Genomic DNA, 144,179 nt, shown 5'->3' on the forward strand with positions numbered 1-144,179 from the left:
TAAAATGAAGCTTCTCGCTATTGTTTTTTTCACCTTTCCCTATTTTGGTGGTGCGCGACTTTGCGTCATCCGTTCCGCTCCTTGTGTTGCTCGACCTGGTAGGACCCATAGAACCTATGTCCTTCGAGGCCCGTTGCGTGCTGCTACTGCTCGCACCAGTACGAGCTATGCGACAAAAGCCGATACACACCTAGACTAAGTGTCCGTATAAATGGGCAATCTATTTTTTTCTTTCGCGGCATCTGTCAGCAGCGAACGGACCAACGCTGGGAGATGCCTAGCTTTCGTAGTCAGCAGGAGTATAGGTACCTTTTATTTTGAAATTTCCGCGACTCGCTTAGTCGCAGCGCAATACGTAGTCGCACGCCACATCTAACTTGCACAGATATAAATAGACTGCATGCATAGGTATACACAAACGCCTGCCCCTAGAGCACCCGTAAGGTAGGAGATACGGGAGTGCAAGGCGCAACGAAAGCGAAAGAAAGAAAATAGAGTAAACACGTAAAGATAGAGAGAAGCAATGCTTAGATACGGTCACTTGAATTTCCGACAACTGCCCACAGTTGTCGTTAGCGTTCTTGGTATAATATATAACTATAATATACCAATTCCAGTAGGATAATTTGTTGTCTTGGCTACGGCACCTGTATCCACCTGCACGTATTATTGCCATTAACCGTCGTCAGACAGTTCTATTTTGTATGATATGTTAGTAGAAATTAGTACTATGGTTGTGCGATCAGCTGCATATATGCCTACCTGATGTACAGGCTTAACACTGCGTGCCTCTTGGTATCAAAATTATAATGAAACTTTTTCAAGTTTTACGTTCTAAACCTAAAGCATTACGTCAGACGGCTGTCCCCTCACCCTACTAAGTAACAATGTTACTAATTAATTATTATTATTAAATTGTTGATTTACTTGTTAAATTATTATTATTTAATCATTTCAAATTGATTTAAAATTATTTCCATTTATGTCTGTCTCTGGGTTTTAAAAATCGACTGACTGCCGTTCAACCATTTCATTCACCATTCGTTCAACCAGCAGAGGTCTGCTTTTTTGCGGCAACATCGGTGTAAAGCAAATCGTTAAAATAAATATTATGGTAAGCGTAAAGACAGATCTGTTTAAAGATCCGTCAATAGTGATTTGGTGCGTATAGGCTGACAATGAATCTCTTTTGGACTTTGCAAGATTCGGTTCTATAGACCACCGACAGAAAATCTCTGGTCTGCTTCGAGATAACTGAACTACCCCCAACTGTTCTTACGGCCGCTATAGGGACTACTAGTGCCAACAGCGTAAAAGAATATACGGAAGTGTTTCGCTCCATTCATCTAGTGTTTCTCCTTGTATCGTAGTTACTTTGGCTGTCTCGGTACAGACACGTACGAGACAGCCCGTGCGTTCTGCTTGCATAGTCATTAAATAAGTAAGCTCCAAAAACTCGAGTCTAACAATCTCATTTCCATGACGATTTAGCATGCTGCTGTTTCCGTTGGTACCGCCTACCTCCACTTCGACAACATCGCATAGAAGCTAACCAGCGTACGCTGACGAAGACGGATAGTGATAGGTAGATCCAAACGTGATCGTGGATTCACCAGCGACGGTATAAGAGGCGTCGTTGAAGGGGCAAAAGAGTGAAAAGACGAATAATCTGACATTTTACGAAAGCCGGAAGTGGCCGGCGTTCATCCAATCAGTAAGTCGGCGCCAAGAAGCATCAACGTTCTATTCGCGTCGTCATTCTGGCTGTCGCATAGCGAAAACGATTGGCTGAAGAACAACTCACACGATATATGCACACCTACGTGATTGTCGGAAGAAATGTTACACGACGGCTTAATCGCGTAAGTTGATGAAAACGATAAAGAAAAGGAAACGGGTCGGTAAATGAGAGGAACCGCGTAAACAATGTGTAGCAGCCCCAAATCTATGGCGTCATGCGGCGCCAGAATAGCTTGCAGATAGCTATCTACAGGTGATACAGTGACTGACGACCGCACATGAAGCCGTCACAAACGCGTCTCAAACGAGAAAGCGATTACCGTTCGTACCCGTCGTTGAGGGCGTATTCTTCAGGGGCTTCGTTGTCATGTGGATCCAATGTGGAAAAGTCCGCACTGGCGGGGTGCCCAGCAGTAGTACCAGCAACCCCTGCAGACGGCGTAGTCGTTTGACGTCAAAGGTAGACATGACGAAATAAGGTAGACGAGCATTGCGGTGAGTGCTCGGGGCAATATATATATATGTATATATATGTAATATATATATGTATATTGCTGCAGCAATGATAGCCTGAGTTGAAATTTAATAGGCCGTGTCTACAGCTCCTATGGCTCTGACGATAGTTGTGGTTTTTACTTAATAGGAATCTCGGCCGAACCTAGGCGGTACAAGAGAGCCGACGAATGTCAGCAGCACGATGACGGTGGTGATAGTGCAATCAGTATAGCCACGTTTCGCAGTGGCATTGGCACGAAAGTTGACGCAGCGTCCGTTAGAAGCATCTTTCGCGGAAAAAAACGCACAAAAAGAGAATTCATGTTTTTCGCAAAGGTCCTTGTTCCGATAACCGATCAAGCACCGGCTGCAAGCAGATGCAAGTTGTCGATGCAAGAAAGAGATATGCCTCGATTACTATTAGTGGTAGAACGTATGTGTTTTACGTGTTTTACAAATGGCTCTCTTGTTTATAATCCGATGACAATTCGATGAGGACCTGCTATCCTCAAAAATAGCGTATAAGCGATTTCGTTCAGCAGACGTTGTGCTACTTCTGCGGTTTCAAAGGGGTCCGACTTACCTCATAAGTCGGACCCCATAAGCTCTTTTCCTTATGACCTACGTCGTCTCACAGAATTTGAACTGCAGCTATCTTCGATTGGAAGCCATCACCCAGCGTCATCAAACGCTTGGCTGTTTCAAAACACAGATATGTATGATATGTACGCTTTATCAATATTAATGTAACGTGGACCGAGGATGACGATATGAGCGTAAGATACAAATGGCCGCCAACTACTGACCTGGTTTTCACTACGTCTATATCTATCACCGCTCTTCATATATATGCCGTTACCTAGTGAAAGGTGTTAGGTAAATATCAACTAAATGTAAACGAATTGTTAACAGTTAGGAGTCGGCCATATTATATAACCTCGACCTGTATGTTTTCGAGAAGCTCTTAATATAAGTGGTATATATTTCTAAACCAGGCGGTAGGGAGCTGACAATGTAAAAATGTATGAAATTTTCTTTCTAGTGGCCATCTCTTCGGTAGTCGTATCGTTAACCGAACGCTCGAAAAAGAGAGCTTCCTAATTACATATCTGTATTACATAAATAGAAGCAACCGACTTAAAGCTTATATCTGATACAGCCATGAAGTTAAATACACTTTATGAGGCCATACCAAATTGCAATTGAGATTAAAAATTAAGTAATAACAGGTATAGATGTACATTTGAACGGCCTGGCGATATAAGGTTGGTGTTTCGAACACCAATGAAAAACTTTGCATTACGCCTCGTAGCTGGACTTTTTCTTCAAATAGGCAAAAAAGCTTCGAGCCAACTAAACACAGAAGTTTAGCATTTAGCCACACGAAGTATACACTTTTCCTTTTATGCCGATTTGGGCCTTCCGTCCAGTGATTAGAGCTAAGTGTCTGAGCTTTGCACTCATTCATCATTACTGTCTTTTCGTTGATAGAAACCTTAATTATTTATTATTATTAAAGTGTATTATTATTATATATTATTAAAGTGTATTAACAATTTTCGGCCAATCGAAATGATCGCTGTGCACTTTTTTCATCGCTTGTCGTCTCCATCCTAACGTTCTCTTGCTGGGCCTTGCTAGGCCAATTCATCTATGTACAATATTTTTACTGGTGCAGTCGGTGATTGCAAGTTGCACGAACTTTTCTTCAAAGGCGCAGGCGTACTTCGTCGTTTTGCGTCTAGCCGTTTGTCGGCACTTGGCTTTTCAATAGTACGTGTTCGTTCTTGCCAAGAGCGCTAGCTGGGGCCGGACTCTCAATGACCGGCTGAGAGCGGTGTGGGGTAGACAGCAGCAGCATCAACGTGGCAAGCGGGGTGCGAGCAGGAAACGGATGCTGAGACGGAAGCCATCTTACACACGGGTATTCAACTGTTGAGCTAGCGTTCATAAGTTGCTTGCGCGAAACAGTCACCCACGTTGAACGCAAACACGTATGAAAAAAGGAGCCCTTTAGTGCCTTACCAGTCAGCACGAGCTTCCCATCAGCCCAACCAACAAGCGGGCAAAAATTTATGTTAACGTACGCAATGCACAAGCTGGACGTGCATCGTGCGTCTAGCATGGCTAGATTCAACACCATATACGGATTCAAATAACAAGCCACCGGTGAGAGCGTCTTTTTCGAGTTTGATGGTAAAACATAGTCTGGGAGTTAGTACTGCTGCTGTTGCGTAGATCCGGCATGACAAACGAAGTGTTTTAGCTACTTTCTACTACTACGTCCTGACATTGATCCTTTCTGGTGTGGCCGCAGTATTCAACCGCTAGAGAATCGAGACGCGTATGTGTGCCTTTCAGCCGGTATAATATATTAAATTATATTGAACAAGCATGAATATACGAGCGTAAGGGTTGATAAACACAAATTGACATTTAGCTGTTCCCTTTTCACTATTCGTTCATTTGTATATGAATGCTGATGGATGTCTCCATTATCTGGGCCGATAACTTTCAATTATGAGATTCCCTGCTCTTTTCCTTGTATCTATAAATTACTATATTTTTTTTTATTTTAGGCACACTTATAGCTTTCTATTAATTACTTATTTTCCAAGCGGAGTAGCTTCCTGCATTTAATAGATTCAGTAGTACATATGACCGTTTATTGCCGTTGCAATCAGAATTCATCTTGCCATGTAACCCACTTAATTCGTGTAGTTCGTCGAACCAAGTAAGTACATTAACGAGTGAAGCAACCCTTGGCGACGATGGCGAGCACGACTAGTAGAATATTAGAAAAACAATAGAGATTGTTCCGTTATTTTATATTTTAACCGTATAGTTCCAAGTTGTGCATTGCTTTTTGCTTTACAACAAATGACATTGGCGCTGTGTAATGTATAGAGCTAGTAAGAGTAACATAGCAAAAAGCATATAGTTACTGTACAGTTTAGCCGGTACGTACATGCATGTTTGGCTTCATAAACTTCTAAATTAATTTAAACAATTGCTCTCCTTTCTGTCCCTGGGCCGAACCTATTTCATGCTTAGCGCAAACGTATATCTGCCGCCATATCTCTCTCCCTCTCCCTCTCCCTCTCCCTCTTCCTCTCTGGAGCCTATGTTTTAAATGATGTGCCTTTCTCATTTATACGAACAGCAGCAGCAGCAGCAGCAGCAGCAATTTCCGGCTACATAGACATTACCTTCTGTAATTTTACCCATTTCTCCATTTGACGGCTCGCTTTAACCGAACCGTCGCCCGCCTGATCTCAGGCGATGCTGCACATCAGTGAACTCGCCGCAATTGACGCTCCGGCACCACTGGCCAAGGATTGCTAGGACTATTCAAAACGAATCGTGGAATCTGTTCGGCGGAGGAGGCGAAACCGCGTTTGTCAGAGGCGGTGGCCTGTTAACGACTCCCCTGAGGTTGTCCCTTTCCGTTCGCCTGCGAGGGTTACCTCGGTGATCGGCGAAACGTCAGCGCGATCGTAAACTTACTCTTTTCTGTTCTGACCGAAACGTCTCCTGGCCTCGACCTGTCAACGAACATCGACAACACCAGTGACAACCGAAAAGAATTACGCGTGTTAAATACTTTCCTACTACACCCATTTCGTCCTTTTTTTCTTCTACCGGAACCCAGTCTGACGGCCAATTAAATTTTCATCAGTTATTCATATCACTACAACGTGTTGCGTCTTTGATCGGGCAGCGAGAAGACTGTACGTAAACGACCCGTAGAAGTCCGCTGCCGACCGTAAAGTCACTTCGATCTGATTTCGTTTGGCTGGTTACAGAACGTATCGATGGTAGAACAACGTTATGATTCCGGTAGCTAAAAGCAGACTTGTGAGGTGTATGTTAAGGACGTTCACTATCGTATAGGACGAGGGCCATCGGGACAGCTCAAGCGACCTGTGGCCATCACTAACTTCCTGATAAGGGTGTTTTCTACTTAGATCAGACCATTTTGTATTACTACATTGATGAGATTGTAGGAACGTCTAGGTGACTCGAGGCAGTGGAAAGATGAACATAAGAATCTTCATAGAAAGACGCTAGAACCACAGATGAATTCGTCTGATGGCGACATTAACGACAATATATATTTAAAAAATAATTTATCGACAGGTATTTTAATATTGTAATCTATTTAACAAAAAAAATACTGAAATATTTAAAACAGGGCACATCATTTTGAAGAACGTCGACAGGGAGAATGTATGCAGTCGTTCTGTTATGTTTTTTTGGAAGTCCAATCTGAGCGATGCAACAGTTGGAAGCATCATGTGATGTGAGTTAAACTTACACGTATTATCAGAAAGGTACCTAACTGTGAAACGAAATTTCAATTACTTAACTTGAATGCTAACGTCTTTAATTAATTTACAATTGCGTCACTTTGACCATACTCCTCATCCCTACCCCGAATACTACTCGGATAATTTAAACTTCAGCTTATCCATCACTCCTTGTTCCACACATCTATCACATGATATCATTTATTCTCTATCTCTCATACGCATGTATTGCCATTACTAAGGGATCAGGTAAGCGTCTCACTTAGCTTAGTAGGACCCTGTATCTGTTCGTTCTTGAGTGGCCAGACGTTCCTTAGCGAGCTTATCAAAAAATACCACCTATACCACTCACTTATTTGCCTACACGGGCGGCCAGATCTATCGACATTTAGTGTCTCTGCAAGCCGCTTGCATCCAAGCTTTAGTATCTCCTGCACGAGGTTGGATGCAGGCGATAACCCTGCGTCCTTTGCGCTCGAATGTCGAGCGAGTCCTTCATCAGTAGCAGATGCTGCTTCTAGCTAAGAGTGGCCGTACCAAATCGTTGGGGTTGGATCAGGTACACAGACGACTCAAGGGCCCTCTTCTAGGGCAATCTCTCTATGATAGTCTATTCTCTTCAGTCAAACTCCGACGTTGACTCACACTAAGCCCTTGCCCTGCGCTAGGCGAATCTCTCTCAGGACTTACGCAGCATAAGTACTGGCTTGCGGCTATCCGTGATAGATAAACACCCTCTGAGTAGATACGAGAAAAGCAAGCTAAAGGGATTGAGTGAGCGGATGAACCCGCGTAGGGCGAGCCAACAGCTAGCGATGGGCCACATATAGGTCTACAGCCTTGCTCCATTAAGACCTCTTTTTCCACTGTTTCGAGGCGACTGACGTCGGCCTCGAAGGCCGACCCACATTCTCCTTCTCATTCTTTACTCCGGTCCGTGCGATCCGATCTTATGCCGAGCAGAAACAGCAACCTTTCATTACTGCTGTCAGTTGCGACCAGATGCCTAAATAAAAAGAAACAGAGCAAACAATAGGGTAGGAGCATGCGGTTGAAAACTACGCGGATGGATGAAACCAGTTGGTGATCCATAGGCCGACTCGTCCAGGTAACAGGATTGACTAATAGAGTGACGAGCAAAGATGAAAAAAAGATCTACGCATTCTTCTAATTTTCTCTTTTACTACCCCGCTGCCACTTATAGTCATGTCGCACTAGTTGATTGTCAACTGGCTAGTTACTGCGAGGATGACTCAGACCGTATTGGGTATCATGAGAATTTCCTAAATATGGGCCATGCGGACCATTTTGGCGATTGTTCTAGTGATTGACCCAAGGAAACGGAAATTACTAACAGCAAATAGAATTCTGATATTTCTTTCTGGGCCATGACTAGACGTAGGAGCTGGACAACAGATAATTTGTAGGTTGTAGGCCAATCAAAAAATCAATACAGCAGTAAAGCCATCTACGTAATGTATGCGTAACTGAGTATATAGATTATATGTACAATATACATGTGATCATAAGTGCTCAACAAACAATGTGTAGTATTTACCTACAACATTTAGGTGAAGCCTTAAGTAGCGAACCCTGCAGTATACGTTTGTCTGCCATATAAGCAAGGATAATGCCTAGAAAAAATTAGCCGACGGAAAGTGCAATATTATAGACAGGAATCAGGTTAGGCGGGCTTGCCCGATTGAACCGAACCATATTGCATTTATATTCTTTTGCGCCATAAAGCGATCCTTCCTAAGAACACAGTCGGGTGGTGGCTCGAGAGTGTTGACAGTGAAATATACTTGATTTATATGTATATACAGAGCGGCGTGTGTGTGTCCCTGTATGGATATGGCCGTGTAACAGCGGCCAATATAACAGTGACAGAGTGTCCATTGTTGGCCTGGCGCGAAACCAAGATTTGGCTTGCTGGAGTTGCCTCCGCTTGCAATTCTGATCCGATAAGGAAACCGTCGAAGGGCCTCTTAATCTAGGGGAAGCCTTTCTATAGGCAGGCTTTTCCTGCCTGGATTGTCTCGCCCGCCTCCCTTCCTAGTTTTGATTCTCTGATGCCTCAACCAGACTGATCGGACTGTTTGACGCGACTAAACCAGGAATAGAAGCGATCACAAACAGAGCCGGCTGAATAAGAGTAAGCAATAGCAAAGTAGAAAAGGAGCTGCTCCGTGTTGTTGATCGGGATCCTTGTCCTTCCTCTGAGGGATATATATCAGTAGGGTTCGTGGATTCGTCGAATGGTGCGAGTGACGAGGGGGATATCTGTCAACAGGGCTTTGCATTGTCGTTGTTAAGGGTTGCCTTCCGACGAAGCTGTTTTGGCGGTCCCTTCTGCGCCGAGGTCATTAGATCTGTTTACTTTTTTCCGTTCCCTTGCTCAACGATCTCTTGACCAGCAACGAAGAAATCCAGCATTGGTCATCTCGTCGAGCAGCACAACGCTTGACATTGCAGGGAATGGGTAGTGGCGGGAAGCGGGTACTGCGCTGGCGGGTCTGTTCTGCTGATTTGGTGAAGGAACTGATACGGTCTGTGTTTTGGGACAGGTTAAACAAGGCAAATCGCCATATGTTTGATGCTATCACCGCTTTCCAATTGTTTCGTCTTGCCCAAAGACGATTTTCCGCGCCTCTTGGTCTAACCTCAGCTACTCACAATGATACTTTGTCTTGAAAGGCACCAGTCTTGCTTGGCGTTTATGGCAGACGATAAATTCGATCTAGTACTAGTCTCCATGTGTGAGCCTTTTAGCATGGCTCACGTCGGATATAATGTAGCAGATCAGCAATCTTCACGAAATAGAAGATCACTCGATGTTTTGGCATCAGCATAGGTAGACACAACGAACACATGTCACTATGCGTCAGCCAGCAGTTACACATTGTTACAACGTAGCTATACATATTCCTCATTTATTTAAAATATACAATTAAATTGGGAAGCATTATTTGAGAGAAAATAGGTACATTAAAATAAAATTTTATTACTATAATTTATAAGCTGTAAAGACTAAATCTAGGTTTGTTTTATGTATCAACCCTTCTCTGCAATATGGCTTCCGAATTCTTACGCGAGGCTTCTACAGTGACGACTAATGCTAAATTTTTATTCACGAGACAATAGTATCTGAGAAACAGAAGTAACAACTGCTTACTGAGTTGAGAGATTCCTTAGTGATCAAGGGTAAACAGTCAGACGTCAGGATTTGCCGCAACAAATTAAATCATCTACCCGAGCATCACCGATACTGACGCGACCGGCGGTGCGCCCTTGCCGCTGGCACGTAAACGCCTCCACATTTCCAACTACCCAGTTCCACATTACGACTACTGGCGGGAACTAAAAAAACGCAGAGGTGGCAAAAGTAGGTTGAATGCTCTAGGGAGCAGGCACTACACCGCCCTTCGCAGGCCGCGAACCTAGGGAGATCGGCCCTCTTTTTGTAATCGTCTCTTCTTCTCTGCCGTCCATCGAAGCAAGAGGCAACCGAGGAGCCCCACAACGAACAAGCGTGTAGAGAGAAAGCGAGTAGAGAATGAAGCGACGTTCCCATTTCGTTTAGGGTGCCATGCGTGCATGGAAGGAGATCAAGCCGCGCTGTACTAAACATACAGATTCCTGCAGATCAACAGTTGTGTTAGGAAAACGAGACGAAATAACGCAAGAAATACGGCGGAAAAAGGCCATTTTTTTGGGGTGGCAGAATCTGAAGGATAGTCACTGCTGCCATACGCGAAAACAGTGGTGCCGTTAAGGATGGCCTAGCCTGGTCCTTAGAGGAATACGTAGGGTACTTGGTTGTTTTGAATCTCCCAAACCGTAAACATTCGTTGGCGGTATATAAAATATGTAGCCTCATATTACAGGCGACGATTGAAGGAACGTTGCTCTGCGTTTGTCGGTGCGCTGAGTTTGATGAGACGTATATTATACAAGAATAAGATATCGAAACAACAGACAATGAAGGTAACGACTTCTACATTAATCTCATATTGGATATCATCTGAAGCTCTTCGACGTTCTTTCATTCCTGCTTTTTGGTAGCGTCTATGCATTTTTTCCTAATGGCAGCTTTTGTAAACCTAAAATAAAAATAGAATTTATTTACTCTCGCTTGGTATTAATCTAATTAATAGAGCCCATATAATAATGTGAGAATGTAATAAAGTGTGCCTAACAATGTGAGCCATCATAATTATGTGGTTCTTAATTATAATATTATTATAATATTGCGGCGAGGCATTTTTGAACACACTGTTGCGAGCTCTTTGTAGCTCTTATGTATATAAAAGTGGTTATAATTGCGAACAATCTAAGAAAAGTTAACAGACAAATCATATTTTTACTGAGAGAGGAATAGATATCTGCATAGGTCACAATCAGGTTACCAGATGGCAGTAGCTGGCAGGTTACCAGAAGGTCTAAGGGCCTAACAATTATGCAGTTTCATCCTTCTAAGTTGCTTCAAGTGTTCGCCAATCTTGCTTCCGTTGTCTCGATTTACCTTTAGAAAGATCTTATCACAATGATTGATCATATGAGTACCTATGCGCCAAGTAATTGTTATCATTGTTATTATTAGTTAGCATCATAATCACGTCCTACCGTGAAACACGTACATGGTAGAGAGACGCGTAATTTAAAGTCAAAAGGCAACGCTTTCTTTAATATATGATGATGAATTACTCAAACAAATCATCGAGCGAGTAAACCTGTGCGCTGGCTCAATGGCTACGACTTATAAACGAGACCTTTATATCCATCAGATTTCCCTCGACAAACCTTTCAAACGTGTCTTTCTTTTAACAATCTGAAAGTTCAAAATAACTGCCCGCTGTAGAGTGCTGTGTCCTGTTGACACTTCCGGAATCTCTCAGGGTCAGTACAAGACAAGAATTCCCATCCTGCAGATCCTGTGGCATGGAACTTCCTTGATAGAATAGTAGTTCTCAAACCAGCTGTTAACCTATGACAAGGTTGCTTGTTTAGAAGCATATCATCAATACAGTGAGAATTCGTAAGCTAAGGCTGTTCAACAGATACAACTTTACCCTTCGTTTTCAAACCAGTTTCCTAGATCTGGCAATAAACTGTGGCATCTACAAAACCGATAGCAGACAGCAACCAGTTCTTCTCGCCTAGTCCACTTTAGGACACGCTAAGCAAGCAGTAGAATCAGTGCACTTAGCATAAGTTCTCTTTGGCATTACTTTGCCAAACGCTTTGTAGCCGTAAAAGAAAGCAATGACGCTAGGGAGGCCATGGTAACAGATGTCTGTCCACCCAGTGATGCTCCGAGTGAGCTAGGCTTACTGGTCAGTAGTACCGGGACAGCAGGCGGCTTGCATAGGGGGGTGGCTGATCTTTCTTCAATATTGCACGCCATATTATACCAAACTCAGCATCGTCGCTCCTCTCAAGAGCTCGGTTATTCATCTGTCGCCTGACACACACCCAAAAACCCTTACATTGGCGTTCCGCACTACTTCCAAAGAAGTTGTATGGTTGCTTAAAGTGGGGCTGTTGCATATAGCAGAAGAAATATGGATCGCACCAACAATATAGGCGCTGGTAAACGAAAACGAAGTGAAAGAAGGCTTTAAAGATTGTTCAAGCTCTTTCTCTGCCTTCTGCGGTGGTCAGCCAGCACTGAGGCTTCTTGAAACGGCCGGAGAACTTACTTCGAGAAAAAGTGTTTCTAGCCTATCTGATGTGCTACTAGCGAGGGTCATAAGAAACTTGCAACACTGCCAGAAAAAGCATGAATTTGAATTTAGATATGTCGTTGCGGGCCTCAAACGGTTGCCTATTTTTCCTGTACTTTTTTTCACCCACCGATGAGGAGCCCATGGGTAACCACCTGCGGTTTGACTTGTTCTCTTCCGTCAAAAAGGTCTGCTCTCTGGATATTTTCGTTTACAGTTCTTCCATCTCGCAACAGGATGTTGCTACTCCCTTGAACGTGTTTCTTAGCCTTTCAAGAGGAAACACTGAGTTTATTCGGGAACATTTTGTTTTTATGCCCCGCTAATTCTCCTCAATGAAGACTTAGCCCACGGTTGATTTCCTATTTCTTCGAACGGGCCGATTTCTTCTTTTTCACACGTGCGTCCTCACTATTACCTCACAATATAATAAAAGCAATGCCATCTGCCGACTGGACTTGTTGAACAATGGTAACAAAAACATTGTTGTTCAGAACGTCTCTTTGCTATCCACCTCTAATTGGTCGGCAACAGGCCTTAATGCTTCTATCGGAAAGTCATCTGTTTGTCAAGGGCCTGCGAAGCGGTTTGCTGCGGCGAAGAACACACACACACATGCACAAACAGGTCATTTATCCTCTTGGTAGATGTACTGGCAGTATGTGGTATGGCTACATGATCATATTGTATGTGCGTCTCTTAACGACCTTCCCAAATAGTTTTCGCACTATTTTCAATGAGCGACAAAAACAGTGAATATCCATTGCTGAAAAAGCGTCTGGCGTATATACGCATACACCTATTTAAAATCTATTTTTAAACAAATGTATTATGTTTCCTTTGGAGAAAGTAATACGCACCGCTTCTTCTTCTGCGGTTAAAGTCATTTATGAGCTACATCACATGGTTTCGGGTTGTTATTTTTGCTCGCCGGGCTTTACCTCCCATGCTTCTCGTGGCAATTCTAATGACTTCACAATACATTTTTATCGCTAGTCGATGATACAAAAAACAGCACTTATGTTATTATTGTACATTATTCGATCTGCTGGAAAAGAGAAGATCAATTATTATTTCGTTTTTTCAATCAACGGCTAACATCTTCCTCACTAGCATAGAAAGTATACTTATTGTATGGTTATAACATAGCGTCCAAGTAGTATGTACTAGCTTGTCACAATGATCTAACAGGGAAGGTCAGAGTGGCATGCATCACATAAGAAAATGATGAACGTGACCTGGATTACCCCTCTGTGTCATGATGTGAAGCCTTTTACCCCTAATTCTCTACTCGCCTTGACCTTTCTGCCTCCATCTATGGGTCTATGGGCGCAACAAAGGTTACCAGCTCTACAGTTAATAGAAAGAGGCCAGTGCATTTCTGTTCGGACCCTTACGGATTCTCCGAGATGCCAGAACTTTCTAGTCAGCAGCTAGAATAAATTACCTAGCCCAGATGGAGACATTTTTGGGCAACGAGGCGAGGGCATAGCTCGGAGGAGAACAAAATATTATTATATGTATTTTTCTGTACGAATGGGCTGTTGCCAAGTTTAGGATCCTGCACCTCCGTTCTGCTTTCGAGTTTTCTTGCTTCTAGCGGTCCCTGTGGTCCCTCCGATAGACGAAAACGTGAAGCAGAAGGTGCAAGAAAAAAGCCACTATGGAGAATGTTTAGCAGAAATACAAAAAACATATCTTAGAAAAAAGAAGGTAGCACGTGAATTCAATATAGCCGCCATTAAGGCTTCCGCTTAATTTGTCGCTACTCGTTATAGCTTCTTGACGGTGTTAGATACGGAAACGTCTGCAACAGCGACAGTGGCAGCGTGCCGGGGGTGACTGCACTAGCGAAATGTGGATCAGCAGAGGAGGTGTACAGAATGACGCTGGGCAAGTGTGCGTTTCGGTCTGTCGGCCGACAGACGCGATTCGGCGCCGGCGGCGGTCTTCCTCTACATATAGCGTATGTAATGGTCGAGCGACAACTGGAGAAGGAAGAGAGGATAGAAGTACGTGGACGCCAACAATGAATGCTGAACTGGAACAAAGACCAACATCCGACGAGACTGGGAGAGTCCAAATCACACAAAAGGTCTACAGAACAAGTGTTCAAGTTAATAGGGTGGTCGACATGCAGTAACTTCGTGGCCGACAGGTAACGCTCGGGCATATAAGAGGTACTGAAAGTTCACGGCTCCGTTAGCCGAACGCCGGCTTTCGATCCTGGCACAATCGTGGGTAGACCGCTCGATATGACCAACACCACAAACAGTGCCCGCGCACGATGCTTACGCGGGACAATTATGTAAGTATTTTTGCCGGTTCTCTTATTACTTTCGAATACTATTGACTTTTATGCAAGTATATCAAATACGGACAGCTCGTACAACTTTGGTGGCTTTGACTTACGTTATATTAGTGTGATGTCATTAGAAGCCTTCGCGTAAGAAATTGCGTGCGCTCCATTCCTATTTTGGTCGCCTGATACTGCTAAAAATAAAGGCTATCAGAGCGGTCTTTTGGGAAACTGGGCAACGGTAAGGAATTAAATTATTCCAGTGAAACTACTATTACAACCACCCCTTGATTATTTCTCCCGTAGGGTGATTCTTGTCTCGCATGCCGTTCCTACAGTTTTCTGTATAATAGTAACAGCTGAACCAGTCGACGAGTCTCACTCGTGTCATTTGTTCCTGCCTCGCCTCTCTTTCTTCATTCAATGTAGTTTTTTCTTTCGTCGGCTATCTTGGCGCGATTTACCCGCGACTTTTCATGGGGGTTTTCGTCGTTAGACTGTGGAAGAGTCAGCAAGATGTTGAGTCTAACCTAGGAAGCTATGAAAGGCAAACTACCTTCATTTTTTCTATTACAATAGACTTCTCCGATGCCTTTATCGCCTTTGGCCTCTTATTGCCCTTCTCTTGCCAAAGAACTGGGGGCAACCTTGCTGCCACCAGCGCTATGGCAAAAAAGAATTGATTGCAAGAAGTTCTGTCTATCGTAACGTACCGCTCGCAGCGACACACCATAAGAAGTCAGCTGCCAGGGTCTTTGTCGTAGACGATGGCAGCAACGACACAACTCCATTACGACATAGACGGAGAATGCGACGGACTTTACGATAGAGAGCAAGCAAGCCAGAACTCTCAGCAACAACTCTAACGCCACACCCACCAGCAGAAGTGAAGGCCTCCTAGCAGAAATCTGCGACGAATAAACAGCCTTATTTGAGACTTGAAGTTGGCATTCGCAATGAAGGTCAGACAGGCAGGTGCAAGGAGTTCGAAAGGAAATAAGGCAATAGATTACAGCATGCCTCACAATCCAGTAGCGCAACTCAGTGCAAGTTCGCATATCTCCCCTTCTCGTTCCTGTATCTGGCAATTACGGCGCACCAACAACCTGACTCCCTTGTTTTTGTCCAGTATAAGCATTTACTATTCTTAACGCACTGCCTCGTCGTCGTATCTGGTTGTGATACAAAAGAAAATCAAACCGTCGACTGGACTCCAAACGTTGCAGTGGCTGCAGCTCACATGTTCTGAGGCGGCGGCACTAGGGAACGGTTGTACCTATATGGTACGCGTCAGTAAAAGGAGAGGAAAAACGCAAGCGAATTTTGATCCTGCGCAAAAAGTGTGTAGGCATCACCGTTATCGCAAGTGCGCATGTGTAAACGCGCGAAATCGCAAACATAAGGACAAAATATACTGATAGTTGTCACTACAGCTTATTGAAAACTGTATAGGTTAGTGCACTATAAAAAGCTGCAATAACGCACCTATTTTACGGCTTAGTTAAAAGATTTCCCTGCATTAATTAGTGCTATCTACTTCATATTCCGGTCTATATCATTAAGACTGAAGACTAACAAATGTTTAATAACTTATATACATGTAAATAAGGCCAATAAATGTCGACTCATCGAAAAATTTATTACAAGATTACAACTAAACATTTTCTAGAACATCTGCATAGAATCACTAAGTCCTTAAGGTGGTGAAAACCTGTTGACACCTTATCGTTTTTCGACTATTCATACCGATACTATATATATATATATATATATAGATATTAACAAAGTAAGTTTCCGCCGACTGCTAAATAAAACAAACTACGTAACTTTTGATGTAACATTGTTGGAAGGTCTGCTTATGTCTAATGTTTTATGCCATCCTGTTTCTTCAAGTAGAAATATTGTACTTGCTATAAAATCAATACTGCAAAAACATAATAAATATGTACATGTGTTCATAGACGAAGCGAAACGCAATCAAACGTCGAGTATTGTCAAAAGCTTCAATTATTATTTATTTTATATGAAAAAAATCTTTTCATGTCATACAACCTATCGGTGCACCAGTTCTATGTCCATGCGTATCTTTCATTACTTCATCCGCGAATGGATGCATCCATTATTTGTTACAAGATACACACGTTTACAAAGTAGTGCTCGGTGGGTACAACGTCTCCGAGACGTGAGGTGAGCAGTCTGGTGTTGCGTGTTGATCCTCTGGTAGGACATGAACCAGTATTGACTAGCGTGCTTCCGCCTTCAGTTATCCATTCCTCCTATATCTTTGTACTTGCGTTCCTGCAGTAGGGATAGCGGTGGTGGTGATGGCTGTAGAGCATTTTTGCGGAATACATTCGCATTGAAACGGGAAGCTTTTTGTAGTCGTCGGCGCACGGTGTCTATGGTTCGGTTCTTACGCCTAAAGTTCTCGACCCATTTCCCGAGGAGCTGTTACGGGAAAAGAATAGCCATAAGATGGGTAGCTAAGAAACGTCTGTCGACATCGGGAGAATATGACTTGTGATCTCTGCTGGCTGATTCCTCCGCCAAGTAGTCGGGACAAAAATGGATGAGTAAGAGACGGAGATGCCTTGTTGACCAAGCCGCTATATATAGACGACGAAAGCTATATAGATCATGTCTATGGTAGAGTTCGTGTTTCGAGAAGGAACAAAAATAGCTATGGGGCCGTGCTGCCGCCGCCGCCGCCGCCACCGCCGCCACCGCCGCACGCACGTGAAGGTACGTCATCACCTTCTGACGATTTTCGTCCATCTCTGTGGAGGAGGCGAAGAGGAGTGGCAAAGGCGACATAGCAGATGTGTGTGTACAATCCGATACAATTGGCACTCATTCCTAGTGGCAATCGATAGCAACCTGCTGACATTGGAGTAAACGAACAGACAAAGAAATCTGAGAAATCTAGCAAACGGCGATAGCCACCATATAACCAGTCCAACCGGACGTACTTCAACAGCCAAACGTCACGAGAGATATGATTCTTCATAAAGACAAATTAATGTAAACGAGCCAATAAGCAAGCTCGTCTCGTACGACAGTTGTGACGAGCGACCTACACTTGAAAACTGCAGTGTCTTTCTCGCCAGATTCTATAAGGGTATTATTACGAGGACACCAAAAAAGAGCATTTTGTACTTCAAGCGTTGAATCTATAAATAGAACTGTTTTGCCACATACATATTTTTTGTGAGAATTCTTAGGGCAAGTTGTTTTGTAAGCTATAGGCAACTCCGAGATTAAGGCCGGCCAAGTTTTTAAGACAAGGTCGAGTAAATTTCCCTGAATGAATCCAATTACGTTTTAATGCGCTGACAGCATTATTATGTTTACGTATAGGATCATCAACTTGAAGTTTAATACCAACCACAAGTTCCCTTAAATAATTTTTGCTTCTAAGGAAGGTAGATAACCTGAAAAGTAAGTAATTAACTAAATAAATAATGTAGCCTTTATGAAATTGGTTACTTAAGTAAAGAAAAATTCTACCTAATAGGTATAAATGTCATTATAGTAAGTGATCATATTCAAATCTCAGGTTGGGTTAGGTAATTTAGAGTGATCAAGTAATCAACCTCATCTTTACTTTGTAGTCAAGGTTGAAATAATTAAAGGATGACAACATCCATATGAACATTTACTGAGTCAACAAGGGAAATTGACAAAATACAGCTCGGGAAAGGTCGCTTACATGAGAGTCCTAAAACCTTTCTGATAACTTATTTACCTGATTTAGACACCTCCAGTAACGCTCTATCAAAAATCAATTCGAAGACAGCAAAGATGGCGAAAACAAACGACAATTTCAAATTGCTTACATTACCAAGTCGGTTAAGGTAAGACATTCCGACCGTAACCAGTTAAGAATGATGCCGCCTAAGTGGTCTTGATAAAATCTGACTGACTGATTGGAGTGAACTGTATGCAGATATAGTAAGTTACGCGAACGTAACAAAGAAATTGCTGTTCTAATGTAGGCAAAACAAATCTTATAGGAAATTGTCTGAAAAGTTGAAGACTTCTAATCCTGTCTTAGAATAAATAAAACTGCTACGCATGGATGAACGGAAAGATTCCAGAAGAAAATCACTTGAGTAAGCCCCTGCAGCAAATTAACTTTGAGAGTTTTTTTTTGCGTAATTCATCAAGTTGGATCTACAATCATTTCTATGATGTCATTAAAACTTGAAGGAACGTTTCAACATCTCAAATGAAGGCCGAATAAAGACAAACAGTAAAAATAAGGGGCAAATGTGAGGATTCCATCTGTTCTTTCGTAGCTTCGATTGACCATTCTCGCACCATAAACATTTAAACAGTTCGTTAGCAATGGCACAATACATACATGGGCTTTGCTAACGGCCCTCAATATTCTACCGCAACACAGAGTGCCTAAAATTCACATTTAGGACAAGAAGTTCGATATGGATCGAGACTTGAAAATGCGTAAATCTCTAGTATCTTCTATGCGTGTGTAAGTATTTCCCCGTTTACATCAAGGATAAACTCAATGGTTTTTTTTTTTCTTAGTGCCGGTGAAGATATTGTATGTTCTCGAGTATCAGCGATAGTTAATCACTTCCCAACTATGACAAAATTGTTTGGAGAAAATTGAAACAGGGTTGATTGGGACTGCGCAATTAGACGGCGGCGGCGGAAGCGGCCCGACACCAAATGTCTGATGCTCATCTCACCATTTCGTGCTGGTTGTCCGTACTGGAATTCGTGCTGCCCCGGAGAGTGCAAGTCTGGCTTGTGGATCTGTTGCATCACGCCCAGTACGCTTGCAGCTGCCGCCCGCAACTGAGAGACCCTGCATTTATGACGCTATTAAAGATTACGCGGGTTAATAGCAAAGGAAGGCAACTGAGTAGGGTCAGGGAAGGGCTGGAAAAGGAGGAGGACAGAAGAAAAACAGGTTATCCAACATGTGGTCAGCGTACACACTGCAACGAGCAGCTGGCAGCGGTCATAAGAAAAGAGGCCACACAACAGCAATAACAATGGAATGGGCCGACGGCTACCCTCGCAAAAACTCCTCGCGTAACTACGACAGGCATGTCATTTCCGCTTGACCTTTGAGAACGAAGGAAGAAACAATGGTGTCTAGGGAGGCGGGGGTGGGGATGAATGTCTATGGCACCCGTCAGCTGTGTAGCGCTATTCACCTTGTGATCAGTACTAACGAATTGGTCTAGATCTTTTCATACTACGTTGCCTTATAGTTTATGCTAGTCTACCGCCTGTACGAAAAGAAAAGGTTAAAATAGCGTTGTTGTTTGTTTATGTATTTGGTTTTGATACCTTTGTATGAACTAAAAATAATGTCAATACAAAAACATGTGCAATTGAACATCGGTAGGCTGTGTCTACAGTTTATTTTGTTACTCCACACACCGACCACAGGTGCAATTGCAACAACAACGGTGTCATAATAAAAATAATAATACTAGCAACAAAGATTAGTATTGTTTACGCAGAACCACTCTTACGGTTGCTACCCACCAACAAACAAATATACTTTTGAAAACATCTAAGTAAGAGAGTATTAGCGGATGTGACAATGAAGGTTGATAGCGGTACGTACTAAGATGTCCGCCATATACTTACAGAGAGGAGAAAGAAGGAAGACGGGCAAGGGGCAGCGAAGCTACATGGGGCAAGTCAATGGGCTCGGCTGTGTGCGTATCAGCTGCTTAGAGCAGAAAACCTGACTGTTTCACTGCCCAACCTGGCTAAGAGTTGAAGAAAGCAATGAATGATGCACAGTTAGAGTTCATTTCTCTCTGTATAAGCCGTGCAGGCCAAACGACGGTGCCGACCATGCTCTTGGGCCGCTCATTGAACCGTATATATGCCGTTTGTCTTCCCTTGCCAGAAATTTAGATGTAAGCCTACAGATGTGCGAACGCCAGCGATTTAATACAATGATAACGGGCAACTTTTGTATCATACTGCTGATGTTTACATCCAGGAACGTTGAACCAACTTGGTTGTGTTTCTTTAATTGGCGCCTTCATCTCGTTCAAAAAAACTGAGGAAAAAGAAAAATTTGCGATTTTTTTTTTTTGTCGGATACTTTTCGTCGGTTACCCTTTAAGCCGTTGCTCTAAGTTGGTCGCGGAATCAGAGCAGAATCAGCGGCAGGAGAGTAACCTATGACCTATATACGCTAGCCATGACACTGTCCCAAGGGGACGGGCAAATGAGAAAGGAATGTGTGGAGGGGCTGGGTTTGAACCAATTAAATCCTGCCGCATGCTTTCTGCTTGTCGTTCCCAAACGCGCAAATAGCCGCGCGCAGGTCTGGTTTCGCGCCCGCCAAGCGGCTGCCGGGATACGACAGCTCGCGTGAGCACGCATGGCTGGCACGCAACAACTCAGGGAGGAAACCCACCACCGCCTCTACTACTGTAACGCAATGGCTTCAAAAAGACCCCCTGCTAAGCGGAACAAGGGGACAAGAAGGGGCAAAGCTGCATTTAGAGAATCGACAATAGCAGCAGTCGTCCGATCGTAAAAGGCAAACAACCAGGTACAGCCAGAGCTGAACTGGGGATGTTTGTATGCACGCGCACAGGTTCATACAATATTAAGCACCTTTTAACAACAGTACCATTAGCTAGCTGTCGCAAAACAAAAATTTGGAGAGCAGACCCTCTGCACACGATGTATCAACATATTAAGCGAACAAACCGGCACGTTTTTGTTTCCATGTATCTCTACGTTCAAGCCAGGTCGACATTTTCAGTTATTGCATGTAATAATCGCACGTACAATTTCGCTTACAATAGTATAGCCTAAACACTATACTTTTCGCGCGGTTTCGAACATGAGCGTCCTGACTATGCTTTTTGCATACGTTTTTGATCTCTCATTTTATAATACATTCAATTTTTGCCTGCGGTTATATTTCTAAATAATTCATCATTATTTCGAAAAAAAACAATTAGCAAGGGATAAAGCACCTAGCGGTAAACCGACGTCGCCTTATGAAACAATTTTCTCGAAAAATAGAGTCCCTATTTTTTGCCCAACGTCCCCCGTCTGTCGAGGCTGGCCGGTCCAACTCGATCGTTTCGATTACCAGCAACGATCAAATGGTATATTTATGGTTCGGGGGGTTCTTCACTTCAGTTTCGTTGGTTTCTGGACGCTACTTGACATTAGCGTACCTTTTTTAACGCGTCTAAACCAGTGCAAGCGTATGAACTTCAAAATGCTAATGGCGACCTTTGTTGTTTTTCATTATCGCTACCTGGTGCGGAACAGTGAACAAACACGTATGATGGAACACAATTTAGCGCGTCTGTTTTTTTTGTCGCCTTATAGCCTTCTTGCTAGTTGACCACGGAGCCTACCCAAAAGCAGACATAGCTAGTGCGGCAGTACTAGAACTAGCTGTGGCGGCTTCAGCCGTTTGATCGCTAGTACGCAATCTCAACACGGGCACTTAGCACCCAGTGCCAACGTTGATTTTTTGTACTTCTGCCAGCTGCCCACTGTATTCCATTATTCAACCTTGTTCGTCAAGCAAGCTCTAGGCTTTTCCTACGAAAACTTTTCTTACCGCATGAACTGGTAGACAGGTTAGATGGTTGATGGCGTCTGTTCCTCCAAGCGATAAACCCAGTTTGGGTTTTATTTGAATGTTTCCTTCTCAGATATTGGCCAGGAGGTCATCGAGAAACCGCAGTAGTCTACCTGGAGGTCGTCTCGACGAGGCGGGCATGTCCGAACAGTCGAGTTGAAACGCTGCAACGTGACCGAATCAAGTGTGACGGTAAGCCAAAGCGGCTTTACATAAAGAGGTGAGAAGTTATTTGAGCTTCCAGTTGACGAGTCTTAAAATTGTCCTAGATAAAGGCCGCTAATGCTGTTAGGAACTGCCATAAAGACTCAACACAGCCTGCAAAGGGGACCGAACACTTAGTCACTGCACGCTGAGCAGTGCTAGCCTCGATCGAACCGCGTCAGCACCTACTATGACCGCAAATCTTCTCTTGGCTTTCTAGTTAGTTTCAAAGACAATAGCAGCGGCGACGTCTGCTGCAGTAATACCAGAGAAAACAGATGAAAACAACAGACCAACCGTAACCGAAACAGCCGAGGCAGCAACAGCACATACAGCCAGCACAGGCGCAGACCCAGTCAGGATGGATCATCGCAATTTTCTCCACAGCGACGAAGGAACGAATCAGGGGACGAAGGCAAGAGAAATAATCAGGTCCAACTCGCCCCTTTCTGTCCATAAGTCCCCTCAAATCGCTGAGGAGAAGACAAAGCGCCCCCTTACTGGATAATTTATTTTCTTCAAAGATTCGGATCTAGGACAACCGCATGCTCTGCTACCGAACTGCTAACCACTGTTTTTGCTAAATTCTCGTATAGCCCAGCGCGCCACAATGTAGCAGATGGGAGTAGCTGAATGCGGTTGATCCAGGTCCTTTCCGTCTTCGTGGCTACGGAGCACGAGCTCACAGAAAAATTTTGAACGACTACAGATGACTAAACGCTGGAAACGTCAATGCAAATTAAGGCGACCATCATACAGACATCTTCAGATAACCAAACGCTCGTCACCGCCCACTGTGCCCTGCTAAAACACCGTTCAAGACACTGAAAAAAAGAAATCCGCTACTACAAAAAAGGAAATCAATCGATTTGGTTAGTGGGAAGCACTTTCGTGTCCTGCAACGCTATTTGCATAGCTCGTCAGAACAAAATGTAGAATATCCGATACTTCGATTATGCCCTAATAACTGAATACTGGAACGTATTTCAGCGTTTCACGTGCAGGTAAGACCCTTGTCTGAGTACATCTCTACCTACAGTACCATAGATACAGGTTCACATAATGAACGTGCAAATTTTAGTCCTTGGCCCGGACAGTGCCCGTGGCACTTGTCTTTAAAACAACACCAAAACCATTATCCATTATTTAAAACCATTACGTGAAGCTCTTTTTAGATATTTAATCATCCTTTTGGAAGGTATGTGGCTATGTGAAAGCACGTAACAGCTCGAGCTAAATATATAATGACTCATTGAAAGTAAGTTATTTTAGGTTCCTCGATGTGATCGGTTAGTGTTCCAGCTGCTAGTATAGCGGCATTTTCGTCGTGGTCATAATAATGGTTTCCGTATGTCTTGCGCTATCTTAATCCAAAATACCCGAAAATAGGCGATATGATATTAGAGCATACTGAAGCTTGAACCGCCATCGAAAATGATGAAGTTCACTAAATACTGTACCTAGGATTACCAGGATTGATGCGAGACGTATACACACATTATTAAACCTGTTTTCAACCCAATTTCGGTTAGTAAACGAGGTACAAGAGACTTCGTAGCTTCGTATCTCGTTCAATTAGGTACCATGTATATGTTATAAGATTTCTATGAAAGCTTCTATCATCTCGTTAACACCATGCTAGCAGTAGTGGCGTATGTTAATTAGCTAGAATAGAAGAGCTAATAGAAACGATGTTCCCCGAACAACCGTTGCCCGGGCTTTTTTTTCTCCAACAACCGAATGCCTCTATATTTTAAGACAGCATCAGTTATTACTATTATTCTAATTGTTGTTGCTAGCAAGTTATTTCCATTGCGAATGTGGAGTTAACTACTTCTAAAGGTCACGAACTATACAGTTATGGTCTCACCTATCCATAGATTTACTTCCAATTCACACCTGAGTGCGTCTCTGCTTAGGTGGCAAGCTCATAAATTTTCCACTGCACCTATTCGATTGGACCCGTACGTAAACCTTTATTCAGAATATATGTCTGTGTCGGTATCTCGTTTTGATGAACTTTGACACAAAGTGCAGTCTCTGATAAATAGCGCATCTTCTTTAGCATAACAAAAAGGAATAATGAAAGAAAATCTATCGTTTTTTTGCCAGGCATAGTGTCAGTTTCGAACTGCCGCAAATCGAACGTAATCGCAGGTACAATGACAGCATTTGCAATTAAGCTTTTCTATTGCTACTGGATTTTAGTCCTTTCCATTGTTATAACGAACCATTCCCTCGTCCAGATCACCTAGATCTAGACCATCGCAATAAAGATAAATCTTCTCAGTGGGTTGACAAATGGTATCAACTCACTCCAGACAACAGAAGTACGGTTAGCCACAGTGCCAACATAAGTCTGCTCCCCTATTTAGTACGAGCTTATACTGTTCCGTTAGAGGAAGGCCAGTGTATCAATAATTCCTTTGGTGCACTATCAAGCAAGGTTACCCGGACCTAAACTTATCAGCATAATTCTGTTTGTACTTAAAGTAAGCCAGTCTGCTTTTAATTTCACCTCAAGCGGTATTTCTGTAGTCGACAAGCAGCTATAAAACAGAGAGAAATGCTATATTTATAGATCCATATATTGGCATCTTCTATGCTTTATAAAGATATCATTACCTACAAACGAGATTAACTAAAATTGGTTTCGTTGTTCGTTACTTCCATTGCCAACACAATCGGTCTCCAGAACACGTCGTAGGGAAAGAAGTTACCAACTTTTACAAGCGCATATATATATATATATGGCACTTAACGTATTTGCTATAGGTTCGTGGACATTCTAAGAAACTTATCAAGCTACTCATTTCGCCTGTCTAAAGGGAAATGATATCCCTTTGTGTAGACGGTTTCTGGGTTCTTTAGTTTGTTTTCACGTAGCGCCTTGCCTAATAGGAGCGTCCGTCACTCGGTGAGCCTGCCTTGCTAATGCTTTTTGTTTTGACTATCTGGCTAAACTGTTTTCCTGCGTAAATAGGCCGTAAAGATTATAGACAAGACGAAATCAGGACAAGTAATAGGTAAAGAAAAATCGTTTTTGGCCTGCAGTTTTAAATTATCTGAAATTTCTCTGAACAACTGTGCATACTGTTATAATAATATAGTAACGTAAATGTTTTTCCTTTGTCCAATATCGCATTACTTGCAGCGAGCTGTTTTTTTTTTTTTTTTTTTTTTCTGTAAAACTACAAATGATAAGTATTCTAAGGTAAGCACCTCAGTATTTATATTTGAAGCTTAAACAAAAACTGATGTGAATTATCTTCGTATCCAATTTTTCAGGTAAGAGCCGCACTTTACGTTCGTATATTAAAACGTATGAAGCAGCGAGCAACTTCAGTGGCCATGCCCAGGTTTCAATCCTCAATCGAACTGTGAGTGTATATATAAAAAAGACTGGCAATAATAGTTCCCTTACAGTGAAGTAGTCAAGGTTCAAGTTCTACAATATAGTAAAGTACACCAGAGCTTAGCCATAAAACTTTTTTGGAAGGAATGACATTAAGAGCCGTCTTTTTGTCATAGTGACAAAGTAGAAAAACCGTTTTCAACCACTGGCAACGTGCACAAACAACGGCAATGGAGCTTTGCATAAGAAATCGTCTGGAAAATTAGTGAAAGAGCAATGCGGGGTCGGGCTGCTTAAAAATACGCCATGTATCGCGGTCCGATACTCGATTTTAAGCGCATTTCTATGACAAAATTTGCCGATCTAAACTAGTGTGGAAGTTATGATATAGCTTCCACATGTATATGTATGTGTACTGATCTGACTGTGACTGCATCTTTTTTAAGATTTGGCCGTTTAAAATCTACGAGTTCAGATATGGAGCCATCCTTTAAATGCTTGACTCGCCTGAACCTCTCTTCACTCAGTGACAAAAAGTTTATTATATGTCATACTCGCTGGTAAGGAGCCCAGCTTTAAAATAATGAATTTCTACCTCGTTGCCCTGTTTTTCTCATCATAACAGTCTTAATCGTCACTATCGTCACAGACGTCGTTCGTTGTGAATACTAACAACTGAGTGGACGGCTAGCCCACCTCATGCGGTTGTCTTTCTCTCGCCACTATATCAAACTGTTGTTACTATTAGTACGGCGGGAGACGAGGAACAAGGGTCCCTTTGGTACCACACCTATCTTCGCGTTCTATATCGCAGCACATGTTGACGCAGTGCAGTACCAGCTATGCTCTACCCTATTGTCTATGCCAGTCAGTTTGGCCTGACGAATATAGGGTGGAGAAACAGGGCAAGTGTAGCTGTAGGCTGAAGGCTTTGCCTCGACCCATTTTACAACAATGTCCGTCGCATACATTTCCTTGACCTTTATCATCCTACCTTATCTCAGTTCTGCCGTTTGTAGTATCATAGTACGTCGGGCATTCAAATGCGTGTCTATAGCCCGCCGGAAAACGAAACGAAGAAGTATGCGTATTCCCACATTATCTCATCAACATGTGTAAGTATGTGCGTATCTGTATAGTTGTTTCTGTATGCTCTTTTTAACACGCACAATATTCGCTGTTGGTCACGTTTGCCCACTGTCTATATAGTGGCACACGCAGATGGGCGGTGAACTCAAGGCGCGGTTCCCTACTGTCTCCTGTTAGTACTCCGCTTAGTCTGCGGCTCCAAATATCGCCTAACCCTTTTCTTCATCTTCCCCTTATGCGGAACCTGCCAAGATGGGTGGTCGAATGCCAACAAAGCCTGTTAACTCGCAGGCTCAAAAAAGGGTGCTCGCAGGACTTCTGATAAAAAAAAACGGTCGTTACGTGCTCACGCTAAATACTACGTCACTATTATGTCTGCAGCTACCGCGTCCTGTTGTTGCAACGAAGCAGCCACCAGACGAGAAAAGGGGTACATGCTGTGGAGAATGCCTACTTTAAAGGGTCTACTTCTCGAGCTACCCCATTCGCTGGCTGAGCTTCCCAAAGTGTTCGCCGCGTTCCGCCGTACAGTACGCCGAGCGTGCAGAGCAGGAAGGCGTATCGCGAGCAGCAGAACAACGGAAACTGAAAAGAGGTATGAGATCAGAGCCATGACGCATACTGTAGCGCCAGCAACAGTCGGAGCTAGCGGCGCTGATATCGGTACAAAAATTGCCTCTCGTAACGTGTTCAAGGCGGCAGAAAGGACGCAACCGAAACGTACTTCGCCCTCTATCTCGCTATGAATTGGAAACGGCTAGTTGAAGTAAAGGGGTAAAACAAGGAGAGAGGAACGCACGAAAACGCCGTCCGGCCGCGTCGAGAGCACCAGGTAATTGAGGAATAGGACATGACGAATGGGGTCATAAGGAACCGCCGTAGGCTTCGTTATTATTGGGAATGGTAAAAAACGGCAAAATTGAATGGAACTCGGGGGCGGATAAACCGAAAGAAAAATAGGAAAGCTTTCTATAGTAACGAAATAGAAATGACGGCAACGAAAATGGTGGGCAATCTAAAGAGATATGCGAATCAGGCGTTAGTACTGCGCGGCTGACGTTGGCCGTGCTGAAAGCGACACCGGCAGTACGAGCGATTTGGGAGAAAACGTCTGCACGAGAATAAGGGATCCGTAGAGACGTGCAGTTTTTGAAAAAGGATGTAAATATAAATAGATTATGGAGACAGAAAAGCAAAAAAACAAAAATGAAATTTCGCCAGTAAAGAAGTGATCAGGAACGAGCAGTGAACAGTGAAACTGGGTGGAGGGGCGGTGATTTATGAACACATTGTAGAAAAGAAAAACGCCGGATAGCCTGCTGCACGGACGCGTTGGCACAAGCTAGGTCGGTAATGTTAAAAGTCGAAGTCTGAACGAGGCCGAAAAACAAATAAAGTAAACGATAATTCTTTGCTACGAGGTACGAAAGAAAGAGGAAGTAATGATTCGGTATGAGGTGATATATGTATTCAAGCGATTCGGCAGTTTGGAAAAATCAGCTAAAATAGCTTTGAACGCCCGATAATTAGAGGGGAATCGACATTCCTTGTATGATTATTGAGAATTATAGCTCAGTGACTCTCAACGCGCTTGTATGATAGTGAATGTGTAAAAGCCTCACAGCTGCTTAATTCAGCCAACGGAAAGTCGGATAGATATCACCAAACACACAGATGAATCTCGCTGGCATCAATTGGCGCACGTATTAATTATATGGACAATTTCATAAAGTAGCTATTTGTGAAAATATAGAGAGACGGCGGACGGTTATCGAGCCTTGGGTGGGATGCACCCTAGACCGGCGCCACCAGACATAAGAATGATGATACGAACACGGATTTATCAAAAAGTTACCATTTAATGTCTACTTGTTCTTTTGTGACTATTGACGAAAAGGGTTCGCTGACCTGCGATACGAATCCTAAGAGCTTCGAAACGCATGCACAAAATATAGATATTTAGTAGTGATGATGAACTACTAAAAAGGGTAATTGGGACAGGAATCGTACGTTAATGCGTTAGAATCAGACGGAGGTACCAAGACGGCCTATACTCGCCAGCATATATGAAGACGAAGATCATTACGAACCAGCTTAAATTAAGGACTCACCTATAAATAAAACATAAATAGACTAAGCACACATATTGCCATCGTCATTTCAATGTTACAGATTAACTAACAGCTTACAACTGTTTCCAGGCTCCATGTGCATGACATTTCGGCCACAAATTAGGACACTTCGGTGTGATCCATTTTCTCATATAGGTTGTTCGGCCAGTGGATAGGGCGACAATTTTAGTTACGCAAATAACTAGCTCTAGTAGTTCAAATTTTGCTTTACAGTGTTAAGCAGTAAAGCTGCCCCTTTTATACGTTAGTTGATAATGTGAAGGAGGAAGTGAAAAAAACAAGGGTAAAGCGAAAGGAGCTTGGCATATAATAGGGTATACATTCGGCCCCCTCCCCCCCCGAAAGAAATGTTATTAATGGACGAAGATTGTTTTTAGAGTTCTTTACTCAGGAATTAGATACTGACGTAGCTGATCATGGCTGTACTAGCAGGCCGCCCTTGCCTAAATAACGTGTGTTTTATATATAAAAGGGTACAAGAAAAGTTCGCTTAGTATTAGCGTTTTTCTGACCTGGCTCATCCCGTACTCGTTCAGTCGTCCTTCATTCGTCAGCAGAAGAATTGTAGTAGTTGTCCTTTCACGGGATATATTGGATACTGAGGAAGCGGCACCCTCCATCCGGAGGGAAGGAAGGTAAGAGAACGAGCGAGGGAATTGGATACAGTTGCAATGGCGTGTCGGTAACATACTAACTGCCTGCTGCTGCTCAGTGAGCCTGACTGGGGAGTCAGCGACAAGTGGGGAGGCAATTAGAAAAGCGTATTACGTTTTTGCTTCTTATTCCGCGCCGCGTTCGCCACAGGCGTTTTGGGTCAGGGTCTTTTGCTCTCTTTATGCTTACGTGTCTTTCTCCTGTTCTTACCTTTTCTGACTTGTTCCTGTTCGGCGTAATTCCTATCCCGCTCCGAAGTACTTCCAAGAGTTCTTTCTAGAAGTACAGGCTGCGCAAGAGATATGAAAATATGAATGTCAGGCCCTAACCGATGTACGGTTCCCTAAATGCTTCTTACCGGTCGATTGTTATTTTGTCATGTGACCGTCTAGCCGTCATCGTGGTAGTTTTTACGATCGACGACCGGTTACAGCTTCGTTGTTTGATTTCGTCGCTTTCTATCGCTGCTCACTCAGTACTCGCATAAATATGGTTCCGGTGAACCGAAGAACGTCATAAAAAGGCCATTACATCCACGCTATGTTTGTTTTCTAAATTCGCACAAGCGTTGCCTAACATGATAAAAAGATATAGCTAAATGATACTGAACCAGCATCCCCAAGACCCGTTACCTTCGAATGAAGTGAATCAGCAAAAAAAAACTGTTTTAAAAACAATTAAAACATCACACCGATACATCGTATGCTGTAATATATAGCATATAAGGTAACCAAAGAAAGCGTCAAAAAAATTGTGCAGTCGATCACAATGGCGGAAGAAAAGTCTTATGCACACATACTGATGTATATTTGGTGCATTATTCAGTCTGAGAATGAATAGGGCTTATGCTATTTTTGGAACGCTTTACGGAAACGAAAACTTCTGTTTGAAAAATACAAAGGCGAGAAGCACAGCGGCGAAACTGGGTATTTAAATTGTATTGATGTGCTTGGTTTGATTTTTGTACTTATTCGAAATTTAATTCAGAAATCTTATTTGGGTTTCAGGTACAAGGCATTCAGATATTCTAGCGCGCACCGGTAATGAAACTTATAGATCTTCTCGAAGTCCCTTGGCAACTGTGGGAAGAGTCAGGCTAGAACGAAGCTTTTACTATAATATCTGTCGCCCATCTCACTCCATCACAGCCATTCTAACCTAGCATAAGTTTGAAATATCTGCCAAGCACAACAATAGCTGACCGATCAACTCCTGATAGTCATCCCGTAAGCATAATCCCTCAGCCACAGTAAACTGTCAAAGATTTGCTTGCAAATTCAGCCGCCTGGTCTGCATCACGGTGGCTATAACTTATATATTGGGCACTTGGTTAAGCATGTCCGAGTGTAGCACGTAACATAGTGTGTCATGTACGGTCTGCCATGGAGGCCTGCTACGTATGTGTTCGGTACATATGCAGTCTATCTCATTGGGGTGTTGTTTCACGAAAAAAAGAGCATCCTTTATCAATTCTCGTTTTTTTTTCCTCAGTTTATCATAAACAGTTTCATTTTCGCTTAGTTATTGTTGGAAGGGAACTTTATATATATATATATATATATATATATATATATAATTTTCACTGTTTAACCTGCTAACTGAAGTAAAATCGGGTACGAAATGATTGAATCTTTTTTACATACGTTAGCTGAGCTTTACATGGCTCGATGGGCATCGAAAGAGGATAGGTTCGGTATTGTTCCGGTTTAGAAGAATTCAGCAGAGCTCAGCGACAGGGGGAAAACGGTCGCTTGATTATGTTAGGGAGCTCATTGTGATGAATACATCAAATCAAAATAAATAGATGACACTAGGCGATCAGATCAACGTGGATTGTTACGACTAATCCAGCTCGTTGGTGACAGCTAGCACCTTCTTAAAACTTGCAAGCCGCCTCTAATAGGGCCTACATATATATATATATATATATATCTTTGTACGGCCTTCTGTAAACCTCACATTCGTAATGGGCCACAATATTGGAGGGCGCGGTGGGTCAGCAGAGCCCGTCTTGTCAGTCATCTCTCAGTCATCTCTTAGTTAGGGCCTAAGAGTATTAGTTAAGCCGATTACATACCACGGGAAAATCTCTAAAACAGACGAATATTTACGCACTCAGGTGGGCGATAATTTAAAGTCATTTTGCAGCAAGATGTAACTGAGGATGTTTTTTTTACTAATGCCTGTTAAAGCTGTATTATGATAATATCTATGAGAGACGTGCGTGACATAGTGTACACTTTCTAAGCAACAATCTACCTAAATGTAGATAAGTGTAGCGATATCGAACCTATTCCTGCGCAGGAACTACTCAAATGTCCGTAGGTACATCTCTTAAGAAAAACCTTTGTAATTAACAGCCATTTTAATTTTTTTTTATTGTTCTATTGGACACGATAGTGCTTCTATGCATATTAGGCACCCCTTTAGACCCTATCTTTTCTGTTGCCGTTCGAGCAAACCACTTCTACACATCAGCAACTCAGTTTGCAGGTATAGATACGACGCATAAACCTATTTTCTTAATGCTCTCGAATCGCTGTCACAAACCGACCACGCCATCAATCTCATCATCACACAGGAAAGTGCTTGCAAGGAGAAGTTGTTGCTGATTCTCCTTTTTCGTGTGCGGAGGAAAAGAACAATGGGAATGGAACAATAAATAGCTTATGTCTACCTGACACTCGCAATTTCCTGCTTCAGAGATCCGCGCTTGTGTATATGCGAGTCCATGTATATAGGTCACAAAGAAGACAGGAAGGGATCAGCTAACATAAAACACGCCCACTAACTGAACGTAGCGAGTCTAGCAAAAACGTAGCTACGGTAGCTGCAAGAATAGATGGAGATGCACCATCTAAAAGCGAGATAAGACCCTCTAAGAAGATAGCGCGAGTGCTAACAGACATCAGGTCGGCCTACGCTAACCATGACGAGGCATGGGATTTCTTTGGAAATCCGACAAGAACCAAAACGTTCATCAGACGAGCTATCCGACTGTTATCTGACGTAACAGACGAATTCCCAGACGATGTGAGGAGGATTGAACTATGGTGAACCATATCTGAAGACTGCGCGTTGTTCGTATCCAGCCATCCGCCACGCTTGCTAAAGAAAAGGGTATCACCAACAGATCTTTTCCTTTCTATATATGTCTATCTGCCAAGGGATGAAGTGGATGAAGGGGAAATATTGAGTTAACTCGCTGAAGTAGTATACTGTATGCTGAATTGGTATAACCAGCATCGGGCTATGATGAGGATGTTTCTATAATTATATGATAGTGATGAAGATCGTAGCAACGGTAGCCGAAGCTGTTGCATCTTGTATAATATTGTAACAAGTTCAACAGTAATATGGGTGTCCTGTCGAAAATTTGAAATGGGCAATTGGCTACACGCATAGCTGTGACTCACCTAATTGACTAAGTTGAAAATATAAATTCCCTCTTCGATGCAGCTCAGCTGTCTCACAGCAAAATCGATAGGATCGAGTTAGGTAAAGGACCACAGTGATTTATTTGTTTTATTATTGTAGGCATATCGTTGCGTCCGCCGTCAATTGCTTGAACGTCCGTTTTTTCCTAAAACAGTAACAGATGACACAAGTAAATGTGGGAAAGAGAAATAATTTTTTTAATGACGTTTTTAGCGATAGCAGCCGGCGGCCGACAATATTGGGTTACCAATCGGTCCTGAGTTGTTGACGTAACGTAATCTGTCTGAACCAATTCGGTGATTAAGTAATTGCTTCTATATTGATTTGCGGAATGCACGGCAGCCGCAGAAGATCGAAATCAAACGACGGAGCGCTGTGGGGTAACGACGCGTTAGGGTACCTAAATATGTCATATTGGAATGCAAATGCACATGTGCTACATGTCATCAAAAAAGGCAGGTCGCTTAAGAGGGTCGTTAGCTTCTCACAAATTATCTACGCTACACATTTTATAATCTTTTATCTAGCACTATAGTGGGTCAGATAAATTTACGTGAATCTTTATCAAACTGAACTAAACAGACTATTAGCTTATCTGATCATGGCTTTTCTGTCGAATATTGCACATGACAAAAAAACATTGTAGCCAAAGCGACAAATACCTTGTACAGTTTCGGAGCACATGTAAATAGACAGGAACGTTACCTGTATTATTGTCTATCAAGTTAGCTATATCAGTGTTATTATTACATGTTACATTACTGTGCGTATTATTAATATTGCTATCATTACTGCAGTTATCATGCGATAAGCTTTTGACGTACCGGGTACGGCTTGACGCATCATCATTCTACTCGACGAAGCGTTTCTCCGTTTTCTCTGATACTCTCTTTGCACGTAATTGCCTCTAGTATGGGATGAACGTGATTACTAAACAAATCAACTTGAATAAATTGGGCATGCTATGTTTTCTCTTGGGTGTTTATTCGTTACTATTTGTCGGGTTGCTGTTCAAGAAAAACCCGAGGGGTTAGTTCTGTTTATGAACTAAACTCCCTGTTTTACCTCGCCAGAAAGCTCTCCAATATACCGTTTTGTTTTGTCGTTGAGGAAGGCTGAATTGACCTCTAAGCTTCTATTTGTCATATCTAATTTATATCCACTTAAAATTGATTAGTTTTCCTTTGTGCTCCATCATTCAACCCAACCCAAGCTCTTATTATTCGACGAAGGAACCAATTGGGAAGCTACCGGACGGGTTACAAGCGGGCGATCATTTTTATCGTTACGTAACCTCTAGCTGTTACGTTTGTTTAAAAGAGAGCTTTTCTGAATCTGTCTGTTCCGTAATGATTGTGTTCATAATCTAAATTCTTCAGCTGCTGCATTGGCAACTGAGCGATAATTAGCACAACCGTGACCACTGGCATGTTGAGAAGACAAGAGTTCCCAGCACATGGAAGTTGCTCTTCTAAAAGGAGAATAGACCCGGAGCTCGCTGAAGATGCAAGCACGCCGTCCACCGCTGATTCAAGAGAGCAAGTAGGTAAAAAAGCTTGATTTGCTTCCTGTCACCAAGCAATAAAGTTACAACTGCCACTTGTCAGCGAACCGCGTCACCATTTCTGGCAGCTTATTAACACAGCGATACGGCACGAGCATCGGCACTGACGTCTCCTGAGAGACATCGTAGGTAGAGTGCGTATGGAGCGTGGAAAAGTGAAGTTGTTGAAGAAAAGGAAAACAAAGGAAGAAAGAGAGAGCCCTCATCATTGGCTGTGAAAGGGTCCGAGATTGAAGTTACGGAAAGATTCGGAAGAGAGAGAGCCCGACCGTCTTTCTGTAATATGTGCCTTAACTGACTGTAGCCTGTCGAACTCGATAGTTTGACGGAAAAAAGCAGGGTAGTAACTGGCTCGACTCCGATGCCCGCAAAAGTGGCTTTGATTCGACGTAACTATATCAGTATCAAATACAAATTGATTGCTTGGGTTCTACTAGAAGGGGGTTATGAGAAACTGAAGAGAAACAGAACGAATGGTGTACAAGTTGGAAACAATTATTTACTTTCGAATCAGTGATCGATGCTTTGATTTCTCTATTTTTCAGCGTCTTTTTCTGAGGCCGAACAAGTTCTTAATAATTAATATATCTTCCTTATCCTATTATACCCGTTGGATCGTATTTGGTAAAGTGAGAAGCAGACTAAAAATCAACGAAGGAACCTCGTAAATGTAGATGCAACGCATTGAAAAAATACTGTTAATTTTAGGCTGCCCATAAACACTGAACGTCAGTTTATGTTTGGACTTGTTTCATCTGTGCGTCAAATGGCCTTTTTACATACGCTATTCACATGAACCTAATGATACCTTGGCAACATCCTTAGCCAATCATGCAGGTGAATAAAAAGGTCACAACAACGATTCAAGCAAACACTTTCTAAAATGGGCATAGCCCGATAGATTTGTTTTCGTCCATAATGAAATGTTCAGGACATGTCCTCTGCCTTCATTGTTACCACTAGTACAACTACTAGGCCAAAGTGCTATCGTACTTTACTCATGAGCACACGTCAACGACAACTTCTTTCTTTAGTCACTTACCGATTGCCAAACATGGCGTCGCGCTTGTACTGCCAGACGGTTCCTACAGGAGTAATAGCGGTAAGTGTCAGCAGATGGTTGTCCGCCTGTGGAGTAACGGCGGATGAGCGAGGTTGTGCGTGACAACGCGGGTGCGACAAGTAAACCGAGACTGTGCACCTAACCTTGTTCGCTCTGTTCTGGGACTCTGTTGTCGTGTCGATGGCCTTCTCTGCATCGTTCCCAGCTCGTTGGTCTGTTGCCCTGACGAGTAACTTGTTTGATGGCAGAACAGGTCGTTGGATGGTTGCTTGGGCTGGACGTTAGGCTACGGAGCCACAACGAGTAACCTGATGACGGCTTCACCGCTTTTACCGCCTTTGGTGTCGTCTCGCCCACGGATATGAGGCAGCCGACAAAAGAAAGTAGAAGAAGAGATGAAGAAAAGACTACGCTCTTCCCCAGCTAGCGATAAGCAACGAAGGAGACGAATGGCAGCCGAGAAACGGGTTGCCAACCGACGAATAGAGGCGCTAGCCTAGGTCCTGCTGCAAGCTGCGCAGCAGCGGAAAGCATACAGGAACACTGTGGCTTTTCCAATTTCTCTCTACTTCGGTGAGTCCTCCCAATCTGCTTAGTGGTAACAAACGGAGCATTCGGTCAGAGCGGCAACAGAGGCGATGGCGGCGTTAGTCGAACTTCGCCAGCTAACGTTTCTAGACGCAGTCGCTGCTGTGGTGATGGCACGACCAGGCTGAGCCAGCAATGACAACGATGCAGGGGTAACATTGGCAACAGCACAAATAACAACTGCTTCGTAGTGATGAAGGTGACAATGCCTTACCCCCCTCCACTGTCATTGAGGCTGCTGTCGTCAGAGGCGGTGGCCACGAAGGCATTTGGCCCGTGAATCTTCTTACCCGGATGTTCCCAGGTGCTGACAGTGCTGTCGTTGTTATTGCTGCTGCTGCCGTTGGGGCGGCAAGGTGTGTTCTTATGAACGCCACGCAGGTGTTCACCAGTCGAAACGAGGCGCTACGGTCAAGCGGCTAAAAGGAGCTGCAGCTAGTTCTGCAATGAAGCTAAGTTAGCACGACACTGAGTACCTTATAGGCAGAGTGTCGATTTAAATGTTTCGACCCGAAAAGTTCCTTCAAGATGACACTTCGTCGACAGACGAACACTCAGCCAAAGATTCGGTTGTTTCGCAGACATCGATCGTAATCTCGGGAACAGGACACACGCTGACGCCAACAATGTCGTCTCTTGCGGAGTTTAGAGATTCTGCCCGAAGCAGCCAATCTCGGTAACTGCGAAGTGGCTGAATATCGCCTTCAAAAAAAAAGAAGCGCTGGTGTTCGGTAACGAAGCCATGCGCGAGCACTACAGGGCTGTCAGTCGCTGCCGCTGTTGTGTACGAGCGTAGCGAAAGGTGCAGGAAGCTCAGGGCGTAGACACGCTTGAAGTGTTCTTTCAGTGTTTTATCTACCTACAAATAGTAGCGCTGCCTATTTAAACTTCGTAGATCTTGACGGCGCGCTACGAAGGTCAGGCTTGACGCTCACAATCAGCCTGGTTGGCTAAATATTCGATCACAAGCCCATCTGTATCCCGTCATCTATACAAATTGCAACGATGGCGTCACACTATCCATGCAACCACACAACTTCTTTATTAGATCTTCATCAGCACACGACTAGACAACAAATAGCCAGTGCTGATGGTCCTACGAAACGCCATTACATTAGAAGCTTTACACAGCGCTTCGCAGTTCGAAGCAACAGTAGATAGTATGTTTAAGGAAGTTACGAAAAAGTAAGATGTCTATGCGTATATTTGTGATAGGGAATAACTAGAAGGTAATCACGACCTTCTGGTGGAATTAATTAGGGAACGTAGATGCTTCGTTCCTCCCAGATTTCTCACGAAAAGCGTACGTAGCTTATATCGTAACTGCGTAAAATTCTCAAACGTGCTAGAAATTTAAATATCAGAGAATAGTGGAGTTGTCTACGTATTCATGCTATAACGTATGCTGCCAATACGTAGAAATTTCATGCTCTGGTCCAAGCTGGAGGATCTTTGGCGTGAGTTTACGTGGGATGGGCGTAAAGTTGAGTGCAACAGAAAAAGAATTACTCTGTTGTAAATAGTTCGAAATTAACTTAACCAATAAATAGTTGTGCTTCAGTTTCACATATGGCTCAGCAAAGAAACGTCGTGTGCCCAGATAGAGGCACAGATAGACAATTTATCTGCTATTTTTCAACACCTTTAGCTTATATAGACGTACCTAATTTTTTGAGTGCCGTTTTATTCACTAAATAATGAGGCCCGCAGAGTGAACAATCCTCGAATCGTATTTTGATGGTTGAATTTTGTCTTTGTAGTCCTGTTCCTGCTCCTTGGAGGGAGCTACTATTCGAGAGAGTGGTACATAAACGCACAATTTTCTTTTATACTTTGCACAAATTCAGCTCTAATGACGCTTCATATGAAATAAAGTTGTGAAAAATTAAATTGACTTACTTTAAGTACAAAGTTGACTGGAATACAGCTGACCCTGTGCGCCGTGAAGCTTTGAATGGAAAATAAAATGGGAAAGAAGAATGCGTACACAGTAATAGTTTGCTTATTTTTTTATAATTACGAAGCGTCCAAAAAATTCATCTATTATTGATTTTGTTAAAATTGATGTTTTGACCTGTATCTACGACACCGCCATACGCTGTTTCGGACCCCACGAGCTCGGTGTATTGCTAGTTTCGAATCTACACCCACCACGCTTATATGTATTCGTAAAGATTGTCCGAATATTCTTTGTTATTAAATAAATACCTACAATTTTACATACGATACGTAAACCAATCGGCATTACTTCCGCCTGCTGTTTTTCTGTACGAAAGAAACCGTGCGCTATTACTGATTCTACTGCCATTAATGGTCACCTGTATATCGTCCTACCGGAATAGCCTTCACTCGACGTTTTGCGGGACCATCCTTTTAACTGACTAGATACCTAATCTTTTTCCGTATAAAGCATACCTAACATGCCTCTTTTTACCCGACCCGTTCGCGAAAATTGGGATGGTCTGCTCATGGGTAGTCCATGTCATCTAGTACGAGAGCGAAAGGTGAGTTAATAGACGAACGGGACAATTTATACCTCTCATCAAGGTAGCAGCCATTCACTGATCCATTGTTGCTTGTGGAATCCCTTGCCAATCAAAAGCCTTGCTCCGACTGCTTGCTCTGTAATGAGGCTAAAATGGTCCCATCAGCTGAGGCCTGCCTAGCAAACAGGAAATCTAGGACGAAAGCGGCCAACAGGCACAGTTGTGGCAATGACGTCCAACAGAATGCTCTGTTCTGGGGTTACAGTGGTGAACGATGCGGCAAAGGTCGGGTAGTTTGGCATCCTATCCTGTAACGGGTACATGATCTGCTTGCTGCTGCTAATAATGGTGGTTTGGCGGCCAAGGCCTAGTGATGGGAGCCCTTTAATTCACGCGTTACCCCTTACAACCCAAACACTTCGCTAAGCTCATCCCACCGACAGCCTAAATGGTTGTGGCAGGCCAGCGACCGTCGCCGTTATCATCATCATTCTAACCGTGAAGTAATTTAATGGAAAACTATGTCTACAGCAGTGATCAGCCACTACCTAGGCGGAAACCAGCGGAAAAGCCAGATGGACAGACCGATTAAAGGACAGCCAGAGACAGAAATTCAGAACAAAATGGTACAGGTCTAAAAAGACGCGTGTAGAGAGCAAGGGTGCTATGTATGTTAGCCAATCATCCGCAGCCTCTAACTTCTATTGGCCTTAGTACAACCCTGCCCCCCTCCCCCACCCCAATATATAAATAGAAAACTTGAAGAACCGCGTACCGCTTGGCGGTGCACACAGAAACACTCGGAATAACTTGAAGCATTCACAGAGAATGCCATCGCTACGTTTTGCTATAACGGGTAATAGTACTGCACTGTCGCTTAGAGATCAACCGGGAACATATAATAGGTAACATATGGAAGAGCTGGGGACGTTAGCCGATAAAATGAGTACGATTTGTAGTGGGTACACGCACGAATATGATGTGACTCGAGTATGAATATGCGCTGTAATGGAGAAATTATTCAAGCTCGTAAAATGAGTCATTATTTCCTCGAAATGTAATAGACGTCTTGAGAAATCGTTTCCTTTTGCGATTGATGTATTTCTATCATTGGGCATTTCAACATGACTTTGATAGAAATCCCTCGGAAATCGCCTAAATCATAGCCTTGTGGTGCGTATGTTCTCTCGAGCTTAAAATAAGCCGGCTGGGGCTACCCGCGTAGTCAACACGTAAACTGGAAAAGATGCGCGAGAAGAGCAACAGTGCGAAATGACCCAATGTCTTTCCTGACTTAATAACCCACTACTTTTATAAATTTATGTGGAAACTTTAGGAGGACTTTAGTTTAGGAGGAAAAACCAATTTCTGTTCGAGTTCCGGAAATGGAAAGCGTTTATTGAAACTGGAACAATAATTATTGCCAGATATAGTAATCGAAAACGCCTGTATTCTTTCTAATGTGGTATGATGGCACAAACTAACTGTCACACGAACGCGATCAGTTCGTGCGGGCTCGATGTAATTGTAAATATAAGGCATTTTCCCATATGTACCTATATGCTCCCATGTTAAATCAAGCATGAAATTTCTAACGCACTGTGAGCGCCTAACAACATTTCATCGCTTATGATTGCACCAATACAAGATGCTTGATTGAAAATGAGAGTTACTTTATAGCGGCAGGACACAATCTTAAAATCTGGCAGGAGCTACTTCTACATCAGACGTCACAGCCTCGGCGTGACGGTTTCAGAGAAAGCTCAACTAAACATGGAAGCTTCCTGCGATCTTTAGAAGTTGAATCGGGAGTAACAAAATCTACAGAAAAAAGATTGTAAACATAAAACCTTCAATCGATGATCGTTTCGGCAATAAAGTGCTTCACATTTTAGCAGACTATTCATTTTGCCGAACGAAAAGGGTGAAGTCGAACCGTTTGCTTGTGAATGACTTCGGTCTGAAGCTCATCGGCACCCGTAGGCGATCGGCGTGCTCGTTCGACGAGATTTATAACCTTTATATCTGCTTGGGGGAACGCTATCATAGTAATGATCGGATTTGAAGTAACCTGAAAAGTGCTGCAGAGGTTTCCCAGGTATCAGAAGGCAAATCCGAATTACAGCGGCTATCACCGCATCAACATTAGTGCCACTGATGTACGAATCATACCTAGCCTAATTATAAGCGGAAATGGATTTAGATAAAATATGTGTTAAAATGGACAAGAAATTAAAGAGTTAATTAAGAGGAACGCGCTTGATACTTTTTCAAACATATTTTTGTATTGAAATTTCCCTCTTCATTGAGGTAACCTTTGCAGATTGTTGTCGCAGATTGACAGCGGAGGTGCGTCCTGTGCTAGCCGTCTCAGCGCCCTGTCGGTCTATCGTAAAAACGACACGAAGTAACCTCCTCTATATTGATCAGTGGGGTTCAGGAAAATAAGCTTTTTTACATTCAAAGTTACACTTTTATTGTAGCACGTGCAGAACGCGTAACTATGACTACATATTTGTTTTTTTTTCTAAACTTGAAGTTCTTTCAAATTCTGAAATGCGAGAGAATCGAAATAGGCAATACTCGGAGATCTATAGATGATCTGTGAAAGATGTATAGCTGGATGTTCCAATGAAATAAACTAGGTGGATATAGGGTTTTACGTTCAACGCTACACACTGCCCTAGTTATAATCAAATCAAGCACAACTCCAGTAAATCATGTTTCATTAAACTTCCGTGTTCTCAAGTGCTCAGTCACGAAACGCCTTGACTTTTCAACACCCTTTAATCATACAACGTTAACTTTCTATGTATGCATCTCCATAAAGATTATGAAGATCCACAAAGAATCGCATGAGAATACTTTCATCATATGAGTATTTAGTTTATCGCCTGATCCTCGAGAGTTTAATATTTAGGCATGTTTCTAATCACTGACTCGCATTTATTTATTCTATCTATTTGTACCCTAGCTGTACTCTATTTTAGATAAATCGCAGTGCTCGTCCCACTTCGACTTTGGTTTCCGTTTAATATCGTTCTCACGGGGGGGGGGCCAAGGCAACGCCAAGTTTTGTGTCATGTCCCACTGCTGTTGCTTCTCGTTCTCCCCCATACCCCGGTCTAGTCCGAAATTGGAAGAAGTCGCTTACAGGGCCTCGAAAATAAAGACGGAAAAGCAGCTTTATTCTAGAGAAGCTGTTTGAAACCGATGGGCACACACGGCGTAGGTTTTGGTTAAACTCTGCACGAGGCTAACGACTGACAGCAATAATGGATCGCTTGGTTGGAGGAGACCACGGATTCTCCACCCCGTCCCGTCGAACAATGGAACGGAACACGATGTCATCGTACTCGCGAAAACAGCAGTTACCAGTGATAAAATGTTCCATGGTGTTTTTACTCTTTCCCTTATACCCCCCCCCCTTCTCCAGTCTCTTCATTTCTTTTTTTTTTTCATTTGCTATGCTGGCGGCTGATCTCAGTTCTCTTCCCTCCAATCTTTCCTCCAATGCAGTCGTCTTCGTGATGATGGCGCTACGATCGCGGTGGCGCTTTGCTGTTTGTTTCCAACGTTGTACGGTTGCCGCGTCACGTAAGCATTGCCAATTTAAACATAGAATACCGGCGTTACTGACTTCTTCGACAGAGACGATTGTTGGTGCTGTTTTTGCTAGAACCGTTTGTTGGCCTTTTCATAATGCCAGTGAAACAGCCGGCTGCAAAGACAGATTCTTCCTACAGTGACAGAGTTTGCACAGGAGGTTCTCGCCGAAAGCGGTTGAGTCATCGGGTTGAAACTTGTTCTCTCTTGCGGCAACCTGACAAATCTGTTGAATGCGGAGCACGGAGCTACTTCAAACAGCAGACTCGTCACTAAACGACAACTCGCTAAAAAGCCGTGATGCAGCCTTCAAGTGGAGGTAAATATGATACAAATCAAAGGGATGGTGATTGTTTAAATGAGTTCTTTAGTGTCGCTATACCTTAGGACTATAAGGGCAAAAGTGTTGTTCGGCGTGACTAAAAGGCAATATTTCCCTTTTCCCGTTAAATCGTTTTCTAATGTTTATATTTCTGAAGAGTCCATTTAAACTATAGGATAACAACTACAATAGCAAATATAGGCTGTAGAAATGCTTGTCTACAATGCACCTAAGCGGATGTACAAAATCACAAAAGTTGAATCCGATTAAACGTTACTACCTAATATCATCTGCATGACGTAGGATAATGACTACTATCCTCCTATTCCGTAGAATTGGGTTTCGTTTTAACGAATTTCGTACGAGTCTGATCAAGTTAGCGATTGTTCCTTTTAGCTGCCTATGTGACGGCGAGGCAATTCTTGATTAGTCTAATGTATGTCGTACAACTAGGATCACATCGTCTACGCTGATAGATCCCTATTGATTGGCCAGCAGAGTGAATATTCTATATTACTCTGCCGTTTATACTCTCATCGTTGAGCTTTATAGTCAGAACAGCCGACCCGGCTTCTATTTCTAATCTTTTGCGCCTTGTCATCCAAAAATATCATCTTAAAGCCTTCATTTTTTTCCTGCCACGCTCCTATTGCTTGTAGACCGTTCCTTCCTAAATAAGAGATTCACCAAAAAATGGCTCACTGCGACGCCTCTATTATCAACAAGACTCCTAGCTGCGCGCCAGTTCGAGGTTGCCGTATTCTCCCGCTCCCCTCTAGTGACATGTTTTAGCCTTACCGTTATCGCACGCGACCAGATGTAATGTAATCCGTTTCTTTAGTCCAATGTCCTAGCGCGCGAGCCCAGTGTGTGGAGGAAACGGTAGCAGTGGTTGAACTGAAGGTTTAATGGGTCGTGCGCCTTGACGCTTTGTTCTCTGATCTCAAGGGGAGACCATACGAAAAAAAGCAAGAAAAGGGAAAGCACGCTGAGTAAGAGATCGTTTCGTCGCGGTTCCATTTCCTCATCCAGTTCGCCGTATTCTCGTCGTCTTATTTGGTTTGCCTCTTTCCGCGCAAGCTTTTACTCGTCACCCCTGCCACGATCTTTCCTCTCCGTTGTCAGCTTCTACAGTGTCTGGTTATTTCCCTCGCCGCGTCGGCCAATGATTGTCTCTTTCCGCAGCCGGTGTTCCCGCCTGTTTCTTCATAATTCTGTGGAATCGTTTTTATTTGCCGCCATTACTGGCCTGCGCTTGTCGCTGCTGTCATCGCCGCGCAAAGTCTAGGCAGAATGCCCAGGGCGGCATTTCGTGTTCTCTGGGGGCGGGGGAGGGGAGTCTTCTGCTGGTGCCTTAAGCATAACGAGAAATCCTCGAAAAAACGGAAAAACGGGTTTTTGTTTTTGTAGGAAGAAGAAGAATGGGAAATATTTGGTTCAGAAGTCCGAACAAACGCGTTTCCCTTGCCACCGCAGAAGCCCCTCATCTGAACTATTCGATGGGTCTTTGCTAGGGGGCCTGTCAGGTCGACCCAGGCTTGTCTGGGTCAAGCTGGCAGGCTTCTTTTAATGGTGGTACTGCTGCTGCATTAGCATGAATGAGTTATTTGTCCGATCCCTGCCTCAGCCAAGAACCCATATTCCGTCATCACTGGCCCACGGTAACCGCGTCTCACTGCTGTCGTTCAAGGCCAAGCGCCACTGCCGCATCTGAAGTGCTGAGAAGACGTGATTACGGCAATACACACGTACACAAACAGGTTCTCAGGCCCTGTCACTGTCTTGTCCGAACAGACAAGACCACATACAACGACAACATTCTAGTAATCACTGAGCCATATGTGACGACGGACAATACATCGCGCTAGCAAGCTATACTGAAACGGACCTAGATCTCTTGTAGAATCTGCCAACTTTCTTCTGTTGGCCCTATGGCAAGCGATGCAAAACATCACGCCGCCATGATATTTCCACATAGACCAAAGTAGCCCGTTTCGCCAATAGTTCCTTTATCCTACCTCTCCATACTGCCGTATAAAAACACAGAATGTGTCCACCAGGGAAGCTCTCCGTTGCGTCGTTTTCGCGTCAACCCGCATGTCCTCCTTCCAAAAAGGTTTTGCTGCAAGCCCCGTTGCTACCGGAAGGGCAAGCAGGTTGGTGGGCAAAATAGAGCGCATCCCTAATTGAATAATTCAGACTAGTTCGATATAGCCGACTCGACAATAATCACTAGAAGCGATGGTACAAGTTGTACTAAGAATGGGCTAAGCAATGAGGCTGAAGGCGCTTGGGACAGGGCACCAAAGATTTGAAGCTGAAGCTGATGCGGAGATAACTGCTTGCATTTTAGGCCGTAAAGCAGAGTGTACGGATGATAAAGGACTAAATTTAGCTATGGCAACAGACAAGGCAAGTCGGGACATCTGTCGCGAAATTTGCTAGTACTTGTACATACCATCACATTCTCCTGCCCTCTATTCACCCCCCGTGATGGAAGAACAACATGTAAGTTACTAATCTATACTTATAGTGCCAGTGAATTTAAAGTTAAATGTACAATAATACTAATAACATCTAATACTATTATAACATAATATCTAATATAGATTATAACATGTTCAATATGTAAAGGAACCTCGCTATAATGCAGCTCATGTACAAATTGAGGAAATTGGACTTCCACATGTAATAAATAAATGTAAACGTCTGCTTCTGTAATGAATCCAACAAACATCACAATATAGAATACACTGTCTCTTCCTAGGGAGCGTTTGGAGGCAAGACGCCGTTATTTGCTGCTAGCTTGAAACAACGAGTACCGATCGGTTAGGATTCCTGTCTTAGCGGTCTCTTCTCATAAGCTTATTTTACTCCGCTAACATACCTCTATGAATGCCCACATGGGTTCCGGTTTATTTGTTGTTCTACATGTTTTTCGCCCTTGACTCTAATTCGTTAACCCCAACGTCATGTTAGTAACTTGACGCGTTCGGCTACGATCGTGCTCGGTGCAGCTCAGTGCATCAGCCGTCCGCACCATTACAAAGCATGTTTCTTTGAATGCGGCACGCAGAAGTCGTAGTAGACGTACTTCTGTGCTCAGTAACTGTTGCAGAAATAGACTGATTAGGTGAACAGGCCGTAGGTCGAACAATGAATTGACACTTTTAGATATAGGCTTAGATATATAAGACATTCATGTTTATATATGTATATATAGGGCAAAAACCGCTGCTTGCTTCTTGGCGATACGAGGATCGCCTTCAAAGCTTCAGCAGCGTACGTATCCATCTTTAATGACGTGTTCTACGTACCTTTACAAGTTTTCGAATCGTCAATCAGCTCGATGGATTTTAACATGGGAAATTTGGCCATTTTTAGAAAAACTTCTGATAATTCAAAACTCATGGAAGTCCAGAATATGGTACTACTAAAAGCAGTGGTCACTAACTTAATTTCAGATATACTGTATCATTAAATAATTTATTTTCACTAAATTAATATGTTAAAATATACCTACACCATGTGTGCATTAGTAATAATAAGAGAAAAAAAGGATAATGACGTGTAATATAACCTACAGGTGCACGGGCCGTTGAAAGTTAGTTTTCCCGAAAATGAACCTGCAGCGCGGATAGGAAATCCTCTTATCTCGAATACAGTATTATGTTATATAACATGCAGTGTAAGCCATATAATGTTATTTTCGTGTATTATGCTATCTTTTACTCTTTATAGGTTGTTTCTGTGGGCGCACTTTATGGAGGTATGTGTCAAAAACTGTCAGCCCTCGTGCAACTTTTCTTCTGGATTATGGGCATCTTGTTTGGACGCCTGTAAATGGAGGTGTCTGAAAGCGCGTATGCTTGCACGTCAGCGTCTGTGTAAGTCTGTCCGTACGGGATCATACGGCCCTATGCAAGAATACGTCAACGTTTTTCGACCTTCTTCTACACCTGCTCCCTTCGCACTTACTGTCGTAGAGAGATCGGCTGTTACAGAGCGGCTCCAGGCCCCGCATTCATTTCTTCCTCATCGCTGTTTTCATCCCCCGATCTCTTTCTTTCAAACTGCTTTTGTTTAAACCACGCATTGAGTATCATTAATTCGAGAACAGCTGTTGCCCGGCTTGGCAGCGCATTGCTTACCTGCCTCCTGATTCTCCTGTGATCTTGGTATCGGCTCTGTTCTTACGCTTTCCGGTGATGCTGTTCAGCCTCTCTAGTTCAGTGCGGCCAAGCAGGTGGCGAACCGCAGAGCGGGCGTTGCCCTTATACGAGCATAGAACAAGCCTTTAGTTATTGGATATGGCCCGTTAGCGGAGGTTCTAGAAGAAGCAAGCGTAGTACAAACTACTCTCACTGGCAAGATAAAAGCTGCTAGATATGTGCTGTTGCTGCTTCCGGTGGGTCGAGTATTGCTGGGCCTGGCAATCCTTTATAGCCATACATACCGCGTCTCGATTGATCTCGGCCCACTCAGGGCGTGAGTTTTCTTGCTTTTTTAAATCCTATTTGTTTGAGCCCCGCTCAGCTTCATCTGTGGTGTCTCTCTTCTACAGAGAAATCAAAAATAGGTAACGCTTCAAGAAATCGTTACAAATGGTGTACTAGTCTTTGCTATTCGCACGTTGCGTAAATCTTGCTACCTATCTTGGCGATAGAGCGAAATCTGGGTGAGCGAAATATTATATATGACTATACATAAAACTGTATTCTGCCAGCCCAACCAGCCTTCGCCAGCTGGCCCAGCTGTAACCAGTGTTCTACTGAAAGTTATATATATTATATAAATGGAACGTCACTTTCTACCTTAAACAGACTTTATTAGCCTAATGTTAAGTAATACTTAACCAATACTAAGTATAAACATCCCCTGTCTTTAAATATGCAGTTGGGGCGTTGAAAAAATGGCGTTGAGAAACGGGACGTTCAATTATCCCGATCAAATTTATTGCACCCTTTGAATGGTAGACTGTAACCACAATGTAGTCTTATGGCCAGGTAAACTGTTCGTACAAGAATTTCAATGGGAACTATTAGAAAGTCGCTAGCACAGAATAACTGTCATAAGTCACTGTTATTGCTTCACGTCATAATCGTTCAGAGTACAAACGTACTCTTGAAAATCCCAATAAAACTAAATCGATCTGACCACGTAGTCGGCAAGGATCAATACTGATTCACCCGCATCTAAGGGAGGAAGTTCGGGGTAGACGTAGTACTTACATCACTTGTTTTAATCACACAACGGACACGATCTGTTTCTTTCGTATAATGATTTAAAATTAAATTCTGAAACTTTTCTTCAGCCCTTTATATTTATATCCTATTAGTCAATGTGGCGCGTCATATTATTATATTTAGCTAATGAGCCGGTCCTCATCGCTCATTAGAGATGCGATGAGAAATTTCAACTCTATGCACACCAGTATGGCGTCAAGAGGTAATAGGCAGACGAAAAATCAGTGAACATGTTTGCCTGAAAAAGCATTATACAAAGGATAGAAAAATAAAATTGGGTTCATATCGTCTAATATGGTGCTCACCAACCACCTAATGTATCACCATATTTGCGTAGGTCGTCGTGCCCTGCGTAGCTTCAATCATTATAAACACTTCAATTTTCTGACGAATCTACTCTGCAGCAAAAGCGCTTTTCATTTTGCCATTCACTGAGATTCTCGTTTCATTAAGCAGACGTCTTCCTTCAAGGTCCTTTCATCTCCCGTTCATCCTTCCTTCATTTTATTAAATATTGTTTCAGCTTAACCGTGGCTGATTCTACTGGCGGGTGCGTAAATGAGGACTTGTTTAAACCTAGCGTGAGAATTCGGTAAACCAGCTGCTGCAAATCACTCCCGAAAGAATCCTCTGAATCTTTTCGAGGCCAGAATCACATTACTACTTGAGTCCTTTTCTTTGTGATCATATAGTTCACTTCGCCATCTGCACCCTCCTTCTATCTCAAACCTGTCCCCCATCTCGTTGTTCCTCTTTCTCTTTCATCTGTCGGCATGCTTTTTGGACGTTCTCCCCTATGGTTACTACATACTGGCTTATGGAAATAGCAGCTAAGGAGCAAGACGTTTTTAGCTCGTGGTCGATGTCGTTGATGCTGTCTAGCTTTCAAGTTCTTTTTGCCCCATCATTTTCGTTGCCCCCTTTTTCCTTCGCTGCGAATGAGGCTACCGTATTATCGCGTTCACGCCTCCATTAGAAACGGTTGTACTCTATGCAGCTGTGGATAGGAAGGCTACCCGACGGCTCGACTGTTGGCGGCCGCAGTATGCTCATGTTGGGGTCAAAAGAAGATATATAACTGCTGCGAATAGGGATGCAAAAAGCCGAGAGATGTTAAGATGCAAAAGAAAACCGAAGAAGGAAATGTTCAAAACAAAGAATACACAGACAGCTACCCTCTTACTAACGGTAAAGTGGCTACTGGGTGGTAAGACAGACAGGTAAATGCATGATACAATAGTGCCACAATGCAATTTAGCCTGTTTGCAGGTTATCCACTGACACTGACCTTACTCTAGCGAGTGAAGTCAACCCCCGCAAGTCATAAACCAACTTGTTCGTGAGGGGACGAAAGCCGATGCCTTTCGGTTACTTATACTTTGTTGTACGGTAGATCTTTTCTTACGCGCTGGTAAAAAAGGGCCGGATCAAACTGAGATCTTTTTCGCTTCGCGCTGTCCCTTCAATGGATACAAGGCTGAGTTGAATACTCTATCAGGGTGGCTGCACCACTAGCTGTTCCCTCGCCGAACACATTTTCGTTTAATATATGTAATGGCTTGAAGACCGTAATAAATAGAGCACCTCTAGTACTAAATTAAAACATCTACGAAGCTTATCACTTAATAAAAATGAGCGGATAATATTTTTTTTTCATGGATAAACTTCGATGATCGAGATAAACATCGTTGAATGATTCTTTGCAACATTAGCTCGTGCACGGTTTGTCGTTAAGCCGATAGGCATTACCTCGGACTGCTCGCTTGTAGCATAAAACGAGGTATGCCCACATTTGGATTTGAACCTAGACTACCACGTGCTCGTACGCTGCTCGGGCTATCATGAGACGAAGGTGCTAGGTATAGAATAATAACAATACCGACTACCCTCTGGGAGTCTCGCTCTCAGCTAGGCTGTTGACATCAATGACAGAAATAGTATTCGCAGATATGTAATTGCAACCTTAAGGTGAGTGAGTTAAGAACCTTGTTGAAGGCTGATGGGCCGGGCCTGCAAATGGACACAGGTTTGGCCATATGTAACGTCATAGAAGGTCCATCTAAAATCCTGAATCGTGGTCGCACTGTGAACGAACAGCGATACAGGTACGGACCAACAATTGAATTTGATAGGATTGTCCTATCTGCTACACAGCTGGTGAATTTGGAACTCAAGTTACTAAGGGCGATTATAACACCTACAATTTCTTTTTAATCCAACGGTGCGTGTTACAACACACGTTGTAGCACGAAATATATTCAGTTCATCAATGAAATATACGTTCATCTGAGCTAACCGCTCGCCAATTTAAACCCAAGTCAAAAGCGGAAAGAGGAAAGCATACCTGGATAGGACTTCGTGTGCGTTCAACTATGAAAATATATTGTTTAATTACGGATTAGGCCAATAGGCGTGCTTTAAGGTTTACGCTAGCTATTTCATTATATGAAATATAGTATAAGAGTGGTATAAGTTGAATATGCAATTAACCCGTGTCTAGATATTCCACCCAATTAAATGGTAATTCCTTACTGTGTCTCTTAGACATGTTACATGCTTATTATTTAGCTCTGTAGCCAGATATTTTCGTTCCTTTCAGGTGCAACGCTAGCAGGCCCGCGGAGCAAATTCAGTCCTCAATCTTTCACTTGTTGTAAAATCTTCTTACTGGATACTATTTACCATCCAACTTAATTTATGTAATGTATGACACTATATAATCTCTTATGTCAACGAATTTCGAAAGTTACTCGGGACTATAAATATACACAAATAGTTTGCGCCTACAAGTTATTGTGTCTACGATTTTGGAGCTCAATAGGTCAAGTCGTATCATACATACGACGAGCGACAGGTGGCACTCCGTGGCCATTATGTAGGGTCTACACGCATCGATTCTTCCAAGCATCTTGTTGGAAACGAATACCGAGGAATAACAGGTTCCTCAAGCTTACAGAAAATAACATAGGAAAAAAACACCAACCTTTAGCCAGCAACGCTCCATTTTCTAACTGTTCCACTAACGCTTGGCGTCTTCCTTTATATCTCTGCTTTAGAAGATTATGCGACCACCGTACATTATACAGGATAGACATTTCGTGCCGACCATCTAACCTGGTTACTTCACGCTACCTGTAAGCCCTTTTTCACGAAATATTTCAATGCAATTTTTATCAACGATGAACGGAGGCAGATCATAAAACAGCACTGGAAGAAGCAGACGGAGTAGGACAAAGGTGGATTCAAGGTTTTCAAGCCAAAATGTAGAAGAGGTCTCAGACCACCGCATCTGTATGCGACGCCCCCGGAAAGTGGCAAATCGACAACGGCTATTCACGAGGAAAAAGTTAGGCACTTAATGGGTCAGCATTTACGACATTGCCTTGAGCGAAAACAGGCAAGATAATAAAGTACTCGGCAAGGTGACATGATTGAATTAAGTTCAATTCGAATTCATCACAAACACTAGGGATCGGCACAGTCGTGTCGATTCTATAACAGAAAATCTTCACGTACTATTAGGACAGCAGCCTGTAGCTAGTGTTTAAATGGCCATTTAGCATAGACGAGTGATTGACTTTTCCCGTTTTCATTCGCCCCTCTCTAAGGACATGTACCTGCGTTTGATATAGGACATTGTTCTACCGCGAACGAAAAGCAGACAATCGTTTTGTTTCTTTATTGTACAATTGGACAGACATTTGGACGTAGGTTTCTGGACAAAAAAAATTAAACAGATAAATAAGCTAACAAAGCCTAGTAGGTTAGGCGCACGATCATCACGTTTGACGCCTATAGGCTGCCCTTTTTAACGCGTCGTAGAAGATAAGCTGTTCGCGCTAGAACAATCAGTTGTGTATTATCGTTAAAGGCGCAGTCGTTAAAGCAAACGCCCATAAACTAGGCCAAGAAAAAGTAATGCATACTTTATCTCAACAAAGATGTCATAAATGTTGCGTTTATAACCTTGATGAAGCGTTACAAACTAAGCGAACTTTAAAGAAAGATAGTTCATTACATACGACGAGTGAAGCAGAAAATTGCTAACGATATTGAATTTTACGCGAACCTTTGGCAAGCATACATCAGGAACATATGAATAATGGTGGTCATCAAATTGACGACCTACGAGGTAAAACTTCTAGTGATCCTAGTAATAAAACCGTTTGAAGGACCACAGTGATATTTACTACAACTAATTGTATTTTAACATCTACTAATGCTACGGCATTATAACACGTTATTATAGATATATCAAGATGATATTCGGGCATGCCTGTTACTGATGCGTTGCATAGGTAAGTTCTTTCTTAGTCACAATACCCTTTCTACTCCCTGCTGCTTCAACAATTATGAAATGAAGGTTTTTCCGACTGTCAAGAAATGTCTACTTCACCTATATATACCCTACATATAAAAATCCACGTGGAGCTATCGAAACCCGCGGTGTACATATTCGTACATACCGAAGACGTGATTATTTACTATCGGCAAAACCATGCAAGTTATTATGCTGTTTTTTTATATATAAACAATATTATATGTAAAATATATCAATATTGACTATAAGGAAAATTATCTTACTTCAGGCATGCAGTAACATTCAGCCACACTACCCTTCATAGTACGAACATCGTATGCGATGTTCCTGTCGCATGACACATGCCCATAGCACAGCCAAAACGAAGGAAGGTTCACTTTTCCGCAAGCTTTTGTAAATGGGCCACTTATGAAAAGGCGGAATGTCAGTTAGCCGCTCTAGTCACACAACTACCCGGACCACCAACGGAGACCTTCTCAAATCTTAACTAACTACCTTGAAGCCACTGCATTTCACTGAATGGAGTGCACCACCCAAGGAACAAGCCGGTCACATGACGTAGCCGTGATTCTCAGTTTATTCCTGGGGTCTGTTGCTGGCTCTTGTTGACAGGAATTGCAGCTGTTGCTCACGTAGATCTCGTAATATACATGCACCGGACGGTGACAATAGAGTCTAATGAAGCGTGCCTGCTGGTGTCGCTATCCGTCCTAGCTTCGAATTCTTGTTCTTAGTACCTGCAGGCCGACTGAGAAAGCCAACACTGCGGTCGGCGGCAGGCGATTTAGGGAAATATCTGATCAGCAACCCTTTCTGACTCGTAGGACGTTCGAATTCTTATTGCGCAATGCATAGTATTCCGTCCGGGTCGGCTGCGTTAGCCGTTGAAATCTGTCAGGCAGTTGAACTTCCCACGATCAACGTTTTCTTCCGTCACTCTTCCGTTTCAAATTGCCGTTTCAAACTTGGTCTTGAAGGGCACCATCAGTTGCGACGCCATTCCCAAGCTTTTTAAACTTACTGGTTTCTATTCCTTTAATTCACAAGCAAAGTCTCCTGTTAATTTTGTTCCTGACCGTGGTGCTCTACACAAGGAATACCCATCTGACATTTGACTACGTACTCTGAACCATTTACCCCTTTACTAAATGGAGCAAACTGCTTTTAAATTAAAGCGTATTTAAGTTGAATAAACAGGTCGTCCTTCTTAGTCACAGCGCTATGATCAAACTGTGCACTATCTTACGACTTAAGATGAAAGCTCATGCCATTCATCTTACATTAAGGGCATTTCTACCAAACACTTTTGACATGTACTTATCCTTTGATTCTTCTTTTTTACTCTTCCCTTAAGCCCAACTTCGTTTATTCAGCAAAAAACCGCGAGCCGGTGGGTCTCTTGCATTCGACATGGTGACTGATTGGTCTCGCGACCTGCGCCAGCAACTTACAGAGCTAGTTTCCTGACGCCCTTCGGCCCGGTGGACGTCGAAACGGAGTTCCTCTTTTTCTTTTAGCTGCCGTCCACTCCGCCAAACCTACCGTTATACATTGATAATGTATGAAAATCGTACTTAAGCTCGGGGCTCTTGAAAGATGTTTACTCCTTCATGGCGCCTCTGTAGGCAACGGGACCACAGCAGTGGCAGCAACAGTAGCAATGGTGGCGGAAGCGACCATTTAAGGACGCTGAAGTGCTTACGAACAAGAGTTGTGTTGAGTTCGGGCCTGCCCCGAGGCATCGTTCGACAAAATATTTCCCATTTCACAAAAGCCGTCTGCGCTTGAACTTATCGATGGGCAACTTATTCATTACGCTCACAACAGAGAGGTGTAAGTTATATGTTAGTAGGCAGTCCGTTGATCGATGCCGTGCGTTGGCAAAATATCGGAACATCGTAATTTCGAAAATTCGACTAAACGGGGATAGAACGATTCGAAGCGTCGTTTCGATTTTGGGTTGACTCAAAGTTTAAAAAGAACTGTATAGCGGGTTTTTTTTTTTATCGCTCCTACAGGCGATGACGGTGGCGGCTTGGAGACGTACGTCTAAAGGGGATGGCAATCTAAGTGATTCCACTCACTCTTATAAAGAGATTCGTGAGAAACTGCGGGAAGTAACGCTTGATTCTCCTTTTTGTTAAGATTTGGTTACGTATGTACCTATCGAATGAAATTGATTAATTTAGCAGAATTGATTTGTATTAAACTGGATTAGAGTAACAATTTCAGGAGGATAATTGGCTTTTTAACTGATGAAGGTATGTTGTTTCCTACAAATCGGTATATAACTGTAATATATATTGTGTTTTTAAGGCCACGTCATCCTTCTCAACGGATATCAAATTTTCTCACTGTCTAATTCTTGCTTTATTATTGCCGAGTTTGGTAATGAGGTGAACACCATTCCGTCTACTATATTGAGCTCCGCCGTCCTGTGCGCATGTACAGGGGGAAGGGAGGCCAAGGTGAGCAGTACGGTTAATGTGGATATGACGTGCTGTGTTTCATAAAAGTGGGGCCTCTTTCGAATCTACATTGAGTATTAAAATGTAGCTTGTTTTATATATTGTTGTATATGATCTTTGATCTGTTGAACGCGTCAACGCAACGTCGTAGGATCTATCAGCTTCGTTGGTAGCTCGTTTACGTAGATCCCTGCGATCACTGCAATAGTCATCGATATGGCTGAAACAACAATAGGTCTCAATCTGCTACTACTTCTACCACAACCATTATGAACCACGACAATGTCGCAGAAATGTTATCATGGGCACGACAACCTTTTTGGCTGTGAATCGTGCGCGATTGATCTTTTCTGATTGCGCCAATCCATGGCGTTAGTTTGTCCGTTATTGCCGATACTGTTCTCGCGCAAGGTAGAAACACGATATGAGGATAGAACTTTGGTAAAGCGGAAACTCGAGCCAAAAAGGGGAACAAACGTCATAGATAGATGCAACAAGTCCCAATATCTCTATTATTCCTGAGCATGAAACAAGTTTTTGGCATGCAGATGATGAAACAAATCCTCCTCATAATCCACGTACTTCCTGTAAGCTAACTTTTAAAGGCCCTCCCTGGGGCTAAGTTGCTCCTATACCTAAAAATAGGTTACCTAGAACAGGCCCAGCGGATTGCAAATCTTTTCCTTTTTGTAGTTATAAAGATATAAATGTAAAAAAAAAAAGAAGGCCGTATCCTACAAGCTGCCCCCTTCGATGACTACCACATCATGTGTCATTCAATCTGTTTACAATAAAATTAGATACATGTGAGTTGTATTTTCGTCTTAGACTTGTTTTACTGTATATTGAGAAAAATGTTGCGACCCTATGACTAAGTGGATCAGAAGATTCATGGCGAAACCAAGGGTCATTCTAATACGAAATTATCCGGCGATGAAGGCTTTTCTGAGCTTCCGAACCCTATTATTTCAGCAGTCTAAACTAAATCAATGACAGCATTTGAGATGAAGATTGAAACATTTTAGCTTTGAAGTTTCAAAGCCGCTACAACCATCTATGGCAGATATCGTCATATAGTGCATATATGCATAACGGTCTGGTGAAGCTAGCTTAATCACTGGCGACTTTCCATATCCTCATCAGCGAGCCTTCAGGTTCACTTGCTATGTTCGTTCAATTCAGGTCTCCGCCTAGTTTTCCCGTTTAGATAAATCGTCGGAGAAGCCGAATGCTATCGGGCATTTTTCTAAAAAATCACAGCTCTTTCACTCGTTCCTGGCGGAATCCAAGCAACAAGCAAGCTACGATTAATTCAAAGTAGGATATCTGACGACCTCTACAGGCCGACTAGCTGGCCTACCTAACCCGCAATTGCCGCCTACCTACACATGACTTGCGGAATCCGCCCTAATAACTGTTGTCCGTCTCTTGAGTCCGTATCCTGTCGATGCAGTTGTAATATATGACAACAGAGGTCGACAAAGATCGCTTTGTTGGCTGTCAGTTTTTTTTACAGCGTCAACCGCTTGACCCCGCTTCACTACCAACGAGCCAAGATAGTGGTCTGTGCTCCTTGCCAGCAACTTGCATATACACGAGCATTAAAAAAACTCCATATTTCCACTTCCGATTCCCCATTCGATGCTGTGGTTCTACGTTTTCCTCAATTATATTTAATTATTGACTCGCAATGTGTCGCTTGTTCTCGCCGAATACGTAAAGTATCAAACGTCTAAGCGTATCTTCCTCGCTGAAACATTCGTGCTACCAGCGGTGTCAACTAATAGGTAACATATGATTCGTACTGGTCAATTCTGAATCGGCTCCTTTGAAATGAATGGCGACAGGACTGACTGATATTACCCACAAGATGTTTTCAGAACATGGCGTATAGGAGTCCCCAATAGTGTTCAGCTGTCAGTTATACGGGAAATATCTAGAGCTAGATAAAGGCTTAGTTTAGTAGTCAATTCACTTCTGACGATTTACGCCCTTCGCTTTTGGAGCCAATCCCGGTCCCGTCGATGCTGTCTGGCTGAACGGTGGTGGTAACGAATGAAATTGTGTATAGCAACCAGAGCTGCTTAATAATAGTGCGCAAATTATAACTGTGACAATGAAGCGCCGGCATTAGGCCTATAATGCAATACTTTCATTGGCCTTAAGTACACTGTCGTCATTGCTGCTGATGTACTGACCATAACTAAGTGCGGTCGCACGCTAGATTAGTTTGCCATTAGAAGTATTTGCACGTTCCGTGCTCTGTCATTTCGTCGGCTTCTGCATCAGGCCTTTCAAGCACGTGCAAATAGATACTCCGATTATTGATACTGATACTCTCCGAGGGAGGAGAAAACGTCTGTCTGTCTGTCTGTCTGTGTTTGTGATTAATGACACTCGCGAAGCAATAAGTCATCAGCTCACATGCCATAGGATCGGTGGCATCTAAAAATAGCTCATATCTTTACTCCATAGATTTATTTTTTTCTTACCGTTTATACCTGGGCAGACAGGTCAGCGTGCAGCTCATCAACTAAATGCAAGACAATTGCGTATGCGTTGACTTCTGCAATGGCTGTGTCAGTGATTAGCCAATTACGCGATACGGCATGGAATTGAGGCCCCAATGATTTTTGTTAGAATGATATTGACAATTGTGCGTTCATCTAGGCTTATTCTGTGCGATCACCTACCATAATGTTACCTCGTGCGTAAAAAAGGGTCTATTACGCTTCTTTAAGCATATTTTTCGTATATTCCATCTATTTAATTAGACGAATAGAAAAGAGATAATTAAATGGAGAATGTTTCCTTCGTGTACCCAGGACTGGAAACACAGAACGTTCTATGTAGTTACGACTTTGAATGAATAAAAACGATGTATGATGAGTCTTCACTAGCTTCAAGTACGGTTTCTTAGCACACACAAAATTACCGAATGTAGCATAGCAAAAGTGCTCTATAGATTCCAGGTCTTACCAGGCAGCCCATAAGCTCAACCACCACGAACGGAGCGTGAAGCGATGCGTCGTACTGCTCAAGTGATACATAAACTTAGTGGTTCGTGTATTACGACCCTCCCTTGCAATTTATATATTCTGGAAGGCCCGATTCATTTCGAGCTGTTTTCCAATAACTCGAATGTGTCACCAATACATTTTTAACGTACGGGCAATACTGAAAGAAAGCTTTCTTCTTATGGAAAATGCTAAACACTTGCAGCTATGGCAGTATTGTATGTACAGCGAAAAATATGCGGCTGCTACAAAAGAAGCTGAAATAGGTTTTAGCCTAGGTCGAGAAAAGTTCATAGCCTACACAAGTTAGTGATCACCTTCAAGTTTACCTGACGCTTTCTTAAAAAGCGGCTTTGGTAGCCGCTTCGTTTCAGTCAAGGCTATCGAAGGCTAATATGACCACCTCATCGATGTCGTTTGTTCCTCGGTCTGTCAGGAACAAAGTAGCAGGGGTTTTTCGATTATTGTTCGACGAGAAAATGTTCTACGCTGGCTTACGTACACTCTAGAGTAGAGCATGTGCCTATGATGGATAAAAGCTACTCGCTTGATAATCACTTTAAGTAGTGGTAAGTGGTGACCGCAGATGCGTAAAAGAAGGCGATATACCTCTCAGCAGGACGATTCGTTATAACCGGTGTCTACAGTATGGGTTGTAAATCTGGGAATGATTTGAAACAAGCACACTTACCGAATAGCCCATACTTGAATACGCCGGATTATTTTGTATGGCATCTTAGTGAGTGATAGTCCAACAGATAGATAACAGATCCTATAAGAAACAAGCTATTAAATTTGCAAATAGGGCATTGAAACAGATCGTTATTGTAATTGCGGTGTACGGTCGTTGCATTGAAAACTGAAATACGACCATACGTAAAAAAATCTATGGAATATCTCTTTTTGTTACTTTTCAATGTTAATAACAAAACATTGGCATATATATATATATATATACGCTGCTGCATTTATGCATTTTTACGTATTTATATGCATGTGCATTTTTATACTAAAAATTTAAAGGCCATCAGTGCTGACCCAACAAAAAAGTCTAAGCACAAACGAAAGTATAACTAGATAGGACAGCGAAAGCACTCACTACGGAACTGAACACCCGAACCGCATCGACAGCACGATGACGATGGCGGTGCCTTCGACGTGATGAAACTTCAACGGGAAAAACGGACCGATGTTGAAAAATTAAAAGCGAAACGAAGAGCAGCAACACAGAAATTGCGTTCGGCAAGGACGGATAGGACCACGACTCTGGCGGCCGCGATACAGCAATTCAAACGACGACAGAATTAGTAACCAGTTTGTTATGGATTTACTTCGGGGGTAGGTGGAAATGGTCTGATGCCTTATTTGCTTATCTGGTGCAGTCCTAACAGCGGCTTCAAGCATACCCCTTACGTGAACACCGCTATAGTGCGCCTTGTTAGCGGTTCCAACTCTCGGTTCAGCTAGAGCGGCGGAACGACTGTTGCCGCTAAACATGAGATAAGAACCCTATTTTTCGAATGGGTTCTAGCAATGTGTTTACTGCGTAAGTCTTGCCAAAGTTATCGCCGACATGCATGCATATATATATGTAGGTAAGGACGTGGCCTTTGCGATAAATGCCCCGATTCGGTTTCGTGTTTTGATTTTCATATATTCAATTTCGTTATTTCGAAACGAAATGAATATTCCCAATAGCTGAGGCTAAATTAATACCGCTCCACAAATTGGAAATTCAAGGAGCGGTGCCACGAAGCGTACTTCTTAAATCCAAATGTCTAGTCCCTTTGGCAACAACGAAAAAATGTAAAATGGCCAACGACAACCGTTAGCATACCACAATATATACATATATATGTTCTTACTGTAATTATTGCATATTATCGTCGACTAGCTGCTTCATATCGTATCTGTATCTTTTATACGTATATATTCAAACTCCTCTATACGTGGCTGTGCATGAAATGTTCTCATCGGCCGGCACCTGAGACGCAGGAAAGGCGACGGCAGGACAAGGACGAGAAGGTGGTTGTAAACAATTCCCGTAGTCGACATTTCGGCATCATCTCGTGCATCCCTAATTATAGCTGCTACTGCTGCTGCCACTGAGGCCATAGCTTGCAGCTGAAGCCCGAAGCCCACGCTGCCCGTCGCTACGGCATGGTCCCTTGCCTTTTCTGTTTCCCCGGCCCCTCGTGCCTCAACGATGCATAATTATAACGCATTAGTTTTGTTCAGCAATTGAATGCATTGTACATGGGAAAACGAGAAAGCGTTGTCATCAAATCGACATTGTCGATGGGCCTGCCGCCTTTCATATGTTGTCCATTGTGCTGTATTATTTTGTAGTCAACTACGTTCTGCGGGAAAGGCGTTCGTTCCTTTAGCCGGCCCTTTGTGCCACTTGCGGTCTAAGCTACAAAACTATTTCGCAGGGGGTTCTAGCTTCCTGCCACCGCTTAATTTTCTTCAGCCGTACAACGACAGCTGCGAATAGGCGGTGGGCATTGATGGACGTAGCACCATTTTTCGGAATAGACCGCTGTGGTGAAATAAGGTAACACACATAAGCTACAGGTAACTGGCATTCTATCGGATATCTGCTAGCTAATGATGCTAATTAGGACGCATAGAAAACCCTGTCAGCAAAGGTTCCGCTATGTCCGCACCGCTCTAACTGCATTAAATGAAAGGTGCAAGTGCGAATGATACGAAAGTATGAGCTGGTGCGCGAAAAATTACAAGCAAAACCTGAGGCCTTATCAGGCCATTAGAAGTCTGACGGGGATGAAATTGATGTCTTATAGGAACGCAAGCACGCTACAACTGGCAAGCCCGAGGGAAGATTGTGTTGTAAAGCCGAACGCTTGAACATTATAACTACAAAGACCGTGTATTGAGGGTATCAAGTGGTAAGGGTTGGTCTAGCGAAACTTTTTGAAAATTGTCGAATTTCCCTGGCTGAATGGAGAGATAGACAAGTACCGAACTTTAGTTCTCAGGACGCTTTGCCGTTTATGCTCCGTGTAACGAAAGTGAACACTAATTGCGGAACGGATTGTTCTATTCTAGATAGAGTAGTTAAGGAAGCTTAGCACGATATATTAGGGAAATTTTGAAAATTTGTCTTCCTTTTTCGATTAGCAAGCCCGCAAGTGGTATTTTGTCGAGACTACGAATTAAGATTGTTAGGTTACCATACACAAACGTACGCTAAGCGTCTCTAGAAAGGAGAAAAATTAATCTATTGGTATCGATGCTGTCAATCGTGATTAACGAGGGTTACTACTGTTAATGTTACCGCTGCCAGCTAACTAGAAGCCGATGTGTGCACTCTACGTCCAATCTAAATACAAATTGTTACAGATTTCTATATAATTGTTATAGCGGAGGCAAGTTGAATTAATCAGTTAGTAAATAAGTTTAAAAAGCGCGGCGCTATGGAAGATGGAGATCCGATGAGCCTATTGAACACAACGAGTATCGGGAAAATTTTTCGGTAAGGACTTCTCTATTCTAGCAAAAACGTTCATTTATTTGTTAAAAAATAAAAACAATTGACCTAGATTAGAGTCAAGAAGGTATATCGTAAGATGGCCTTAAAGGCGGTAAAGGGGAGTTGATCTAATTACTTGCTCAACAACTTGGCCGCTACATCAGACGACTGAAAAGTACAAAACGTGTATTGGCTTATGTTCTTTTTGTTATTTGTGATATTAGAAAATCTGCGTCGAAGACCGGCGTGTCCTAACGCCGTGTACGGGGTGTTGCCGGTTATGCTAGAAATCTGATCAGCGGGGACTGAATAGTAATATCACGAGTTATGATGGTGTGTCATAAAGTATCAATGGCATGCCCCGATAAAGTTAACAAGCCAAGCTCGTTCGGGCAGTTAAGATCAACGCGATCAAAGCAAGGCAAAGGGCGTTCCCTAACGTTGTGCCATGTGCACTAGTTATATTAATCTTACAGTTAAGCTAATAGAATTAGCAAGAGAGATCTTTCCTCTGTCTGTGTGATCGTACAAGTTATACCTAATGGAGTCTACTAACGTCGATGCATTTTTTATAGATATAGCTTTACAAAGCCTCGTAGAAATTTATCTGAACGACTGGCCTTTTCTACAACATGCCTCACTGGCCCGACAAGGTGTTCTTGTCTGGGTGCATTGAAGGTAGGAAAAATATTGAGCCTAGAAGATGCAGGATTTCAACATTTCTTTGTTGTCTTGCCACTGAAATGAACGGTTCTGGCAATGATTCAGCGAGCCGTTCGTTTTATACCGGAAACTCAGTTATATAAATAAATTTCGTCGAATTTGTAGACCAGAGTATATTGGATAGGTTTTGTAATCTACAGTAAGTAAAAGGCAGGCTTTCCGTTAATCTAGCGAGGATGTCTCAAGAGCCACTTCAATTTAAGCTCAATAGCGTGCGCATTTCGTACATTTTGTTGGATCGATATATATAAGCACAAAAAAAAAGATGTTTTCGACATTGGTTGAATAGCTTCGAGTAACAGAAGTGCGCAAGCATGCACATCCGATAGTTGGCAGAAAATCCTTATTCTTGTTTTGTCAAGGCCGGTTATGCCTCAACGGATCACGTCTGGCTAGCGTTTTTTCATGTAACAGTCAACATACAGTACTGTGAATGATACAAAACGGCTTGCTTAAGTGACATTGTGCTATCTGCAATTGCTGAAGTATCGCCTGTCTTTCACCTAAACAGTTGTATCGGACTCTTCTATACCTTCAGCAGTATCAGGTCAAGGTATACCTTCAGCAATGAGTGAAGGATGATGTTTCCGTTTGGTTCTGAAAAGCTTCAGAGACAAAAAGCAGTTCTATAAATGACTTCAGCCGCTCGATGGATGGCCTAGTATCGATATAGCTTAATTGCTTGTGCCGTTCTGTTTGCTATGTCTAAATCCATAATATTGTGGTAAGAATGCGTTATGTTCTAAACAAGAAAGCAGGCCGAGCCAAAGATGCATCGGTATGTGTGTGTGTGTGTGTGTGTGTGTGTCTGAGATATCAACACGAACAATCACCTGTTTGACAGTCACTCCCCTACGTACCTCTATGCAGAGGCAATCAATAGAACGTCTCGCTGCATCGCCTGGAATAAGGCCGATAGTTCAACAGTGGCAGGCCGATTTTGGCATGGACATTCAGGAAATGGCTGTGGGGCGCGGTCGCTAGCCCGTTAGTACAGCTACCGAGTACCCTCCCATTCCAGTCCGCTGTTCACTCCGCTACGACTAAAGTTTGTACAGAGAAAGGGAAGGCATCGCGATTTGAGTTGGGAGTGATTGTGGCGGCTGAGGTATCCTTACCTTCAAGGTTGCAGGTTTATCGCAGCCAATGTCGTGTTCGGTTGCTTGATGAACGACTTTGTCTATTCTGTTTCCATGACACTATATGCGAACTATTCTCTTCGGCCCTTACCTTGCGAAAGCCATCCATTGGTGCCTTTTGCCAGCAGGTCCTTCAGGCGGGTCACAGGCAGGGGGGCATTACAAGCCTTTCACTTACAGGTGACACGTATTCATCGGCGTTCCTGGACCTCAGTATATCAGAAGTCCTTCGTGGGGTCGGCTGCAGGCTACGTAGGCAGCATAAGTGAATAAAAGCTGATTATCGGACGCCTAACAACAACTTGCTAAATCTGTTATAACCCGCTATAGGAAAACTAAGGAATGGACGGATAGAATAGATGACTTGCGTAGGGCAGTTCAGGGTAAGCCGACGGATCTTGTGTGGGACGGTGAGTGTACGGAATGCTCCCCTTTACTGGTAATGAATAGGAAAATGCTCGTCAAACATAAAAAAAAGAAGAAGGAGGAAACTCAGCATGCATTACGTGGAAGCATATAGTAGAATTTCGTGTATTACGTCAAACGGAAATGTTGTATTGTATACTAACACACTTCAATAAATGCTCTATGACACAAATCCTGCTGGCCTGATCTAGGTTTGGCCTATGACCTTGTTTTATCTATCTAGAGTATTAGAGTTGCAGCAATTAGTAGCTGCACTAAAAGCGTGATCTATTTGCAAATAGTTCGTGTTGAAAAACACGCGTACTGGCATAGCCTGTGTGACATTTTGAAGCTTAGTGGGTTAAATCAGGTTTAATACTTAATAATGATAGCTTTATGTGCAATTCTGCAAGCTTAAAAGTACAATCACTCGCATATACCATGCAGGATTGAAATCAGGAAACGGAATTAGATAGGCAGAAGGCTGTCTCACATACATACAAACTCTAAGATACGCTTGCAACTGCGCAACTCAGAACATTCATCATTCTTTTTCAAGCTTCTTTATGCTTTACACAGTGTATGATAGCAAGGGCTTTCACCGTCACAGCCACGTAGGGCGGAGAACAACTAGCAGTTATCGAAAACTGCTTCTGAAAATTATGGCGCAAGTGTCCGTAAAAGCAAAGTTAACTATAAAGCTGCCCAACGTGCCTTCAGAAGATGCATCTTCGTGTCCCGCTACAAGACTTGAGTGCACTACATGGTCGTCCTATTGCAAGTTTACTTTCTTTGACCTTTTAGGCTATCAGCCGCCTATGAAAACCGTTTGGTAACATACTAGCTGCCTGAAACATAAGCTTACTTCATTCACTTCGACTAAACGAAGCTCTCTAAACTCGTTCTGCACTTAAGCATAGCAAAAGTTTTGAAAATCCAGGTAGGCGCCATCATGATACTGCCACCGGCCCATCGATCAGCTTCGTCGTCACAATTGCAAGCGTTCTTAGAGTGCCATTGACGTCGTGCCCCAGAATGCTTTCACACGCTTAGCTAGTTTGGTTGTATGTCTACGCATCCGTTAACTATTCGCTTGACGCTACTATACTTTTTCTCTGAGGTTCTTTCTGTGCCTGCAACAATACGCTCTGCGACATCTTCGGTAACGTACGGTGCGAAGGCTCCAACACATCGCCTTTTCGATGGTTTGGGCCAAAGACATGCGAAGCCGTTTCGCACCTGCAACTAACGCCCTAAGCATACTGTGCAATATATCTCTTGCAACGAAAGTAGTTGTAAAATTGTGTTACTGCTGACAGCCGTAGTATCTAATTGGATCAAAAGGCAGCAATCAGGAGTGCCCTTTAGGATGGAGCCGTGCGTATGTGTAAGCCACTGAGTCTCGATACACAGGGGACATCGCTAAGCCTTTGGTTGGGCCAGAAGTTGGTCCTTCTATCTTATGAGCCTGTTGAGTAGCGTCATGTGCTTTGGCGTCGGGTTCGGCCACGGCTACAGTCTCAGTTTTTTCGGATTAAGCTATACGGTTTGTGTTAAACCTAGGTTTCGCCACTGCCGTCGCTGCTACCGCAGTCGCGACATCGACGTACCCATCTGTTGCTCAGACTACCGACATGTAGCTGGGGAAGCGCACAAGGTGGTGTAAAGAAGGTGACTTCGCTGGCCGGACGGAAATTTGGAAAGGATCACTACTGAAAGCGAAGAAAAAGACCGCAACGTAGATGTGGAATGCAGAATGGATGGCTGCATAGAAGAGAATGATATGGGATGGCTATCGTATAAAGGGAAAAAAACGAGAAAAAGTAGACCAGGGAATAACCCAGCATGTCTACTGTTGCTGCTGCTGTTGCTGTAAACGACCTGGTCTGCCTCTTGAGTCGCTCAATGTCGAGTGGCTGATTTGTTCTAGGAGGACTTGACGGACTAAGGATGGTACTTGTTCGCCACAGGTGCGGACCACATAGTTGCAACAAGAAGGTGGAAAAAAGTGCGACGTGCTTACATACATAGGCTTTGGAACATCATCGACTGAAACGCTGACTGCACAAGACGCAAGGTTAGTTCGGTTCAGTGATGTGTCTCTTCAATGGCGATGATGATTCTACCTTCAATGATGCTGTCTGCGTCTGGAAGTCTGCCGGTCGGCCGATCGACGAGTCCATTGATGGATCGAAGTGGATGTGGTTCAGAGATGCATCCCACTGCTCAATAGACGATAATGTTTCTATATCCGGGCCACTTTATCTTCTTTCTATCGACGACTTTCTTGGTTCACAGTTTTTGCCCACAAAATTCTTGTAAAACAAACGACCATAGTTGGGCAGTTGCAGGTTCCACTAAGGATCCGAGAGGTTACAGATAGTAAGATAGAATGAAGTTATACCAAGACGGAGTACCGCAGAGCTGTAAATACTATCTAAGGACATACGCAGTCAGCCTGCTTACCCCTGAAGCAACAAACAAGGCTTGGTCGGCCTCCGGTACGGGTTGACTGATCGTTTTTTGCCTGCAAAGCAAAAGTAACTCGGTTTCGCCTGCTTTCGCCATTCGTAAAGGTACAGAAGACTCGAACCACGCCACGTTTAGGAGGCAGTACATCATAGTAACCGTGGCAGCAGCAGCAGCAGCAGTAGGAGTTTGATTCCTACTGCTGCTGCTACCACAAATACCTGGCTCGCGCTGCTCGTGTTTCCACTACGACGAATCTACTCCTGCTGTCCCTTCTGCCATCGTTTTCTTCTTTCGCCTTCAGATCCGTCTTCTCTTCGTCGTAGCGGTGTAATTACAAAGTTGTTTGTCTCGTGGCAAATTTTCCACCTTCCGCCGTAACCCCGAAACTAACCTTCGAAAACAGCGCTCGTGTCCGCCTATGCCTGAAGCACCTGAAGAACTCCGCTGTTATCTCCTGCGGTAACACCAACACCCCATTCGAAGGCAACCAAGCTGGATTTTGAAGACAGAAAGGTTCTATCTGCCACTAAATTTAATAGAGGAAAGACATTTTCAATGATTTATATAACTGATTCTTCATTTTGTGAGCCCTTTACCTCTCAATGACCTTACCTTCTTGTTGCTTTTGTTTGGCGAATGTGGATGAGAGGGCAGCAGGCTTCTGGAAGGCAAAAACCTTTCCTCTGTCCTGCTCCCAACAGACAGGATATCGAATCGTCGGTGTTCGTGTCCATGTCGACCTTGTTGTACGGTCGCCTCGAACTAGCTCCGCTGGTTCTTCCCAATGGCCACCTTTTAACCACCACACGTCTCTCCGACAACCAAAAGGGAGACGATAGACAGAAGAGGTCACGCTTCCTATTCATAGTTAACGCATATACGCGTACCTCGGTATGCCTCGTCGCTTGTCCAACGAGTCCTTTCGGCTCCATCGAAGCACCGTTCCTCTATCAGCTGGAAGCTGTCACAAGATGCCGATTGTATGGGTCAAGCCCTCGTCGAACGAAGAAATCAACAGCCTCGGCACTAATAGGTACGTTCGTATCTGCAAATGCTTAGTCGAATTCTGTGTATCTAACATACTCTTGATATGCTTAATAATCCTGTCATCGTGTAACAATTACAGGAAAAACTGCGTCTAAACTTTACTAGAAAAATGCCACTCCAATGGGTCAATGTTTTCATCCATGTTATCCAGCAGAGAGGTATGCTACATAATACTTTAAGCCTGTAGCGCAATTGGTTGAAGTTGTGTTCGATGATGCATCGTCATCGATATACCACCTCTGGCAGGGGTGTCGCATAAAATTACTGAGAAGAAAGACTGCTCCCAGTTTGAGGGCTTGTACTAGAAGAATGCGACGCTTTGTCTCCGCCGGAAGAAAATAGGGATAAAAATGGGCAGGTTATATTAAATTGCACGGTATGCTTAATTGACTAGCGAACGATATATCTACTCCATACAGTTACAGTAGATCACTGAACTTTATCTTCCGAAGCTCCTATCTAGAAAAATTTCAAGCAGAAGTGTCTGAACTTTTATTGAAAATGAAGATCGAATTAGTGCTATATTCACGTACACGTGCCCAGACTTGTATATATATGTGTATATACATGTGTATAATATCATGTGTAAGAAATGTTGTACGCACACCTATTCAAGATAGCACCAAAGTGTGCTCTGTTGACTGAATTAAATATTAAGGCTATATATTCTACGAGTTTACTGCAACGTTCCTAAAAGCAGCAAAAACAGTTTTGGGTGTGATCCGATCCTAAATACACCATGCAATCAAATGGGCACATCAACTGATCTATTTTGCAAATACGAGCTTACCTTTATCACGGCCTACATTTACGTGTATCTAGGCTACAATACCTAACAGAGCTTGAAGTAATTTAATATACGCAATAATAATATTTCGATAGCTAATTATTAATACTTTTAGGAGACGTAATAAGGCTTCACATTTTTCCATCCGCTTGATAAAGCAAATCACCCTAAGTGCAAACCTAATAGATTGTATTGTACGGGACTGTATCGCACCAGCGTGACGGGCTCCTAATTTTTTCTCTACACGTCTTTTGCCAAACAACGCTAGCGGGTCTTTCAGGCCTCATGGATCTCACGACCTCCGTGGCTTCTCTAGCTTCGCTTGGTGTTTGATGTCCAAATTAATCCGTGCTATCTCAAACGGGATTAACGTATTCTCCGGCGCTAGCTCTGCTGGCCACCCATTCTCGATTATGTTAATTATTTTACAAATTAACCCATTTAACGCGTCAGGTCGCCCCTCTGGAAAAGGGAGACAATCTGCAGGCTGTTACTTAGCAGCTCCAATACAGTCTCTGGTCCAGTACGATAACGGGTGATCCGGAATTTTTTCAACAACGATCGAGGGTGGGAAAAAAACAGTTTGCAGAGGAAGATAAACAAACAGAGGTAGCTACAAAAGGCGGAAGTTGAAAACATGGGATCAGACGACCAGAGTGTCGATCTACAAGGTTAAGGAAATTGTAGATCAGACACTAAATCGGTGTGTACAGAAACGTAAGTTAGATGAAGGAATCGGACAAAGGCGCGTTGGAAGCTAATTTTGACAGAGAAATCGCTAAGCATCACTTAGACAGCCGCAGATGCGGACGCTGTACGTAAGCTGTGCCAAGTTAACATACACCAAACTAAACATAATCCCAAACAATAAACGATCAGTGCAGTTAATTCAACCTGATAGAAAACAATCGAACGTAGCCAATTTAATTTATCACAGCTAAATAGCATTGTACTACTGCATTTTGGTTCTACTGAACCTGGTTCCAGCGTTGAGCAGCACTCTTACCTAGCCTTTTGAACGATTCTCGATTTAAGATTTTATTATTCATTGCACATAGAACGCATTACAGATAAATATGAATCTCACTCATTTGTATTATCTCCTATAAAAAGCGATGCACAAAGGGAAAGAGTGATTTTGAATACAACCACTAGACAAATGTCCTTAATACCTTATTTTTAAGCTTCCAGATAAGTCATACATATGGATCTGAGGCCTTGTTACATGACAAAAATCCTATCGAATCATTTTATGCTTTTGAATTTTGAATTTGAATGCGATTATGTCCTAAGATCTGTCCTAACAACAAGGTAATATGGAAAATCAGCTTCTGGCGATATGAAACTAAGGGAAAATACTGACTTATTCATATGGGGGATTTTAGTTTAGTGTTTAGAACACATCTGTCACCTTCAGAAAACGCCCTTTTCGATTCTATGTACCTAATTTCGAAGCAAAAAATATTCGCTACTGCTGGATTGTTGATAATACCTTTTTAATGGAAAATAGTAGACACAGCACCTAAATTCGGATTTTTGAGCCAATACAGCCAAGATAGGTACCTTTCCTTTGCCTTAGATTGAGTACATAAATCGAATGGTACATACGAGGTTTTATCACAGACGATAGCAAAAAAACGTTCCTTATAAAATATATTACGTTTTATTCTTTAACTTAAATCAGTTTTACAAAGAAAAAAGCTAAATTGAATATTGATATTAGTTTGTTCAGTGGTGTAAGAGTTTTAGTTTTTTTACAGAAGGTAGATCGGCTAGGTAATGTCTGTTACGTATTACGTCCAACTCTTGACATGATACACTTATATAATAGTTACAATTAGAAGGACCTTAGGCGAAAACCACTAACCATCGAAGCATAGATAAAAATAATATAAAGGCCTACGGATAAGTAAATAGTAAAGAATGACGTACTGGCTAATCCGCATTTTATATAAATGAATCTGGTTAATGGGCTCGTTATATGGGCGATGCAGACGTACGTTCTTTTTATTTTGCCTTCGAATCGGACTTCTGTCAAATAATTGGTTTGATAACTGTGCGATTTCTTCCAGCTGTGGCTCTCTCGCGCGAGCGATGGATATTTAGACGTATACCACTAAACATGGTATATGCACCATGTCTTAGAACATATTCAGTAGAGACGAAACTATTCAGGTCTCGGTCGAGGGCCATAATAATAAAAAGCCATCTTTAAAAGAAACAGAATCCTGAAATTGAACATGCTTCCCGGTGCAACCTCTCGAACCGTTACAGCTCTAGCTGGGAGATCCGGGGGCAAGGATCCATCTATCAATACACAAAACTACACTAGACCACATGAGTAGGAGTGCATTAAAATATTATAGGTGGGCAAAAATTGCGGGCCCTCGCTGAAAGGAATCATGTTAAGGCGTAAAGCAACCATAATCTAACGACGAACGTCAATCAAACAGGGTTCAGCTATGATTACCATCGGTTTTGCTCTGTCCAATAAAATTTCTCATCGCGCAAGTACTTCTTTCTTAGTTAAATCCCGTTTATCAGCTTAAGGGTCTAGCACAGGTATTTCTCTATCATCAATTTAACGAATATGCAGATATATAACTTTGTTGTTAATAGTTGTCCAACTATATACTTTATCGTTTAGTCGTAGTAGTGGACCTTCAAAGGTCCCTTATGTAAAGTTACAGATTGTCAACTGTTTTCTGTTTTTCGAACTTTTTAGCCCTCTTCCTGCCTCTAATGCTCTGTGCCCTCTCAATTTAGCTCTAATGTTCTTTTATTCTTCCAAAACTCTTCATATACACATGCGTTTCTGGAACCGCCAACGGCTGCTCGAGTCAAACTGTATTAACCGATTGATCCCAATGCCGGTTGTTGGCGGACTTAGCCAATCGCATAGAATCAGCAAGGCGTCTTGAGAAGCCTGTCGTCGCGTTTGTGCCAGCGCAGGCTGTTCGCTTAGTTAACCACCGTTATATGCCCGAAGGTCACATAGTCTAGGCCCAGTAGCTTGCAGCATGGACAGGGTCGCACCTTACAGCCTCTTGTAGGCCCTTCAGGCGGCTGCTATCTCCTTGACGGTGCATTTTACAGGCCGAGTGTCCCCCTCTTCGCTGCGAACAAGCACTTCCCCCAAGCATTTTGTCTCATAGCTACTGCTACTACGTAATCACAGGGCTGCAACAGGGCTCACATAAAGCAGTAGCGGTAAAAGTGACAACCGCGTGGGGTTTTAGTGGGGACCAACAGTTGCCCAAGGGATGGTAAAAAAAAACAAAGGCAGCAGCGGCGCGGCAAACGTTGTCAGCCAACTACCTGAGACTATAGGAACAATTACAATAACCTTGCCTTATTGCTTGACACATCCTAATCATACATCGAAACTTAAACCGGAAAGGCTTTAGGGTGTTTAGCAAATTTTCTTTACTTACTATTATGATGATAATAACAACGAGGACAATAACAAATTGCATAACACCGGCAATGGCGGAACGCAGCAGCAGAAACAGCAACAACAACAACAACAACAAGAGGCACGGAGCGTCGCTCCGTATGCATGTAAAGAGTAATATTTATTGCAAAGATAAAAAAAAAGATTCTAGCTTTAATGCGTTGCTGACTAAAACGTATAGCGAGGATTTGCAAACTGTTGACATAATAGATGCGGTCCATTCATTAAGGCCAGTTCAAACGCTGGTAATTTTTGGCCATGTTATAGCTAACGATTAACTAGCAGATTTTCGTTTCTCAAGTACTAATTTCAATTACTCTAGTACTTTTTGGCGCCTATATTCACTCAACCCGTAAATTAAATGAAGTATATGATTTAGTAAAACGCTGATACACCCGTATCTTTTTTTCATAGCGCCGGAGTTGTAGTCGGACCTAGTCATTAGTTGCTAAAATCAACATCACGGTCACAGTCTCCGTTTCGTAGCGCATCCCGTACACACTATTAGAGAAATCGTCGTTCATTCGGTCAACGGCCACAGAAATAAGCCATTTAGAGTGCTACTTGGTCAGCACATACTCGGTTTCAGGACAACGTTGTCGGGAACACGGAAAATCCCGGCCGCTTTTTCCTTGTCAGTGTTCGTTAGCGGCCCCGAGAAGAGGCAATAAAAAGATAGGAAGGTGGAAAAAAGCCCTGTTTAGTACCTCTGGTGGAATTAAAACGATAATTTTATATGTTTTCCTCGATGATTTCAACCACTAGCAGTCGCTACCGCGGCAGTAGCAGTAGCAGAGCTTACGCCAAAATGAAGTCGAGAGATCGACTCGCCGCGTCTAGGAGTCATCTTCATTGCGGGCTTTGGCACCTGATTCTCCCTTCTGAACTGCTGCTGGTGAGGACTTTAAGCAGACTTTTTTCCTTTCGTATTGCTCATCGAACTGTGATATTCAAAGCTACAGTGAAAGTGGGCAGTAAAGATTCGTAAGTTTATCTCGTTTCTTCCATTTTGGGAGAAAATGGTACGAGTAGTAAAGAATAAGCACTTTGATCCAGACGGAAACATATGGAGAGGATAGTCGTAATATAGTTGCATGCTTATTAATGCCCAGTTGATCATGATCAGGATGACGTAAGGACCATTGTCATTATAGATGATGGGAGAACATAGAATTTTTCCCTTTGATTCAACTGATTCGGGCCTGTCTATGTTTGAAGAGGCGATACTTGACGTGCATAACCTTACGCCTTATCGCCTAAAGGAGCGAATGTGGTTATGGCGAGCGCCGATTTTGGCTAGTGGAGAGCAAATGAGATGATGTTGTTGACTGTCTTTAATATCTCTCAGTTTATAAAACCTTCGTTAATCTAACGTTACTCTTTTCTCGAACTAAGACGCTGATGCAACTCGGTTTTGTACTTCTCTACTCACCATTCTAGTGTTGCCCGGACGTTGCGTGTAACGCATCGTCGTCGTACACAAAATTCCTCTTCCTCAAGATGCCTATCGCCTTTTCCATTAACGCTGTACACTAGCCGCTAAGCTTTTCTAGACCCTCCTCCAAGGGGCTTGGTCTGCAGAGCGGCTTATACAACGGCACCCTAACGGACTCGCGCAGAAGGTTAGCGGATACCTTTTGTTATCCCCCCTGACGCGTCGCTTTCCTTAGTACAGCGGTGGTGCCGTCGACCACTGCCATCGGTTTAAACACCGAGATCACAGAGAGGTATTTTATCGGGAATATCGAGTGATTTCGATGGTCGCCGCCGCTGTCAGTGCTCAAGAAGGAACGGCACGAGGCGAAAAGCCAGGCATCGACGGCTGGCGGTGATAACGGCGTTGGACATGTCATCGGGTGAGTGCAGCAGCAGTCCTAGAATTAATGAAGAACAACCAGTCAAGCAACCTTTCAACTTCTCTCCGTAGTGTACATGATCTTTGTGGGACTCCAGACCTGCTACCAGGTACAAGGACTGCTTCGATATTCTACATCAATCGAATCGGTTCGGCCGGCTGGGTCGCCAATAGGACCTGGCTTTTCTGAAATATGACCCAATACCGTGCAATTTAGAGAACTTCGGATAGCATCGATCTGTGTGCTGTCGACTGTAGCTCTATTGCGCATAAGTCGTATATAATGTACCCACTAACCCAGCTATCTCGCTTCCAGCATTTTCTTTTTCCCCCTCTTTTTTTCTCGCTCTGGGAAGTCTCTCTTTTTTCCCTTTTGGTCTGGCGGTGATTTCATTCTTCTATCTCGCCTCCTGTCCGTCCTATACAATTACCCGTACCGTAGCGTAGTAATAGCTAAATGCAAAACTGACGACTTTAGAAGGACCTGAACCGCCGCTCGTCGTTCACACCCGGCATGCTTAAGCCTGACGGCGATGTGCAGGCAAAAGATGGGTTCTCGATAGGATAGCAAATACCCATCGTTGCCTTTATCTATTTATATAATACTAATACTAGGAATAGCAAAAAGTGAAAGGTGCGGTCTTGATATTGCAGACTTCACACAGCTGACCGCAATGCGGCAGGTAGGTGAATCCAGTTGTAGGGAATCTACTAAAAATTAGATCTTTGCAATGAAAAGCTTCGAGAAAAATTTTATATCGGTGTTTGTCATTGTTTCGTCTTTAGATATCCGTACGTAGTATTTTTAGTCTTTTTGAAGAGGAAAAGTGAATAAGGCTCATTTAGAGACTTGTACTATTATTAAACTGAAAGATATATGATATACATAATTTTTCTGTAAGTTACGTCTACGAAGATAGTTTTATCAAACTCTGCGTACACCGCCATGAGACTAAATAGAAAGAGGTGATGAACGTCGTTTGATTGAAATATATTATAGGTTAAGTAATTATAGGTTGAAGTATGTACAAACAAATAAAACAACAACTGGTATACTACCTAAGTATATCAACCTCATGCGTCGTTAGTGATGGACCCTGGGTATATTGCTTTAAGATAGAAGTAATGTCGATTTCGCCATTTTACTTAAATCTTAATTACAATTGACTTTGCTATACATTCTCTGTCATTTTCCATGGTTTTCTCCCATCTCTTAGCCTACTTATTTATTCCTTCCAGCTAACCACTGCCGGTTGTTGTATTGAAAAGCTTGTCCGACAAATTTTGGAACGTACGAACTTCATATTTCGGTGACCGGAGAAAGTAATTCTTGAGGAATAACGCCTAGCTACTGCCGTGGAGAAGGACGGCTTTGCCTTGTCGTCTATTGGGCTTTTTCTGTCATAGAGCACCGTTCGCTTAATGCAACTGGACCAAATACAGATCTTTGCTAACCACCTCGTCCTTCTCAAGTATTTGCCAATATATAAAATTGGCCCAGACCCACCAAATACAAATCATCGTCTCTTTCGGGTGAAGATCTGGTTTGAGTAAACCCATTTTTTTCTTAAACGCGGAGACACTACTTCTCGTTGCCAGTAACAATTCTGTATAGAAGCGTGTCATTGTGGCGGCGCGTTTCCCAATACCGGGTAAGATACTAAGGGCCAATACACAGTCACGTTCCCTCGTGCACTTCACTTAGTCAATTATGCACTCATGTTCCTGATTCCCTATAAAATATAGAGGCTTAGGATGTCTGATAATGTATATATATATATATTCAGTCGGCCGGTTTAAAAACATCGTCCGAAGCAGGTTAATTGTTCCTCCCGCGTTGTGGGAAAATGCCCCATCTAGTTAAAACTGCAGGTTGTCCACAACAGGTCACAATAGAGCTAGCGATTATGGTAGTCCTATCGTTATACACAAAGAAAGAGGGCCCTGTGACACCTTTGCTCCACGATCTGCACCATACAGTCAGTAATGGTGTTCCAATGCGACGATTTTTGTTTATTCTAATAACCATACAGCAAAAAATAAACTTCGAAAGAAAAGATGATGTAATCGAAGAGATCGCATGTGATCAGCTTGTAACGGTTTCGTCAACTGTCCTTTGTACGGATGGAGATGTAACTCGTGCTTCAACATGCATTGGATAGCCGTATCGAGGTCGTGAGAGCAGCATGCGCATTATTCAGTATTGCAGCGTTAGTATGACTTGTCTGACGGTCTGTCTGATCTGTAAACCTGCCTTTTGAAGTTTATTGATCAGTCCCTTCAGTGTTACTTTCAGCAACAAGAAGTGACGTCCATCTTCTACGTGATAATTGGAGAGCCATTGTAATAGACTCTCCGCTCGTATGGTGAGTTTTCACGAAAAACAAACTCTTTTCGAAGTTATAGCGTTCCATCATCGCAAATAGCAAAGACTGCTGTATTTTTCACTCAATAGTCTATTAGTTCTTACTTTCTTATTAACATCCGGGGGAAGGAAAGAAATCGGAGAGAGACATATGGCCACCCTATGCATACATATTACGACTCAGGCAATCATCTGCCTGTTTTCTGTCTGTTTTGGCTGCCATACATATCAATACCTCGTCTATCCTAGCAATGAAGGCCACTTTAGGTTTACTATCATGGAGGAAAAGATCTGACTTGTGTATTCTCACAAACTGCAAGTTTGTATGAGCTCATAACTTGATGTTCCTGTAGGAGTAACACCCTGTCTTTCCTCGTACAATTTCAGTTACGTGTAAGTAGAAACAACCGCATGACAAAATTCACATATGAAACTCTTCTATCTAAAACAGGTTTATAATTATTTGCCATTACCTAAATACCTATGACTCGAAGATGCATGAGAAGCAGCGAGGTTAAAACTGGAATATGTATTTCCTGACAGGAAACAAACGCTGCCTGACGCGGTAAAGTTGATTTCGGAAACTGAGCAATTTAGGGAAGCCTAATCTACCTTCATAGTAAAGCAAATACAGATACAGCTGCCGCACTAGATCAACCGCGAACTACTATTGAAAGCTGTGCACTAAAACCAACGAAAGACGTGTACACGCCCAGTTGCGGTTCGAAAAGCCGTCAATAAGCTACTTATTCTCCCTTATGCCGCCTTTATTTTATCACTGTCAAAAAAAGCTAACTGAGTTTTTGGTGTCTGGGCCCTGAGTGTTGTTCTAGGCTGGGACCAGCGTAATTGACGGCGTAATACCATACTAGACAGTAATGGAAGAAAAGTGCCGTTGAAAGTTTCAAAGTCACCTTGGTGTCAATGTGAAATAGCGACAATGGTTACTGCTGACACAGCGACTGATAGGAACATTGTTGCTCCTAGTGGTTTGCGCAACTGGTACTGGTCTCTGGAGAGTTTACACATCTGTCCTAATGTAATATACGATCTTAATTTTTTCTAATAATCTATCAAAAATGATCGAAACTCAATCGGATCACCTAATAACTTGCAAAAATAAGTTATGTAAAACCGTTACCAGAGATTCCTAACATAGACCCGGCTTTTTCAGTGTCTAACCCTCGTTAGTAGATGAGTAGGTCATGGGGGCGGGGTGGGAGTAGGTGGGGCCTGGCAGCACCGTCGAAGGCGAACTAACCGTACGTTGATAATAGTGAGGTAAACACTGTTGTCGAAAAAGATGTCAAAGGCAACAGAGACTATTTGGGGTTGAGGGGAGAAGATAAGCAGCGAGATTTAATTAAACACTACTATCCACTGTTTATTTCCTGAACATCTGGCAGTATGAATAGATCCTTCTCAGTCATGCCCAACCCACAAAGAACAGGCAGGTTTCCGACAAGCAGGTTTGTTGGCTTCGAACAAGATCATATTGAACCCCAGCTTGTCGAAGAGAAGTACGCTAATAGAATTACAAAAGCATTAGACGTAGAAAGTACAACACTTAAGTGTGCACGAGTATTAACCGTTATGGGTACGAAGGAAGGCAAGGGGTTGTGGTACGGCTATTAGGCGAAAGCCTAATTGATCGATTGATGTTAACTGGATACGGTATTATTTTCGGCCCCATACTGCTGCGCGCTGTTTGTAGTAAAAGAAAGTAGACTGTAGAAATTCCAGAAGGCGCAGAACAAAAGCAGCCTGTAAGAAGAATCACAGATTATTCCAACTGAGGAAGGATCACTAGCGATACATCAGCTCAAAACGAACGCAGAAACTTAACTATTGAGATGGAAACACTTTTATCTGTTTTCCATATTTACTTAGACATCCCACACTAACTGTTCAGTGACGATGTATGTTGATAAGTTTGTAGAGGTTACTAGCCAGACACGTCGAACACTTTGACACACGCATGACAAGCGATAACATGTGCGATAACAAGCGATACCTAAGAAAGCCACTTATTTTTCACCAGCTCTGTTTATCGCTTATCTACTACACTCTGTAAGCACCATTCGTTTGCCATAGTGGCCGATTAGGTTTATATTCTTTTGCCTTTTCGATAGGACAATAAATAACAAACATATATAAATAATGTGTTATTGATATATATGCCTCATCTAACCCGTCTAATCGTCTCCATTTAGGTTTTGCACTTTATCCATCTTGCCTGCCCCTCGCAACACCTGCACATGCCTGTCCTATATCATACCCTGGCTCAATCTCTTGTCTTCTAATCCCGTTTTGTTCTTTTTCAAGAGGCTTCTACTCTCCTGTCTTTTCTATCCTGTTACCGAAACGCAAACTGCTAGCTATGTCTACTGTGCAAACCTTTTCCCGCCGTTGCAGGCGAAGAAATCTCCACATTTTCTATATTAGCAAGTCCGCGTGCGTGGCAGGTATTTTCTCTCTGTTACTGCTGCTACTCAACGAAATGACTTCAGATAACACCTGACTGCTGCAGGTAGCGACCTACTTTTATATTTACATAGCCACTTTTTAAGCGCTGCGCGCCGGCCAAATTCAGATGGCGTTTCGAAACGTAACGTGCCTGAATAAGTTTGTGACTGAATGGCGGTAGTAGAATCCATTTTCTATATTCATTGTTTTCTTGACCGTAGTATTAAGATTAAGTGCGCTATCCGTCCAACATCCGGCACACGCTGCTGTGTATATGCACGTATACATCGCTGTAAGTGCAAATCAGAATTAAAGGTCTGGCCGACCCGACCGGTAGGTGGCGGACTCAGCGGAACCTTTGCCATATTGTCGCAGACACTGGAGACCTCACGGCATTGGCGGCGGTTTTGCCAATAGGAAAGTAGATCCAAGTCAATCCCTGCCGTAAGCAAGTGGGCGGAAGAGACCGCGCACCGTCTAGACCGCTGGTGTGAAAGGCTTTTGTAAGGCGAACGACTAATAACTATACCGCCGACTGCTCTACCTGAGATTGCACGAGTTAGTCTACGCAGGAGTGTGTGCTCTGCATGGTAAGCAGTAGCTCGCACTAAGAAAGACCGGGGAAGACCTGAGAGTTGAGACGGAACAGAAACCGTCATAAGCATCTACGATCCCCATGACCGGCACTCACTGATAAGAAGAACCGACGAATCCAATGGGTACTTCTCAATAAAGTGAGGCCTCAGCATAGTACACCACATCTCACGCGTACCATACAGTTAAATTTAAATGGCACTCAATCCGCGATAGTTGGCGATGTACCAAACCTCTGAAATAAGGTAGCCATCGAGCAGCGTATTGGGGGTTCAGTAGCAACAACTCTGTAGATATTTTGATTTGCCCTTAAGTATCTCAGTCATAGCATACAACCACTAATGCGTCAGACTCGACTGAAATCAGAATCCGGTCCAGACGTGAAAGATTTGTCATGCTATATGTGACAAAAAACCAAATAGTTCCGGATCTTTCACCCGGCAAAGACACCTTGCCACCATTCCAGTTATGTAAAAGTTCACCTTTGATGTAGTTGGCTCAGCATAGGAATTAGAAATCGAGCCTTTTGCATGCTTGCGTAGCAATATCTTTTAGCTTCTGCTACAAAAAGTTGAGTACCAAGTGAAATTTAACAACTTAAAACGATGTGAAACCATCTAGCGTACGCAGAAGTTCACTCACAATTGCACAGGCATAAAATATAATCAGCGGCGGAGGCCGACAACGCTAATCGATAACCTCTCAACTTTAACATTACTTAAACTATGTGTTCTTAATAAACTTGCTTCAGTTGCTGTCCTTATATTTTTCTGTCATAGTTTTTAGAACTTATATGCAATGATAGCACTATTCGCACTTAGGCTATGTCTTATAGAATGCTATCCAAATTTAATCAGACAGGACTAACAGGCTTTTGTATCTACTAGCTATCTGTTGATCTTTGAAGCCTTTCTATTTTTGTACAATGTTTCAGATTTGCGCATGCCTACGGCACCTGTGGGGATTATTATTCGATTTATATAACATAGGGCTATATGATTACATTTTTTATTTGAGTAACGCCGAAGTTCAAGCGAGCCTCGCAGTCAGCTCGATGATAAATGTAACCACTACCATGATCTCTTCTTGCCTCGTCGTTTAGCAGATTTCCGTCCTCTTCCTGATACCATTACTTCTTCCGTCTGTTGATCTTAACTTAGTCTAGTGCCTACCAAAAACTACCAAAAAAAAAAAGTAACGACAACCAAAAATAAACGCAGTACATTTTGTGGCGTTACACTTACCGGCGAAGAACCTAGTGTCATAGCCAATGACACTAGGCTAGGGTGGCAAGATAGAATTTTCTTCGTTGAATGAATCTAGTACTGCTTATTGTGGTGCTGGTAAAAATATACACCCTCAGAATAACGGACTCAGCGAAATCTTGGGGGCTCGCTTACTGCCTTTCTCCCTGCTACTTTGTTAATAACATAACGTCCATCTTAAATTCAAATACTTCACAATTCTGGTGGTATGGCGGCTCTCTCTGACTTTACCGGAAAACGACTCTTCCGTTTTCGGAGCTTCACGGGAATCTTGTATTTACGAATAGAACAGTTTACCCAAGTCGTTGTGTTCGATAGGGCAGGCCAAGATTGTTTAAGGATGCAATTGATAGCCTTAAAGTGCCTAGGAAGCCATTATCATACCGACTATGTCTTGCTATACAGCCACTGTGTTTGCCTAAAATATTCTACTTTAGTCAACTAGTAGAAATACGGTCATATAATGCTTCTCCTACCCTATGTCTCCGTTTTACCTGAACTTACAAATGAGAGGTCGTGACAACAGATACAGCTTACTTTCAGCTGCTCCAACCTTTATACTGTCAGTGATAGCTTTAGCTATCAAACATCAGAGCAATACTTTGAAGCTTGCAAAAGGGCTAAATTCTTTTTATTTATCTTCACAATAGAAGTTCTTTTTGAAAAGTCCAGCTTGACGTGGATAACAGCAGGAACGATGACCTCCTTGGGAAGGACAAAAAGACTAAGGTATGGCCAACATAAACAGAATTTCCTCTGGCCTAGAGCTGGCAACTGGTTGGGACGCATCAAATGGCCACTGAGGGGAATTTATTTGATGACACTGTGATAATTCCACGTGCAGATATTTGGAAAAGAAAAGGCTAGTTGCTAGAGTAGTGGTTGGTTCCATTGTCGAAAGCCGCCGGTCGCAATGACTTGGCCGTTTCTGCTAGTTACTGCCGATATGAAGAAAAAACTTTTGACCTTCCAGATATCCGATGGTGCCTACTAAGATATTAAGATCTCACAACCGCCGCCGCCAATACCCTTGCAGGATCCGAAAGATAGAGACGTACGCCAAACTAATGCCTCCTGTAGGAAAATTTATGTCCAACGTCGAAGTGCACTTATGTAGCTAATAAAAAAGAGCGTACAGCTGTACTGACGACGTGGCCAAGTTGGCGTAGGATAGTTCAAATGTAACAGGCGGACATTATAGGAGGATTTACTAGGTATAGACGCGTCGCAGCTTTTGCCAGAGAAATGCTGGCTGCTGCCTCTGTTATTGCGATGCCGCGATTCCTCCGGCAGCGACTATTAGGACTAACCAGGCACATTTTCTTCGAAATTTCCTCTGAACCTGAAAAAAAAATGCGCGTGAGCAAAAAAGATGAAGGAAGAAGAAGCTCAGAGAACACAAAAGGGTTACGAGTGGAGGAAGCGGGTCGACAGAAAAATTATCGTTAGCACTGCTGTTACTGCCGCTGGCGCCGCGTCCACACTGCGACAAGCTACTACAGGTCCATCGCCTTCGCTGTTGTCCGAACAGTGACGTAGCTACCAGCACACAGATATATCACGTATCTTGCCGTCATCATATTCCTGCCCCTTCGAACTAACCCGACCGCACTACTTCCTAAAGAGTCACAAAGCCGCTCTAATGTGGTTTAGCTTTTCTGCGAGCGTTACACAGTACCAGCAAGCCTGGTAACGCTCGCAGTTGGCCGTGGTTGCCGGACGGCGCCTGCTCTAGTTTCGATGACACTGAAAGTATTGTGAACATAGTCGTTGCTATCGCGGTTTCTACTGCAGTTCAGGTGAAACAAGTGCGTTAGAGAACTACCGAACGGACGCCGACACTGTCTTTAGATGTCGGGTAGCTCCTGCTGGCTGAGATCGCTGATCTTCAATAAAAAAACAAGTTCGATCTAATCATCTTTTTCTGCCAGAAGCGTTGTGTATTCCCTGGGGAAGATTCCGAAAAAGCTCCGTGTGCTGATCCCTGCTTCTCAGTGGAAAACTTATTCGACACCCTTCCTATCGAAGGCCTTTGAACTGAGCGAGCGACCTGAGCTGGGTTGGTCGTCAGCGCAGGAAGCCTGTATCGATCTGCGGTAAAGCCAGGTGAAAAGAGAAATCACAAATAGATATAACCTCTGTATTTGCAACGTACCTATCGATTTGTCTAAACGAAGTTGTTGTGAATAAGAATACACACATCTGGCTCTGAACTAGAATATTAATTGTGTAAACGAATTTTAGAAGAGGTGTCAAAGAGGACCTTTTATTAACGTGCGGAAACAGCATACGATCAGCATGCACGTATAAATGGCTGAATAGGAAGTTCTTCAAATATATACCGTCTTTACAACTAAAATCGTCAGATCGCTGGGCGCTCTTCACTTTGAACAAATGTGAGGAGCGTTTTGTCGGACAAAACGTAATCTGAATTTTTGCTCTGCGTTCAATATAGACTTATTTTCGTTTACTCAGTGTGTTGGCTATGCCACCAACTTGTAGAACACTCAAATTTCCAAAGGAATTCTTCTTTTTTTTTTTTTGCTCTATTCTATAACGAACGATATGTACGATGGCTTTATCAGCCCTGCACCTAACCCTATCGTTCAAAGAGGTAGCGTGCGCATCTTTAGTCGTCATACTCTCTGATAACATGTTAGCGTGTTGAAGATAAAGTTGAAAGATAACCCGACAAATTGCCTGCTATATAAAGCAAGTACTCAGGCTGATCGAAGGAGGCTGTGTGTGATAACTATATGATTTCGAAAAGACGAAACATTTGGCAAATTCAATTTCATTCATAAGGCATACCTAGCCAATGTTCCAGTGCCTCTTCTAATTCAAGTAGAACTTCAGTTGGTTTTTTTTTCGCGAGTAAGTAGTAAGGAAAGCTAAGCAATCGTCAATTAAGTGTAGCTGAAGCCTCTGTTACCCATCTCTGATACTTTGTAAGGAAGTAGCATCTTTCGATACAGTCATCTAACTTAAAAGATTCGATGAAATAGATGCTTCTCCGTTCGGCGTGCCCAGATCATTTGTATGTTCCATCTAGATTTTACATATATAGGTCGAAATCCTTTCTTCTCTATATTCCGATAGGGTCTTGTAATTTATATTTCTTCCAATGGTCTTGGGAAATAACCCACGTTACAACTCCAAATAATGGTTTATATGTATTGTAACTGGAGAAATTCTATTGTATCGCTAGAGATTTATTCCTGGGCGTTACACGATGTATTTATTAAACGTGTGCCGTATGGCCGTCGTTAAATCCTGTCTGTGTGTTGAATATGGATTACAGATGTACCTATAAATTTGCAGATCTGCGAACGCCTTTCTGATAGCGAAAACCTACGTTGTCATGCCAAAACTTGGACTCTCGCTTGATTACGCTGCATGCATGTAATCCAACAGGTCCAAAGCCCAACTGCACAACGGCTGCATGTACTTATTACCGGTTATGTTCATCTTCTTCACTAACCGGCTGTTAGGTACCAGCGAACCACGTTGCTAAAAAACATAAGACTTTACTTTAGGCGCCTCTATTGGCTGTTTACCGTAACGCGACGGTTTTTGAAACACGCAGATGAGATCATCTGCGGACACGTGAGCCCTTCTGATCGAAGTCTCCATCGATCGAAATGACGTCTCCACCATGAGACGCCGTAATTAGAACGTCAGCAATTTGCTTTTTTTTTGTGAATTTTTGTATCGACAATAAACATTTTTTCGTCGCAGGGACTTCAATGACCTGTTGTTGCGTCTATCAGACGACTGACGAGCAAACGACATTGGCCAAATCTCTTGGGTTTGCTATACTCGAAGTGTATTTGTCTGACTTATCATGACGTGTAACAGAGGCTTATGTGAATGATCGGTGATCTGGTAATCACACGTGGGATTTTTTTACTAATGACCTAATCGATACAGAGGGGCCATAAGAGATAGTCTTTTAGACGGCACCGACCAATCTCAGAAACGCACTATTTTTTTTATCGTAGATTTTCCATTAAGACGTTGTGGAATATGATTCAAATTTTTCTGAAGCCGCATCTTTATTTAACCGAAGAAATTTGTTACTTCGGTTTGTCGCCCTCGAAGCAGCCGCTTATCTTCGTTCAAATTCCCATGACGGAGCACTGAAAGAATAACATATTAAAATCACGATCATCTTGTAATGTGGGCGTTGAAACCCAAAATGGGTGCTACAGTGATATCGAGATTTTTTACAATTTTGACCGCAGCAGTACCGTCCCAATGTCACAGGATATATATATATATATACTGAAACGGGCTGGGATTGATCTAAACACTTGGATAGTAAAGCAAACGGTTTTTGAGTATTTAGAACGTGGCAAAAAGTCGGACAAAATCAGTTTGGCTCCGCCGTAAACAATTGTCACGTTACAATACACATATATATGTGCAAGGTGCATCGAGAAAGTGACCCGTGACGGACTGTTCGCTGTTTCATCACTGCTTTTAACGGTACTACTATATAAAAGCTCATTCGAAGTACGGCATCGGTAAACCTATAGCCAAGGCGATAGACGATGCTTCATCATCGTGGTTTGAACGAAACACGAACGAAGTACTGAGCTTTTTTTGCTTACTTCGAAATCGACAGCGTATGGCGGGTAATGGACGGTTCACACTCTAGAGGGAATCGACACCTGCATTTCTAAAGTATTTTTTTTTTTCGATTTGATAAGATAGCAGATTTCACTGCTATCAGGCCTTGGATTTTCTGCGAAGCGTTAAGTAAGTATCACTTGTCCTAGAACTCAGACAAATGCTCCCTAGCGACGTTAAAATTTCAAAGTTCATTTTAAATCGCTTGCTTCTAGGTTCCCTTAATGATAAAGCAACAAATCATTTACGATTTTTTTGAGATAGGAAAATGTTTACCATCGATCCGAAAACCATAGATAGAAACGATTACTGGCCTGTTTATGATGTAGAGTGTGTGCCTATTACGGGTAAGCGCAACTGTTCGGCTAACGTTCATATTTTGCCCAAAATAAATACACAGCCCATTGAACGGGATATCGTGCAACCATACTTCCCTCGGACAGGAGAAAGAAGCTTACCGACGTATTTTACAAATCACTATGTCACAAAGGATCGATGAAGCGTCTGATGTAGAATTATACGTCCTCTTACTAAATCGTGCTCGGACTCAAACTAGACGGTTACTGCATGAAAACCGAAGCATGTTTGGAAACAAGTACATATAGCCGCATAACAGCCCAGATTTGAACCCACTAAAGTTTTTTTTCTAAAAATCAATGGGGATTACTTTGTATATTAATAATCGGTGTACTACGTGGACTTATTTCTTTGCTTGATCTTTCAAAAATCCGATTTTCGTAATAACTACCATGGGATTTTATTTTACCAGAGTGCACGTAATGTTCTGTAGCTTAACAGCCTCCTTCAGAACTACTCATAGAATCTTTGAGCGTGTACAGGCTAGATCTACTCGTGTGTAACATTGATAAAGAAAGCCTAACCTTCGTTCCTATCTTTGTAGATTTGTTTTCATTTATATCTAAGTCATTGAGTGTAAGGTCGGTTGAAAGAGGTCATATTAATGCGAATATGCGGGGCGTCAGGAAAGCAAAACTGAATATCGGATTGGAACCATTTGACTGAGCATAAATTCACTAAGTAAAGAAACGTTATTAAGTGTCCTTTAACCTTTGAAAGATATATTCCATGCTCTATGGCGGTCTGTACTGAACTTCGGCTGAAAGTTTATTATTATGGCAAACAGTACGTCGTCATTCATCATCAGCAATAGATTCTCCTGCAAAATGCTCAAGTTAAGGTTGGGCGAGCGTCGTAAACACGACGCGTTTAGCTCGTCTATAGCGTCGTCTTTTGTTACTGTAATACACAGGCTGTAATCGTCATTGGTCAGGAGGTTCTCATCGTTGAAGTGTACGAACGTACGTACACATACACACTTCATTTTCATTTCCTGAACGAGTGAATGAAAGGGATTGTGGCATTTTTTGCGTACTAAAGAAGCCAGCTCTATTCTACTACTCCGAGACCGGATTAGTCCTCCTCTTTGGGCGTCTTTTTGACGTTCCATGGCTACAAAAAGCCTGTCTGAGCCTGTTAGTTAAGCTGGAATGCCCTAGTAAGGTGCCAAGGGCTGATGTCAGATAGTTGTTAGTTATATTATACTAGTTTATTCTTTCGAATAATCCCGGATGCTACGGGGCGTACAATAAGACTAGATACTGTGAAAAAAAATAGAACGTAGGCTATAATGAATTACAAAGGAGTTGGGTGCACGAGAAATAAACAAAGTCGTGCATACCTTGTTTGCACAAAAGTAGATACAAGTTGATATTGAGGGTCTGAGAAGAAGGACTATGTTTATCTTGCTGTAATGAAAGGTGACGTTTCAGATCAAAACAAGGTATAGCCAATAAGAAACCCGTGCGAATAACTTATGGAACTTCCAAAAGTAATTTAAGATGGAAAGCAAGATGCTCTAATGCGCACGATGAATGTGGAAATGAGTTCTGGTCGTCCTCGCTGATGAGGATCGCTGCTATAGTGGTACGGCGTGGCGCGAGTAACGCTAGTAACTTCAAAACTCTGATTTATTCACGCCTACTTCATACAGTTAGACACTGAGTCTGTATGCATTATTGACGTAAATACTAACAAAGCTTCAATCTGTTGACTTTGAAAGTACCAGGTACCTTTTGATGATATGTCTGTTCTGTAATTGTCTATTGTTTCAAAGAGGAAGTGGGTCAGCTATCGCCGTGGAGAGAAAACGTATGAGAAGTCCGCACTACATGTGTTATTACCATAGACTTAATGGCTACGTGATGTTCTGCTCTAGCACATAGATATCACTCCGACCATCACCCTGTTACTTCATTGAAATCTATACATCTTGCGAGTTTTCAGATTGTTTAAACCCTACGAATACGGGTATATGCCATATGAGCGGTCTTCTTGTTAAGAGTGATCTGTGTAAGGAACTCATCGTCAATCTATTTAGAACTGGGGCTGGGAGTGTGCCGGTCGATTTAGAAAAAAAAAAAAAAGCAAATATTGTTGCATCTTTTAATACAGCAACAGTATAATAGAGCGATGCAGCGCGTCATTAGTTAGCACTATAAAACTTATTGTTGTACATTTTTTAAGCTAATCTGTCGGGCTGGAGATAGGAACTCAATGCCAATGCCTAGTCGTATATGTTTTGGTACAGTTCATCATCAGCCGCATATTAGCCAACAGAAAAATTGAAATAAGAAAAAACTGGGAATATATATGCTTCGCTTGTTTTATTTTAAAATGTCCAATGTAAATACCGTGTTCAAGTTTTGACAAACAAGTCCTAACGAAGGTTCATGACAATACGATTATGGTATAAATAGTTAAGCTAATTACTCGCCCGTTCGCTTAATGGGGTTATTTAAAAAGGGTGCTACCTTTTAAAACGTCCTGGGACAAATGCAAATAGAGGACTTGTCCTGGTATTCTTACTATTGTTGTACAGCCGTGTACCGTAATACAGGATAGGCAAAGGCAGGGATGAATCGTTGGCTTGCTGCGCAACGAGCCGCCAAAAGGTGAGTATAAGTCTAAAAGATTGGAAGCAGGACGCCGCTGGGTTGCTTTATTCTGCCAAGACATGGAGCTACAATACGGAAGTTGGCCCACAAGGGTCAATCATACTCGAGCCTATTGTTTGGAGCCAGCGGTGGCGCCGGCTTCAGGAGCAGCAACGGTTGAAATGAATCGAGACCAGGCGGCAAACCAGTTCCCTTTATTCGCCCTATGAAAAACCCGTTCGCCTATTCGGCGTACCCTGTGTACGTGACCAACGGAAGCTGGCGGAGTCGCCTTCTTGTTCTACGTACGTCGTCCTTTTGAGTCACTGGAATCGATTTTACGCGACGTAGCGGCTGCAGGCCTACTCGCGACCGCGCCGTGTGCATACTACGGATAGCGTTGTATCCCTGTGATGAGAAAGAGCAAGCGACAGAGTTTGTGTAACTGCATGTTTCTCCTCACGCTCTATAATATAAACACGTATATACATATATATATATATATATATAAGTATTTGTGGGTTGTCATTATTATCTTGGCTTCGTGTCTGGCAGGAGATACATACGACGGTGTCTAAAGGCACCAGATATAGCTAAGGCCAAAGAATATTTCAACCGCTGAGTAAGGTTGCCGTCTGATTGCCGCTAATACTGGCTTACCGACCACTAATCGAAGGTACAATAGGCGTAAGCGGCCATTTGAAGCTGCTTCGTATTTGGGCTGTGTTTGACAAAAGTTGCTGGCTTCGTTGGCTGATGGTGCGGCGTCGATTAGAAGCTGTTTATGTACTAATTCATTTCCGGATTGACTAGGACCGTTCTTATAGGATGTTTCGTCGAAATAGTATAGCGTGGCTTCCTTTAAACCATGTAAAACAAGTCGTAGTCAGTGAAGTGGCATCGTGGAGAAACCTCGCAGCTTGAGCATGTTCTCAATTGTGCAGTTGAAAAAAACTAGCGACTCCATCAACTGTACACTATTTAAATTAAACAAATTTATTGCACGTTTACACACGCATACGCGTACAATGGTAAGAGGTCTGCGACAAGCGTACAATACAAATTGTCCAAATCACGCACGTAAGACACACGAGAGACACACATGCTGAAACGGTCAGGCCGGAAGTAAAGGCGGAATTGTATTGTTCGTATCGTGTCTAGGAGACATCTAACTGATATGATCAATGATTTCTCTGTCAAAATTAAAACTCGACTAAATCATCATAAGGAATATATAATTTGTTGTAACATTCGAATCGGGTATATTTACTGAAACCAGTAAGATGAAGTTTTTCCTTCATAAGGGTATATCACTTGCTGAGAATTGATCATTTTTGGCGGTGTGTGAAATCAAAAAAATATTTTTTGCTGACATTAGTGACGATTCTATAAGGAAAAATGCAAAGTATAGGTATTTCAATTTCAGTCTATAGTGACCCTCGAAATGTTAAAAATACGATTATTAAAAATTCGTAGAATCAATATTTGCAGTCATCATTTTGGTACAATAACCGTATAGCTATTCACCGTTGAATAGGAATACAATGTGGTCGATACGCTATCATTCTCTGTTTCTTTGTCCTATTTTCGTTCTTCAACTGGGCAGCTCGACAGTGCGCGGTTTTTCGTGAAATCCTCTCGTATGTTGCGTGAACCTATTTCTTATCACACGGCCTCTCTGTCTGTCCGTCTGCCTGCCTGCCTGCCTGCCTGCCTGTCTGTCTATCTGTCTGGCTGGCTGTCAGTCGAGAGGGCCCACTCGACAGAAATGGAAACAGAGAGAAATCAATGGCATTTTCCATACTGACAACTACCACCGCGTGTTCAACTGCCACCGAACATTCCACTAACGGTTTTTCGATGGCGTAATTATCGCGTGCCGTCTTTTTCCCGTATCCATATTTATATCTTTTATCCTACATCGTCTTTTCTGTTTTTCCCCTGTTTATTAACATACCGGCATATCTACAAGGGTTGACGAAAGGCTGCGCAAGCGTCTAGAGACACAGAGCGTGGGCGGGAAGCGAGGTTCGCTGGATTCTTTTTTCCAGCGCTAACGCTTCATCACGCAGTTCCGACTACAGCGGCCTACTTTTAGTACCTTTTAATGTGTCTGTGTTGATACGGAGAGGATTGGTTGGTATCTTGTTGGTTGAGAATACGTCGCAGCTGCTACCACGAACAACTATCGAGTCTGTGTGAACGGAGAGAAAAATCGCCATGAAAGCTAATGATGCATAAACGATGACGAAAAGGTAAACTTAAAAAAAAAAATAACTTAAAAGTTTGGTCAGATCATGTTGACACAATTCGATTTTTGTAGTTGCTACGTGTACTTGAAGTTAAAAAGAAAACTGTCTAGATACGTGTAGGATATTGGAGAAATTGCTAGCAAATCACCAATTTTAGGCTCGTCCTGATTTATTAACAAGAGCAACTGATGAAAAAAGAAAACAGCAAATAGCTTCCGAATGCATAGAATAGTAGCAGACGAGCAGCCTAGAAGAATCATTGATTTGCACATAAATCGGGGTTAGTTAGTTAGTTGTATTTGGTATTTTTAAAAAGAAGAATAAGGCAAATCATAACAGAAAGTAGGTACCATGTACGTCTAGTTTGTACGATGGACACGTACGCTTATAGAACCTTCCGGTGATTGGTGAGGTCAGATCCGATCAGTTTTTTCAGGCGGTGAGTGAAATTAGAAAAGGGAATCAAGAAGATCTGAGCGACCGAGCAGCTGTGTCAAAGAACAGGCAAATACCGAACCTCTGATTACGCGCCTAGTTCGATGCAATGGCGGCGGGATGCGGGAACTGTTAGAAAGTGTGATTTATGGCGAGAGGAAAAGCTTTTTTTGTGTGTATCCTCGGGCAGGAATAGCTCGAGCCTGAATTGATGAAAAATGTCTGAGCTCAGGATATGCCTTATTCACAATAAACACAATGCTAGCAGAAAGTCAAGGCAGACGAAGCAAAAAATTAAATTGGCAGCAAAGATTGTTATTTCTTTATAATGTATTGTAAAACGAATTTCAAAAACAGTGGCTGTATTATATAGTTGCTTCAGATATCCACAATAGTATGTGATAGCTGATACACCAATGCCTTCTACCTTGATGATATTTCAGCTACCTTCGACTTATGGGGATTGTGCAGCTCTCCTCTCCGACCGGTCGTTCCGTTCTCGAATACTCTTTGCCCACATGTAAACGCTAATATCCGTCTATGCGTATAAACAGGTCTCTTATATAATAAAATGAGATCGCTCGTTTTTTTTTTTTTCTGATTCCATTTTAAAAATAATAACATTTAAAGACAAAGTCAGAGAAGATTGATTGCCGGCCAACTTGGAATAAGCCTGGCGATATACATTCGTATCGATATGTGCGTCAGGTCCATGTATTTGATTCTTTTTTTTTGCATCTTTCATTATTGCGCGCTTTTAGCATAGTTATTATATTTACGTTAATAGTACTACGAGGACGTGTATTCTGTACAGCTCTGAACATAAGCAAAGGATGACAAAACAAAAGCCATCTACAAAAAGATTAAAAATATATACATTATATACACGCCGATCTGTCGGGCGTTATTAACATCTGTATTATTTGGTCTTGAGACAAAAACCTTATGGCTTTTTAAACGGTAAACGTGGAAACTTTTTGTGAAGCAACTCAATGCTTTGGTATGGTACACAGTGCTTTATCGACGCATGCGTCAATCAGCGTTCAGGTTCGGCCGAAGTTGCTGCCATGTCCATGAATCTAAGGTCCAATACACAATAGGAAACCCTTCCGCTAATTAGATGAAAGGCGATGGGTATATACAGCCGTTATGTATACACGGCGGAGATGAAATTTTGGATAGCGTAATTAGAGGAAGGAAGCAGAGGGTTCCAGACGCGCCGCCGCTGTCGCCCGATGTATTCGATGTTTTTGGTCGATACACCTGCCGCAAGAAGACTTTGCGCCTCAAGCTTAGTTTTTGCCATCACTGTTTGAATATCATGGCATGCTTCGTTAAGAACTAAAGTTTTCCTAGGCGCCAGTTATAGCAGCTGTGCTCAATATACCAATAGTAGTAGGTATTGTTATATCACCGTATTCGTAAGGTTTTAGCTTAGAATCAAATCTGGGTTAGATCGAAGGAGAGAAGAAATTGGTAGGGCGCACAAAACGGAAAAGCTGCGCGAGCTTTCGCAGAGTGGCCGAGATATGACAGGGACTTTCATAATTAGTACGTCATTGTGGTCGCCACCTTGAGACAGGCCAGTTGGGAGAGGGAAACGAAGGTCGACACTACTTGCCCTGCTATAAAAAGCAGGTTGAACCGCGGTTTTTTTCCCGTAAGGAATAAGATATTTAGACCGAAAATACACATATGTGCAAGGGCTGCTCTCCCTCACCGCTTGGGGAATAAGGGCCGTCATATCAATAGCGTAAGAACAGCATGACTAGATATCGAAAAAATAGCATGTGCGCTCCTCTGCCATGTTGGTTAGCAAAACTTGAGGGATTTGAGATAGCGGCCACCTTACGCCGGTATTCAGATGGAGTGCTGCACCGCAGTCCAATGCGTAATAGTGCCCTCATCAGTAGTCAGAAGCATGGTTATCTTGTTGGTGTCAATTGATGTGGCCACCCTGTGCGTGGTCTACCAGCCTTCAGCGGCTGTATCGACCAGCCAGTGCGCCGTGTGCATGCGCGTATGCGAGGAACGGAGCGGCAACGATGCTACGGAAGCCAACATATCAACACCTAGCCAGTCGTTCTGCGTTCTGATAGTCGCGAGAAGTATATGACTCACTGACTATAAATCTATGCAAGATTGAAAACGGACACTTCCTGCGACAGCTACCTGGAAAAAACGAATACGCACGCCGATTCATAACCGTATCTGGATATCCTGGCCAAAAAAAGATGAAGCACTTTGCTGTGACTGTCTTGCATCGAGCTTATTCAAATCCAGCGAGGGTTGTTAGCCTGCCATATTTAGTTGGCCTGCATCGACATGCCGCATCGCAATGAGCCTAATTAAGCTAAATCAGAATTTAGCGGTACCAGAGATCAAGACAGATTGTTCCCGATGGCAATAAGACGTTTGCAATTCTTGCTCTCAACTAGACGGTGGATAATTTAGCAAGGCGGGAGGACGACTTAAAGTAAGCACTTGTTTGGCATGATGATTTGTTCATACTTGTCAAACCTATGGCTACGTGGGCTTGTTATTCCGATGCTAAAGCGTGATTGTCCTTTTTCTACTATTAGTCAATGGACATCTACTCAAAGCCTTATTCGCTTCCCGAACGTGTCGCAGTTGTAAAAGAAACGGTTTTCTAGCAATGTGGTCTACTAAAGTCGGCCAAAAAAGGTCGCTTTGCCTATTTTACCTGAACTCTAATACAAGCGGGGACCGTCAGTAAGGGATAGTAAATCAAACGCAGATAAGAACGCATCTGCGGTAGGTCGTATCAGTGCGCCAAAAGAACACATGCTACCTAACCTAACACATCTCCGATGCGTCCTTCCCTTGGGTAGTAAAGCCCCACTGTTGTTCTACGTAATTGGTTTTGCTATACTAAAGTAACATCAGCATCCAATGTATATATATATATACAATATAAATGTTTCACGAATATTTCTTTGCTAGTTAGTTTAGTTCTAGTTCAAAATCGGGCGTTCCTATTCAGGCAGACTGAGCCTGAACGGTTGAGCGTCTTCGACTAACGTAGCGGGTGACGTTGTCCAGCCTTTGTCGTTTGGTTTAAATAGTGTACTTTTTACAGGAGCATGCACGCATAGCAACTGGCGGCTTCAGGCGCCAAACAGTAATACTAGGGCCATCGTTACATCAATCACGATTAAATGGCTATGCACTGTCGTAATCGTTACGTTTAGAAAGCAACAAAAACGTTTTCTGTAGTTAGTTGCCCTCGAGTCGGTCATTACCATCAAAGCATGGGCAAATAGTTTCCCTGTGTACAATTAACATGTAAAATCAAACACAAAATCGTCACCCATCCATTTGCCAATCTCTAATTTTATTCGAGAATTAATCTGCTATACAGAATAAATAATCTTGATAGTATCAAACATCAGCCACGCATGTCACGCCCAGAATGGAATTAAATCTATCCTAGGCGTGACATGGGCATAGTCCGGGAACGCTGGTTCCATTAGCAGATTTTCCGGCTTTATTGCGTCAATCTTCCGTCGCACCTCTTCGCGCCCCCCGTGCGACTGCAAGCAGCCTAATGGACTTGAAGCCACACCTTCAAGTCTACGAGAGACTTGAACGTGTGGCTTTAAGTCTTTCTACGAGCCAAGAACATGAGTCTGGACGTGATCCGCTCGCTGACGCGGACGCAACCCATTAAGGTTGGGGGAGAAGGAAACGGCAGCGCTAGTGTTGGGTTGAACCTCATGTCTAGGATGGTGCTGGGCTTAAAATACCTCCAAGATAATGGGCCGAGGCCTTACGGCCATAAGAGCCACTGGGCTTCACTGGATACACACGTTCACTACGTATATTAATCTGGTCTGCCCTAAGGAATGACCCTCTTGTAGTAGAAATAGTGGCTTATCGCTACCTCTGATCTCACATGTGATGTCGCACACGTTGGACGCATATTTGCAGAGATTGTAATTTTTTGGAAAGTTTAGGTTGTAAATTTTGTTTTTGGATGGTAAACTTAGTTGACGGCTAGGCCGGACTTGAAGAACTATGCTCGTAACCATTAAGGCAGAATATGCACATAATATCATTTGCAAGACTGTACACTACTTTCTTTTTTAAAGATAAAAAGCTTTGCATTTTAAAGTTTCATATAGGATTTGCTTAAAATAGAGATTCGATATGGTATAGGCTATTTAGTAGCTTCACGCATCAGAGATTCTGATAGCACCATCAGGCAATTAATAGACCTTGTACGGATGTCTTGATTTTGTTTCGGGCATATCCGCGCTACCCCTTACTAGTAGTAGCGGTGAAGGCGCAGAAGTTCCATTCCATCCCAACGGCCATTCTAGAACCGGCCACGAAAGATTAATACGATCGTCGGACGACGTCTCGGGAACAATAGACAATAGCCATCGCAATGCGCAATGTAATGCATAACCAAAAAAGAAAAGGTGAAAGACTCGGGGCCGGCACGTCTTCTGGATCTGTATGTGGTTAACCCAGCAACAACAGACTTTCCTTCGAGTGGCGTTACACTCACAGCCGATAAGACTCAGGCGTCTGGCATATTGGCAGAACTAACCTTTAGAAAGCTTTGCTATTGTTCTTGTTTCGAAAACGCGGTGCCATCCGAGCACTCGAACGCGTACTTTTCTATAATTCGGCGGTCGGTTTTCACCTGTATATATCAGGGGAACGCCTATATAATTTATTGCGTGTATTGTTTGGAGATCGCTTAGGCAAGGCGATCTGTTCAACGAACGGGTATAGAACTTATCAAAGCTCGAAGCAAGTTAGCCTTGGCTGCTGTCGTTCCCCGAATGAAACAGTGATTCCCGACGTTAGACATTAATTTCGGGAACCGAGCTATTTTTCTTTTTTTTAATATGGAATATTGTCTGTCCTTTCTCTTTTCTGGCAGAAGTTCACTATACGCACAATTGAACATGGCCTATAGCCTGTGTAATCTGGCTACTATATATATTGTTAAACCCATCGGCTCTATAGAGAACGAATTGCCGTAGTCTCTGTTTTGTTTTGTGGATTTCCCCATTCTGTTTTAGGGTAAGCCGTGTCTTATTATTTTAAGCATCTCCATTAAGTGCCAAGGGTCTAATGCATGAATCTAGATATACAAATTGAGTAAAGAAAGACAAATTTGTTGAATAGTGGCAGTGCTGCTATCTACAGCAGAGTTACGTTACGCTGCAGCAGATCTCCTCTTGGATTGACGACGACAATAGTAGCAACAGTGAAGTAGGAGAAAAGAGTCAAGCTGACTTTTGATCCTCATTCGATCCTCAGCCTCAAGTGTAACTTGACTTTATAGATTTATTCATACAGCGTTAGCTCGGCATTGGGAAGAGTTCGTCCCTTCTACACGGGGAGAAGTACCCACAAATGCGCAGCCATGTGTGACTACCTGCAGTAACCCAGTATAGCAAAAGCCAGCACCGTAAAAGTTTGCCGCCGCTCAACTCTTCAGGTCAGCTGCTGACCCTGCTGGTGTGACCTGTTAACCAAGCCGAACTAAAAAAAACCTCGATCCTCGATGCCTTGATTTTCGCCCTCAGTCTCTCTATGTTGCTACGTGTAGTTTGCAAGGAGAACAAGAAAGAATCAGTTTGTTACTTTTTGTTTGCTGTTAATTTTTTTCCTTTCTGTGCATGCTTCTGACTCATACGTACAACATAAAACGCTTACCTGTTAGAGGTGGCTTTTTCTGACTAACGTCGTGCTGGATAGGGTCGTTCGTCCATCTCCTTGTGTACGTCCTAACGATGTGCGGGAACAAGGCAAATGTACCGAATCACACAAACGATTGTAGTTTCGCAACAATGTACGGTACAAGGTAAGACGTTGAAGTCGCTTAGCGCAGGAGACAGTTTTGTCGAAACATCAACAACAATGTGAAAGAAAGACGGCCAATGAAATACAAAACGTACGGTGAAGCAGTCTTTATGTGTATACGCGTTCGTACGAACCTTGCAACGGGAAAGGCCACCGAGAATGACAGAAAAGGCATAAGGTAAGGCCCCGACTTTTGACCATACTCGTGCCAAAGGGGGTATCTAAAGTGACGACGCGCGTACGGTCGGATTAGAGCGTTATTCTTGTTAGAAGAGATACCGAAACGGAAACGGAAAACCTGGGAAAAAAGGCTTGCTTGATTTGACATGCTTATTACTGCATAGCCAGAGAAAAATCATACTAGAAAGAAATGGTACATTACGTCACAGCTGGCGGAATAGACAGTAATAGCAGCCAAAGAAAGACCCTTTTCCCCAGGTCTACGACAGCCCAGTCTATGTAAGGATGTAACTTGTACTCCCTCTAGGTCAGCTCACGCGTTCACCGAACTGAAGAGAACTTCTATTAGGAAGCGAAAAAAGAAGTGAGCAATGAGGAACGGTATGCAATAAACAAAGAAACCTGGTGTCATTTATAAGTAACAGCACGGTTATTCAGCTGGTTAGGTCACTACGACAAATATCAGGAATGAGCACTGCGGCCACCCATTCAAGGAATCCCGTTTGACTGACGTTAATAAACAGTGATTCTACCTAGCCAGTTCTTAGATGATTTATGGAGGTAGAGGCATGTAACTATAATCTAAATAAAATTTGTTTCACGTCTGATATTTAACCCCCTAAGGTATTACTTCAAACGGCTTTTCCGGATCCGAGCCTCATTTCTTGCTCTCCTTAAGTTTAGCAGAAAAGAACGTTATCCAGTGCGCTATTACGGCATATATAATCTAATTCAGTGTTAAGAAACTGGAGTATCTCAGTACATCCAACACCGGTGGTAACTGGCTACCTCAAATATGTTCTTATTATTAAATACAAGACAAGTTGTGGTACATTGAAAAGAGGGCTCACCTTTTAGGCAGAGATTGAACAAAAGAGACCACCCATGCAGTGATCCTTCCCGCCGTTCACGAAATTCTTATTTGGTAAAGCCAAATGGAATCTGCTGTTAGGGCATTGCTGTTGAGGTCCGCTTGCTTTTATGGCTTTTACTCTGGCTAAATTGACAGCGAAATGTTAACTAATGATGCCGGCCATAAAACTCTGAAAGCTGCCTATCATGTTAGACGTATAAGCAAAAAGGTGGTTCCTATATGCAATGTACGCGATAAAATAGTTTATGTTCTTTCGAATAGCCTTATGGAAACGCTTGAGCATCGGACGAAAGTTGGCTGGTACAGATTTTTTTTTAGTGTACAGTAAATAATCAAAGAGCTGAAACGTTGAGCGTAAACTTGGCTACCAGCTACGGTCAGGCCTGTACGAAACAAAATGGATTGATCAAATAATGCCATTTTTCTTTAGCAGGTACACTCTGCCAAGGGCTTTGCGTCCTATAGTCCTGAGCTTTTAATTTTATATATAAAGATTTCAAAATATGAATAATTTTTGAACTGCACAGCACCAACAGGCAAAATTTGGTACTGATGTGAACCTTTTTCTCAGCTGATAATAACTATTTTAGAGGTAAATATATCGGTTGGCTGCTGATGAATATACTAGGTAAAAAAAAAAAAAGGCCTTCGGCATAACAACAGTAGATGGTGCGATTTTAACAAGGGAGTTTGGCAAATTTAATATTAATGGTAGAACAGGAAAGAAACTAATTATAGTGGCAATACAAAATAAATTCGAATCTGATTTTAGGTTCATACTTACAGCGGTTATCAGGGACATTTGTCTCTACGGTATACTGCCTGAAAACGAAACTTAAGTGCTGCCTGATAATTCAGGCCAATCAACAACAATGCACAATTTAATTGCAACTTTTGACCTGGGTCAGCCTGGGTTGAGCAAACAAAGTTCAACGATGATTTCAGTCCCCATTCCCCACGTGATTTAAATTACGTTCACGTTTTAACGGGAGCCTTACCGTAGATTCGCTCAAGTCATCAATACTGAAAAGATGTATGGTAATGTAAACCACAAGTACAGTTCAATGCGCAAATAATAAAACCAATTAGACCCGGACAGCCTAGGACCTAATTTTAGGTAAGTTAAGGTCCAATCTAGCGTGCTTAGCTTGTTGTTTTAAATTTATTCACAAACGTTTAAGTAGACACGCGTGGTATATAGGGAACTAACATACATATGTACTTCTTCGCAGTACACTTGAATTCGGCAACTTGTAGTAACATTGAAAATAAACTAAATCCAAAATGGTCACATTGAATTACGCTGATATAGATTAATTATTATGCTGAAAAATACGTTAACCTTCGCTAAATGAGGAATCAACAGTATCTGTTTATACTTCCGGCTGAACATCCGTGTAGGCCCAAGGGTCTAATCGCAAACGCTTACGTTTCAGGTAAGCGTGAACAATAAAGCGTTCATTTCATAAAACTGCAAATTCTTATTGAAGAATTACTGTTATCTAAGATAATGCTCTCAGTCGAAATACAACACTCATGTTTTGAATCAATCCTCAATCTGCTGAAGGACGTACAACTCTTAGAGAGCGATTACAATTAGCGGCAGAAGGCCAAAATCAAAGGCTATCGTCTGAGTCCGATCCTTAAGTGTACGCAAAATGTTCTAACTTTGCATGTGTAGGTGTGGATACCTGCATGGTGTATCAGCTTGAAAATGTGTGCCAAAAAAAAGGCATGCACCTAGTTGTTTATGGGTGGTTCATCGCAGTAGTGGGGGTTAACTCGAGAGGATCTAGTTTTTTCGGCTGGAAACAAGACTGTGAATGAAGGGCCCTAGTCTGCATGTCCGCTTTCCAGCAAAATACGAATATTGTGACTTAAATAGATTTGTAACGGTAGTGGTGGCATTTGGTTGAAGTGTGTACGTTTTGACGCTAAGCGCCATACAGAAGCGTGTGGATGGTAACATTGGATGTAGTGACTGGCTTAGGGCTGTTGCATTAGATGCGCCTTCAAGGTTGAGGTAAGTGGCGTTTGGACAGAGGATAGGCGGTTAGGTTAATAAAGACTTCGGAACGACGCCACCGACATACCGGAAGAACGTAAGGATAGGGAAACCAGTGGAGTGTAACGGTATCGCCTTCTATTGGGACCTTCCACATCCGCAGAAAAAAAAAGGAAGTCGTTGCCGTGGCATAAAAAAGATAGACAAAGCAGGAAGGCTGTGACAGTCTCTGAGCTAGCAGAACAAAGCTCCTTTATACGTGCAATCCTCATCCTGGAGGAACACAATTCTGCTGTATATATATATATATATATGTACGCGTACACACACATACTTTGTCCCTCCGCCCCAGCAATCCTTAAGACACAGCAAACAACTCCGGCTTGTTTGCTTCTTTTGATGTGTTGTCAGCCTCTTCTCGCTTACCGTCAGTGACACAATACACCGCGCACCAAAACGGGCTACTACGTCCTTTATGACTGGACCAGACGAGGGATGAGCTCGGAATAGGGACGATCCGGCCTAACCGTAGGTACCAGCATACTATGTAAAATATCAAGTAATAAAAAAAGATTATTCTAAAAATCGCTGGCCCGTCGTTACATTAAATCACTCGATCTGTCCTACCCAACCGAGCTAAGAGGTGGTTGCTGCAGTAGAAGCCCGCTCTCTCGATTTCCTTTCTCTTACTAACCTACAGTATTTGAGACTTTCCGTAGAATGGATCATTCGCGAAGTCTAAAGCATCTACCGAATGCGGCTGGCTTTTGGACAAGTTCATCATCGTATCATTCTGCCACGAATAAGACCCTTAAAATGCATATATATTGGTATTAACGCGAGTGATGATGTTGCGCTGAGCAGGACTACGACCGCCGGCTAGTTTGGCGGGTATCTACAGCCCAGAATAACAAAATGGAAAAACAAATGTTTGCTAGATAGCGCTAATACGCAGTGACGCATGCGAGGGTGGACCTAATGTATAAGAAAGCAGGACGCGGAAGAAACCCTAAAGTGAAGCTAGTTAACGCTGGGACTGATGGTAACAGCCTGTCTCAATTATTAAACAAGCAGTTCGTTTCACTATCCTTTTATTCTCTCATATTCTCATGCTTTTTCAAACACCTCTATCTTTGCTTTTTATCCGAAGTTTTAACCCAACCTCAACTCACCGCCACGGATATGAAAACTGCTAGATGGAACAATCTTCGACAAAATTTTCGAAAAAAAATTTTAGAATGCTCTGACTTCTGACTTTTGGTACGCGAAGCACAGCCTCCTCTGTGTACGCCATTGAAGTGTGGTCCTTGAAGTACACAGTACAAGAGGCTCTATTGCCATTACGACCACTCAGAAGCCTTTCTTTAAGCGAAGTAGGCAAACAGACGGTCGACTAACCAGTCTAGCGGACATAGATGTAGCCGGCTACTGTCATCATAGCTTGATTTGGTCAGGCTGTTATTTGCAATTGAACGATATCAGTGGTAATAGACAATACAGCTGACTGAGAGAACTGACTGCGGTCATAGGCTGATGTCATAGTGAGAAACGGTCGCACTTACGGAGAATACATTCACCAGAAAATAGCAGGAGGAAAAAGCGTCCAAACACAACGCAACAATAATGATCCCAGCCTGAGCAGAGCGTCGTTGAATGGAACGGCGAATAGCATACATTCTGGTCATACGTATTACTACTGTGTAGTACTTAAGCTTGCGTTCTAGCATTAGGCGTTGCTGCTGTCTGTCCTTTGAGCTAACGTTGTCGAAGGCTCTATGTAGCGACTAATGAAAGCGACATCAAATGTATCTAGAAACGCAGGTCGACGCTTCAGACCATTGGCCAGCCTAGGAGACCTGAGGTGATTGCCGCTTTAGTGTTGTTTAGCTGAGCACAACCAAGCGACCGGGGGGCCTAGCTGCTAGCGAAGCTCATTGTCACGATTGCTGCAGATGCTCTATTGCTGCGACCTATGCTTCGTCTTCACTTATTCATTCACTGCCTTGACTACTGCCGGCAGAAACGTTCTTCAGGCGGCAATCCATTTGTCGTCGAAAACGTGAGGAAAGTACGTGGAACATTGTGAGGACGGCTGAGAATTAGAGCGTTAGCACTTGTTCGGCGTTTTTAAACACGAGCTCCTTTCCCATATGGTCAAACCTTCTTTTTCTGATTCTTTGTAGTATGCCTTTGTACTTGGGTTAGCTGGATCGATTGTTTACTGTCTGCCAAAACAGTATGGTTAAAGGCAACCTGTGTTTCTCTTCTGCAAGGTTAGAGTACACACGGACAGAGAAACTCCCAATGCTGTATCGCTAGCAATACCAGCAATAAGAACATGTTGGTACCATAGAAATTCGGTCATTGTAGGCGAGATACAGTCGATATCGAACGAGAAGGCTAGAAGTTAGCCGAAAGGGTTTTCTTCGGCAGCAGGCGCGAAAGGTCTTCGAATGGTTGCTGACATAAGAGGGTTTCATTAAGCGGTCAGGCTCTTGCACCGGACTTCCTGACAGAACGAAGAGGTCTGGGGTCGTTTCTAGGGTGCTTTCGTTGCTTAACCAACTGACCTGCAGCTGGCGAGCGAGGAACGACTTGAAGAGATCGAAGCGTAAAGTGTATTCGCCGCGGGCTTTGCCAGTCGCTGTCGAAAGTCGCGTCCGTCGTGTCCGATGTTAGCTTTAGCCGAAGCAGTAGCGTTAGCCCAGGCTTTGGATAAGGGGTAAAACACTCCCTTCAGGTTGCTGCTAGGTAATAACCAATCTGAATGGTTCCGTCTGAAAAGGCAACATAATGATCTTATTCAAGAGGAACAGCGGCAGGTGTTTCTTCGCTCGCAAGCCGAAACCCATTCCTCCTGGGCACTGCCGACTAAAAACGCGGCCACAGGAGGTTTTTGACTAGCGCTCACTAAAGCTCGCTCGTTTCTCTTTTCTCGTTTCCTTTAGTGGCCTGCTAGTTGCGGTACCCTTGGTCTCTCATAACCTCTTCGTGTTTGATCGACCGTTTTCGCTTTTAACAGACTTGGAATACCCCCATAACACGCTAGCTCTTTTGGAAGTTGGACAGCTCATCTTGTTCACTTGTTGTAGGCCCGTGACGACAGCCCCATCAGGAGAATAGGCTAGCAAATAGTATAGTTCATCTACTGGAGTTTGTCTCCACGTTGGTGTGCGCCCACTGTTGGTGCCGATTAATAGGTTACGTGATGCGCGTCGACCGCTGATAATCTAAACAATCGTTTTCGCTTCGGCTGTACGACATCTTCTAAGCCCAGAAAAAGCCATCCAAAGCAAAGTTCCGAGACTTCGTCGTTCATATCCATCAACGAACAGTAACGAGCGAATGCTAAAGGCGAGGTGCCATCGGCGCCTGGTAGCAGCACTTGCTTGAAAAAGGCACGAATCGAGGCGTCTAACCGTAGCAGCATCACAACGAAAATCACATGTCTTATGCACCTGTCGGAATGACCGGGAAACTGATGCGGAGTAGAGAAGAACGTGCGAATCAAGCTTGCATGCTACCGTCGCCAGCTGGGTTTCATAAGGGGCACCCTCAAGTTGTGCAGGTTGATAAATTGATAGGATGCACAATATATATCGTTCTTTTCAGTTGCAGGAAAAAGTAACCTGAATAATAGGACAGCGATAATGCAAGTTCAATTAATATCTTCTATCAAAAAATAATGCCTTTTATCAATTGTCAGGTCTATAATGACTAGACGACGGATATATAGTGTAACTTTTCGATATATCTTTAGCATGAGACTAATATACAAACGATAATACTATATACCTGTAGGCCAGGTATGAGATATGCAGGACTACTTGAGATTACGGATATAATAAAAACTATACAGTTTGTATTTCAAAATGGAAGGGAAATTGATACTAGGCGTAAGACTTTAACGCCTATCGGTTAAACCATTCTTATAAATCTTATCATCATTTCTACATAACTAATTTGCAGAAGTCAAGTCTGACGCGTTTTTGCCAGACATCCAGCTATGATTATTTAAGAAATCTATGATGTGTAGATCTTGTGTAGGAATCGACTTTGTAGACGCGATACATACAGTCAGCTACATGTTATTACATGCATGTCCGAGAGATCTGAAGTTTCCAATGAACGATTTCCAGAAATGTACTAGACTGCTCTATAGATAAGTACTCTTAATTGTGGTTCATGTTTGGTTTGCCGATGCTTAGGTTATATGCTATTGCAACTTTTTCCTTTTCTCTTCTATGTATCGACGTGAATTTTGCTTGGATCAAAAAATACTTTGTGTACGGATTATTAATACGAGTATATTTGGTGGAAGAGACAACACTTTTTTTTTACACAAAGACAACAGGTATGTATTTTTCGTCTGGATCATCATGTTCTGCCATACGGAGCATGTCGGATAATGTGCCAGCAAGACCCTTCGTGAAGCTAATCAACGATGGCTTGTTAAATTCAAAGATGGCATTTTCAGCCTAAAAGCAAACTTTAAAAAGCCTCTCGAATCCATTGAGAGCGCCCCAGGTTACTTTTGAAAGAAGACACTTTTAATGTAAACCTGCGTGTCTTAGCGACAGGGAGCCAGCGTACGCGTGACCAATGTAGGGTTGCTTCCGCAGCCTGACGTAACGCAAATTGAAGCAGGTGTTGAAAATGTTGTGTTTGTTCTGAGACAAGATATCCATCTTTAAAATCCGAACGCGAAGCGTTTTGTTCTAAACAAAAACGATAGGGCGGAAAATGTTTTTCGGTGGTGTACTACACTTGACTATATCCGAACGAATAGTGGAAAAGAAAACCAAATGTTGCTTTTACGTTAAATTAATATATTTAGCTTACCAATAAACCATGCTGAACTTTTACTTTTTTTAAAGCAATGTTTTTTTCTGAGGAATCGTTATCGCTCTTTTGATTACTGCGGTAGACGTCAGCATCGTGCATTGACACTTGGGAACTTTGCAATACGCGTACGATGAGCCACCTCGAAGCCCAGAATTTTTACTGGATGTATCACTATTATTGTCTTTCACAATGGCCTCTATAGTGTATCATTTAACAAGATAGAAAGTAAGCCAGGAGAGCAGAATCCTATGGTATAAGCCCCGTGAAGCCGTTAACTCAAATGAGGGCATTTGACTGACCCGATTTATGCTAACACTACGATTCTGTCTGATCCCACATTAATTAAGTGCGTAATCAAGCAGATCTTTCCCGTGCGTATCCCGTCGTAAATACTGGCTTTCCGTTATAGGGCAATCCCAAATTTTAGACGGAGAGAAATCATTGAAACTGCGGTGCGTAACCATGGCAGTTGCCTATTTCCATGCAGACTTTTATCCTGCGCCCGGTTCCAGTGCCAGTTTCTGAAAAGTTCCTTGGGCAACTATCGGTGGGGGCAGCCCCGGTCGCTACTACAGCTGGGGATTCACGAGCGTAAACATTTTCATTTAACGTATGCCATCGATCTTTGGACGTTTCGAATGCAGCGGAAATGGAAGTGAAGTAAAAGTGGACGGAAACAGACGATCTAATGCAGCTTGGGTGATGTTTTGATATTTACAAACGAGTAGACCGCTGAAATACGAAGCACGCCGATAGAATCAAACGAGCCTCTGAACAGCGCAAAGCCATGACGTTCTTGCCGGCAGTCAAGGGCATGTGTTTAGCAAAAAGCACTGTACGCAATTACGCAAGCCTACCAGCAAATGCTTGGATTACCGATCATGTCGTAGTACACATCGAAGAGACCCCTAGGGACAGCACATAGGCTCAAAGTTGTGCGCAAAGGACGACTCCGATGTTCTAATGTGTATGCGCGTGTCTGCTTGTACGGTGCGTGTCCAAAATTCATTTCCGAAATAGCAAACGTTCTTAACTGTCTTTTACCTCTGCCTGCGGCTGTAGGCTGAGGTACGTAGAGTATGATCAAAGCTTGGGTAGGCCATACGAAAGAACTTGTCTCGAATTCCTATCTTTTGAAAAAAGCAGAAATCTGCTGGGAAATTTCCTAGATATATATTTATTTTTTTTTATAAATTTCATGCGGAATCTAGAAGTTATTTCGGAAGTGACCTGAGCTTTCTGAAACGTAGAAAAATAATAAAAACGTTTAACATATTCGCTTAAATATAGTATCTGCGATGAATGTGAGCGTGACGCTCTGGCCTAGTTTTCCACTCGTCTGCATATACAGCAATCAACGTTTTCAATAGGGATCTTCTTTCTTCTGCCTCATTATATAGTGTGTGCACAATCTGCAGAAAAAATGCCCTCACCGCATCGACAACTTAGTGCTGGTTAATGACTAGATATTTTCATGATATATGTGAAGAATCATCGTCAAAGCAGTGTTGCGGACGGTTGGCTGCGCGTGTTCGATTTCCGCCTGCCAGCGGTAGCACGGGACAAAACTTACAAACACGTTTATTTAATGCCCGCTTCTAACCTATTTGACTTGCCGGTACATACAGCTATGACATTGCACGTTACGGTTAGTCAACCCTGCCGTGCCATCCTGTTAATATGCTCACCGTTATATTTATAGTTGCTTGCCTAAGTTTGTTTCTCGGCTTCCCACCGACGTTCAGTATTTCTCCACGGAAAAACCTTCGACGACGAATCTTCCAGACAGAGAATGTATAAAATCGACGTACTGGACGATCAATTATGCAGACACTGGCACAGGCAAATCCATACGAGTATCGATACCTGGTCCCTGAAAGGTCCAATCTGCAACCTGGCGTCAGGTGGAGTTTCTTTATTAGATAAGAAACACGTTTGAGTTTTTTTCCTCGTCAACCGTTTATTTTCGTGCACATGTCATTGCACGCATCGTACTAATATAAGATGCTACGTTAGAATAGTTTAGGCGATTTCGACACACTGTCCTGAAGAACTGGCATAACAATACATACGATCCATATTGAATACGTGTATTGTTCTCTGTGTTTTGGGTTTCACGACCGTTATTGCCGTTTGGCATTCGATCAGGGGGCTGGCTGGCTGGCTCCCAGTACGACACGAACTCTGTGCCCGAGTTCGAACCCAGACCACAACGCGTCCCTAAGTTTGAGCGGCAAATACGTTATCCACTAACCTACCACTGGGACGTACTTTTCTAGAAGAGAAGTATTAACGGTCTCAGTGTTTATGCCTAATATCGCAGATGATGCGGTTGACATATGTATGTGTAGATGATTGTCTAAGGCTCAAAATAATAGATTCGCTTAATTTGGCCTATGAATGTGACGAATTCGGCCTTGTAAAGGCTGATCTTGCGGGCTCAATACTTGTTGATACTTTGCAAAGTAAAATAGGCTTCAGTTTCAATTTGTAGCGTGTTGCTGTTGTTTAACGGCGGCTTTGTGTTCGTCACAGACACAATGCGTTAATATCAAATACTCGCAGACAAATAAAGCACATAAACAAGCATGCAAAGCGACATTTTCGAAGTTTGTTAAAGGTGACGTGTCGCGTATTCACGACACGATACAACGCCCCCCTAAAAATAACACAGAAAGAAGCATGACACACAAAAGGTGGCCTGTTGCATTCTCTTTAAAAAGTTATCAGCTATGCTGGTTCGCAGTATCGAGCAGCAACAGAGTAGGGCCAAAATGGTGTGGGTGGGCGGAAGAATGTAGTGCTCGGCGACGGCCAGCGGATTACTATCCACTAAGTCTTATTTTCCCTCTTTTGCGTCACTCGATAAGTCCGGCTCTTTATTTATTGGTACAACAAGCCGTCTTAAGGACCAGAGGGTCATTAGGCCAAGCTATTAACAACGCTGAACAGCTGCATTCCCTCATACGTTATAGCTTTCCCTTTATTAATAACTTGTGGATTTGGTAAATATCAAGTGGTTGTGCGACTTCAGTGTATCATATAGAGAGTTATAGATGCAAGCTCTTTCATTTTCCTTTAACGCAGAGGTGGCATCGTCATATGATTCCAGAGATCAGTGCTGCCAATGGATTTAGACAGACTGTTCATCAGAAAAAACCACCATTCAACATCACGTAAGGCGGCTGCTATCAGTGGCGACTCTCTTATGCTATCGTTGTTGCCCTAGTAATATCGATGTGTCGCTCACCACTTTTGATGGTCCATGCTTGGGGCGCGGCAGTTCCTCTTTAAATTGCCCTACTGTACAGCGCGATGTATAGAGGAGGATGAAAAGTGCCCATTTTTTTTATGGGATTTGATTTCATGAAACGCGTGGGCAGTCGATAGACTGGTTCCAAAGTATATTTCAGACGACCAAGATTTAATGCTTCAATATTCAGTCCTAGTTCACAATTAAGTGTTACCAATGTTTACCCGTTGATGATTTGCGAAGCGTATCAGAGACGGCATGATGACGTCAAACCACAGATGTTTTTTCAAGCATCGTTTACGTACAAGTGCCTTTTATGACTATTATTATGCTCGAATCGGAGCAGGAGAGTTTCTGCTGAAGGATCTGTTTCTTTGGCAGGAAGACACTCACCGGAGAGCCGAAAGCTGTTTGTTAGGCAATCGGTCGAACGTTCGACTGTTTTTGCCGTCTTAAGCAAAGCTAGTTTTCCTTCAGATTAAGGGGAATTCGAGGTTCAATGATAATAGCACTACCAGTAATAGTAGGTGCACAAGCGAACGAATACACTATGAGTGTATAAGGACAGGGTGCTGCTAAGAGTAAGGCCGAAGACTCTTCGACCAATGTAAAACGGATCACGGGTCTTAACGCATTAGTCGTCCCCAATAACCCCATTGCTTGTTCTTGTCGCTTTGCGTTCTCCTAATCTTCTTGTGTCGGTAATCTTCTTGGTTCTTTGGTTAGGTTCTTAGTGGACCACGCCAACAGCAGCTAGACAGGACGGCCAACAGAATGTGCCAACGTGCAATGATCTTTTTTGTCGAGATCGCTATTGAAGATTGCCTTGTCCTCGCGCTTCTAAACACTACCCGACAACCCGCAAACTGCTGACTTCGGGCAGCCGTGCGGAATATGTTTAAATGAGGGGTAGAAGATAGGTCTGGTCTGATAAGAAGTTGGCGATTACACAAAGCACAGGCTTCAGGGCCACACCCTTCAGGAAACCCTTCGTCGTCGTCACCGTCCCTGTGTCTTATCTTTCCCCGTATACAACCGCCATTCCGCTTTGTGTAATCTGCGTATGATATTTACTCGCCACAATCAGACCCTGCTTATAGAACGTGCGTGAGTTTGGGCGCCTCGCCTAAACCACAAGACCTATAAGCTTCTCCTAGGATTCTGTACAGATTCCCGATTATAATATTATAATATGCGTATGTGGTATGGTATACGGCTTACTTTCCCTTAGGTCGAACTTCCTCACTTAGAGGCATTGTAGAGCTCCTGTCGAGGCAAAATTGTGTCTCGCGGCCATGTTCGACGTGGCCTTAAGGAGCATTACTTTACATTGATTCTTTTTCATAGCCTTCCTGCCGATTAGACCATGGTTAAGGGCGAGGTGATTCAGTACTAGAAACGACTATACATTTCGATGTATTTTACTTGCGTTGTTGGGCTTAACTTACTTGCCTTCCTATTGCTTTGTAATAACTTTTGTATCGCATCCTTTAAAAGCCTTGCTGCTTTCATGGCCTGCTCGTTCTTGAATGTTTTGGTGCTCGTTTCATATCGTTACTTCTAAACCAGTGAAGTAACTAGCAGCAATAAAAGTGTTTTTAGGTGGCGATAAGGCCTTGACATATCAATCACAGTTGTGTCGGCCAAGTCGATTCTTGTCGTCCCCTTCTTTAAGATAAATATAATGCGCTTTTGTTAGCATCGGTCGAGTCCATCACTCCAGGCATCGCTACGGATCGTATCGTGCAGTAGTTGACTGCTGTCTCCTTTAGCGTCATAAGGTCATAGCTCATTGGCCATGCCGCTATGTGCCTCGCCTAAAAAAGGTACCTGCTTTCCGCTTCTGGTAGCGTTCTTCACTATTACATATGGCGTAATTGTTCGTTCTGTAGAATTATGGTAACGTAGTTTCTCCGAACATAAGCTAATTCTTATTGAATCATTTGAGAATACATAAATGATTCTTCTTATTCTTAATGAGTTATTCTTCGTAACGCGTAGATTAGCTTTGCTGCTGATATATCTAGCTACGATTTAACTACCGTTTTATCGGACCTAAAACAATGGCAGCATTACAGTTCATTCTGTGTGACCAGTTCTGTGTAGTCTTTATCTATTAATTGGCCTAATTAGGATCACAAAAATTTATCTATATGGCGTCTATAGTGTTTCTGTTGAATTCGAGTATGCCTGCAAAAAAGACATTGAGCGAGTCGGTATATAGCTAGCAATGGGCTACAGCACGCGTTATGAATGACAAGATAAATCACCATTTCAATTTGGGTTCTCACAAAGAATACTAAGTCCTTTATGTTCTGTCTCGGAACCACAAGGGAATTACTGAAAGAATCACGAGAAATAAATTCGGCCACATGTTTCCCCTGGGCGTACATAATGCGCTATGTTACTTTTTTTTTTCTATCTTTAACTTCAAAATTTGCGATTTGCCTTTTCCGCACTTCGTGCGGATTCGTGCCTTTTACGCACGGAATGTTGTACGTAAAACACTATTCCTTTCCCTTTTATTGTTGTATCATGTGGTGACTGCTCTAAGCGAACAAACTCCCAAAGTTCACATCGACGGGCGGGCATGCAGGCTATCGGACGAAGAGCGACAACTCGATCTATTCTGTATGCTGCACCGCGTGCGTATGTACGATATAGACGACTGCGGCTGGTTTTCGCTCTTGCCTCAAGCAGCAATGCCTTAAAGAGGTGCGCCAAGCGAACGGGTCGTCCGGAATTATAGATTCCTATCAAGCAATAGGGCTAGCAGTACTGATCCAAGTAAGATCAAAATCAACCTGAAGCTTTTAATATAAGAGCGTACTTCTGCCAATGTGTTTCAGTGCTGATGGCTGAGACGGACGTCTAGGAGTTGACTTAGATGAGAATCGGCGTTCCCTGTCTCGTTGGGTCCACCAAACCCCCAACTCTCACCTTTTCACAGCGAGGTTGTTGCCGTAGGCGCGGCAGCGCTCTTCTATTCCTCTCGTCTGTTCATAGACCTTGGCTTAGAGCGGTCTTCCATGGCTCCTTTCTAGAAGCATTGTTGCGGCTTTGTCGTCTCTACTGTATGTGTGTTGGCGATCAAACGCTGTAGCAGTTCGTTAATTTCGCCGCAGATTCTTATTACGCTGTTAACACCAACAAAACAGGGCCCGAATAGATCCTGGGGCCCCTAATAAACGGACCTTTGAGATCCATCCCTTCGTAAAACGGGTTCCTGTGGGACGCCCGTGACGCCGGCTCTGTGGAGAATACTGTTTTCTGGTATTCAAATAGTATTTCATTCTCGTATGAAGCGTAGCTCTCGGCCCAACTCGGCCACAACCATACCCTACCACTGGCGTAGCATAGCTCAGAAAGAGGGACTTTGTGTGCATAATGGCGCATTCAAAGCAGCTTCCAGTTCAAGCAAGCCCTACTAGCTTAAGCGTCACGGAAGCCGCACTCGGCTCCTCTGTACTTCCACGCAAAGGGTGGCGTGGTGCTAGTAGCTCACCTGGCGGGGGGTACCGCCTTCCTCTGCCGCCACGTCGTTCGCCATTGCCTCCTGAAAATTGCCTTGTTCGAGATGATTTGCGCCGTTGGCGCGAGTCCATGGTCCTCACCTTCGGAGAGAATCTCGTACCGCAGGTAGCGTTAACAAGCAGCGTCATCAGCTTCTAGCATCCAATATAATAGGGCGTGGTTGCGATAGGAGATTAGTACTTAGAAGTAAACATGGCAAAATAAAACAAAGCAGTCTCATTCGCCCTCGGTCAGCTTAATGCGCCTTAATACAATGTACGCGTAAGCAGGCCGCAGTCTTAGAAGTTTGAACTCGCGTTTCCCGCAAAATGTCATGCATCCATCAAGATCACCGAACGAAATTGCGGCTAAAGGTGGCGCGGTTGAATGCATCTTACGGATGAGACGAAGCCAATTATTTGTATTATAGGGTTTGCCGTGTCTCGAATCAACGAAACGTAATATAGAAAACATTCGTTATATAGCCGCCTCTCTGCCCTAGTGTGAGGTACCCTTAGGCCAACGCGAGCCGGCATCGAGATACGCCCAATAGCTTCTATTTGTGGAATGGAGCCATGGTCGCCTTTATTTGCTGCTGTGTATGCAGGCATGACAGGAGCCTGCTGTGTCCGGCACTTAAAACTTATATTCGTACGTAAAAACTAATGGCGATGTCTCGGTTATAATAAGTAGGGTATGCGCATTACTTTACAATTTTTTGTGTGATGGCGCCGTTTAGAAGAAAGTTTGAACCATTCTCCTATATCATGAGTCATGAGATGGAAAGTGGTATCTGGTACACCGAAAGACGATATCTGGGATTACTTGCTTAAAGGCTAACGACTGATTACTGAAAAAGCAGGGAAAATTGAGCGGGTGGCACACATAGAGAGAATGCAATAAATACATGTGTAAAGGTGGGGAAAAATACCACGCACTGTCTACTTTAGTGAAATCTTTTTATGCTTTAGTCGTATAGTCCTGCTGGCGGTCGCGTTTAAGACGATTAGGTGCTAGTCGTAGTACATCGGGCAGCGGACAACTTCCAACAAACGAACCCATCGATCGAAAGATTTTTCTAGATGTAGTTGGAAAAAGTTTGTCTGCACGAAAAGAAAACACTAGAATAAGGATATTCGTCCCTGCCTGAACTCTGCATCAAGATACCATAAACAATCGATAGAAAATAGGTTGTTTTTGGAAACAGGAAGATAGTATGCCTTGAAAAACGTACGTGTTTCGAATAGGAACTATTCAGCTATAGCAAAGGTTCGGCGTTTGCAAAACGAAATCGTCCACTTAGCGCTATGATGAGAAAAGATATTTTTACTTGGATCATTCGTCATGGTATAAATCACCGGTTTTGAGTTTTACTTCACACGTATAATGCTATCTGATTGTATAGAAGTAGATTATGTCATTCATTGAGACTAGGCAATCAACACCGTGTTGGACATACACTTTGTATCGGATCCATATTATTACTTAACCTGATTATGGTACGAATGGTCTACCACTGCATAAGGTTAATGCAACTTCGAAAAGGCTGTTCTGCTTACCCTAGTAGGTTGCCTACTTTGACATTGAATATACATACAAAACTACTGTATATAGATCGCTCAAGATTTCAGCCTGAAGTGGTCGTTTCCCGATCACCTGCACAAATAGTTTCTTCGAATAGTTTCTTTTTAACGAACTGTTTAACTTCTCCTTATCGTTGTATTAATGTATCCTACTACCCGCCATAAAACTTTGACGCGTCAACGTATTAACGATACATGCCCCCCAGTCAAGGTATGAAAGTCTCTATAATGGCCATGACATTGACATTGTTACACTGGCTAGAGCAACTATGGCTACACTGCCACTAGCTTTGCGTGTGTCATCTCTGTGGCTGCTGTTGCCGGAGGTCCTTGCCGTTAAGAATAACTATCTTCGCAGAGCTTCGTTCTTTCAATTACTGTCTACCCTTTCCCACCTTGTGCATTTCTGGCTGCCGAAGTCCTTGTTGAATGTAGCTATCTGTAACTGCAGCAGTCGGGATCAGCCCTGCCGCCGTTTCTTTTGCCACTTACTACGCACGCTGGTTCCGTAGCACGGCGGTGTACTATTAAAACTAGTACTTTTACACTAAGCTGCTATTTACCCCACTCACTACCCTGTCACATTTGCGACCGATTAGTTGGTTGTGAGTGCCTTAAGGGACGGCCCCGTGCAGTGGGCCAGAGCTGCACTTCACCTGCTCATGTTGATTGAACGTTTCTACAAACAGCGTTTGCTTACATATATCCTGCTTCTTCTCCTTGAAATGCTGCTCGATCCTTCCTAGTCCCTCTGGCAGCAGCGGCTTCGAAAGGACGTAGAAGCAGTGCTCAAAGGCATCATCGTCGATCGAAGAGAAGGATTCGGCGAAACGAAGTAGAACCTCAGACATCGACAGCTCTTGTCAGGGATGACCAGAGAGCACGAACAAATCGAGCAGCAATGCAAAAAAAAAAGCTGAGAGCACGTCGACGGCGGTGTGGAAGTTCGATGACTTATAAATCCACTCTTCGGTACACTGGGAAAGTGAAATGAAGTACCGGTAGACGTCGTTCGGCCGGTCATAGTGACATGGCCGACAGCCGTTGTTAGCCTTGGCTGATGGTTAAAGTAAAAACATATTCGGGTAAAATTGGCGAAAGACAAGTAACCAAGTAGCGAAAAGAAAGCTCGTACCGGACCGACACCCTGATATTTGCAAAAAAAAATTGATGACGAGAAAGAGGAATAGAAGAGGGGCTTTTCGAAAGCAAGAATCGGCGAACCACCGGGATTGTAATCTTTAGGGTTAGAACGGCAGGTTGCAGTTGCAATAACTTGCGTCCAGGATACCCCACGGCAAGACAGAGCTTCAATCCCTATATATTTGAACAGTCTGCCAGCTAGGCCAATTCTTCTTGTCGCTGTTGTAGACCCCCGTAGGGGTGAACTGGCAGATGGAGTGAGGTAAAAAAGATCTTTTATCGCTTCGGAGAGCACGAGCAGACAAATCGGACGACGGCAAATCTGAAGGACGACAGCGCCGCTGTCCCGTTTCTTTACAGCGCCGCTACTGTCCGACTGTATGAGCAGCGGCAACAGAAGCAGGGGCAGCGTCAGCAGCATTGGTGGTGCAATCGATGCGGCTTCTGCTTATTCCCCCTCCTCTCTCGCTCTCTCTCTCTCTTCTGCTTTCTATTTCAAGGCCCCGACGGTCCTTTTCCGGGCGTTCCCCCTACCCCCGTCGGTTGGCTGCTTTCTCTCTCGTTACTTTTTTGAAAAATAGACCTCAGACCATTTCGACGCCATCGCTGCCGAACAGTTCAGCGGGACCATCCGGTGTAGACTGGATTCAGACGAAGCTGGATTCCACAAGCTTGCGCACGCTGAACGATAGCAGTGAAAGGCAGCCGGTGGCTGTTACAGAAGTATGAAAGGTAACGAAAAAAGGAGTCGTCCTGTTGTCATGGGCCACAGCAGGCCGTAGAGTTATGGACATGGGAAGCTATCGAGCGGAAACGAAGGAAGACTGAACCGAAGAGAATTCCCACAGCAGTATCAGCAACGCTAGCGGATTCCAGTAGCCTTAATCAAGAAGCCAGTGAACAACCCCATTTCCAAATATCTCCTGCTTTCAATACAACTAAAAGTTTAAAATATGATAAAGCCATTATAGTGATAAACGGATGGCGAGGCTGAATAGTACGATAGAACGTGTGTAGCACACCTAAAGCCATTTAAAATATTCACTCTTTGTACGATCTAAAGGACAACAAGTAGTAGCGCAATTGCTTCTTGCTCGGTATATTTATACAGGTATGCATGGCATCATTTTTGGAATTTATTTAACGCTCATATGCATTTGCTTGTTTAGACATTCTTCAAGCTCAAAGTATTGGGCTTCAAAGGTCAAGGGGCGCTGGTTTGAGTGCTTCTAGAAAAGAGAAAAGAAAAAAAATATTTTTTTTTCTTTTTGATAATCTGAGTAAATGTTATACGTCTCATGCAACGGATGTCGACGCCCATGCCATGATGAAGGACAAATGAAAGCAACGGAATAATAACATTATTTTAACTGTGCACTTTCGCTGATCTGAGATGAGGTAGACGCTCTTCACTTCTTGTCCTCTTTCCGCCGCAGGATACCGAGAGTAAACACCGAAACGTGCTTTCAAATGCTCTCGCCGACTATGCAAACCCACAGGTTCTGATCGATCCCGTGTCGTTATAATGATCAATTGCATTCGTGACGGAATTATTATATTTTTGTGATTGAAGTAACGTTACTAGTCTTCATTCTACAGGCAGTTACTCCTCTTTAGGATTTCACTAAAGCCGCCGTTCGTCCGGTACGTAACAATATACTCCGACGCAGGTTCGAAAATAATTTTTTATTCACAGCTGCTGCTCTATAACTTAAAGCCCTTATACCCAAAGAATTGGACCTCACAATTAAAACCTGAAAATCTATAAACTCAACGGCGGATATTACTTTCCTATAATGATTTGACCTGCTTAAAAGACGTTAACATAATTTGTGTGGGTGTTTCTGTAACCGATAGTAACAAAGCGAGTCAAACCACTAAAGGATCGCAATAACTGGTGACTATTAAAATTTGTCGGAGAAGACATCTATCGGCTCATTAAAAACGTGAGAAGAAAATTCTCACATACGTATCGATATTTATAGCGCTCGAAACGGGTGCAGTAAAACCTTTCCGAATTTTATCCCAAAATTCGCCAGACGACCCGTGGCGTAAGATAGAAAATATTTCCAGCAGAACAGGAATAGAAGGCTCGTGAGGGGTCATAGGCCAACAGTGCGTTGATCGACACTGGTTAACTGTTACGAAGCTATATTATAGGTTCCATAGCGCACCGCAAGCTCAAACCATAGGAACATCACTGCCAGGTACTAAGCGCCTGGGAGTTGACCGCCCTTCCACTGATCGATAGGATGAATATTTGAGCATAGCGCAGACTTACATACAGTGGAGGCTTATAATAGCGTTATACCGGCCCGGTATTTAATGAGGGAAGGCGATAATGAGGTGCGAGCTTCTCGCTGTCGTTCAATGTCCCCCTCATTTAAACTCAACCAACCCCCCTTTTTCCCCTTGAGCATAACACGAACCTTTCTCGGAGGGACAGGCTTGTCTATCACAGCAGCAACGACTTTTCCTCTACGACCAGCGCTGGCTGTGATGGTGCCTCCGCAGCCGGTGGTCCTTGCATGGAGCTGGTATACTCCAAAAATGGCTCCGTTTTTACTGCGCTTTGGTAGACAGGATACACCATATGCCGCCCTCGCAAGTTACCTGTCGATTTTCAACGATACCAGATGAAAACTCACTGTCAGCCAGTTCGTGCCGAGGCGAATCAAGCGCGTTTGACTACGTACGAAAAATTAAGAAACTGGGTCTATGTATTTATGTAAAATAAAACTTTGCTGAAATATTATTGGCAACCGTCATAATGCGCTATTCAATCACCGAAGTAAGCGCCGCTGGTGGCTAGATGGCTACGCCACGAAGAGCAACATTGAAGCTGCTTTCTGTTCTGGGTGAGAAAGTTTATTGCCGTTGAAGTGAGTCACCCACATACAACATTTAGCTATTTTCAATCACTTTTAATCCTATATACAAATATAGATATGCCTACATGTAGGAACATTGCTAAACTAAATAGCATTCGGTAGGTAGTCCACGGCTTCAGCGGCTCGCGGACTCGACCAACATCTATAGGTGATCCTTTGGCTATCACTCGCCAGAGATAGGAAGATTTCTTTAGGAGTGTAAATAATTCCATAAGAAGATGTGCATTGGTCATTCAACTAGTTTTGACATGGTACGAAGACGGGAAAATCAATTGTTTCCCGTAGATTCTAAAGTCATGAATCATCAAAAAGGTGTCCGTTAGTTGAGAATTATGGTGACCGCACTATGATTGATACCGAGGCACGCTTTTGAGACTTCGCTACACTCTAATATATAGTCACCGAATATAGATAAGTGCTGATTAGATCCAGTACGGAGAAGTATATGCTTGATGTACAACTTCATATATTCACATACGAAAAAATAATAACACATTTCAGCGTTTTATAATATTCGTAAATGCTTCCCTAGTTGATTAATAAGCGAAAAATATCCCGCAGCAAAGCTCTCAAAACATGATACCATATACCGCGTGTAACTTGTAACTAATTAATATCAAGTCCATGATTGCAATTGTGAAACATACGCTCCTATAACTTGATCAGTTAGTGTGATGTTGTCTTAGCGCCATCTGCCCGATCAGCTAAGCCACTGTTCGGAATGTTACATATGAAATTAAGGACATAATGCAACTATTGTTTTGCTTGAGGGCGTGCCGATCTGCTAATGCATGTCACTCCGATCCTCAACTTCCTCCCGTGGCCTTGTGGGTCACCTCAACGGACAACTGTCCTTTTTGAGGGTCGACCAACCTGAAGAGTCCGAGAGAGGCCTTTCGATTTATCAATTCAATCGAACCAAGTTTTTCTTAGTGAAGAGAAGAAAAAAACCGATATTAGCGTTAGTCAGCAAACACATTATGACTTCTGCGATTTGTTCTCTACGCTGAAGGAAATCGTCCATGAAAGCCCGGTTGCAACTGGATGGAGCGAGTCCATGTATTCCGTGCTAGTAGTCAGGGCGTGGGTGTGCTGATATAGTTAGCGAGATGCATGGGCCAAAAGGAGTAAGTGGCAATAGTTCCATACCGTTGATGTCGGGGGACGACATTGAAGGCTGACGGTTTGCATTGCAACAATCGCTGATAAACCGAGTGGAAAAGTAATTTTTCCATCGAGCATTTTGTTCGATGGGAAAATTAAATTTGAGTTCTCGCCAGACAAATTTGTGTTTCTTATATTACTAATTTAACCAATCCTGATATGTTTATTAAAAACAACTAACATATATCCATAGGGATACGGATAAATAGCTGACAGCTTAATAGATATAGCATCCAATAGAGAGCATGTAGTAAAAGGTGAGCTAATTGCAAAAATCTTATGATAAGTATGTAAAGATGTTAAAAGGGAACTGGGCAAAGGAAAAGCAAGCAGCTGATTATTATTTGTCGAAACCAGTAACAGCAACAGCAACGATCGTTATCCATAGCCAGTCCTATCTGTTGCTACATGATTATAAACTCCAAATGATCATAACATATTTCTTCAAATACACACACACTGGCCCATGTACACTGCACAGATTGTTTTCTCAAACTTGCAACATATGATTTCATCAGTGCGCAGTCACTTGCTGATCCCATGATGGGTATTCGCTTGCAAAGCTTCACGATATAAACATTATGGTGTTTCCGTCAATTGTCGAATTGGTGCCTTATATCTATTCATGATCTACTCATGTGTCTCTTGGTGGATTTAGGTAGTCAGTCCATAGCCGATAGAGTTTTAGCTAAGGCTCACGGTTGAATCTCTTTGACGTTTGATAGCATGTCAGCAAGCGGCGCGCTAACCGCATGTGTCGGTTTATGAGGGGGAATCTATTGATTCAGTGGCTTTGTCACTCTGTATGTACTCAAAAATTTTGCTTTCCCCGACTGTGGAAACAGGAAAGCTCTTCCTGCAGATAGACGCTACTTCTACATGATGCTACTCGTGCAAGCATTTTTTCCACTTTCCTTTTGCTATACGCCTATCTGGCCCTAACGTTGCGCGTCTTCCCTCGCGCATCTCTGTTAGACAGTTGTTAGTCAGCGACGATTTTATTCCCACTTTTTACCGAATACTTTCCGCCGACAACATCACCATACAACAGCTTCACTCCGGCGTCACCATTCTTAACGTTATACCCGAAGTCCCATAGCCTCATCATTACCGCAACGGAAAGGAGTGTGACAAGGCGACCCCTCCCTCTCACCGCATGAGCTTTCATCAATTGTTGCTTGTCCTAGAATCAACCCATGTTGTTGGACACTATATTTGTATGTATATATATGGCCGGCATAGAATCCAATATTGAGGTAGCGTTCGGTCGAGATCGGCAGCTCTATCGCTTTCGCATAGTTTCTCTAACGGCGAGTTACTTTGAAGCATACTATTACTTGCTCTCTTAAACGCTACGGTTTTCGCCCTTTTTTCTGTTCATATGTTTTTGCTTTGACGCACAGGCATCGATGCTGTATGTCAGTTGGGTATCATTGAATCGTTACTTCGGCTGTGTTGAGCTAGTGCACGACGAATGGGTACAGACATGACCGGAGCGGTGGTGCTAGCAGCAGCGGCGTCGTGTGCGACCATCTGTCGCGCTATTGCTCTTAAGGTGGATCAACAGCCTCCATTGCTGCCTGTACCGCTGCGAAATGGAAGCTTAGGACTCTGAATCGTACTAAAGATGCACGGCTGGACAGCGAAACCCTGCTACATGGGCTGAGTAGGACCGTTGCGTCTAGACCCGTTGGCGGCAACGGCAGCTTCCGGGAAACTATAAGTCGACAACGAAAACGAGGGCTATATCAGCGTAAGGGACAACTATAGCCAGGCTGACTATATCGGTGGTGGCGCTGGTGGTGATGGAGCTGCTGGCCGACCGAAACAAAGCATCGGCGCCGGGGTAGCGACGGCTGACAAGGTGCAAGGGCAGTAAATCTCAGTTGAAGTGAGGTTAAAGACGAAGACCCTTCGGGAAAGCATAGGGTGTGAAAGAACATCGTCTTGCTACTAGAAGAAATCTCCCGCGCGAAGGGACAAGGTTCAAAAATCTCTATTGTTTAGTCTAGTCACAAGTACGACGGCTCAAAGAGCGAAGGGCTCTCGGGTCACGCTCCCAGCTTTAACGAATTGTGTAAATGCCCAGTTGAACTTAGCCATTGTCGGTGCTGTTGCTGATACCACTTGTGTCGCACCGTCCTTTGAAAGAGGGGGAGCCGAAAAAAGATGGGGTAGAGGGAACTGGGATAAAAAGTGGAAAAAGTGTGGCAGCTGCTCGGTAACTGGCACGCACATCGTTCCACGCCAATGAACGCAACGTAGGGGAGGATAGATCGCTTTAACTTCTACATCTATTACATGAACTAGGAATGAAAACAGGGCATTGTAACAAACACTACATAAGTTTACGGCTATCACTACAACGTAATATAATGCATCGGCTAGCTGTCCTAGCTGTCAACTTGTCCTTACGAACAACCCATTGCGCAACTGGAAAAAAATGCTGATCGGCAAGGACAAGCGTAACACATTATATCCAACAAGCAAAGTTCTGATCTAAATAACTAGCTGACCTTAATCGAATCCAACATGCTGACTAGAAGTCCTATTAACTTTACAGTAACTATTTGTTTATCTTCTGTGCTGACTTTGCGATTTTTTGCGTGGGATAGTTCTTGCATAGCCAGATTATTCTTGTGCTGGCAGTATAGGTCTATCCAACCGCTTTACTACCCACGTTTTAATTGCCCCAATGACTCCCTTTGCCGTACGCAAACAGGAACCTTCATATTCTATGACTTTGTAAACTAATCACATAGAACATGTGATTAGTTTACAAAGTTTAACGGGCCTTCGCCTACGATTGCTAGATGATAACAATCTCTTAACCTTCCTGTAGGTCTTGTGCAAGCCTGTCGATCGGTTCTATATTTTTATATACACGGCCATCACGCAGACACGGAAGAGCATTTCTTTGTTATTGCTATCACTGACCCTTCACCGGTTCAAGCTGATAACCAGCTTTTTGTTGAACATAAATGGTCGAACATAACGATAGAGCTTTGACGTCTGACCGGTATGATAGCGAATACTAGAACAAACCTTCGTAGAATGGAAAAATCAAGTAAGCTCAATTTATAATTGGCCTTAATCGCTTTATCCAACAGTACGCGAGTTATGACCTTCACGGTTATCACGTTGTTGTAGACGTTTTGGCGGGGGTAGTCAGTTAGTCCCACGGCGTGTGTAAGCGGCCCTCGGGTACTGAGTGGCACGACGTTGCCATGTTTCCTTTGTTCCTCTGTCTCCCCAGACAGAGAAGGCGAGACCCAGCCGAGACAAATTAGCGCGAATCAGGACGGCTGTTTCTAGTATCCTTTGTGCGAAGGACAACGCAACGCAACGCAACGCACTTTTCGATGCTAATCCATACCTATCGAGTCAGAGTCATGTTTGAACCTACTGAGAGGCAAAGATATGTGGATACGTGCCAGAATATGCAAACACGCAATTTCCGCACGGAACCGAATACGGAGGAATAGTGGGAGCAGTTTCATAGGTCATTCGCACTCAGTACTATTTACTATAAGAATCCAACAGAGAAAAGTTTTAAGTCAGCGTTAGACAAGTAACCAGGAAGGAATACAAGACAAAAGCAGGGCTGATAAGTAACGCTAAAAATTGGCTGTATATCAGGTAAGGAAACACTTGCCAATAAATGTTAGTTAAATCCATTATCGAAGTTATATGTCCCTGTGTATGTAGACGAGGCGACGCTGCTGGCTCCCGAGTTATGGATGCAGCATACCATGGTAGAAGCGCAAATAGCACGATCTACAACTGACCTTTTTAATGTGTCGCCATACTAGAGAAAACTTATTAGCAAAATCAGTACAGCGTATATGAGTGGTAGTAAATTGCAAGGAAACATAAGCTGTTGACAATGATAATTGATCTGGGTCCAAGTTGGGGTCGGGAGACCACTGGCGTCCCCTGCCAACAGTCAAGATAGTTATTATGAGGATTTCTAACAGCACAAGTTGAATTGTTTGACGTTTTGCCCTTACCTTAATATATATATAGGACTATAAAGGGTTATATATAATGTAGCGTTCTGGATAAATGTTGACTAGCACGCTCATAAATATAGGGTACCTAAAAATAGCGAGAATATAGTTATAATTTCGAGCGAATCCTTTATTCTGTGAAAGTGTTTAGCCTGTGAACTAAAAGAACGCGCGCTGCTAATAGATAAATAACAAATAGATGTGAACGGATTCCAGTTTCAAACTTGTGTATTTATTGGTAAAAACAATCGGAATACCTTACCTTTATTGATCGCGTAAAAAATATATATGCGTTTTCGAAGTCTTGAGTGAATGGAATCTTTGTTATGAAATCTCTCTGGAAAATGGTTCACTATGGCGTATGTTGTTGCTTGAGCAATGCTATCCAATGGCACATTTCTCCTCTTGTCTTTCGAGCTTCATAATCGTAACGTCGACAGGTAACCTTTAACGTCTTCGTTTGTTTTGATGCTTTCAGGTGAGCAATAAGCATCAGATGTATTCGGGATGTTGTCGGAAAAGCCATGTCCTATAGACGATTGCAAACACTCTTGAGAAAAAAAATATCGTGAAGATATACGGTGCGCCGTAAATACCCTTAAAGAGAAATTAACTGTACCTGTCATATCAGCATATCAAGCAGAACCTGTACTTCCTTTTACTTATCCCGTATTTTCGATACTATTTAATATAAAGTCTAAGCTAATACCATATGCAGATAGCAAGCATTTTACACGCTTGCTTTTACCTGCGAAAAGCCGTTGAATAGTAAAGGTATAAAGCCTAAGAGATCGTTTCTATTGCAATACAAGTTAATTAATATCTTGGACTAGAGAGTTGATCGATACGCCACAACAATAGGGCAGTCAAAGGCCCTCAGAGCAACAATTCAGTAACAAACCATGAGTAAAAAAAAAGTAGAGTGGCTTTCTAAAGATGTGTGACAGGAAAGCCGGTAAAAATGCTCGTTATTAAGATGGTCGCTGGTTAAAATTTGAACAAAATTAAAATAGGTGTATATGCAAATGAACCTATTTGATAAATCTAGCCGCATTAGTATTAATAAAAAATGATTTTAATTGCGCTATCCAAATTTTTGGGCAAATGACTGCCCGAATTATATTGTATTGTGCCAAAAACAAAGAAGCTACGATAATAGCAAAACATTTGCAACAAGGTAGCTTCTGCTTTCTCGAACACCTCGTAACGGGAACGCCTTTTTCCTATGATTATCTACGATTTCTCGGGGTAACAACATAGGAAATATTCATCTATTCATCGATGTCCTTTTGAGGCCTAATCGACTGCAACGAGTGTTCAAGACCAGCTTTTGACGCCTACGCGAATTCGAATCGTCGGCTAGATGCGCTGTTGAGTCATCGATCACTGCAGGCTGTTGTAAGCCACGCAATGGTGCAAGCTATCCCTTGAACCGAAAGTATGATGTCCGGGCTACTTTCTGAAATACCTAGTCTGACTGGAAAATCTACCATGTGTGTACGTACGATATTCCATGTAAATTTGACACTGATGTCCGGACTTCCTCAGGTCTAAAGGTCAAATTCCCGCAACGACAAGTGCTTGTTATCAGTGAAGAAGGTTCTATATGTGTATATATATATATATATATGATTGCTAATGCGATTGTATGCATCTTGCAACTCTCAAATAGATATTATTGTTTAGAAGCAAAGCATGCTTGTATAATAGCCTGCGTACAATCTGTGATTATCCGAGAAGGGCGACAGTTTTGCTTCAAAAATGCAGCTTAACGCTTCAAAGACCATATATACTTATATATATCCTATACAAATTGCGTCGTTAACGGGTCTTGATGAAGCGGTTCTAGGTCTCCTTCAGCCAAAGGCTTAACCATCGTCCAAGCCAGCCGTATGCGCAATATATATGCATGGAAATATTGTTTTTTTTTTATTGTTAAAAGATCATTATACAAAGACATATTTAAAACAATATGTAAATTATAATGTTGCCCAATGCCAGTATCGCATTAGGATTATAGCATTACCAGATGCTACCCAGTAGTGTAAACTGCATATCATGACCTATCAGATCCTGTCAATGACGCACACCATATAATAAGGAGAATTAAGAATAGAAACGATGCAATGATTTGCTTTTTCGTATTTCTTCTAAAGCTGAAAATGGTGAGTTCAGTTGATCGAAGTGGATATCACCAGCGCCAATGGGGGGTTTGGTTGATTGACGACAGTACATCACGAGACGATGAGTTTCTGCTCTACAAAAAGATGTGCACACGTAGATGAGTGGTTATGTTTCCGCGTACGCATGGCTATACACGGACTGCATTCGACGGGTAGGCGAAATAAGGTCAAACCCAGAAAGGAAACAGGACGACATGATCTGGGATTGCGTTGCGCTTCATCTATCCCCAAGGGATAAGGTTTAGCGGACTGTTTGGGTCGGTGGCCACTAAGCCCGTAAGTCAAAAGATATTCGTCGGGGAATCCGAGCTAGTTTATGAAGTGCAGTCGAATATCAAGATAGCTTCACAACGTCGTCAATCTACAAGCGTATTACTTTCTATGGCCGATAGGTGGCATCTTCAAGAGAGGATCTTTTCTACTTTCCTTTCGTTCTACCTTTCCGATGGCACCCGACTGAACCACTCGAAAAGACCTAATCGTTGTTCGTCGAATACCTTGCTTCAAAAGAAGGCAATAAGACGATTGCAGCGGCGGTAGTGTCCAGTAGTGAGCAATCAGCAGCAGCAGCCAACGGTACGTGCTAGTTAACTGGCACCACGTGTTCACCATCTCCACGAACAGCGGAACATTGCACTGATTTTTCTCCGTGCCGTCTGTCTGTTTGGAACGTATGCAAGCGTATCGGTAGGTTCATTAGCCGAAATAACATCAGGTTCCTAGATAGCTGTAAATAAATAATCTCCCAACACACGGCGACATCGCACGCGAATGGCCTGTGTTATATGATAAAATAGTGAGAAGTAAACGATTCCGTAACATATCTAAACTCATGCCTGGAGACATACCGCTAGTCCCGAGGACACTGAGGAAAAAATTGAGGTAAGGCTGATTTGCCGCATTGGCGGAAGCTGTTGCTCTCAGAAACGTATACTTCATAGGCACACGCGTGCAGGCATACGTTTGGGGATTCACTTAAAAAAAAAAGCAAACATACACGTTCCGAAGGCAATATCACTCAAAAATGCGAGGAAAAATGAATAGAGATTTGTTTTAGGGCATGTTCTTCTTCCATCAGGAGGGAGTCCACCATAAGATCAGCATGAAGGCAGAAGCGTCAACGGCAGCTAACCTCGACCTCTATCACACTCTACCCCATTTCCGTTATCATGTAAGAATTTTTAGAAGTCGTTTCGAGTAAAAGAATTCGGAGAATTTTAATCTGGACAATTTAGTTGTTCACTATGGGTTGTTGGACTGTGAAACCAGGAGACAAGAGGAACACCGATGCTGAACGCAGGACCGAGTACGACAGGGAAGGCGTAGTAGCGCTAGGCCAAGCCTGTTGCATGTACGAAACTCCGGTGCCGAAATCATCAGCCATGCGGCTCGTCCAAATTGTTCTGGTTCCTAGTTAGGCTTCACTAGATTGCGCATCGCAAGCAGGCTAAACCAGCAGTCAGCTGCACAGTCAGCGCGCCGCCGCAGCCCTTTCCGCAATAGCAAGGGACCTAAACAACGACGATGAAGACCAGACGAACCGACCCGACGCGACCCACGTTCCCTACCCTCCGCTCCTTGCAAGCCGACTCAGTGTACGTCATTCACCTGAACCCAGATGAGGAAGCGCTACTTTCGGATGGCTTAGTTATTTGCAGAGCTTTCGCCACTGAGCTACTCTTGTTCACTCTTCCCTACTCCACTCAAGCAGCACTATTCGTCCAGCAGCGCTTTTGTCGTTGGTAGGTAGCAGCGTATGAGGTCATCGACTCCTAACAGTCGTCGTTGGGTTTTTGTCCTGCCTAGATTACACCATATTCTCAAAGCACGGCAAGTATAATCCCAAAGATGCCTTCTCTTTGCACGCAATATTTTAATGCCGTTAAGTCTAACTCACCTGTCGCAGTGAGAATTCGACCTGAATAAATAGCGTAAAGCTATATTTTAAAATTAGACGAGGATATCTTAAGCTTTCTGCTCAGGTCGATAAATTGATCACTTATCAATTTCGATTAAAAAAAAAAGCAGTAAAACATTTGAAAACATTCTCTAAACCCCCCATAATTTACCTGATAACAATGGTTTTCTGTTAAAAAATGCATGTTTGAATTAGGAAAGGGGATGAAGAAAGCAGCTCCGGAAGCTCATGCAAAATCAACCGTTACAAATAACGTTTCCATTAATTTTATGCAGATAGTTAGACAGCCCTCGCAGCAGTTCTTCAACCGCCACTGTCGCGGTCATCTGCCACCCCCTAGTAAGCGTTGACAGGAATTAATGTTATGACAACAAGCACACATTTAGAGCTTTGTAGAATTTTATCTGTCAAACAGTACGGCACAACTTAATAATAATATTTATTATATAAAGTTACACAATTAGATTTAAACACAATTTCCTGTACCATTAACGCCAGGTTCTTTTTTTAACGATGAGTGTTACAGTTTGATAAATGGCGGGGAGTTTACGTCGTATATCTCAGGAGAACGTGTAACATACGGCATCTATGTGGGCGCCTTGAAATGCATTCATTAAAAGATCGATCTGCGCCGTAATTTGTATCTTCTTCTATACGAAATCGGTAGAGATGTAGAAATCTGTTTGAAAACAAGTCAGTTTACCAGCCTCTGATACAGTCCTCTTGTGCGTACGACTAGGTTGCGTGCCGTGTGCAGTACGTTGTCGTGCACTTTTCGTAACAATTGGACGCCCAAACATGGCCACGATCTGTCCATTGTGCTTACGACAATATCAAATTAGAAATGCTCTACTTTTGTTGTATCCATAAAACGCGTACGGAATTTACTGTGAATAGCAACTGGCGGGACGTTGTTACATTCGATGACATCTTCTTGCCCATTGAGGTAATCTGCAGTATGGTCGTATATAGTTTTTTAGTACTGAACTTTTTTGTTCAGGGAATTTGAGTGATACCGTTTAAGCACGTTCGGACACCATCGTGGGGCTCAAGTCTGACGGCTGGACTCGAATCCGCCGGTATCAGTCTAACCGACTAGTTTTCAATTTGTCTGTTAAGCTTCACTTCACACCGACCCAGATCTTCTTTACCGTACTACAAACTAGTTGGGAGCGTAACTTGTACTGCCAGGTTTATTAGTCTTTATTAGGGTTTATAATTCGATTCGATTCGATTCGATTCTGTTCATTTCAAGCTGGCTTAATCAAGATAATGGCTTCCTATAGTTCTAGACGATCTCGTGGTCTTTCAATTCCTGTGTTTGTCCCTCTGTCATTTAAGTTAGGTTTTGCCAGCTACTCACTGTGACCGTATAAAAAAAGGCTTCAAGCACCAGGTGGCGAGGGGCTTCTGGAGGGACACCAGGTACTGAGGAAATAAAAAGTGACTCCCACCTTTGCACCTTAAATATCCAATTCGAGAGATCATCTTTGTGCCAGAACCTTTTGGTCCAATACCTAGTTACTGTATCTCGCACGAAAACAGCTGGTAATTTACCTTATCATAGCGTTAAAACACGCAACCTGTAGGGAGTGCTCGCGATCGCAAGTAGAACTCGGCATAGTCTCATTTGTAGGAGATTCTAGTAATAGGTCCTTTCCTTAATGGCAGAGTAGCAAAGTATTTGCCAACTAAACTCAACGGCACGCGGTAGTCTAGTTTGAAATTGAGTGTAATACCGGGAACCGCCTGTCCGATGTAATGTTTAAGGGCACCACCGTATGCAAAACACGAAACATTAGTAGGATAGCAGTCGGTCGACCTATGATGAAAATATGTCACTGAAAATCGAAATAGTCACGCGCAAAAGGAGAAGTTCGGTTAGAACTTTTTGTCAGTACCATTCATTTGTACATGTATTTGACTTTTCTGTATAAAATTAAAGAAACGTGTACCGCGTTAATTCTAAAATGTTCCAAAATGGCAGTATTTTAAAATTGTGCGATATTCCGCAATACGTTTTCGTTTTTAAGATTTCTGGAATCTGAAGCCGTTCATTAACGTAGCAATTATCATAGTCACTGTGAGCCGTTGACGGAAAAAAACAAAGAAAAAACCGTTTCGCTTTGCAAATGACTCTTGTGGAGGACATAATTAACAGTGTTCAGAGCTGTCGTGAAAACCGAGTTATCTTATCTTAAAATCTCCTGCTGTTAGCACCGGGGTTCAAAAATCAGATCTTCCACACTTCTCGTGGATCGGTGGAACATTAGACAAATGGCCGCCTTATAGAAGCGATGTACTGAATTATCACTTATGACGCAGACGGCCATATCGGTACGCGTTTGTAACTGAACACGTTACCTTAAAGTAAATGTTCGGCTACATAAGTTTATGTTCTTCATAAGTCCTTATTCATTGATTAGGACACAGTGCGAGCTCAACAGGTAGAAGATATTGTATCCAAACTATGCATTAAACAGCTAAGATTGTTGACCAGACATAAGCTCAAGTTATGGATTTCTGCCATTCTGAAAGTTGCTCTTATAGATACTTAATACGTTTTCTAATGTGGACACATTCTCACAAGGAAATTCTATGGAAAAATCTAGACTAAAATAATAGAATACATGTATATAGTTACCATGCAAATAATAATAATAGTTAAAAAATAGTTATCTATTGAAAATAGATAACTATTTTTTATTATTATATATATATATAGCGCGCTATTGCTGAAGCTAATATCAAGGAAACGAAAAATTCGACCAATATATTGGCTAAGGGCTTTTGTTCAATAGAACAAGGCTCGGCACAATGATCCATTTTGAAGAAGATACAGCTTGATAATATAGGGCTATATGGGCTGTGTGCATATCACTGAGAAAGAATATGCTCTAGTGTTTAGAGAAGACTCTGATTATGGCTAAAGAAGCGAGTGTTTTCTAGTCATTTAGTACCAAGGTAGATCAGCTAGATGTTATAACTCGTCTACGACAAATCGGTATGCTGCATAGTCGACGTCCAACAGCCTATACAATGGTCATCTACGCCTTACCTGCATTTCTGAACCAAAACAGAACGGTATCAGTGTGCACGATATTTTCTACTACCAATTTTCTTATTATACTAGAGCCATCATACCCATACATAACGGTAATTTGTGATCGTAATTGGCCGCGATATGTAGCAACCACATTGACGAACGAATGAAAAATTGTCCTCATTGGATTTATATAAGTAGAAATACGAAATTATACTATTTAATTTTAAAAATATTTAGTTATTTAAGTTGTTCAGTAAAATTTGTATCGGCGTGGAATAGCCGATGCAGCATGAGCAATCATGCAATATAATTTAGTGTGAAATGTAGTCTATTTTTCAATTTGTTTTTGTAAGTGTTGGCGAAACTGCATTAAATGTTCTTCATCGTTGGAAAAAAAATTCAGTAAAATGCAAAGATGTACCTTTTAAGATATTAATTCAGAGCTAAATCCGGTAACTCGCAATTTCTATAGTAATGCTAGTAACTTAATTTATTGAAAAATATCATCAATCTAAGACCATATCAATTTGCATGTGCCACCAGGCTAAAATCGAAGACCTTTTGATTCAAATCCCCAGCGTCTATTCTACCCCACGGCCAAATAGACAAGACATCATCGTCACGAACAAAAGTGCTGCCGTTGCTGCTGAGACGTGCCCTAGCTCATGAAATGCTACTGGCAGGAGCTAGCTCTGTGTCAAGTTATAACTGTTTTCAAGTTTTTATGGCGGCTGCCGATCTCACTAATATAGCTTACCATAACCGCAACTCTATGGAGCAGGACTGATTGACGTCAATGGACACCATTAGTTAAAGCACGGCGCATCCTCCAATTTGATGATAGTTAAATCGAAACACGATATATCCTAGATGAAGATCGTATTATGGGTTGTTGTTAACGAAACAGCAGGATCTCTTCAACGAAAATACCACTTGTACAAATCCGTAACGTAAGTCGCCCTACAACTGTGATATGCTGGCTTGCCCCCATTAAATTATCTTCATTTCAACAGAAGCTCAGAAGTAGCCAATACGAGGTTCTCTTACACCTAGCGCAATTCACAGTGCAGAGAAAAGTAGAAGCACCCCATTGTCATGTGTACGTCGTAAACTTGTTGTTTATCCTTGTGAGCGTCGTGCAGCTCGATGACGGTATATAGCGAAGGCCAAAAGCTGCATCGAAACATCAAGCGTCGAAAGCTTTGATAAATAGGCGAAACAAATGGGTGGAGAGGAGGGCGAAAATAACATTTAGCAACCTTAAGTGCCGAGGGTACAGGTAGCAGTCTTAAGGCTAAATCGACTGTGGATACTAGAGGCGCTCTTGTCGTTTGCCAACAGCTGCTTATCTTCTCTTTGTTTCTTTCATTTTTGCTGTTTCTAGTTTTCCTTGTCCGTCCCCTCCTAGACGTTTTAGCAGGTCATAGACCATCTGGAATTCCGTGAAGAACCGAAAAGAAAGAGGTATCAGCCCATAGATACATACGTACTGTCTAATATTATAATCGTCGCTGTATCTGTGGTAGTACTGTCGCAAATAAGTCTGTTGATGTCATATGTGTGTATAAGCACGAAGAGCAAAATTGGCTTGCGTCTCCTTAGTTCAATCGTTCGTCCTAGACGCCGTGACGGCCAACCTCAGAATCAGGATTGGCCAAAGTTGCTGTGTGAGAAAAAAAGAAGCCTAAGCTTCGTCTGCTAAAGTTCCTTGCGAACTTTAGTAGACGAAGCAATAGCGGGTGTAGTTCGTGTGCACGCCCTTGCTACCGCCCTTTCCCTCTCTCTCTCTCTCTTATAGAGGCACAGCGACGTCGTCTCGTCAACGTAGTGATGTCTCGTCACTCGCTGGAGGGAACATCGGGAGAGTGAAATACTAGTTAAGACTTGCGATTGGTCCCGGAGACTCGCTTCTTCACTGATTAGTACATCGGTCGACGCCCGCAAGCAACGAGGAAAGCCTGCTCATTTTCAAGCTTTTTTTTTTTCTGTATTTTGTACTTGTTTGTGTAACTGCACGAGCTGCTTTGTCAGTGGATGCAGGGCCGTCTTTTCTACAGTTATCCGAATCTCTTTTCAGTGATTCGAACGGACTAGCGCTGCAGAACAACACAAGAGACAGTACTGGCGGGCGCTTAACGGGTATCTTGTATGAAGCCGCCAGTATGGGTTCTTAACGATCCTATCCATGGGAGTTAGTCGGTGAGTCACGCCGATTCGTGTATCGCTGCTGGCTAGATCAGGGCTCGCGAATCGATCTCGTTGTTTACCACCGATTCGAATTAGGGTTATGTCTGAATAGCTTTTCTTGATTTTACAACGCCGTATTAGAGGCTATTTGCTCTCTGCTGCCTCTGGACTTACGTACATACAGATATTGACAGAGATGGTGGAGCAGGGAAAGGGACGGCCGCAGCCCGCCATTGATTCAAATGGAATGGATAAAGCAACCTGTCTAAGAGATAAAATTGTCTGCGCGAACTTTTCTTCCGTTTCTTCCGCTTTTGGCCATTTCCTACTCTTCTCACACAGACTCGTTACATGAGTTTCGACGGACAGAAACTGTCGAGAGCCGCTGCTACTCTTGTTTTGACCGCATACCCCTTGGTATCGTAACAACTGAAGGGGCCTTCATTGGTACCTGTACCTTAATACTAATAACGACACCGCCGACACGTTTCAGCGCGTGTACGAGCGGCGACGACGACAAGTACGAGCCATTGGAGATCAGTTAAATATGATCGGGATATCAGCGCGACAACGATTACCCCAAATCCGCGTACTCCATACATTTAAGTAGTGGTAATGTGATCCTTATCTAACGCTGGAACAATGGTCGAAACCGGTGGTAGATTGTTGAACTTAAATGTATCTCTATGTAACTGCAAGGCATTATACTTGTAATATTATACTGATTTCCTGCAATTTTCCGGTTCGTTAAAGGGTTGATATAGACGGTAGCAGTCGGCATGAGAAAATGCGACTAAGTGTCGTCGTGCGTAACAGACGGGTAAGTGTATGCCTGAAAGCTACGAAATTCCATGCGATCTGTCCTACAAGCTAATGATCTGTCCAGCCGTTAGAGTACATGGGGAAAAAGTGGTCGTTGCCCTGGATCGTGCCTCTGGCACTTACATTGGGCCTGCTTCTGCAGTCGCCAATTGGACGATGGCGGACGAGCTTTAGCCAGCGTAATCGTCTGCTAAGTAAGCAGGACGTCTCAAAGCCGGTCAAGCTTTGTTCGGATCCACATTGGTCGTATGTTGTCTCTGTCTGGTCGTTCTACATCCTGCTATAACCAAGCTGTCGCAGATTATAATCGTCTCATTATAGAGCTACACAGATATACTAGAAACAACCTCAGCGCTTTTACTGCTGTCAGCAGGCTTCGGCAGCAGGCTTCGGCAGCAGCCCGCGTTTGTTCGTTCATGTCAAAAACCCGTCGTCTCGTGCTGTTTTTTCCAATGGCCACTTCCTTGTCTCTGCCACCAGTAGCGGCAGTAGCGCCGCTGCCGCCCCTAAGAGATGTTCTTATGTGCTCGTTTAAAGGATTAAGGCAAGGCACCAGTAAGGCCAGAGCCGGGTCTGCTTGGGTGAGGCATCGAGGCCAATGTGGCCGACGAGAGTATAAAACAGCTAATTGTTGATCTTTAGAAGGGGTAATGGGGTACACGATGAGCGATCATGTGCTTTTCCACTGGCCTTTCTCACATCTTATATATTAATTCCCTTTAATCAAGACGATCTGGACATAAGCGAACCGGCTGCTGCCGCCAATTGGTCAAGGCATAGTGCCGGCATAATACGTGTGAACGTGTGAAAGCGTGCGTCTTAACCTCACGGTATGTGAGGGTAGCGTGTAACAGAATATCTTATACGAAAATATAAGAAAAAGTGTCGAGTAAACGAAAACCCGAGCTAGTTCTAAAAACGGTAGGTCAAATTAAGGCCATCCCTGTTATGTAACACAAACATCTAGAATGTATACAAGATCCAACGGAATTACTGACTAGCGTCCTAGACGATAAACGTAAAGCAAGCCGGTAAGAGTTGAAATAAAAACAAGAAAACATTCGGCCAGTGAGCTATCAGAAGCGAAGGAGCGACAGTATGCGCAGAGGGTAACAAATACATGTATGACCGTTTCAAACTCTATATTTACCGTACTTATATACCGATGATTTATGGTATATCCTTATATATTAAATGTGTACCTGTTTGACGGGTATATCGATGGCGATCACACTAATAAGCAATGGAATATACGAATATCGCCTCTTGGATGCCAAGGCCTGTCTAGAACCTGATTTTAAACCCGGTTACCGGGCGATACCGTTACAAACTTCGTACATGGGGAATCGCTGGTTCGGTAGCAAATTGGCACGATGACCTACGCTCTGCAGTAACAAAGGGCCAGCAAATAACTTATGCGTTCGTATCACGCATTGCTAGCTATGTTATTATGGTGTTATGGATGTTCGGTGTATTGCGAGTTTGAACGCAATTTAAATCAAGATCCGTCTTACTATCTAAAAAATATAGCCCTGAGTCTTTCGGTCAGTCATTGAATTATATCATAATCCTAGTTCAATGGTGTATTGGTATCTTATTTCTACATAGTTGTTTAGACTACTAAAATAATATAGCTAGCTGGCAAATTTTACAACAAGGTATGCTACTATATACAATTTAGAGTAGTAACCAAAGTCGTATGGTGACCCCCAAGTAAATGAATGATTTATTTGTCCTCCTTATTATTATAATTTTGTATTATTTATTAGGTTTCCGACATTGCAAAATACTTACCATATGATAAATATTTCAACATAAAAAAAATAGTTATAATGCTTACACATCTCAGTCTTTCGTTCGTTTGAAGATTCGGTTCGAAATAAAGCTTTGGTACTTGGATTCCGGGATCCCCGTTTTAAGAATTTAACCCCGTAGACCATCTATCAAACAACAATGAATGATAATATTTTCTGCACTTAGATACAGAGCGTTTCACCTATAAATTCCATGCAATTCATATCCATTGGAACAATATCAAAAACACATATCAATGAGTACTCTATTTTTTTTTAGCGACAAAGAGCCTTAATTTTTCTTCAATTTTTATATACATATTTATAAGCGTATGATAACGGTAGAAATTAAGACAAATCAAATAGATGGTCAGCCAGTGGAAGGCACAGCTTAAAACGGAAGACCGTATATATAAAACCATTAAAACGAATATATAAATAAGACACAATCGTACAAGTGTAGCCAGCCACGGCATCCCGCGGAAGCCCCAGTCAGTTACACACAACGTTCCCACAAAATAGTACGGCAGAACGGAAAGGTATCTGAGACGCTTGCTTTGAACGAGCTCTGCTGGTGAGCAGCTCGAATCGTTTCAACCTACCAGTGTGGGTTAATGGAGGCGAAGAGCAGAGATACAATAACATTGTAGGGGACGGTCGAAAGTCAGGAAAGGAGGTGTCAGCGGGTCAGCTAGGAACAAGAACACTTTTGATCAAGTTGACTGACTATCTGTGCCCCAGGGGCACAGATAGTTTACTAATGCTGTGTTATCATGTCTTTCCTTCTTCTCCGTATTGCCGTCTTTTCTCGCCTGTGATTCCCTAGCTTGCTCCTCGCACCACACATGAAAACAAAAACAGACACCAACAAACGGCCGCCGAAATGTTCTTGACGTCGAAATCACGTAGTGGAGGCCTACATAGTATCCCCGAAAACTGTTTAAGTGCACATCCGCACCATCACAAGTTTCTCCAGCGCACCACGACATATTCACAGATCAACAGCATAAACAAGTGTACGCTGGACTTTTATTCAGCCCAACTAATTTCGTTCCACTTAAATGCTGTTTTGAGCACTAGCTAGTAGCATTCTGCTATCTGCGCGCTGCTAATAGGCGGTTCAGTGGGTGGGCGTTGACTCGACGGACGGACGGACGGACGGACGGACGGCGGGCCGTGGATAAAGTAATATTATCGGTGAAAGCATAAAAAAATCAGAGAGAGAGAGAGAGAGAGAGAGAGAGAGAAAGAGGAGAAAGAGAGAAAATGGCTACAAGGGAACATTCCAACTCTTCAATCCGCTCTTGAGCCGTTGGGTCGTGAAACCACCCTGTTAGCCCCAATGTCTGCCTCGCTCTATTACGCAGACTCTCAATATCTTAAAACAACTCGTTGGAACCAGCATTGTCGGCTTTGTTATTAAAGGATCCTTCGGCAGAAGTACGTCGAGAAGTGGCTGGTTCGCAGACGGCGACAGCGCTAGCCTTCTGGATAGTCTTGCCGTCCTTGAAATCAGTGCAAAGGAATAAATCGGTCTTATTAAAGGCGCCAACAGCTGCTACAGCGGCATTAGCTGCGGAATAAATCCAAAAGTTTTGACTGCGAGACTTTTTTCAAGGTGTCCCTTAATGCGTCTGGGAGCCGAATCATCTAAGGCTTTCTGCTTTGGGAAATGGATCTTATTCGCGAGCGATGCATAACGTCTCCACGCCGGCTTGAGTAAGCTTTGGCCACTCTCATAAAGATAGGTGTAACCGCTCGAGTGGAGACAACTTATGTAGATAGTGACTAAGCAACACCAAATACATTACTAAATTGTAGAGTGGAAGAAAGGCGAGAGGCAGGACGGAAAACGGAGGGTCTTTTTTTTATCTACACGTTATAGCTTACCTCATCCACTGTGAGCCAAATGTAGGGAGAATAATCGAAAAAGACACTACAACTCACTTAAGGGTTACTCGTCAAGTAGACATTGTCAAACATTCATATCGTTGTTCAAAAGTATTTTTCCAGTTTATTTTGATCATATAGCATTGGCCTGCAATACCTAAATGCGCTCTTAGGTACAGTGGGTTTCTGATCTGGAAGCATCCGAAATTCGGATTTGAGCTCTGCCCGGAAATTCGGATTTGCACAATATATATACTGTATCAGCAATGATAGCCATGACACCAATATAATAGAAAAGATGCCTTCGTTGACTACGGAAGGAAGAGGATAATGGTTATAGCCTGAATATATGGCTTGCATTATGACATTAAAACAACAATAATTTTGCAGGCGCTAAGCTTTTCACCGCTGGTGCTTCCGCCTCGAAGCTGCTACCCGTAGCGCCGTAGAAGCACTTTATTGGCATCGATCGATGTTAGTGTTTGGTTTTGGCATTATATACATATATAAGCTTATTTGACTTAATTGTATTCGTCAATTTGCCATAGTACGACCTTAGAAGTCAACAATTCAATTTGAGTTCGGGGTAAACCTGCTTGCTAGAACCTACTTAGGTCTGCGATACCTCCGTGTACATAATAGCAGTGCAATAGTAACCACTGTACAGCTTCAGCAACAGACTCAGGAACGAAACGAAAATATCGGAGAGAGATTTGTAGACGGAAGAAGATGAGTCGAGAGATATGTTTAGATTGCATCGAGATAGATATGCTTGATTATACAGTCTATCACACGAAGCAGTATCTAACTCAGTCGAAAAGGCCGACTCATATATCATTTCGTGAGCGAATCATGTTCAAAAACGGCAAAAGTAATAAACAAGCGAAGTATTGGCGGATACACAAACGACTGAGCCATCATTTGCTACCCTGGGCCTTTTGTCAATAAAGCCTTAAAGTGTGTGCTATCCCCAGTCGCGTCGAGAGTTCAGGGCCCTGAGAGTTCCTCTAACCAGTTGGTAAATTCTCAGTAAACTAGCAGATCAAACTCAACCTGTTGTCCCTTCTTATCCACTTTGCCCAGGTCTGGGGAGCTCTGGACCACCAGCTAAGGGACTGTCGTTAGTACGGGCACTAGCGCCATGCTCATCCCTCAAGCCTTAGCCGTTTTACTTAAGTCAGCAGGATTGTACAGTCGACGCAGTTCCGCTACTCACAGACAAACATACACCCTCGCTGAAGCAGACCACAGCTGCCAACCAGCAGTCGAAACGTCTGCTGAGCAAATATACATTAACATTCTTTATTTGACTTTGAGTGCGGTGTCCCCATCCCTCGCACCTCATTCGCTTTGCTACTCCCTGTAGGCTGTCCGTTGGGGCCAGTAGGCGTTAGCGTTCGGGAACAGAAGATTTGAGTGATGACTAAAAGGGAGATCAAACCTCATGTGGCCTTGCGTAGTACCCGAAGTCCAGCAGCACTAACCCGCGCGAAGAACCGCCCAATTGCCCTCGAGGGAGGAGAAAGGACTCAGTAAAGAAAAGAACTGCCAAAGACCAGCCATGTCTAAATGGCCTATGAAGACGTGTCAACTTAGATTTCAGTTCTCCTAGAAGCTGTACTCAAGACGACGGTAGAGGTGAAGCTCTGTATTATAGCAGAGGACGCATGTACTGTGTAGGATACGGGCGGGAACGCATACAAACATAGCCATTTTATGAAACAATGAAATAATGCTGGACTGTTTTGGAAGCGAGTCCCAATCTGGGCATATTCAAACCGTTTCGTGCAAAAAATATGTAATATTCTAAATTACGAATCTTGAGCCATAACCCGCACTATTTGCATGAACACAGTTCATTGAAACTAGATACGTTGCATACAAAGACTGTTAACTTTGCCTGGGTCTTTCACGTTTATACGTCCCTGACTGTTTTTTCTGAGGAAGGCACGAGTTAACTAATGTATATGTTGCGTGATGAACAACGCCTATGTGAAACCCGCTATGTGCCACATACCGCATTTCTATTAAACAGTTCCCCTAAGGGCAATTGTTTTGTCAAATGTTACTCCGATCCTAATGCTACAAGAACCTTTTTTTTGGAGCGATTATATAGGGCGCTTAAGCTGTCAAACTACTGCTCTGTCAAGATTCAATTTTGTCTTGCCACGACAACTATCTAGACGTATGTAAAAAACGTTTAAGAGTTCTTTCATAGAGAAAGTTTACTATGCATGCTTTCACAGGCCGATGACTACTACTCGAAGCAATAAAAGAGATTTGTAACATAGTTGAAGTTTTCGCTATTTGATTTAACTTACTGTAGGCAAGCTATGATATAGTGCGGAAAGATAAGAATTTACTTGCTTGCCTGATAACAATTGATATGCTCACTTCGTTAGTGGTCTTTCTTTATTTCGTTCATAGAGAGAATATTACGCTCCTAATTGTACAGTAATTATGAACCTGGTTTGTGCCAGGTGAGGCTTCGCCGTCCTGAATAATCTAAGAGGGACGATTTGTTCCCAAGGCAAGACAAGATTTTGTTGCCTTCGTTTCATCAACCGTTTCGACATACGTTCCACACTCTGATTACTTGGCGCTGAAGCTTCGTTTTTCAAATTAAAGCTGTTAGCAGCATTATAGAAGACGACATTCGTGATTCTTTCAGAGGAAACCTTCTACGAAGTTATGGCGGGCTAAGTTTAGTAAGACAGCGAAATTTTATATTTATGCTAAACGAAGAGAGCCAGTATACGGCGTAACCATTGAAAACCTATTAATATCTCATTATTATCGAAGTGATTATCCACCGACGCTGAAAGCCTAGCGAGTATCACGTAAAAATGTTAAATGACATAATTGAATGCCCGAAAGATAATAAACAACGCAATTAAATAGAGAAAATAAATGGAATCAATCGAAATGGATGTTCAAAAGCCAAGTGAGCGACCAATTGCCATATCGATGTTTGGGCAAATGTCTATAGTAGCTCTCTGTCCTACTTGTGATAGTAAGAGACCGATTCGGTACCTGAGTCAACCAAAGCCATTTAGTTCCGCTCCTATTTGTCATCTTCTGCCTTTTTGTCTAGAATACATTTTACCATGCACACGACCTGCATTAGGACCGTCATACTTTAACGCTATTTATTAGCAACTTACAGGTGAGACAATAAGGGGGTAAAAAATATGTATCGGACATTACGTGTGAAAGGAAATTGTGCGTATTCATACGTTGAACACTTTATTAACGTCGTTGTTGGGGGTGACATGTATGCCTTGAGAGAATAAAGCTCGCGGCTCAATGTCACCTGATGTCAATGGGAGAGTCTTCGGATGGGTGTCATTTGCTCATTTAGGTAAGTCCTAGTCCACCGGCCTTTGTTTCTGGTAATGACAGTATAGACGCTGCCTGGATCATGTTATTTCATGAACTTTTTGTTATTGATTAGGCATCTTCTTATCGATCAGAGTCCGATTAAGTGGCCGAATATATTTTACTAGGTTATAGTGTTTATGTGGTATTTTTAATTCAAAAGCTATCGTAGTGGATGCAGTCGTATATTCTTTCTCTTGCTGCGGCACTTACTTTGCATATGTTTTGCAGATGATGGTATACAAAAAAATAATAGTAATATGATTATTGCAAATCTGCCGAAACTTCGTATCTAAGTTTCCTGGCAGTCTATAATGAGATACATACAACCACCCGAATTAAAGATGTACTATCTTGTGTTTGTATTTTTAGTTATTTTGATAGTTTTACAGCAATTGTGATACTGTTATTTATCTATTGATCCTATACAGCTTATTCCGATTTGATTCAGTGTATGGGAATAAAAAGAAGATAACCTGTTGCAGACATATTTACTCGTACGCTCTTAGACATGCAGAAACTAGCAAGCTGGTATTGCCATTGTTGCTCGTTAATTGGAAGCAATAAACCCGTAATTGCGAGGCTATGATTCTTTGAGGCTATGCCTTATTGATGTCTTTCAAACTCGCTATCAAAAATTTATTAAATTCCAACATGAATATATATGAGGAAAATCGTTTTAACTTAGGCTGTGTAGTTTAGGAATGCAGAAAAGTTCTTCCTGCTACGAAGAAAAGAACTAAGCTAATCTACCAGAAAGGTTAGTTAGGTTCTGCTCCTCAAGGAGAGAATCGCAGCGACTGGTAAGGGGCCACCAGCGTTGCTCAACTGGTTACCTATTGCTTGAATAAAGGCGCTAGTACGCGATCTCATTTGGGTTGTGAAGTAGTCTCGGTACAAGTGTCTTCTCACTCATCCGACCAGGCTTGGTTTACCACTAAGTGTTTGCAACGACCATACCTGAAGAAGAAGTTACGCACTAACTGATAATAACAAAATATCATACGTTTTTTATAATCTGAACATTTTAATATGAAGTGCTTAAATATCCAATTAGCTTTCCCCGATAATCAGAACTTAGCACCCAAAAGTCTCAGTTGCATGGTGAGCATACCCGGCATAGATACATAGCAAAATTAGCCTAAAAATGAATGTTGAATATAAATTTGGCAAAAATTGGCAGTATCCTCTTACACACTGATTGTGCTAGCTCAAAGTTATTCCTCTCTGTTAAGTATAACTTTTGTTGCAATGCTCTTATGTAACTAATCCAGTTGTCAAGGTTCCAAACTTAACCAAATAGAATTGCATCATTATGGAATAAACTTCATCCCAAAGCAGCAAAAAGGAAAAGAGGCCAAATATAGGTCAGAAACTTGAAGAAAGGTCAAGATGATTAAGCTAGAAAAAAACGTCATAGATCCATTGTCCTCGCTGTCCCGGCGAACGACGTTTTCGAAGTCGACACAACATCTTGTATCTCTCTTGGCGCGCTTCTTGATTTAGGTAGAAAAACTAACGCACTGTAATTGTGACAGTGGTTCCAGACGCCGATCCCCAGACTTGAAGCTTAATAAAGACTGCTGGAATCAACGGACGAGTGCTTTTCTTTTGGAGGAAAGTTGTATCTCTGAATATCCCTTTATTTATTTCTTGAAGGCTTTCTACGTAAAAAGGAGCCGTCTCCTGTTCTAATGCAACGACAAAACGAGCCTTATCGAAGGCAGAGCAGAAAAGGGTTAAGGGAAACATAGTTCGTGCCGCCTGCTAGTCCTCTGGAAGATGAGGGAAGGTCCGCCATCGCAGAACATTATTGACATGGTTTCTTCTGCTGCTCGCTAGACCCACGACCGCCTTGTCGACCGACGGAGAAACCGATTCTTCCTAAGCATTAGGTACTATCCATACATCCTTAACTTGGCTAGAGGCTCCTAGGTTTCGCGCTCGTTTGAAATTCTCTAACGCGGGCTAGTGGCTTTACGATCCCGTCCGTCCCACTCGCCTACGGTGCTACTGGATATCCTTCTCTAGATTGACCCTCCACTAAGATTTGTAGATAAGCTGACACAAGACAAGTTGGTTGATCACTACAGCAGAAAGCACAGAGGCAAATCTAGGACACACAAAGGGTCCGCCAATCTTCGGTCGCCATTCGACAGCCGGGTAGGCCAATTTTGCTATGACACAGCAGCCAGCTGGGAGAACGCTTGGACAATAGCCATAGGGCTTTACTAGTCTGACGGGATGTCTTAGGAAGACTTCTTTTTCTATGCAAAGCATGAAAGAACTTGTTACTTATTGAAAATCGCAGGATGAAGGCAGATCTTTCTTTCCGAGCTTCACTAATCGCCGAAGGTTGATTGTGTGCTCCAGGGAGCATAAGTGTTGCCCATTCATTTAAGAATTTTTGCAGTAAAAGAGTTCATACAATAAGTGCCAGCTATTGATTGCGTCAGCAATTCCAATAGAATAACGTTGCAATAAAGTAACGCACTGAATGCGAACGTCCATTCGCGTAATGGGTAGACCTAAGCGTGGCATAGTCAAACTTAAACGTTTATTATTTTACATTAATTGTATAATATATGGCACATAGAAGAGTTCGAACCAGGATTTCCAAATCCGGAGTACACCTTAACCAGATTACAGGTTTATTTGTATAAAACAATTAGTGCCGTTCTCAAACAGCCGTACGAACGGCTGAAGTACCTTATGCCTACTAGCCAGTACAACCAGGCTCACCGGACTAATATTATCATACCTCATTAATACATCTTTGTACACTTTGCTGTTGCAGGTAAAAGAAATTGGTGTACAACATTCGCGCTTTATGAATATTGTAACCCTGTAAACACATACAATCGATTGTACAACGTACGTACATGCACGCGTACGTGCTTTCGGCAGGATGGCCTTTGCGTCCTTGATGTTCAGTACGACAGAACCGCTAGAAGTGACCGTGGGTAGCCTGTAGCTTTCCTGTCGTTGTGTTTAGGCACTGAGTGTATGCATAATGTAATACATTTCCTGCGTTTTTTGTTCACATAACTCTGAAGACGTGCTTAGGATTTTTTTAAACGTTACGTGTCTGGTCTGACCAAGCTTTTATCCCACTGCCTTTTCGAAGTCGCTGGCAACCTATAGCTGTGGTCATAGTATTGCAAAAGCCACGGGCACCCTCAAAAGGTGAGAGCGCCGAATACTTTCTTCGTCTTCGACAACCGTTTTAAAAAAAAAGGGTGAGCCGAGCTAGAAAATTTCGAAAAGACGCACTATAAGAAAGAAGCATCTATTTTGCACTGTCTGGTTAAAGATAGCCACGAGAAGTAGTCGTAGTGGTATTTACAGTGGTCGTCATGTACTTGTAGTGGTCGGCTCTTGGCAACAAACGAGAAAAACTAGAGAATAATAATATGACAGTTTAATACTGGATACCGGCGGCCCAGCAACGGCAACCCGTTAAATAAATCTGGAGGACAATTTTTATCAATATTCACTAAACAGAGCATACCGCCTAGCGCAAGAATGGCAAACATTCGGGAAGATTTCAGCGGCTGTGCCCTTTCGTGAAAGCCAAGGTACATAGGTAGGCATAGAAGCTGAAGATGCTCCCTAACAGATGACACCTGAATGTGGAGCCAACGAAGTGGGCGGGAGTAAACCCAGCTGGGCAAAGAAAAAGCACACCTCGTGCCATTGGGCTTTGATGGCGCCAAAAATATCTTTGAAAGTAACCGACTGTTTCATACATACACACATATATATGTATGTATAAAGTGCAATTCGGGAGCAGACAGCCACGTATATCTGCTACTCCACGGGATACGACTAGGTGCACAAAATCGTGTATCTTTCGCGTTTGAAATCAACCGACGTCCTCAAGTTGGCGACCTTATGGGTGGTGGTGTTACTCTAATCCTGATAGAAAAGAGTTCAGCGAAGGTGCAACTCAGTGAATAACGCCGGCTTTATCTGCCCAACACTAACACCCTCGGCAGCCTATAACGACCACGGAGTTGAGTCTATTCGTGATGTCAGCATCATGCGCTCGAATAGGCTATTGCATCATGAATATATTACAGCAGCTGCTTTAGTGTCCACCATGTAAAACAGGCCATGTCATTCATCACGGTAACGCCGAAGCCCCCAAAGGAGTACTGCGAAGTGCCTAGGGTTCGGATCACAGCATCAAATGTCGCTTTCTGAAATGACACAAGCTCAACAAAGTGAGTAGAATAGCCGATTATTACGGAACCATAAAAGGTTTTGCTTTCCGGGTTTCTCAGTAATGCCCATATTCTTAAAGGAATGGTTTGACACGATGATTGGATGGGATCCATCAAGTCTTTTTAGGTTCTAATTCTTCCCTTGGAACACCTCGTACCATGTGACCACTTCTCGGACTTGCGATAAAAAGCTTTCCTTCAAGCGTTATGAAGTCCTCTGAGAAGTGAAGTGGCCTGACATGCTCCCAGGTAACAAAAAGTTAACAAAGACGTTCTCGCTTATTTATTTGTCTTAACTTGTCGTCAGACTACGTACGATCTGTACTGTTGATAGTAAAGTTGTGTCCGGCTTAGTACAATTGATTCAGCATTAGATGACTGCCCCTTTTGTTTATACTGATTTGACCCGCATAGACAATTTAGTAATTATAAATACTTACTGCGCGCATCAAAGGTATCATTGATAATACAAAGGTAGAGATTGGTCGAAACATTCGTTCGGTGATGAAAAAAAAAAACTAAGAAACTAAGAAACTTAAAACTTCGCTCCAGATTTGTGTCATTAGGTTAATTAGGCAAAGCGTGATGTGAGAGTTGCGATAATGAATTAGAAAAGATGATGGGAAACCTTGATACCTTTCTTCGTTTTAATTTATCAAGGACAAATAGATTTCTGCAAAATATCTTACTGTTAACATGCTCTAGCTGCTCGTTTGCGCATAATTATTAGTTTTATACTAACGAAAAACGCATATCTTAGATGGCTTCGTATGCGAGCATTGGATTTTAAATTATATTGTTACTACTGGTAGGCAAAGAAATAGAGGGTGTAAACCGATTTGTTTTCTATGTTGATTGTGATTGAAGCACAAGGACGGAAGTATTCAAAATCGCCAAACTTCTCAAAGGCAGATAACAAAACAGTGGAATAAAAGGAAACAGCAAGAAAGACGAATGTAGAACATAGAAAAGAAGGCCACGAGACAAAGCGGGATCTGTAGACCGGAGCCATGGCGTCAATGGCAAGGGGGGCAACGTGATGAAGAAGACAGTCTGCTGAATCGGCAAGCCGTATTCGCCGCACCCCTATCCCCCAGTCCTACACTAAGGGCCTGTTCATCTAGTGCCTATTTTATACTTACAGGACAGCCAGTGAGAAAGTCGAGAGATGGGCAAGCGAGAAGGTTCGCTATTGAACATTAACTCGCCTAATGTTTTAGCACCTGGCTCTATTTAGTGGCTGGGCAATCGACATCAGACCTATTGCAGCAAATATAATAGAGAATAATAGCCTTATGCAGATGAATGACACTCTTCTGACTCACCGTTGGTATGAGGTACAAGTCACTAAACACTGA

The 144,179-nt window shown here is 42.8% G+C and overlaps 1 protein-coding gene and 2 long non-coding RNA genes across 5 annotated transcripts; 1 reads left to right on the plus strand and 2 right to left on the minus strand.

Moving 5' to 3' along the window:
- Positions 1 to 16,250: 16,250 nt before the first annotated feature.
- LOC111270745 (uncharacterized) lies at positions 16,251 to 62,556 on the minus strand. The gene is made up of 3 exons (XR_002686450.1): positions 62,511 to 62,556; positions 19,283 to 19,401; positions 16,251 to 17,018 (listed from the first exon to the last, which is right to left on the minus strand). It is a non-coding gene; the product is annotated as an uncharacterized LOC111270745 (long non-coding RNA).
- LOC111270744 (uncharacterized) lies at positions 42,206 to 51,352 on the plus strand. Of its 3 annotated transcripts, none has more exons than XM_086972606.1 (4): positions 42,206 to 42,677; positions 46,422 to 46,567; positions 50,526 to 50,625; positions 50,983 to 51,352. In XM_086972606.1, exons 1-3 carry the CDS (start codon positions 42,592 to 42,594, stop codon positions 50,618 to 50,620), a joined length of 327 nt encoding a protein of 108 aa, XP_086828732.1. In that variant the 5' UTR covers positions 42,206 to 42,591; the 3' UTR covers positions 50,621 to 50,625; positions 50,983 to 51,352. The 3 variants fall into 3 exon arrangements, with proteins under 3 accessions (XP_086828732.1, XP_086828733.1, XP_086828731.1); XM_086972607.1 differs by having other exon boundaries at positions 50,986 to 51,352; XM_086972605.1 differs by having other exon boundaries at positions 50,526 to 51,352.
- Positions 62,557 to 76,926: 14,370 nt separating the features above from the next.
- Positions 76,927 to 97,180, minus strand: LOC147752088 (uncharacterized). Its single transcript, XR_015315066.1, has 3 exons — positions 96,949 to 97,180; positions 95,771 to 96,051; positions 76,927 to 77,239 (listed from the first exon to the last, which is right to left on the minus strand). It is a non-coding gene; the product is annotated as an uncharacterized LOC147752088 (long non-coding RNA).
- Positions 97,181 to 144,179: the final 46,999 nt, after the last annotated feature.

This window comes from Varroa jacobsoni, unplaced genomic scaffold, assembly GCF_002532875.2.
Source record: "Varroa jacobsoni isolate VJ856 unplaced genomic scaffold, vjacob_1.0 contig00081, whole genome shotgun sequence".
NCBI classification, from domain to species: domain Eukaryota; kingdom Metazoa; phylum Arthropoda; class Arachnida; order Mesostigmata; family Varroidae; genus Varroa; species Varroa jacobsoni.

What these genes read in the sequence shown, in the direction of transcription:
- LOC111270744 (XM_086972605.1), top strand. Translation starts at nt 42,592, where the DNA reads ATGCGGAGCACGGAGCTACTTCAAACAGCAGACTCGTCACTAAACGAC. An exon ending in GATGCAGCCTTCAAGTGGAG is followed by an intron (nt 42,678 to 46,421) that starts GTAAATATGATA and finishes TACTCTTTATAG; the next exon opens with GTTGTTTCTGTGGGCGCACT. An exon ending in GCTTGCACGTCAGCGTCTGT is followed by an intron (nt 46,568 to 50,525) that starts GTAAGTCTGTCC and finishes CGTTCCTTTCAG; the next exon opens with GTGCAACGCTAGCAGGCCCG.